The 144,179-nt window shown below is 47.5% G+C and overlaps 1 protein-coding gene across 4 annotated transcripts; it reads left to right on the forward strand.

Annotated features, from left to right (window-relative positions):
• Positions 1 to 55,458: 55,458 nt before the first annotated feature.
• VIPR2 (vasoactive intestinal peptide receptor 2) lies at positions 55,459 to 110,833 on the forward strand. Of its 4 annotated transcripts, none has more exons than XM_077849472.1 (13): positions 55,459 to 55,609; positions 58,138 to 58,237; positions 72,481 to 72,588; positions 78,470 to 78,567; positions 94,711 to 94,808; positions 99,653 to 99,794; positions 103,260 to 103,377; positions 104,106 to 104,166; positions 105,435 to 105,504; positions 106,045 to 106,136; positions 109,103 to 109,232; positions 109,305 to 109,346; positions 110,035 to 110,833. In XM_077849472.1, exons 1-13 carry the CDS (start codon positions 55,547 to 55,549, stop codon positions 110,206 to 110,208), a joined length of 1,296 nt encoding a protein of 431 aa, XP_077705598.1. In that variant the 5' UTR covers positions 55,459 to 55,546; the 3' UTR covers positions 110,209 to 110,833. The 4 variants fall into 4 exon arrangements, with proteins under 4 accessions (XP_077705598.1, XP_077705597.1, XP_077705600.1 ...); XM_077849471.1 differs by having other exon boundaries at positions 55,460 to 55,609; positions 103,227 to 103,377; XM_077849473.1 differs by lacking the exon at positions 55,459 to 55,609 and adding an exon at positions 67,959 to 68,124 and having other exon boundaries at positions 103,227 to 103,377.
• The last annotated feature ends 33,346 nt before the right edge of the window (positions 110,834 to 144,179 follow it).

Genomic DNA, 144,179 nt, shown 5'->3' on the forward strand with positions numbered 1-144,179 from the left:
GGGCATCCAAGGGAGAGATGTGTTGTTATAAAGATAACCACTTGGAGAAGCGCTATTGATAACCTCATTGAAACGGATGTGGGGGAATGCTTTTAAACAATAACTTTTTTGAAATAGATTTGTCCAAACCAATGCAGTTAAATGGAAAAAACATTGCCTGGATGCTGGTCTCTGTTCTGACAACCTGTGTGAAGTGAGAAAAGCTTCTCAACCTCACTGTACTCCAAATCTTCACTAGGAAGGACGTCCCCAGTCATGCGAGGGCACTCTCCAGCTCTGCGGACTCCAAAGTCTTTCCCACCTCCATTCTGCTGGAATTCTACAAACACTCGTTTAAAAGTCTTATATTAAATTTGCTTCTTAACATTCCTCTAACTTGGTACCTCAGAGTGTAAGAAAAGCCACATGTAAACCCTGACATTACTAATTGCACATTCTTTTTCATTGCAAAACAAGCATTTAAGAAGGATAAAATAAACTCCCAAATAAGGCCACTCCCTGCAGGCTCCCCAGCAGGGCCCCTGGGGTGGAGCAGGCCGCCCCCTCAAGGAAGGTGTAGGCACTCTGACCTCTAGGAGGCGAGGCTGTGGCTGCCTCCACGCACAGCACACACGTTAGTTACCCTGGTCACCTCTTGGTGTATTTTCATGTGCTTGTTTGTGGACTGAATGATTGCCAATCCTCTCAGAGGTCAAAGCTATAAATAAAATTATGTAATGCTTGTAAAATGCACACAGTGGTGTGAACTTGAAAATTTTGTAGGTTTGAGGTGGACACTAAGGGATGTCTTCTCCTGTGGAGTGTCTGTGCACGGCCCTCCATGCTGCACTACCTCATCGGCGTCTTTGGTTGGGTCAGCTGCCCCTCAGGTCACTCCGGGTCCCCAGGACTCTTGCACTTGCGCCCTGTCACTGCCGGGATCTCAGCCACACTCCGGACACCTCTTCCCAGACAGGCGGGTGAGAAAGAAGCTGTGGCCCAGGGGTGGCCGTCCTGGCGCAGCTGTCCAGCCTCTGGCCTCAGTTGTCTGAGGCTTCGATGAGGCTCAAGTGGAGGGAAACAGTCAGGGGCCTAAATGCCACATCCCTCCCCTCTGCTCCCACACAGGGTCCCCTCACGTCCTCTGCGATCTGCTGGGAAGGGAGCTCGGCGGGGACACCGTCTCCCTCGCTGCTTCTGCCCCTAGAGCCTCCGCTGCTAGAGACTTGGGATTCCTTCCTGTGGGCGCATCTGTCCCTTCCTCTCTGTCCCTGCGGCTCCCGTTTGGATTTCGCGCCAGCTCACAGGTAACCCCTCCGTCCTGTCCACAAACAGATCTGCCCACTTCCGCATTTTTGCATGCACAAGAGTCTTCTTAAGACACATTTCTTTACAATAGAAGCTGTTTAGGCCAAAATCACAAGCTGATTGAAGCCCAGGGTGAGCAGCGAGCAGTGAGCCAGGGACCTTCGTGGAGTCACGTCCCTCACTCCCTCCGGCCTGCGGTCGGTGCTCCTCAGCAGGTGCATGCTGCCTGTGCTCACTGAACAGCACCGCCAGTTAATAGCACATAAAACTAAGGCATATGAATGGAAAACTAAAAAGGATTTTTTTTAAATAGTAACTACTTTGAATGTTTTTTTAAAGAATTAATAAAAGCAAATTGCTAAAAAAATTAGCTCGTTTAAGTCAGTTTAGCAAAATTCTGTAAAAGATTTTTTAAACTATGTTGTTCTCAGATGGTTTTACCTCAATGTCCTTAAATTCTTTTTCATTTTGATGCACACACAATAGCGGACAGCATAAATGATAGATAGATGTGGATTATTCCAGGAAAGACATGGAAAGTGCCAATCAGCAAACTTTGTCAAGGAATAGGGTTGAATGGAAAGTGAATGTACTTTGGTGTTTATTTTATTTTATTTTTATTTATTTATGATAGTCACAGAGAGAGAGAGAGAGAGAGAGAGAGAGAGGCAGAGACACAGGCAGAGGGAGAAGCAGGCTCCATGCACCGGGAGCCCAATGTGGGATTTGATCCCAGGTCTCCAGGATCGCGCCCTGGGCCAAAGGCAGGCGCCAAACCGCTGCGCCACCCAGGGATCCCTGTACTTTGGTGTTTAAGTGAACATTTCTATGGATTTCTGGGCAGACCAGTGGAACAGAGAGTACTGATAGAACTATCTGTTCTCTGTCCCCTGTCACAACGCAAACTTCACCTCACCTGTGTCCCCCCTGTCCAGCAGAGGACCTCACACCAGGCAGTCACTTCCTATTTGCCAAACAAGACAAAACAAACAAGCTCGTTGCAACAATAAATCCGATTTAGCCAGGCCTCAGGGCAGGAAGAAGAAGTGACCTTCGGCATCCTGCACTAACCCCCGGTTCTGTGGAGGAGAGGATTTCAGGAAGCCCACACACAGGGCAATCCCTACAGAGGGGAGCCCGAGGGGACCCTGGGATCACCCGGGCACTTTCTGGGTCACCACACATCACTGAACACTTTCTGAAATGGATCGGTTCACTTTCTGGCTGCACACATTTGGACTCTGTATGAATCCAAAGGCACAGGGGCATCTGGCTATGATTTGGGGGCATGCCCCAGAACATTAATTCTCACTGCTCATAGAAAGTGTGGGGGTTACGTGGAACCTGCACAGACCCCTGAAGTCTCCCAGCTCGAAGCTCTTCTCTCCAGCACCTCTGACAGTGCTCTGCGGCCAGCTAATTTTCAGGTCATCTGCCTCCTCTGAAAAGTCAAGTAAAGCCCCATTCCTTTGAAATAAAGTTCTGAATTGCTGAACTTTGATAAAGTGAAACTTCTTTGTATCATTTTGTAGCTAAATTACTAAATATTAGGCCTGGCCTCTTTTACTGCCACCCCAGAGATATTTTCCAAGCTCATTAGGTTTGTGAGTCCTCAAACTGCCCACTTTACAAGGGACAGTCATTCTGGAGACATCTCACACCACTCAGAGCTCACGGTGGGGAATCCTGAGTGTTTCCCAAACCATCTATGGAGAAGACTCAATTATATTTCTAATTTCCAAGTTCCATTATAGACCAATACTGCTATTATAAGATACAGTAAAAGTGGATTACCAGAAAAGCAAAATTTAAAAATATATACAAAAGCAAGCCCTGGTTTTTATGAAATTCAAAAGATATAAAATCATGTTTCAATAAATATAAACAGAACAAGCACAGTACAGACAAATTACCAAAAATGTATAAGTAATTCCCTGAGGATGTACATGTTGGCACACGGATGGCTCTTGGCCATTCTGCAGTCACAGCTACATGAAAACTTAGGAAACAGCAGTTGCCCACATGCATGCTTTGAAAGCAATTTTAAATCTTAGAGACGATGAATGAATTTCCTTCTTCCCTTGTGTATCTACTCTGAGCAGGAGAGATGACAATGCAGGGGTGATGTACACTTGAATTGCTTTCATACTTGGTCTTTAGAAACCTAGACGCCAGTCTGACAGAGGTTTCAGGGATATTATGGGATGCTGATAGGATGGGAGAAGAGATATTAAATAATTTTAGCAGGCTTAGGATATTCTTTTTAACTGTACCAGAGTGAAGCAAGTGATACCCTCAATCTTCAATCAATAGACAGTACTAGCTATGCATTCTGTAAAGTCATGTCACTGTTTCCATGGCTGACAAACCTAAGATACCACACGTGTGCCACAGACTTGCTAGCAGGAGTAACAAACAGCACCCATGTAATGTGAGCTCCACACGGCCCAGGCTGACTCTGCCTGCCCAGGACAGCAGGGTGATCACGCCCTGGGCGAGGGAGAGGTACCACCATGCTGTAAGCGTCCTGGAGGCTTACTCCTCTGTCCATGGGTGACAACCACACTTCGAGTAGCCCTTCAATCCTGGGAAGTAAATCGACTTCACTTCTGGAACTTACCTGGAAGGGGCTGGTGGGTCCTTAGACCTAACATTTAATTGGGTTTGGACAGCACTGATGGTGTGTGTGTGTGTGTGTGTGTGTGCCCACATGAACGCACAAGGTGTTTTCGTGTGTGCACCACATGCATATGCATGAGTGTGTGGGATTGAGGAGGGACACAGTAAGTGCTGTGCACTGTCCTACTTTGTGGCTCCATTATGATACATCCCCAACAAGATCTCTGAACAGTAGTATATATATGTATATATATGTATGTATATATATATATATATATATATATATATATATATATATATATATGCCATTTATTTAAGTGTTCAAGTTAAATCGCCCACAGAAGTGCACTGTGCAAAACAGACAAGCTGAGGCTCTCAGTTTACATGCATGGAGGGGAGGAGAGACCCAGCCTCCTCTCTTGGTCAAACCCTCAGCCCACCACGTTGAGAACTTTTCTATTTGGAAGACATGGACAGAAGGGGTGGCCCACACAGGAGGAGAGTTCAGGGCTTCCGTGAAGGTATTGCCCATCTCTGTCTGCCTGCTGGCCTATCCTCCAGGAGGCCCACTGTCCACAGCCATGCTCTGAGCAGCTCCCCTAAGCCAGGGGTTACTGTGGCGAGTGATCCTGAGGTTGACCCAAGTGACAAATTAACTAGCACATAGGCCCAAGTGACTAATACAAAAGATCAAAAGCTCACTGGCACTTCTAGAGGACCTGAGGTTCTGAAGGGGATAAAGGAGCTGTCCCTCTGGCATATCTGAGGCCAGGGGACTCTCAGTTTCCAGATACTAGGGACACTCGCTCTGACCTTCTGGGGCCTGTCTCCTTCTCTGGTAAACAGATGACATGAGCTCACAGAATTTGATGAAGGAAGAAGGGGAAAGGGAAGAAAGGAAGGAGAACAGGGTAACAGAAATGTGCATCAGTGTTTCCACATTGTCATCTGCAGATGACATATCACCCCCTGATAGGCTGTAAGAGTCATCCAAAAACACACACTAAAGAGTGCAGCCCAACTGGAATCTCATTTATTTACCAGCACTCAGATACTGAGCTTTGACAACATGCTGGTATGGGATTCCCTGACAAAACACATTTCCTGGTCCTTATGTGATCCAAGTGAGGCAACAAATAGGCAAACAGGTAATTAAAAGGCATAAGATACACCCATGGGAGGAGGCTCTAATTCCACACTGGAGGCTTAGAGAAACATTCTCTGGGAGGGATCCTATGAGCTGATTCATTAAGGAATTAGGAAACAAAAGAATGAGGGCTGATTGAAACAGATTCTTTTCTTTCTTTTTTAAAGATTTTATGTGTTTATTCATGAGAGACAGAGAGAGAGGCAGAGACACAGGCTGAGGGAGAAGCAGGCTCCATGCAGGGAGCCACGCAAGACTCAATCCTGGGTCTCCAGGATCACGCCCTGGGCAGAAGGGAGAAGCTAAACCGCTGAACCACCCAGGGACCCCATGATTGGAGCAGATTCTTAAGTCAAGAGCAGAACATACAACATGCACATAGCTCTGCATGGTTTACACATGGACTCAAGGGAGCATAATATATAGTGTACACATAGCTCCACATGGTTCACACCTGTACTCCAGAGAGCAGGACATACAACATGCACATAGCTCCACGTGGTTCACACCTGGATTCAAGAAAGCAGAACGTAGAACATGCACATAGCTCCACATGGTTTTCACCTAGATTAAAGAGAGCAGAACATGCAATATGCACATAGCTCCACATGGTTTACACATGGACCAAAGAGAGCAGAACATACTATAGTCAGATAGCTCCATGTGGTTCACACCTGGATTCAAGAAAGCAGAACAAACAACATGCACATAGCTCCACGTGGTTCACACCTGGGCTCAAGGGAGCAGAACATACAGTGTGCACATAGCTCCACATGGTTCACATCTGGACCAAGAGAGCAAAACATACAGTGTAGACAGATCCACATGGTTTACATCTAGACTCAAGAGAGCAGAACATACAATATGCATAGCTCCATGTGGTTCACACCTGGACTCAAGAGAGCAGAACACAACATGCACATAGCTCCACATTGTTCACACCTGGGTCAAGAAAGCAGAACATACAGTGTGCACAGAGCTCCACATGGTTCATAACTGGACTCAAGAGAGCAGAACATACAGTGTGCACATACCTCCACATGGTTTACAACCGGACTCAAGAGAGCGAATATACTACATGTACATAGTTCCACGTGGTTTTCACCTAGATCCAAGGGAGCAGAACATACAGCATGCACATAGCCCCGCGTGGTCACACCTGGACTCAAGAGAGCAGAACCTACAATTTGCACATGACTCCATGTGCCTAACATCTACCCTCAAGGTAAGGCCGAACGAGGAGCCTGACTCCAAGGCATCATGTCTATGTAGACCACACTGTCTTTACAGAGCAAACAGGAGACACCCTTTTACTATCTTAGTCAATACAAGAGGTGATGCAGGGAATTGCTTCTTCCATTATGGTGATTTGTCAAAGTAATATAAGCACATTTGAGAAAATCTTGAAAACAAACTCAAGGGGAATAATTCAAACATTAATCTCACCACTGAACATGGTTAATATAACCCTTTGGGGTTATATTAAAACACTTCGGGTTTTATATTTCTTTTTAAATGCATATTTTGTACAAAACCAATATAATCATAGTATACGTATAATCTTGTACTTTGCTTTTACAGTGACCTATATACCATAAGCATTTGTTCACGTTACCACACACTTCTCACTGGTGCGCCTCACACCTGAGAGCTGGCCATGGCATGGAAATCTGTGTCTCAGCCTCCCTCATTCTTGGATGCAATGCAGGGCCAGACACATGGTGTAGAGGCTGGAAGTCAGGAAGGTCCTACAGTCTTCAACCAACTGGCTGAAAACATATTGCATGCTAAGTAAGTGCCAAGAGAGTTTCCAACAGCAACAGACATTCTGGTATGGAGACCTATAACTGGGTTTAAAAACAATAAAAATGGGGGATCCCTGGGTGGCTTAGCGGTTTAGTGCCTGCCGAAGGCATGCTCCTAACTCCAGGGCGTGATCCTGGAGACCTGGGATCGAGTCTCATGTCGGGCTCTCTGCATAGAGCCTGCTTCTCTCACTGCCTGTGTCTCTGCCTCTCTCTCTCTCTCTCAGTGTCTCTCATGAATAAATAAAATCTTAAAAAAAGACAATAAAAATGTAAAAAGGTGATCACAATGCTAATATTGTGTTAGCATCATGAAGAATAAACCAGAGTGATTAAACTGAGCCTCCCACTGAGGCCAGTGGGTAAAGCTACTCCAAATTTAGTTGCTTTGGGATGCCTGGGTGTCTCTGTGTTTGAGAATCTGCCTTCAGCTCAGTGCATGATTCTGGGGTTCCCGGATCGAGTCCCACGCTGGGCTCCCTGCATGGAGGCTGCTTCTACATCTGCCTGTGTCTCTGCCTCTCTCTCTCTCTCTGTGTCTCTCATGAATAAATAAATAAAATCTTTGAAATAAATAAATAATAAATAAATTCAGTTCTTTTGTCTGTAAACTGGAAATTATATTTTGAGGGCCTATTTCATAGGATTTTTTTCAAAAGAGATAATAAAGTTTTTATAAATTTAAAAGCCAAACAGATTAATATTGAGATGATTATTATTAGTGACATAGTTAATTTCTCCCTAAGATAATTGATAGTATCATGTTTAGACTAAAAATTTCACTTGAAATATTAACTGAAACTTATGTTTAACTCTGGAAGTGGTGAGAAGGACCAGGGTGGGGTGACCTTTCCTACTGATTTATTACCTTATAAAGTTTTCAGGAAATACATTTTGAAAATACCATTTCCTGGTCCCTGGAAATTGCACCCCTGAGCAAGCAGTCAGAATGAGAACACATAAACACCTGGAGGATTTCAAGTATCCCCCTGTCCAGGAGGTTGGGAAGAACACACATCTCTAACTGTGGTGTGTTTAGGGTTAGATACCTCCAAGAGGAGACAAAGTTGCTTTAGAAAAAATGCTTCTCTGGAATTTAAACATTCTTCTCAGCGCTGCTCCTCAGCAAAACAACAGAGCAGCCCATTTATACTCATCTGATTGTCTCTTTTATATTTTTCTGTGTTTTGTTCTTTTCTCACTTTCTGAATCAATCACATGGTCATTTCCTGTTTATATCTTCAAATTGAAACCAGGTTCTGGTATACTCTTATTATTGTTTAAGATTAAAGTATTTAAATAACTTAGCAAACACCTAAAAAAAAAAAAAAACACTTCTCCAAATAAAAACTAAGACATTAGAAAATTACTATCTCAGCCCCCATCCCACACTCGTCCACATCCCACACTTCTCTTGTGGCTGATATCTCATGTCTCTTGTCGTTTCTGTACATATATTTTTATCTTATACATATGTTCCTAAAAATCACGTGGCTTCAGTTTTAGTTATTTTTAATTCTTTGGAAATTTTCATTAGCACCCAAAATTAAATTACAAAAACTCATATGTATGGTTTCAGGTAGCTATAATTCTTAATTTAAGGTGCCATAATATAATTTATTGTTCGAATATATGGCAATTTATCCATTTTCCTTATAGTAGTCATTTGAATTGTTTCCAGATTTTTGCTGTGATATGACACAGTCTTATTTGTGTCTTTTGATGCATATGTACATATGCAAGTGTTTGCCTTGGGTCATAGGAAATATGAATGTTCAGAGTCATAGCATCATGTCAAACTGCTTTCCAGAGCAGCTGTTCCAACTTATACCAGCAATATGTAAGAGAGTCTGCTGATCCACACCTCTTTCCACCCTTGGCATTATCAGACCTCATTACATTTTCTACTTGAATAGGAGAAAGATGGCATCTCACTGTGATCATGATTTTCATTTTCCTATCACTACTATTATTGAGCTCCTCTTCATGTATTTGTTGGTTATGAATTTCATTTTCTGTGAAGTATGTGCTACATTTAAAATTTTTATTTAGTCCTTTTCTTATTGATTCATAAAAGTTCTAGGTACCTAAGTCTTATAGCTACTAATATTTACCATTTACATGTTGCACATATCTGCTCCCATTTTGTTATATGTTTTCAGTTTTTTAAGATAACGTGATTTCCATTATCAATACTTGAGGGCTCATTCAAGAAATCTTATATGTCTGATGCTATGTTTCAGCTCAGGTCATGATCTCAGAGTCTTGAGAATGAGCCCCTGTCACACTCCACACTCAGCTCGGAATCTGCTTGAGACTCTCTCCCTCCTCCTTACCCCCTGTGCTCTCTCTCACTCTCTCTCTCTCTCTCAAATAAATAAATAAATAAAATCTTTAAAAAATAATAATACGTTTTTAAAAAGAAATATTTTCCTATCAAAGTTTGGAAGATCTTCATCCAATTTTCTGCTGTGTCTACCTACTTTCGGTCTTTTTAATAAAGTTGAACACTTCTACCACACACAAACTCCATTGTACCTTCAAGTTGTGAAAATAGCAGTTGATGTATTAGCTTCACCCAGGCTTCTCCCTCTCTCCCTGCCATTAATTACACCTGCTTGTGTGCTTATTCTCTCTCTCTCTCTTTCTCTTTCTCTCTCTCCCTCTCTCTCTGTCAATAAACAAAATCTTTAAAAAAATTCAAAGGACTTAGAACACATTCTATTTCACTTGCAACCTCAGAATTAATATAATATTTATATTGTAGATATTTTAAACTCCCCCAGGATTATTGGTATTGCCATTGTTACTATTTTTAAAAGTCCATGTTCATTCAGAATTCCCATACATATTCACTGGTTTTGTTATTCCTTTTTCCTCCATGAATTTCTGAGCCTCTGTCATCCAGTATCATTGTTCTGGATATTTAAAATATTTAAGCAGGATGCAAAAATTCTCAACAAGATACCAAGTGGGATTTATCCCCAAGAGGCAAGGTGGTTCAACACTCATAAAATCAACGTGATAGATCAAATCAACAAGAGAAAAAACAAGAACCATATGATCCTCTCAATAGATGCAGAGAAAGCATTTGACAAAATACAGCATCCATTCCTGATCAAAACTCTTCAGAGTGTAGGGATAGAGGGAACATTCCTCAGCATCTTAAAAGCCATCTACGAAAAGCCCACAGTGAATATCATTCTCACTGGAGGAAAACTGAGAGCTTTTCCGCTAAGATCAAAAACAAAACAGGGATGTCCACTCACATCACTGTTAGTTAACATAGTACTAGAAGTCCTGGCCTCAGCAAGCAGACAACAAAAAGAAATAAAGGCATTCAAATTGGCAAAGAAGAAGTCAACTCTCCCTATCTGCAGATGACATGATACTGTACTTAGAAAACTCAAAAGACTCCACTCCAAGATTGCTAGAACTCATACAGCCATTCGGCAGTGTTGCAGGATCCAAAATCAATACACAGAAATCAGTGGCATTTCTATACACTAACAATGAGACTGAAGAAAGAGAAATCAAGGAGTCAATCCCATTTACAATTGCACCCAAAAGCATAAGATACCTAGGAAAAAAACTAACAAAAGAGGTAAAGGATCTATACCCTAAAAACTACAGAACACTTCTGAAAGGAATTGAGGAAGACACAAAGAGATGGAAAAATAATTCCATGCTCATGGATTGGAAGATTTAATATTGTGAAAATGTCAATGTTACCCAGGGCAATTTACACGTTCAGTGCAATACCTATCAAAATACCATGGACTTTCTTCAGAGAGCTGGAACAAATCATCTTAAGATTTGTGTGGAATCAGAAAAGATCCTGAATAGCCAGGGGAATATTAAAAAAGAAAACCAGGGGATCCCTGGGTGGCGCAGCGGTTTGGCGCCTGCCTTTGGCCCAGGGCGCGATCCTGGAGACCCGGGATCGAGTCCCACGTCGGGCTCCCGGTGCATGGAGCCTGCTTCTCCCTCTGCCTGTGTCTCTGCCTCTCTCTCTCTCTCTGTGGCTATCATAAGTAAATAAAAAAAAAAAATTAAAAAAAAAAAAAAAAAAAAAGAAAACCAGAGCTGAGGGGCATCACAATGCCAGATTTCAAGTTGTACTACAAAGCTGTGATCAAGACAGTGTGGTATTGGCACAAAAACAGACACATAGATCAATGGAACAGAACAGAGAACCCAGAAATGGGGCCCAACTCTATGGTCAACTAATATTTGACAAAGCAGGAATGACTACCCACTGGAAAAAGGACAGTCTCTTCAATAAATGGTGCTGGGAAAATTGGACAGCCATGTGCATAAGAATGAAACTAGACCATTCTCTTACACCATACACAAAGGTAAACTCAAAATGGTTGATAGATCTAAATGTGAGACAAGATTCCATCAAAATCCTAGAGGAGAACACAGGCAACACCCTTTTTGAACTTGGTCACAGAAACTTCTTGCAAGATACATGTATGAAGGCAAAGGAAACAAAAGCAAAGATGAATTATGGGCCTCCATCAAGATGAAAAGCTTCTGCACAGCAAAAGAAACAGTCAACAAAACTAAAAGACAACTTACAGAGTGGGAGAAGGTATTTACAAATGACATATCAGATAAAGGGCTAGTATCCAAGATCTATAAAGAGCTTATCAAACTCAACAACAAAGAAACAAACAATCCAATCATGAAATGGGCAAAAGACATGAACAGAAATTTCACCAAAGAAGACATACACGTGGCCAACTAGCACATGAGAAAATGCTCCGCATCACTTGCCACCAGGGCAAACCACAAGGAGATACTACCTCACACCAATGAGAATGGGAAAAATTAACAAGACAGGAAACAACAAATGTTGGAGAGGATGTGGAGAAAGGGGAACCCTCTTGCACTGTTGGAGGGAATGTGAACTGGTGCAGCCACTCTGGAAAACTGTGTGCAGGTTCCTCAAAGAGTTAGAACTAGAGCTACCCTACAACCCAGCAATTGCACTGCCGGGGATTTACCCCAAAGATACAGATGCAATGAAATGCCAGGATACCTGCACCCCAATGTTCACAGCAACAGTGTCCACAATAGCCAAACTGTTGGAAGGAGCCTCAGTGTCCATCGGAAGATGAATGGATAAAGAAGCTGTGGTCTATGTATACAATGGAATATTCCTCAGCCATTAGAAACAACAAATACCCACCATTTGCTTCAATGTGGATGGAACTGGAGGGTATTATGCTGAGTGAAGTAAGTCAGTTGGAGAAGGACAAACATGATATGGTTTCATTCATTCGGGGAAAATAAAAAATAGTGGAAGGGTATAAAGTGGAAATGAGAGAAAATGAGTGGGAAATATCAGAGAGGGAGACAGAACATGAGAGACTCCTAACCCTGGGAAGCGAACAAGGGGTGGTGGAAGGGGAGGTTGGAGGAGGGATGGGGTGACTTGGTGACAGGCACGGAGGGGGGCACTTGATGGGATGAGCACTGTGTGTTATGCTATATGTTGGCTAATTGAACTCCAATAAAAAATATACAAAAAATGAAATAAAAAAAAAGATGAATGGATAAAGAAGATGTTGTCTATTTATACAATCGAATATTGCTGAGCCATCAGAAAGGATGAATACCCACTATTTACATCGACCTGGATGGAACTGGAGGGTAATGATACTGAGTGAAGTAAGTCAATCGGAGAAGGACAATCATCACATGGTCTCACTCATACATGGAATATAAGAAATAGTAAAAGGGATTATAAGGCAAAGGAGGGGAATTGAGTGAGGAAAATTAGAGAGGGAGATGAACCATGAGAAACTCTTAAATCTGGGAAACAAACAAAGGGTTGCAGGAGGGGAGGTGGGCAGGGGCATGGGGTAACAGGGTGACAGGCACTGAGGAGGGCACTTGATGGGATGAGCACTGGGTGTTACATTATATGTTGGCAAATCGTATTTGAATTTTTAAAAATGTCAAAAAACACAAAAAAATAAAATAAAATATTTAAGTAGACTTTACTTATTTCCTTTAGAGAACTAGCCTTTCTTGTGACAAAATTTCTCACTTTCGCTTGTCAAAAACATTTTAATTTTTTTATATCATTATTATTGAAGAATATTTTCACTGGATATTAAATTCTAACTTGGCATTTTAATTTTTTTAGCATTTAGCATTCTAGTTTCTTCTAGACTCTTCTTCCTGGAAGGTTAGGTATCTTCTAATTATTTTTAAAAATATTTTATTTATTTATTCATGAGAGACACAGAGAGAGAGGCAGAGACATAGGCGGAGGGAGAAGCAGGCTCTCTGCGGGGCTCCCAATGCGGTACTCGATCCCAGGATCCTGGGAGAGGAAGGCAGACACTCAACCGCTGCGCCACCCAGGCATCTCAGTATCTTTTAATTATTATTCCATTTAATAATTGTCTTTCTCTTTGGCTGCTTGAAAGTTTTTCTCTTTGTCATAATGTTTGGAAGGTTATACATGATGTGTTTAAGGGCGGTTTTGTTTGGGATTCCTAGTGACTCTTGAATGTGAGCTTTTTTTTTTTAAGATTTTATTTATTTATTCATGAGAGACACACAGAGAGAGGCAGAGACACAGGCAGAGGGAAAAGCAGGCTTCCTGCAAGGAGCCCGATGTGAGACTTGATTCCGGGTCCCAGGATCATGCCCTGAGCCAAAGGCAGAGGCTCAACTGCAAGCCACCCAGGTGCCCCTTGAATGTGAGATTTAATGTCTTTCAACATATTCAAAAATTCTCAGCAATAGTTCTTCAGATATTGTTTCTGCTTCATTCTCTTTCCCTTCATCTTCTAAGATTACAATTATAGCCACAATGGGTTTATCATTATTTCTTCTATGCTTCTTACTCTTTCTTCTACATTCCACCTTTTATTTTCTTCATTGTTTATTCTGTAAATTTTCTTCTGAAATATCTTCTAATTCCACTAATGTCTCCTTAGCTCTGTCTCTATTAATCTCAACCATTGAGTTCTGAGGTTTGGTTATGGCATTTTTCAGTTCCTCAATTTCCATTTGGTTCTTATGTCTTATTTCCATTTCTCTGCCAAAATGTCACTCTTGTCTTGTATTATCTTCTTTTTATTAAAAATAGTTATTTTAATGTATTTTCTGATAATTCCTCTGACTTTGTGGACCTGTATCTATTGCCTATTATTCTTTTTTTTTCAATCATATGTGTGCCCTTAAAACAGATTATTTTTCTAAATTTATGGATGTATATTTTATATGAAAAAAATAGAATGTTTAATTTAAGGCCTAGAATGAAATTATATCTCTTCAGAATTTTATTTTTAATAGTCAGCTGGGCTACAGGACATCAGCAATTCCTGATCACCTTAATCCATTTCTGAGGATTGAGAGGATTTGAATCTGGCTTCAGCCTTGCAAGGTCTGGTGTATTTCTGACTCTCTTTTATCGTCGGTAAATACCTGCTTTATCAGCTCCCTAGTTTTCTTGATAGATCCTAGATCCCAGTTTTCATCCTTTTTCCCATGAAAAGCTCTGTTCAGTTTCTCAGTCTCTCATTTGCCTTTGCCCTTTCAGGAATTAGTAAATATCTCCATAAAAAAACATCTCTGAAAAAAAAAAAAAAGCATCTGTGGATTTTCTTTTTTTTTCCCAGTCTTGGCCCATATCCTTAGCGGTTCCTTCAGCTCTTCCTGCAACTGTTTTTATCTTTGTGCAGCTTTTCTAGTAGTCATCACTAGGCTTTTTCTGAATTAAGTAGTTTATCACCAACAAAAGTGGAATTCCCCCAAAGTAACTCTTAAATTTAACTCAGTAAACTTCTGAATATACTGTATAGTAATTAAATTGATATAAGATTCTGAATTAACTGTACAGCAGTGGTGAAAAATGTAATGGGCCTAGCCCTCTGTGACAGAGACAGCCAGTATCTATTTGCCCGTTCATTTGCATGAATAGAACATCTGACTTTTTTTTTTTTTTCCCCTGAGCATCTGGCCACCTAAAATATAGCCATAGTCTTCAAACCCTTGTGATAGCTATTGAGTAATGTCTGGTCAGTGCATGTATATGTGACTTCCAGGCAGTGTCCTTAAAGACAAGATCATGCCTTCCTTCTCTCCTTCTGCATACTGCTGTCTGGAATGGAGACACAATGACCAGAGCTCCTTCAAGCCACCTTGGGCAATGAGATGACCTTGGCAGTGGAAGTCCTATGAGACAAGACAACAAAATGAAAAGAGCCTGGATCCCTGACTCTGTGGGTCATCATATCAATGTTTGGTCTGACTACTTCTGGACTTCTGGAATGTTATAGACAAATACAAGTCTACCTTATTTAAGCCTCTACTGTTTTCTATAGTTATTTATCTACATGCATTAATTAAAAGGATCCCTAATATAAGATAGCACTTGGCAATTGCCAAGTGAGCAGTATAAATCATACATACTATTAAAACTCACAGGAGGCAACTAGAGCCCTGTGAATTACTTGAAGGTTTAGTAAGATTGGAAGAATTTAAGTTGTACCAGAAACCTAGATTGGATTTACAAATGCAAAAAAGAACGAATACATCAATAAACAGATGTAAAACAAAATTAAAGATATATTTATGACCAGGTCGCTGACCAAGCTGGCAGCAAAAATAGCACTCTGGTGAATAGTGGGGAATTGTGACTATGAGACTGTTTGTGATAGGTATGTGATCAGAAAGGTCTTGGAAAACAAGCCAAAATGACTAGATTCTATTTGTTGAAAACTTACAAAGACTGAACTGATAAATATTTAATTATTCTGAGAATTAAAGTTATTCAAGGACCAATGTAAGGCATAAATTATAGCCTAAGTCAAATTATTCTAGTGCACTCTGTATTAACAAGCTTGTCAAGAGTTTGAGAACCAAGATTAAAGATTTCCAGATCTTGGTATGGAAAAACTGCTCAGAGGAATCTCTTATACCTGAAAAATGATGAAGAAAACTTAGTCAGTTAAATCTATTGCCTTAGGGGGAGTCAGAAACCAAACCAGGAATTTTGATGCAGAGGAAAATTATGATGATTTAAACACTTTTTCTATCACAACAGATTTTATCACTACATTGTTAGCTTGGAACAAGTATTTGCTACAAAATTGTGATTTTTTTTAAGAAGGAAATTTCATGAGGAGAAAGCTAGCATTGGAGATGCAGGGAGAGAACACTCTGCTTATAAATTTTACTTTGAATCATAATCTCCAATTTCTAGAAATAACTTTTGGAAAATAGGGCCAGAAGAAAGCCAACCCTCCATATGAAAAAGTTTTCATGGAAAAGTTGTTTACACACATTTAAAAAATCAAAATTCATTAGGAAGAAGTAGAATGTTTGTTATCATAAAAAATACGAAAAAGATTGGTTTGTGTGAGAGGGCCTATTTTGGAAATCTTCACATGAACATAAGACAATTCTATCATTTTGATAATTAGCACATTCTCTTCCTCCTCCATGACTGCATTACAATTAACACACCTAGACCTGTAGGTCTCTGTGTTGTAGTATGTGTCTTTATGAAGGAACATAGCAGAGATAACAGTTATTTTCATAAAATTTTGGACAAGTGTACAAAAATATGAAAATATTTCACTTGGTTTGTATATGAATCTAATTTTGAACTTTCTATGGAAAGCACTCTGTTTTGTTTTTTTAATAAAGATTTTATTTATTTATTCATGAGAGACAGAGGGAGAGAGAGAGAGAGAGGCAGAGACACAGGCAGAGGGAGAAGCAGGCTCCATGCAGGGAGCCTGTGCAGGATTTGATCTCGGGTCTCCAGGATCAAGCCCTGGGCCAAAGGCAGGCGCTAAACTGCTGCGCCACCCAGGGATCCCAAAAGCACTCTGTTTTGAGGCAAACATGAACAGCTTATCTTAAACCCACCATCAATTTCTTCAACAAATCCAACAAAAGTGGTAAGTTGAGACAGCGTCCATGTTCACCAAAATTCTCCCTTCTTCCATTTTAATGGAATTTAGCTGAGAATGTAGCTACCCGAATAGACTGCATCTTCCAGATCCCATGCAGTTGAGTGTGGCCATTCAATAAAGTGCTTGCTGACGGAGGATGCAAGGGGCCATGTGCACCATTCTTGCATCTGATTCTTAATGCCTTCTGCACTCTGCTTCCACACTAATCCAGCAGGCTGCTGGAATAGAGCATCAGTTCCATGCTTCCTTCTGCCCTCATTGGCTGCCATTTGACCTTCTGAAACCTAGAGGACCAGGGAGCTGAGATTGGGGAAAAGAGGAAAACTTCTGCAAAATGGAGAAGACCTTAGGTTCCTCTTTCACATCCTTCACATGGGGAAGAGACCTTCTTATTTATACGAGGGGCTCCAAATTTTTTCCTCCATATGCAGGGGTCTCCAGGCTCACAACAGCATTTCCCCACTCATTAAGTGAAGCACTAGAAAGTAAAATAGAGAGGAAAGGTAAATCCAACACAATAGAAAATGGCTTAATTTTCTGAGCAGTATTGATTTGTTTTTTTCACAAATAAATTAAAAAATCATTGTAAGTACCTTCTATGTTCTCTAAGTTTTATGTTGAATATTAGATGTAAAAAGAGGATTTATGTATGGAGCTGACCTCAAGAGAGCTGAAAATAGTAGAGATGATAGTTAGTTACACGGTGTTACATATCCAAGAAGAGAAGAGCATATATGGTATAGACATAGTTCAAGGAGAGGAATGATTAAATCTGTGCTAGATGGTGAGCTAACTGATTTCTTCTCAGGTTATAATCCTAAATCTACAGGTTTTAAAGATGAATAGGTGTTTGCTTGGCAGGCAAGAGTAGATTGCTGCATTGTAAAATGTGTAACAGGAGCTCAGCTAAGCCTGAAGCTCAAGATAAAGGCAGGAGCCAGATAGCAAGGACCCCTAAATACTGCAGTATTGGAGTTTGGATTTTATCCCAAAGGTGACTAAAAGCTGTGAAGAATTTTAAGTGGAATAGTGGCAGGACTGGAATTTTGTTTCTGAAGCACCTCCCTGTGGCAGTCCAGACAAACTGTAGTGAGATGAAACTAGTTGGTGGTCAGGCTGGGGTCAGGATGAGGCAGTGAAGACAGAGGGAAAGATCTGAGACACATTCCAGAGGCAGGGATAGCAGGACTGTGCCTGTCTGCAGGAGACAGGAAAAAGGGATGGATTTGTGATTGTTCAAGCAGCTCCCAGACTGTGGTGCTACTAACACGGATGAGAGATCAGTTTGTGAATTCAGTTTTGGGTAAGTTAGGGCTGGAATATTCCCATGAGAATAAAAGCAATCACAAGTAATAGATTACACTCAGTATGTGTGTTGTACACATCATCTCCACAGCCATCCTTTCACTGGGTGCTGTTACTGTCATAGTTGTTCAGATCAAATGACTGGGAAGCATAGGTGGTATATCCAAGGAGAGCTCAAGTCTGAACACAAGCTAGTGGGCTTCAGAGTCTCTGGTCCTGATCATGGCACATATCACCTCTCTGCCAAACAGCTGGGTGCTGGTCTGAAGTTCAGGTGAGGAGTGTGGGCTGAGATGTAGATTTGGAAGTCACCAAAATCATAGGACTGCATAAAATGCATTCTCAGGCCAGCCAACCAGGTCCTGAGCTACCACTGGAGACCTGAAGACGTGACACAGTACCTCCTCTCAAGTAACTCAAATCAAAGGATTTTTTTGGGGGGTGGGAATCATACTGTAGTATGATAGCATTATAATGAAATACACATATGACTCAAAGAAGCACAGAGGAAGAGATGTGTTATGGAACTAGTTCAGACTAAGAGAAGAGGAGGGAACCCTGGAACTGACACTGTTGGAGATATCAGTGGGAAAGGAGGCCACAGGGGGATGAAGAGCTGGTCCAGGATGAAGGGTAAGAATCAGAAGTGAATAGCACAAAAAGCTGCTATAGATGGGATGTTTGTGCCCCTCACCCCAAAATTTGTATGTTGAACTCTAATCCCCAGTGTGATGGTATTTGGAGATGGGAACTTTAGGAGGTGTTTGGTCATGAGGACGGAGCCCTCATGAGTGGGATTAATGCTCTTATACAAGGACCCCAGAGAGCTCTCTGGTTGCTTCTGCCATGTGCGTCTGTTGGTTAGAAGATGAGCATGTATGAACCAGGAAGCAAGCTCTCTCCAGACAGAACCTTGGACTTTCTGGCCTTCAGAGCGAGAAATCAGTCTTGTTTAAGCCATGCAGCCCATGGTGTTATGGCTATGCCAGCCTCAATGAGCTCAAATGAAACCAAGAGAGGGGAGCCTTTAGCAGTGCTGGCCCCCATGCCAAAGGTGCCTAAGAAATCAAATTAACCAAGACTGACCATGGGCACTGGGCAGTGTGGAGGTCATGTGGGTTGTGCTGGCGGTTTCATAGCTTGCTAGTTTCCCTGGGCAGGGAAGGGCATGAGTGGTGAGGTGAGAAGACAGTGAACTCTGGTTCTTCTTTAAAAGCCTTACTGAGAGACTAAGGAGAAAGGTTTAGAGTACATCTGAGAATGTTTTACACTCATTTGTTCTGTTACTTTATTCCTCCTAGGATATATAGGATTTAAGCACATTAACAGCCTAAGATAAAGAGCTAACAGAGGAAGCAATATTGAAGTCTCCAGAGAGAAGGGCAAAACAGAAGAGATCCCCATAGGGAGGGAAGGTCATGGGCTAAAATTCAAGATGACGGGATCCCTGGGTGGCGCAGCGGTTTGGCGCCTGCCTTTGGCCCGGGCGCGATCCTGGAGTCCTCGGATCGAGTCTGGCATCGGGCTCCCGGTGCATGGAGCCTGCTTCTCCCTCTGCCTGTGTCTCTGCCTCTCTCTCTCTCTGTGTGTGACTATCATGAATAAATAAATAAAATCTTTTAAAAAATTTAAAAAAATAAAATTCAAGATGACCTGATGAACTCAGAGGACATTCCAACCTCCCTAGTCCTCTGAGAGACTCAACTAATTAGTCAACTGTAAATCCCGTGAGTGTATAGCCCCTGTAAGAATTGTAAAAATGTGAAAAGAATCGGAACAATAGCTCTCTTTTGAGTTTGGTATGTTTCATGGTCTCCATTACTTATAAGATGGAATAGGGTAGTACAGATAATAAATAGTATTAAGGTCTAAATCAGCTATGCCTGGAAAAATTCAAAAGCAAATGAGAACTATAGGAAAATCTTATTGCAAAACCAAATCTAGGGGTGCTCAGGTGGCTCAGTTGGTTAAGCATTTGACTTGATTTCAGCTCAGGTCGTGATCTCAGGTCCTTGAAATCAAGCTCCCTACCCTCTCCAAGCCCTGTGTGGAGCCTGCTTAAGATCTTCTCTCTCTCTCTCTCTCTCTCTCTCTCTTTCTGGGGACTGGGGGGAAGCTAAATCAATATTTGCTCAATGTGTTCCTCTTAGAACCCTTTTCCAGAGGACGGCGACCTGAATGCCTCTACCCAGAGCATATCAACAAAGAAGGAGAAACGTTGGAAGATACAGGTATAAACAATGCTGGAGAGAATGCCAGAGTCTGAATTACAGCCCAGATGCATCTCCTGAATTTGGTTAGCTGAAAAGCCCTTGTATTTCATTCTACTTTCCTAACATAGATCTGTCAGGAGGTCTGTTCTCATTTCACTTCAGACCATGTGATTTAAATATAGACAGAGTTCTGGTTCTCTTCTACATTTCCATCTGAATATAATTCTTTGTAATTCAAGTGAAAATTTACTGGTGACCAGAGTTTGTCTGTTCTAAAGATGGAGTTCATTGCCAAAGAGATTTCTTGGGTGGTCTCACCTTCAACCAAAGTCTTTAGCTCCTGTGAGAGGGTTTTTTTGTGCTTTCCTGCTGTATTTGAGACTTCACGGGCTATTTCTTCTAAACAATTGGAGAACAAGAGGGCCTGGGTTAACAAAACAAAGTATCATATTAGGACCCCTTGCTTCATTGAGTTTATGTTAACCATGTCTATTTTCCATTTTAACCATAGTTTTCCTTTCAGCAAAAACACTTTTTTGTTGGTTTTGCTATACAACATTGTACTGATAGCTGGCAACAGTATATTGTGCACTTAAAAATCTGTTGAGGGTAGATTTCATGTTGACTGTTCTCACCACATTAAAATAAAAAAAAAATGTTAATGTTATTTTTTTCAGCTCAACAGAAATCTCCCCCTTCTCTGTTTTTTTTTTTTTTCAGAGTAAACACAAGAACAGTACATAAATTGGTTTTAGCTTTATTTTTCCTTCATCCTCAAATCTAAATTTGAACTCTATGATATGACAGTGAGATGTTGTAGAATATCTAAATATGGCAATTCCTTTAGCTAAGAAACAGGCCATATTATTATCATTATTGTTAAGTTTCATAAGATTGCTTAGTTTCCTTATCTTTAAGTAAATCCCCATTTGCTTGGGGGATTCAATGATGAGTGCCTTAGGAAGTTTCTAGGATTAGCAAATCTTAAAGAAAAGCAACTGAAATTTTATGCCAAATAGGCAGGAAAGAAGAGTTATTTAAAATATTAAATGTGCCTTTTTTGGCTCAACTATCCTGAAGTATTTTCTATTTTACAAACTCCAAAAAATGCCTAGATGTGAAAGTGACTGAAATTGGTTACCACATGCTGAGCACAGGGACAGTTTTCTCCACATAGTTATGTTCTCACTGTCCTTCAAAACCCTGCTGTTGGGATGAATGGATAAAGAAGATGTGGTCTATGTATACAATGGAATATTCCTCAGCCATTAGAAATGACAAATACCCACCATTTGCTTCAACGTGGATGGAACTGGAGGGTATGATGCTGAGTGAAATAAGTCAATCGGAGAAGGACAAACATTATATGGTATCATTTATTTGGGGAATATAAATAATAGTGAAAGGGAATAGAAGGGAAGGGAGAAGAAATAGGTAGGAAATATCAGAAAGGGAGACAGAACATAAAGCCTCCTAACTCTGGGAAACGAACTAGGGGTGGTGGAAGGGGAGGAGGGCGGGAGGTGGGGGTTCATGGGTGCCGGGCACTGAGGGGGGCACTTGAACGGATGAGCACTGGGTATTATTCTGTATGTTGGCAAATTGAACACCAATAAAAAATAAATTTATTATTAAAAAAATAAAAAATAAAAATAAAAAAATTGCCTGAGGGGGGGAAAAAACCTGCTGTTGGGCAGCCCGGGTGGCTCAGCAGTTTAGCACCACCTTTAGCCCAGGGCATGATCCTGGAGACCTGGGATGAGCCCAGGGTGTGATCCTGGGGCCCCGGGATCGAGTCCCACGTAGGGATCCCTGCCTGGAACCTGCTTCTCCCTCTGCCTGTGTCTCTGCCTCTGTGTATGTGTGTATGTGTGTGTGTGTGTGTCATGAATAAATAAATTAAAAAAAAAAAAAACCTGCTGTCCTCACCCTGAAGGATACCTAAACGGTGCCTCCTAGTCACCTGTATGCCGAGCAGGTAGTCCCTTCCCCAGTGGACCACATGACATGTTTATCTTCTGGGGGGAAGTGTATTTGTCATCCCCCCAGTTCCCAGAATTACTTTATCAAAATAAACTTTTTTGGCTAATGACACAGCCTAACCACAATAAAACTCACATTTATTCAACTTACTCTATGCCAGACAGGTTAAAATCCCTTCACAGGTACTACCTTATATAATCCTAATGAGTGGTAAATTCCAGGTCTCACAGCCCTCCAGTGTGTTGACGATGGGGATAAATGTAGAGATGGAGGCAAGGAGGCAAGAGCAGAGCTGAATTGTTCTTTATTAAAACTGGAGAAATTTAGAGAGAACTGGAGGAGTTCAGACTGGATCCAGGTGAGAAATGGAAAATCTTCCATTACCCATAAGGAATATAGATCCATGGATATGTAGGATTTTGCTCTTTTTGTTCTGAAGCAAGGCTCAAATGAACAATCTTGTTTAGATTGAACATTTCCCAAAGTGGTCTCTGTAATCATAAATTATCCATGAATAGAGTCGGAGAATGAATACATGTAAGAAGCAGGGGTCCTGCCCAGAAGTGGTGTGAATTAAGTCTGCAACAACCCATAAGAACTGCAATCATTAGCAAGAAAGTGCATGTCCCTGGAACCAGAGCAACAGCCAGCTGTCATCAACTGGGAAGATGTCATCATCTGTAGGAAGACAAAACTAAACAAACCAGATCTTAGGAATATAAGCCTGAAGGGAAGTGCTTTCTAGTCTGAAAATCTGAACTCATCAGTCCTTGCCAGATCTTTTCAAGTGTATGTCCATCCTCTCCCTACAGACATCCTCTTTATAGACACACAAGACAAAGTGACAAAGAGGAGACAGAGACAGATGTGGTATTGTTAGTAAAGATGCAAGGTTCCACCAATTCAGAGTTTAAAATCTGATTGGATAGTGAAAAGATTCCTAAGAAGTGAGGCCATCTCACTCAGCTTTTGGGAGTTCAGGCTCATTGCAAGTCTTATCTCATTATGGGGCTCATTACTTCTGAGTCAAGGGTACTGGGTCATGACAACAAGGGGATTGCGAACTCGAGGATTGTCAAGTGTCAGTTCTCCAAAGTACAACAAGAAGCCTGCTGATGAAGCCACAGTGAATGAGTGCAGTGAAGGGAAGCAGCAGCTGGACCTGGTGAGAAGCATGAAACATTGCAGTGCCTCCAAGGTGCCAAGTCAGAGGAAGATCATGGGGGCTCGGGATCTACACTCAGGTGGTTTAAGGCTGAGAACTGATTGAGATCGAGGAATTTTATTTTATGCTGCTTTAGGAGTCATGTCCACAGCAAAGCAACGGTCTTGAAAGGAATCCTGATGTTTGTCAGCTGCTTGCCCAGATGGACACACTGTTCACCAAAGTAAGCTTTCAGGAGTTTTTAAAACACCAATTTGTTGTTTTATAGCCTTATATTGTTAGGCAAGCACCTTGGGACAAACATTTAGGTAAGGCTGGGCCCGGGGTCTCAGCATCCCAAGCCCTCTGCCCCATGTTTCTCCCTCTCTCCTCAAACTCCCAACCCCCAGAAGCCCCACCTCCCTAGCTGCCCCTCACTCCTGAACCTATCAGAGATGCCAGATAGAGCTTTTTATTAGCCAGTTAAATAAATCCTAATAAGGATTAATGACCAATAACTTCATAGTTCTTCTTAGGGTCAATTACATTCAAACAAAATGTCATAATGCATTAATGCATTTACCATTAAATTTTCCTTGTTTACTTGGCAATTTACTCCTCTTCACCTCCTGGAGCCCCTTGTTAAAAATCTCAATCTCAGCTTTAATTAAATACTATGTTTATCATCTATTTGGCAGTTAATAACATTTGGCCACGTGACATCTGCGCGATTACCTTAGACTATAGACCTACAGGACAAAACATTCATTCCCTTATCCACACTTGAAACGTGCTTTTCGGTAACACACCTGTTATATGGACTCACAACACCTTGCGTGCACATCTCATTATCCAATTGCTACGTCCACCACCACCCCAAACTCTGAGCTGCTTGAGGACTCTCACCTAATATTGGATATATTGGTAAATGCTCATAAAGTGAAAGAATATAGGTATGTGGTGTCTTTCAACTAGATTTTTTAGTCCGTTGAGGAACTTGATTCTGTTTCCCACACCTTCAGATCATCCATTACACATAAAAACCACCTAATAATTATATGCACATTGAATAGATAAAAAGTGAACATATGTATGAAAAGATGGGAAAAGTGTAGGTCAAAATATTACAGAGAGGATCCCTGAAAGATGGAATTTAGGAAATTTTAATTTTCTTCGTGTCTAACAAGTTTTCTGCATTGAACGTTTATTATTTCCATGATTAGGAAAAAATGACTTTTAAAGCAACATCTTTGACAACCTCATCAGGTAGAAGTAGCATCAGAGTAAGAAATGATCCCAGGTAGGGTGGAAGAGAAGGAAGGCACTTAAACACAGGTTTCTTGGGCAACAGGAGCAGTGTCTTGTGAAGGGCAGGACAGTGACTGGATGTGTTGGGGCTGAATACTGGACTTCAGAAATGAAGTCCTTCCATCTACTCAGAATTCCTGTGTCACAAGGGGTACTGAGGTTTTACTGAGACAAAATAGTTTCTATAATTACTAACAAGGCCAAGTCAGCAAATACTAGTGGTATTTCACTAAGATTCTATCCCATAAAACCACTCAAACTGCCAGCTGAGCTCTTGTTACTGGGTCTCTGGCAGTAGTTTCAAATGATTCACATTGCCTTTGGATGGGTAGGCCTGGCTTCACATTTATTGGCAATCCAGTGTATTTTATTGTATATTTGGAGTGCAGAAGATATATCAATATGGGGCTTTCATGTTTATGTTGAGTCAAGGTAATAAAAGGAAACATACAGGAGCAATCTGCTTAATAGGTCACCTCCCTGGAACTAGGGCCTGGCCCCAGGGGCCCAGTAAGAACTACAAATTCAAATTTCAAAGATCCTCAGCATCTAGTCAATGTGGGGTAGAGGTAGGTTTGTGTTTTAGAGTGGGGGAGAAGAGGCTGTGGTAGTGAGTTAGAGAGTGCCTTGAAGGGGAAGGTGAGGACCAGGGTCCATGTGGGTCCTGGTCTGGCCTCAGGGCACCTGCCTAAACCACAAGAAGACTTAGAAAATTTGGAAGAAGACACTCAAAGCGGGGGTGTCCCTGAAGTGTGATTCCACCATGTCCCCTGAGTTGCCTTCTTATGCTACACCAAATGAATTGAATCCCTTTCCAATTGACAGGTTAAAATGACACCTTGAAAACAAATCATTAATGTCCCTTGTATCAGGGTTCTTCAGAAAAACAGACCCAATAGGACATGCATATATATGGAAAAAGATTTATTAATCTCTTAAAGAAATTGGGCCATGTAATTATGGAGGCTGGCAAGCCCAACTGATTGGATGAGGTCCACCACATTATGGAGGCCACTCTCTTCTGCTTGAAGTCCACCAATTTAAATGTTAATTTCATTCTAAACACCCTCACAAAAACACCCAAAATAATGTTTGACTAAATGTCTGGGAACCCTGTGGCGCAGGCAAATTGGCACATAAAATAAACTATCAAGCCCCTTAAACAAGGCTTCTCTTCTTCTGAGTAAATAACCTGAGCTGTCTCGAGAGCCCATACTTGCAATGTGTTCAGATTGAACACTGGTCAGCTCATGCTTCTCTAAATACTCCAGTTAACAAAATTGTTTCCCTTATCTTTCCCTCACTTTATTTCTCTTCAGTGTCTATTCCCTTGTGGATTACTTTCTGCTAGTTAATCTGAGGAAGGAAAGTCTGCATATAAATTATGGGACCATATAGAGTTTCCACCGTAAGCCACAGGAATTTTTTCTCTTTTTAAAAAAATTTAAGTTCAATTAGATGACATACAGTACATCATTAGTTTCAGATGTAGAGCTCAGTGATTCATCAATTGCAACACAACACCCTGTGTTCATCCATCACATGCCCTCCTTCATGCCCATCACCCAGCTACCCCATCTCCTCACCCACATCCCCTCCAACAACCCTCAGTTTGTTTCCCAGAGTTCAGAGTCTTTCATGGTTTGTCTCCTTCTCTGATCTCTTCCCCTTCAGTTTTCCCTCCTTCCACTGTAAGCTGCAGCTTATGCTCACTGTGAGAATGCAGGTGCACTACTAATGCCATGATACCCTGTACCCCACGACCCCTTCTACAGAGGGCGCAACAAGAACTATGGCAACTCCATGTGTTTATTCGTGTGAACCTCAGACATTATAGATATTTGATAGAAGAAGGGATATTATCAGATTTATTGGATTAAAAAATAAAAATGAGGGGTGCCTGGCTGGCTCAGTCGGTTAAGTGTCTGCCTTCGGAGCAGCCTGAAGAACTTACTTCTTGTAGGCAGGTCTTCTTGCAACAAATTCTCTCGGTTTTTATTTATCCAACAATGTCTTTATCCTGACTATTTTTAAAACATAGTTTTATTGGACTTTGAAAATGCCATCATGTTTCTTTCTGGCTTCTATTGTTTCTGAGAACGGTCAGCTACTAATCTTACTGGGGTTCCCTTGTTCATGATGAATCATTTTTCTCTAATTGCTTTCAAGATTTTGTTGCCTTTGGTGGATGGAACTGGAGGCTATTATGCTGAGTAAAGTAAGTCAATCAGAGAAGGACAAGCATATGGTTTCACTCATATGGGGAATATAAAAAATAGTGAAAGGGATTATAGGGGAAAGGAAAAAAATGAGTGGAAAAAATCAGAGAGGGTGACAAAACATGAGAGACTCCTAACTCTGGGAAGCGAACAAGGGGTAGTGGAAGGGGAGGTAGGCAGGGGGATGAGGTGATTGGGTGATGGGCACTGAGGGAGGCACTTGATGGGATGAGCACAAGGCAATCGAACTCCAATAAAAAATATTTTTAAAAATTTTGTTGCCTTTGTTGTCAATATTCTTGCTGCAATGTCTCTATGTGTAGATCACTTAGCTTTTATTTCCTTTAATTTTTTGGGTGGGTAGATAAAATATTTTTCATCATGTTTGGGAAGTTGTCAGTTATTATTTCTTTCAATAATTTCTCACTTCCTTTCTCTTTCTCTTCTCTGGTCATCTCATTGCATGTAAGTTAGTGTACCTAATGGAGCCTCAGTTTATCTACAGCTCTCTTTATTTTTTGTCATTTCTCCCCTCTCTTCTGCAGTTATATAATCTCTACTGTCCTTCCTTCAAGCGTGTTGCTTCTTTTTTCTGCCAGCTCAGATCAACTATTGAGACTCTCTAATAAAGTTTTAATTTGAGTTATTGTAATTTCGTCTCCAGAATTTTTATTTCATTCTTTCCAATAATGTCTCTCTTTGTTCATATCCCTTATTTAATGAGACATTGTTGTAATACTTGTCTTGAAATCTTCGGGTATGGTTTCAGTTAGTTCTTTGAGCATCTTATTATATCTACATTGAAGTCAACTAAGTCTACCATTGGGTCCCCTTCAAAGGTGTTTTCTATTACCTGTTTTTTTACCCTTGTTTATGAGTCATGCTTTCCTGTTCCCTAACATTTTTTTGGTTAAAAATGGAATTTTTTATTTTTTTTTTAAGATTTTATTTATTTATTCAGAGAGACATAGAGAGAGAATGAGAGGCAGAGACACAGGCAGAGGGAGAAGCAGGCTCCATGCAGAGAGCCCGACGTGGGACTCGATCCAGGGTCTCCAGGATCGCCCTGGGCTGCAGGCGGTGCTAAACCACTGCGCCACCGGGGCTGCCCAAAAATGGAATTTTTTAAAGGAAAACTTCAAATAATATATTGTAGCAACACTCAATACTGATTCCCCGCTTCCCTGGGGTTGTTGTTTGCTAAGTTGTTTATTATTTAGTCCCTTGGCTGAACCAATTCTCCGAAGTCTGTCTCCCAGCCAATTCTCTCTCCTGTTATCTCTCCCCAAGTTTTCCCCTCATTGTTTTAATCTTCTAGCCTGGTTACCTAAGTTTCACCTATGGATAGACATAAGTCACTTTTTTTGTCAAAGGTTGTTTTTTTTTAATAATAAATTTATATTTTATTGGTATTCAATTTGCCAACATACAGAATAACACCCAGTGCTCATCCCGTCAAGTGCCCCTCTCAGTGCCCGTCACCCATTCACCCCCACCCCCCGCCCTCCTCCCCTTCCACCACCCCTAGTTCGTTTCCCAGAGTTAGGAGTCTTCATGTTCTGTCTCCCTTTCTGATATTTCCTACCCATTTCTTCTCCCTTCCCTTTTATTCCCTTTCACTATTATTTATATTCCCCAAATGAATGAGAACCTATAATGTTTGTCCTTCGCTGATTGACTTATTTCACTCAGCATAATACCCTCCAGTTCCATCCACGTTGAAGCAAATGGTGGGTATTTGTCATTTCTAATGGCTGAGTAATATTCCATTGTATACATAGACCACATCTTCTTTATCCATTCATCTTTCGATGGACACCAAGGCTCCTTCCACAGTTTGGCTATTGTGGACATCGCTGCTAGAAACATCAGGGTGCAGGTGTCCCGGCGCTTCACTGCATCTGTATCTTTGGGGTAAATCCCCAGCAGTGCAATTGCTGGGTTGAAGGGCAGCTCTATTTTGAACTCTTTGAGGAAGCTCCACACAGTTTTCCAGAGTGGCTGCACCAGTTCACATTCCCACCAACAGTGTAAGAGGGTTCCCCTTTCTCCGCATCCTCTCCAACATTTGTGGTTTCCTGCCTTGTTAATTTTCCCCATTCTCACTGGTGTGAGGTGGTATCTCATTGTGGTTTTGATTTGTATTTCCCTGATGGGGAAGTGATGCAGAGCATTTTCTCATGTGCGTGTTGGCCATGTCTATGTCTTCCTCTGTGAGATTTCTCTTCATGTCTTTTGCCCATTTCATGATTGGATTGTTTGTTTCTTTGCTGTTGAGTTTAATAAGTTCTTTATATATCTTGGAAACTAGCCCTTTATCTGATACGTCATTTGCAAGTATCTTCTCGCATTCTGTAGGTTGTCTTTTAGTTTTGTTGACTGTATCCTTTGCTGTGCAAAAGCTTCTTATCTTGATGAAGTCCCAATAGTTCATTTTTGCTTTTGTTTCTTTTGCCTTCATGGATGTATCTCAAGAAGTAACTGTGGCTGAGTTCAAAAAGGGTGTTACCTGTGTTCTTCTCTAGGATTTTGTGATCTCACATTTAGATCTTTCATCCATTTTGAGTTTATCTTTGTGTATGGTGAAAGAGAGTGGTCTGGTTTCATTCTTCGGCATTGGATGCCCAATTTTCCCAGCACCATTTATTGAAGAGACTGTCTTTCTTCCAGTGGATAGTCTTTCCTCCTTTATCGAATATTAGTTGACCATAAAGGTCCACTTCTGGATTCTCTATTCTGTTCCATTGATCTATGTGTCTGTTTTTGTGCCAGTACCACACTGTCTTGATGACCACAGCTTTGTAGTACAACCTGAAATCTGGCATTGTGATGCCCCCAGATATGGTTTTCTCTTTTAAAATTCCCCTGGCTATTAGGGGTTTTTTCTGATTCCACACAAATCTTAAAATAATTTTTTCCAACTCTCTGACAAAAGTACATGGTATTTTGATAGGGATTGCATTAAATGTGTAAATTGCCCTGGGTAACATTGACATTTTCACAATACTAATTCTTCCAATCCATGAACATGGAATATTTTTCCATCTCTTTGTGTCTTCCTCAATTTCTTTCAGAAGTGTTCTATAGTTTTGAGGGTATAGATCCTTTACATCTTTGGTGAGGTTTATTCCTAGGTATCTTATGCTTTTGGGTGCAATTGTAAATGGGATGGACTCCTTAATTTCTCTTTCTTCAGTCTCATTGTTAGTGTATAGAAATGCCACTGACTTCTTGGCATTGATTTTGTATCCTGCCACACGGCCAAACTGCTGTATGAGTTCTAGCAATCTTGGAGTAGAATCTTTTGGGTTTTCTATGTAGAGTATCTTGTCATCGGTGAAGAGGGGGAGTTTGACTTCTTCTTTGCCAATTTGAATGCCTTTAATGTCTTTTTGTTGTCTGATTGCTGAGGCTAGGACTTCCAGTACTATGTTGAATAGCAGTGGTGAGAGTGGACATCCCTGTCTTGTTCCTGATCTGAGGGGAAAGGCTCTCAGTGCTTCCCCATTGAGAATGATATTTGCTGTGGGCTTTTCGTAGATGGCTTTTAAGATGTTGAGGAATGTTCCCTCTATCCCTACACTCTGAAGAGTTTTGATCAGGAATGGATGCTGTATTTTGTCAAATGCTTTCTCTGCATCTATTGAGAGGATCATATGGTTCTTGGTTTTTCTCTTGCTGATATGATGAATCACATTGATTGTTTTACGGGTGTTGAACCAGCCTTGTGTCCCGGGGATAGGGGATAAATCCTACTTGGTCATGGTGAATAATTTTCTTAATGTACTATTGGATCCTATTGACTAGTATCTTGTTGAGAATTTTTGTATCCATGTTCATCAGGGATATTGGTCTGTAATTCTCCTTTTTGGTGGGGTCTTTGTCTGGTTTTGGAATTAAGGTCATGCTGGCCTCATAGAACGAATTTGGAAGTACTCCATCTCTTTCTATCTTTCCAAACAGCTTTAGTAGAATAGGTATGGTTTCTTCTTTAAACGTTTGATAGAATTCCCCTGGGAAGCCATCTGGCCCTGGACTTTTGTGTCTTGGGAGGTTTTTGATGACTGCTTCAATTTCCTCCCTGGTTATTGGCCTGTTAAGGTTTTCTATTTCTTCCTGTTCCAGTTTTGGTAGTTTGTGGCTTTCCAGGAATGCGTCCATTTCTTCTAGATTGCCTAATTTATTGGCGTATAGCTGTTCATAATATGTTTTTAAAATCGTTTGTATTTCCTTGGTGTTGGTAGTGATCTCTCCTTTCTCATTCATGATTTTATTAATTTGAGTCTTCTCTCTCTTCTTTTTAATAAGGCTGGCTAATGGTTTATCTATCTTATTAATTCTTTCAAAGAACCAACTCCTGGTTTTGTTGCTCTGTTCCACAGTTCTCCTGGTCTCGATTTCGTTGAGTTCTGCTCGAATCTTAATTAACTCTCTTCTTCTGCTGGGTGTAGGATCTATTTGCTGTTTTTTCTCTAGCTCCTTTATGTGTAAGGTTAGCTTTTGTATTTGAATTCTTTCCAGTTTGGATGGATGCTTGTATTGCGATGTATTTCCCCCTCAGGACTGCTTTTGCTGTATCCCAAAGATTTTGAACGGTTGTATCTTCATTCTCATTAGTTTCCATGAATCTTTTTAATTCTTCTCAAAGGTTGTTTTTAAAGCCCCTTAGTCTGTTAGATTTTAGGATATTTGCTCTGTGATACTGTTTATCTTTTATTTCAGAACTGGCATGTCCCAGACTTTAGGAATCAATGATTCCATGAGAAATGATAATGAGTCCATTTCCTTGTCAAATGTTCCCAAATGGTTAAGTTCAAGGATGACTTGCTTTACCCATGACTCAAGTTTGGACTTAAGTTTCAGTTATCTTTTGCTGAGTAACTACCCCAGTCTTAATGATATAAAGCACTTTATTTTGCTCAGCCATTCTGTGGCTCAGATTGTGGACAGGCTTTAACACATGACTGATCTCAGCTCTTTCTGTCTGGAAGGAACTCAAGCATTTGAGTTGACTTGAAAGTTTGTGGGCTGAAACCATTTAGAGCTTTCTTAATTCACATATTTGGCACTGGGGCTGGGCTAACCTGGTGGATTTCCATGCGGCTTGAGCTTCTCACAGCATGGCAACTGAGCCCCAAGAGGAAACTTGCTCACAGGGAACAGCAGATGGAAACTGCATGGTATTTTATTACCCATCCCTAGAAGTCACATACGTCACTCCCACTGACTTCAATTGGTCAAAGCAGTTAATGGAGCAGTGCAAATTAAAGGGGAGGAAACATAAGTCTCACTTCTTAATGGGAAAAATGTGAAGAATTAATGGCCATATTTTAAAAATAGTCCCAGCTTGTTTAATTCTAAATTCCCCCGGAAAATTGTATCTGTGTCATTACCTTATATTAACATAGTAAGAAAAAGAAGGCAGATAAATTTTAAATCACTGTGGCCAATGCCAACTGAGGCTTACTCAGAAATTATAGTATTAAGTCAGATGTTTGTAGCTCAGCAATGATTACTTTTGCAGAGGGTTGGCAAGTTGGTCACAATTTTTCTTTTAAGATTTTATTTATTTATTCCTGAGAGACACAGAGAGAGAGGCAGAGACACAGGCAGAGGGAGAAGCAGGCTCCCTTCGGGGAGCCTGATGTAGGACTTGATCCCGGGATCCTGTGGCTACAACCTGAGCTGAAGGCAGATGCTCAGCCCCTGAACTCCCCAGGGATCTCTGGTCACAATTTTCTAAAAAAAAAAGAAAAGAAAAGAAATACAGGGCAGATGAGTTTTGGCAGGACACCCAAAGGAAGAGGCTGGCTTTCCTGCATCGAAGGCTCTCAGACAGTCAAGTGTACACCTGGGGTTCTGGATAGCTCAGAGAGGACAAAGCAAGGAAAAAACAAAAACCAAAACCAAAAGAATGTGTTTGACCAGCTTCAAAATTGTGCCCACAACTGACCCTGGAATAAATGAAGATTTCTCTGCATTCTTGGATGGAAAATCTGCAAATGTTAAGAAACTAGACTTTCTTCTGTCTGGAAAATAAAATAATAAATCCTGGTTGTGCCTGTCAGTCCACCCACAGGAAATTCAGAACCATTTTCTTTGGCTTTATGTGTAGAACCTTCTGGCATGGAGGAGGGTTCCAGAAGGACAGTGCTTTCCGGGACTCCTCATTATTCAGGAAGAGGGAGAATGCCCAGCTCAAACCCGTTGTTTTATTAACAAGGTCCCGAGAGGCAAAGCGACTTGATGACAATCCCCCAGGTGTGAGGCGCCAATTCCAGCAAGGTATGTCTGTCTGTAGAACAAAGGAGGTAGAAGGGCATTACATCCAGCCAGGGACAACTCATGGCTTTTACGCTTGAAAGTTGAGACATTTGCTGTTCTGTAGAAGCTGTGCTGGACATAGGTGGGTTGGTTAGTAAGAGAGGCTTCCCAAGATCAAGGTGAACATTTAAAAAACACATTAGCAGGGTTCGGAGGGTTAACCTCCTCTGTCCCTAAGAAGTTTTATTTATTTGTTTGCTTGCTTACTTGTTTTACTCACTCTTTTGGGTTAAACCCTTGGAGACTGATATAAAAAGCCAGAAGTAGAAGGTCACCTGAGTGGTCTGCCACGTTAAACTGTGACCACTCATTAGCAGCTTAATATTTAATACTTTGAGGGATTGAAGCTTGCCCAGTAGAGGGATCTTGGGGAAGAGGACAAGGAAGGTCTAGCGCTCTGAAAGAGTCGGGGGTTAGTGCAGGAAAAACCAGGCTGGCTGTCCCCCAAGGAAGAGCTGAACAAGTGGCAAGAAAGGAGGTGGAGACAAAGAGCCGGGAGCAGAAGCAACACTGTCACAGTAACAGCTACCCCTACTGAGTGCTTGCACTATGCCTGGACCCATTCCAGATTTTCTATGCATTTCATCTCATTTAATCTTAACACTAGCCTATGTCAGGGACACTATTATTATCTTCATGCTGCTGCTAAGGACCTCTTCTGCCTTCTAGAGGTTAAGAAGTCGCAGTAACATGACACGCAGGGACCAGACCATGCTGGGCTAAACCTGGGTTTATGCTCCTTGTCAAGAACTATGTCCCACTGTCAAAGCAGTGCAAACTCGATGACTTTGCCTATTGCCAACTCTGTAGATGATAGTCCCCCAGAGGAACATCTTTATAAATGACTCTCAGTGACACCCCATGTGATAGCCAATGCCATAAGAAGGTGAGGGTGAGGAGTAGATTTAGCATACTGCAAATCCATCTCCACTACTAGAAAATCATACTTTAGTACCAGACTTAGCATTGATCCTTGGTTTCATTTAGTAGATGTTTCTTCAATGTTTATCCTAGGATGTGACAATGCCAGGAATAGAAAATAGTAGACCTCCTAGGGCCAATGGCCACATCCTTGCACGGGCTGGCCACTCAAGCACCTTGTGGATCTGGGCCAGAAAGAACAGCTACTTCCATGTCTTGGTCTTTCCCCCCCAATCCCTCTCCATGCCAGACATACAGCAAGGAGGGCCCTATTCTGCAGATAGCATGCGTTTGCAGTCTGAACTGAGGTTTGGCTGCAAGCTCAAACAGAAAAAATAATAATTTCTTTTCAAAATGTCTCTCTCTACTGGAAATAAATAAAACATGAGCTTGAGAGAAAGTCTTCACTGAGTCCTAACAGTTTCACCTTTTTGTGTGAAACAGAAGAGGCCTGAAGGAAGCAAGACCTCAAAGGGTAGAAACGAGGCAGGCTATTCCCCAGTGAATGAGACATTTAGAAAAGGATTTCATCTGAACCAAAATCTCTTAATTTTTTACATCAGGAGTTCAGAGGTCCTGTCTGAAATACCTTAGTGATTGTCTCCACTTCATTTTAGTTTTAAACCAGATTTGTGATGAAAAAAAAACTGCTAACAGGAAAAAGAATCTATTTTGATTTTCAAATGTAACCTAGAAACAGTTCTAATGTTCTGAGCGTGTCCTGGCTAGGAAACACCACTGTGTCCCACCGCACGCCCTTAGCACTCACGTCTCTAGGATGTGCCTGCCTCAAGCAATCCCAAGTCTCCTCTGGGAAGTCACTGCCCCAGAAGCACCAATGGCATGTGGGAGCTGGAAGGTGAATCTTGGCATCCACATCCCTTGGATGAAACAATTCTGAGGCACATTCCTCATCCTCTCCCAAAGATGCCCAACAGGACTGAGCCCCAAGTGGGCATGGCAGCAGTCTGTTAATGACCCTTCTCTTCCCCATCTCTCACCCCCATTGCCCTGCTAGCACTTGAGCACCTCCCAACTGAGCCCCTTGCTCAGAGTTAGCTGCATTGTTATTTGTGATATGGAAGGAAAACTGTAATTTGCCACTGATGGAGCCAAGAACAGTGCTGCTAAGAAATGGTGGCATTTTCTTCAAAGAGTATTTTGATTGGCTTTCAGCTTTGTAGCATTTTCACTGTCCCTTGAAGTCATGTGAAATGTCCAAAATATTAAAGAAAAATCCACCAAATGGTTGAAAAGAATCCAAAAAGTTAAATGTTAGAGATATTAGTCTCTCCCCAAATGGACTTCAGCATATGCCATTATCTGCTTCTGTTCATAAAGAACTCTCAGGAAATGGAAATATTGAAAGAAATACTTTTTATTCAAAGGGAAGAGAATGTGAAGCAGCAAAACTGCATTAATAAAGATCATATTGACCTGTTCTTAGTGGTCTTCTTTAATCTCCTAAATCTATCCTTCATTTACTCTGATTCCCTTTCCTGAAATTAAGTGGTTTACTACAGGCTGGTTCATCCAATTGAGTGTCTATGAAATCAACAGTTCTTTTTAAAAATAGTCTTTTTCTTCAAGAAAGAAAGAGAGGAAGGATGGAAGGAAGGAAGGAAGGAAGGAAGGAAGGAAGGAAGGAAGGAAAGAAGGAAAGAAGGAAAGAAGGAAAGAAGGAAAGAAAGGAAAGGAAGAAGGAAAGAAAACAGGCTTCTGGTATTTGTAGCAGGCTGCACTGGGCCTCGTCTCCAGATGAACAAATGACATGTTTTCTAAAGTATAATGATGGTCTCTGGATATTGGGTTTGTCTTCTCTGATGACCAGGCAAGGACTTGAATGTGGGGTCAAGGGAATCTCTTGCACCTAGAACCAGAGCCCAGGCTCAGCCTTCCCTGCCGTTCGCTGCACAGTCTGCTCCACATTTAACCAAAAGTGGCTGATGAGCCGGATGGTCGCAGGGACGGCAGGACCGGCTCCTCCCCAGCTGCCCCCCTCTCCTCCCCAGCTCCCAGCTTCACCGGTCGGCGGAGGGCAGAGGCTCAGCCGGCTCTGGGTTCCACCCCAGCTCCTGCCTTTCTGAATCCCAGTGAGGAGACCTCTGAAAAGAAGGAGGAGTGTGAGGTAAACACAGAGTCCCTGAAGTGAGGTGCCTGGGACTCCGTATCAGGCTCTGCCACCTAATATCTCTGTTTCTTACTCTCCTCTCAGTGTCCTTGTCACTGAAACAGAAATACTTACAGCACTTACTTGCCGGGGCTTAACCGGGCAGTGCCTGACCTCCTGGTTCTCAGGCTGGGCCCAAAGGAGGTGGCTTGCGAGAGGCAGCAGGTGGCTGGGAGGACGGTCCCCTCTTGGAAGGGTGCTGCCCCACTCTGCACTGCCCGGAGCCGGGGTGCTGGGCTCAAAGTCCCCGCCAACAGCATCTTTGCTGCACAGGCAGCAGAAATCGGTAATGCGGCGGAGCAGGCTGGGTCTTCGAAGCCATTCAAGGCAGCCTTCCCCAAGCTGCGACCAGCCTCTCACAGGCGGCGACGGCGGAGGAGGTGACATCCCGGGAGTCACCCGCACGGTCACGGAGACGAGCCGGCGGCGCGGCCCGGGGGTCCAGCACCCTGAGTCCTCCTGGAGGCACCGGCCCACGGAGCCAGGCCGCTGCAGAATTCCTGGGGATCCTGGGTCCCCCAACGGCGTGTGGCCCAACTCCAGCCGGACCCACGCGGGGCCTCGGGACGACCTTTCCCCAAAGGGCATCACAGACTACCTTCCCCCAAATGCCTGCCCCCTACGGACAGCGTGGGAAAACCAGCACAAGGGCAGTTTAGTCATCCTTTCTGTGTTCTGCTTTTTCAGGACCTCTTCCAGTTTCTCCACATTTCTATTTTTAATCCTCTCAAACATATTCAACAAGCTGGAAGGACAGTACATTCCATAAAGAAAATTAAAGCAGAGTATGACCTGTTTAAAGGACAAGACATTTTAAGTAATCAGCTGAAGTGCTCTCAATTATAAGAAGGAACATTTTTCAGGAGAAATATGGGCTGATTTGTGGATTAACAAATCTTCCCTTTCTGCAGTTGCCATGTGACCAAGTCGATGCATTCAGCTGTTATATTGACACATAAAGGCATTTGAGCCAAACCTCAATACTTATTTCGTGTATTATCTGTATTATCTACTCACCTATCTAGCCATTCATTCTGTGTAACGGGCTAGTTACTAGAACAAAGGTTTTCCTACAATTATTGGACATTTGTCCTCCCCTGTGGAGGGTAAGCCCTGTGGGGCCAGCAGTATGTCTCTGGTTCCCAGTGATGTCTACAGGGTGCTACCCAAATGCTTGCTGATTAGTAAAGCATCAGTTGGACAATTAGGTTTTCCATCTTGTGTGATCTCTGAAGATGGGCTGGAAACTGGTGGAATATTGCAGATTAATTCACAGCAAATATGGCCATATTGAAGGCTCTATTTTGCACCACAGGGACAACAGAAATGTGGGTCATGGCCTGAACTTGAGGAGTTGACAACCCAGCTGGGAGGTGAAGCCCTAAATCAATCAGACTTACACACATCAGCATGTGATTAAATATAAAAATGAGTGGCACAGGCTTCAGCCATGGTCTCTGTACTGGACGGTCAGTCAGACCAGGCCCAACCAGTGTTCTATTCATTGCTTCGTTGCAGCTTTGACACAACTGTGCTGGGGAGTGAGACGGAACAGTGATGTGGAAGGGGTGCCATGGAGCCCCCTGGTTTCTGGAAATGCTCTAGCTCTGGTTCCACTGGTGTACGCATTCGTAAAACATACATTGTGCAACTTACAGCTCTGCTTCAGAGAGTAAGGAGGGAAAATGTGCTTCAGAGAACAGGCATGTGCACCATGTAGTTGAATCCAGAAGCTTGTGCATTTCAGGACACAAAGCCTTGCTGGAGCCTGGAAGTATCATCATGCTGGAGAAGGCAAGGACACAAAGGTGGTTCTAGAAAACGCACTACCCGTCGTTTCTTGCCTGAAAAGCTTATAGTTGTTGTCTCATCCATTTGTGTAGGAAACTTTTCATCTGATATTTGCAAGCTCAAAACTTGTCATTAATGGAATATAATTAAATACCTGGAAGATGAGTCTTGCCTTCTGACACTTTTATTCTTTAGCCCTCTTCCAGTGAAAGCATGCAAGTCACTGCTGTCTCCTACAGTTTGGGACTGAAGAGCATTGTGTCAGCAGGAAATGGGAATGTCCCCAAATCTTTTGAAAATCTCAGCACTAAAATGAGGGATAAAATTGTCCATCTTCGGGATCCCTGGGTGGCGCAGTGGTTTGGTGCCTGCCTTTGGCCCAGGGCGCGATCCTGGAGACCCGGGATCGAGTCCCACATTGGGCTCCCGGGGCATGGAGCCTGCTTCTCCCTCTGCCTGTGTCTCTGCCTCTCTCTCTCTCTCTCTCTCTCTCTCTCTGTGACTATCATAAATAAATAAAAATTTAAAAAAAATTGTCCATCTTCACAACGAGGCATGAATGTTTTTTCCTGAAATACTGAGCTAGCCCGTGAAGTGCCAGCCCCTGACAGGCAAAGATGGGCCTCTGGTTATTCATATTCCTTAGCACCTGGCTTGGCCCATTGAATAATAGATGTACTACCAAATGTCTAAATATTTATGAAATTTAATATAGGTAGAAACTGAGGAAAAAACTAAGCCAAACAAAAGATATTTCTACAGGTATATATTGTTCCATTAAAGACTTCAAAAACAACTCTTATTTTTGTTTATAAGATAATTATTTAGAAACTTTAGCAAAAATACACAGAAATAGAAAAAAAATACAAAATACCCAGATTAGAGCTCTGTATTTTACTGTACAAAATTGGTTAACGTGAAACTAGCTCAAGTGAGGGTAAAGTCACAGCAAAATTTTGAAGTCCAAGTTACCAACTTTATCCTAAGGTCCTCTATCTCCTCATCTTCTCTCTCCTCTTTCCTGGGTCACTCCCTATTTTTTCTGCACGACCCTCCCCTCCTACCCACCCAGCATCTGTATCTAAATGCTGACCTTGGGTTAGCAGCCCAAACCCTGCCCATGGAGCTCCAGGCACCAGGTGTGAAGTCTAAAAAGACTAAGGGATGGGATCCCTGGGTGGCGCAGCGGTTTAGCGCCTGCCTTTGGCCCAGGGCGCGATCCTGGAGACCCGGGATCGAATCCCACGTCGGGCTCCCGGTGCATGGAGCCTGCTTCTCCCTCTGCCTGTGTCTCTGCCTCTCTCTCTCTGTGACTATCATAAGTAAATAAATAAATAAATAAATAAAATAAATAAATAAAAAGACTAAGGGACAGTGGGTAAGTAGCGTTCTGGGGTCACTCCTTGCTATGTCCCCTAGCGTTTTATGGTTAAGAAATGGCTTATTTGGTCATATGGCTAATGATATAAGAATCAACTCAGTCCAAATAAGTTGTCAAAATAGCTCAAATACCTGGATCTGTGGTTTGAGGACCATCAATATGCACCCATCTGACACCTATCAGATGTTCTTTGGACCCTGGTAGTTCACACAGGCCCACTCAGGCATGGCTTGTCCAGGCCTCAAATCTCTATTACACAGAGTCCGCCTGGCAGCAGGACGAGAGAGCCCCACCAAACCAAAATGCCCACATTAGGGCCCCTCTAGACTGGGTGAGCCAGCTTTCTCCCCTCTGGAAATCGAGACAACCAGTCCAACCTTCTTTAACCAAGGACACAGCAAAGTGTTGACCCTGGCACACATACAATGAGGTAGGCAGGTCCACAATGCCGTGACAGAGACAGGGGCTCCCAGGCTGCCCAGGCCCTGGACATGGTAGTTCAGAAGGCACTACAGCTAGTCTTTAAGGTTTTTTTTATAGTAACGCACAAATGTGACAACACATCTCTATATATGCATTCTGATGCCAACAGAAGAGTAAAATACAAACATGTTTTAGACAATACTAAAACAGGTATGAGATGCCCCTGACCCCAGGACCTTAGCTTTGCAGCATCTTCTTTTTGGCCCCTCCTGGTCCTGTGGAGTCCAGAGAGTAATTTTCTCTCCTTGCCTTCCTGAACTATTCCTACTCACCTGCCTGGCCTTAGCCCTTAGCAAGATGCTCCATGGGAGGAAATGTCTTACTGACCTGCCAAAGCCTACAGTCTGAGGGTACCTTAACCATTTTTTGTAAAAAATGTTCTCACTTCTCAGCTTTCTAAACATACCACACATATAACATTTTCTCAATTCTTCAGCCATGCCTTCATGAGTATCACAGAAAGTCATCTACACCCCACCAGCATTGTTTTTTAGTTCCTGTGTTTTTTTTTTTAATTTAATATCTTCTCTTCTACTTTGTTATGGTTGTTGTCTATAACCTTGACTCAAAGTTTCTAAAGTGCTTTGAACTTAGTTACCAGAAAGTCAGATAATCAAGCTTTAGGTCCCCTTAAAAGGAGCAAGCAGGCCTGAAAGCCCCCCACCCCACCCCACCGTGCTGCAGAGGCATTCACCAGCTTTCCTGCCGGTGGCATTTGCCATGCAGCTACTCTCCTGGAAAGGTCATTGTTGGCTAAGTGAATGGTCACTGCGATGCTTTTCTCTTTCAGATAAAGAACTGACACTGGTGTGCAGGCCAGCCACCGTAATAGATTGTTTTCACTGCTTCCAGGTGTAAAAGAATTCCTGAGTTTTTGTCTTCTCTAGACGCCTAAATATAAGAAAAGAAATCATTTCAGCTTTGATAGAGTAGGTAAAAAGCCTCATTCTGTTCTTTTCAAGATTGCAACAAATATGAAAATGCAGGTAACTCTAATTTTTAAATATTAATTTAGCTTGCTTTCAGAGTGTTAGAGGTAGTCAGAAGAGTTTATTACCCTGTTCACTAACTCATTTTACAAATGAGAAGACTCGTGTCCCAAGAGGTAAAATTGTAATGCAGTGTCATATGGCAGGGCTTTGGCAAAATTTGCATTCCCAAGGCTCTTTTTCCTTGGCTACCACAGGTTAAAAATAACAGTTGGGAGCTTGGGGATCCCTGGGTGGCTCAGCGGTTTAGCGCCTGCCTTCGGCCCAGGGCGTGATTCTGGAGTCTCGGGATTGAGTCCCGTATCAGGCTCCCTGCATGGAACCTGCTTCTCCCTCTGCCTGTATCTCTGCCTCTCCCTCTCTCTCTGTGTCTCTCATGAATAAATAAATAAAATCTTAAAAAAAAAAAAACCAACAAAACAAAACAAAACAAAACAAAAAACAGTTGGGAGCTTGACTCAGAGAGAGTTTTCCTTAGCTGCTTTTATGTGATGTCTGGGGCAGCATCACATCAGGTAGCATGGTGGTAACACTGGGGCGCACTGTGCTCAGTGCAAACGTCATACACTGGCCCCTAACCTTTCACCCCCTTTCCAAGTCACATGCGGAATTACAGAGAGGACCAACAGAATAGATGAAAAGTATGGGGAAGAGTGCAGGACAGAGATTACGCAGCAATATTGTGATAAAAGGATGAGGACAGAGCTGTTTGATATTTCCATTAATACTCCTGGTTTTATGTTATAAAAGGGCAAACATAGGAAAGCCCTTACTTACTGTCATGTGGTCCATCCCCTGCTCCTGAGGGAACATTATCAATAATTTAAGGCACTGGAGTAATTACTGATCTTTCCCTGTTTTAGCAGCAAACTTTTTTTTTTTATAAATTTATTTTTTATTGGTGTTCAATTTGTCAACATACAGAATAACACTCAGTGCTCATCCTGTCAAGTGCCCACTTAAGTGCCCGCCACCCAGTCACCCCCACCCCCCACCCACCTCCCCTTCCACCACCCCTCGTTCGTTTCCCAGAGTTAAGAGTCTTTCATGTTCTGTCTCCCTTTCTGATATTTCCACTCATTTTTTCTCCTTTCCCCTTTATTCCCTGTCACTATATTTTATATTCCCCAAATGAATGAGACCATATAATGTTTGTCCTTCTCCGACTGACTTACTTCACTCAGCATAATACCCTCCAGTTCCATCCATGTTGAACCAAATGGTGGGTATTTGTCGTTTCTAATGGCTGAGTAATATTCCATTGTATACATAAACCACATCTTCTTTATCCATTCATCTTTCGATGGACACCGAGGCTCCTTCCACAGTTTGGCTATTGTGGACATAGCAACAAACTTTTAAATTAAGTCCATTTACCAATTTCCATCTTAATTCTCATATGTGGTTAAACACAAGAGATTTTGCTTTCCTTCAAACTTGTTCATTTTTTTTTCTCTTCTCCCTAAAAAACAGAAACAAACCATTTTGAAAGACAACACGGTCTTTCAGATCCTGACTTTTGCTAACGACGCAGAGCTCCCTGTGCACTAAGTTCTCTTATGCCGTGGCCAGGGCTGCCTTTGTAAAAAAACATGGCAGAAGCGCCACAAAACCTCTGACAGTGCTCACTTAGCTCACACCCTCACCACCCTAGAACACACTGCTTAGGGTCTCCGTGTGACCAGGGAGTCCCAAGCCGTTTTGTTGACTGTTTTGTCAGGGGAGTTCTCTGTGGCAAAGAGCTATGTTGTTGTGGGATGCTTATACCTGGCCTCACTGGCGCTCGGATCCAGGAACTGACAATCGAAAGGCCTTCCCTGGGCCCCACACACCCGAGCAGGGCCAGGACCACCCAGAGACACTCTAAGGCAGTTTTGCGTGCTGCAAGAGCTCACGGCCTGCTCATGACTGTGGGGGCCAGTGGGAAGCAGAGCCTAATCTCACAGGGTGGAAACCTGGGGTGGGGGTGAGAGAGTGTGTGCTAGGGGGAGGGCAAGCACCCAGAGCAAGTTCTATCTGTAAAGATATTCTGCATGTGAAAGGCTGGCCCTGCTCCCTGGGCTGGTTTGGTCCCTTAGTACAGAAATACCCATAAGTCAGGCCTCTGAAACACTAAATGCCATTTGTGAGGTTTCTGAAAAGCCTGGGAAGAGACAAAGCACTGGGAGATTCTGGCTTAATGTGGAAGAAACTGCTTTGTTTGAGAGTGACCTGGGAGAAGTGTGAGCAGAAAAGGACAAGACAAGGAGGGGCCATGCTTGAGTTCTTGGACTCTGCCCTCTGTGCTCACTGCTGGAAGTTGAAGCAGCCATTAATGTCACATTGGATTTGAGCAGGAGCTGCTTTAGAGCAATAACTGCACCATTTAGGGATAATTTTGTGTCAAGAGACAAGAGGAACGCAGAACAGGATTTCAGAGTGTGGGTTGTGGAAGCCAAATAGAGTTAGAAGGTGTGTTGAAATGTTTGCTCTGTTTTTCCCCTTCTAGTTTGCTGGAAATAATGCACAGCCTGTACTAGTTCCAAGGATTCTAGACCAAATGGAGTGAGCAGGGCAGATGTAAAAGGCATCATTCAGTGGAGGTCATTTTGCTCTCCAAGCTGTTAATCCTCAACCTCTTGGTTTGAATTTATCAGCTCTGTAAGTCAGCCTGCCATGTAAAATATTAAGGTTATAACTACTGAAGCTCTCCTGGTTTTAAAAAGTCTTCTCATTGATTTATCAGCTAATGTGCTGATCATTTAGTCAGCTGATTTATTCTCCCTGAACTTAACCAACTATTGGAGTCTGTCTGATATATACTCTGGAAAATTATTTGAAAAGCAAGCCGGTACATTTATAAAAATATGCTATATTCCATCCTACCTCTGGTTTGTATTTTTTTAAGAAAACAGTTTTCAATAGACTTCTAATTTCTAATTCAGCATGTGAGAAACTTGGGAGGCATCACTCCTATCTTCTCAAGGAGAAAAAGCTGAAGAAAATAAAAATCAAAAACTTATCTTAGATTCATCACAAAATAGAGGTCAGAGAGCAAACCGGTGCTCCCAAAATTAGGCTGATGCAGAGAATCACAGCTCATAGGAGCAGAATCTCAGGAGCAGAAATCTTTGCAGGAACCGTTGCAGGGGTAGGAGACCCAAAGGTGCTACTGATGAACTGATGGACTCACTATGGACAAATTTAGAGTTAAAATCTTCAGGAGGACCCAGGCCGAGGGGGCCTCACAGTTTTATGCCTTTACCTCCAAGAGCGGACCAGATTCTCACAGTGAATATTGAAGAAAAATCCCTTCATGCTTCCAGCAGGGGAAGAAGAAAAGAAACTGTTTTTTAAATACACAAGAGTACTCTGTTCTTAGTAAGACCCACTTCTGGGGGAACTGGGTAACCCTGACTTGCTGCTGCAGTTCTATCAGAGCCTAACCTACCCTGAGGAAAGGGAAACAGTCAACTGCAGCCCACTCTAGCCATTCTGTCCACTAAGGGAACACTGAGAAGTGCTGGTGAAGTCTATGGACTGGAAGCACAAGTTCACCAACAGACTGAGGCCCCACACCAGGATCTAGAAGCTCTGGCTTCTCCCACCTGCACATCAGCAGGGTTCCTTATAACAACAGAGAAAGACACTGAAAGAGCTGCACACCTTAGACTTTATTTAATAAGTCTCTGGGAAATCCAAAGACACCAGGTCAGAAAACAACATGGGTACCAGAGGAAATTGTAGCCTTCAATATCCACAGCTATAGCAAACAACAAATACAGCCTAACTCCTAGCTAGAAAAACATAGAGACTAATACTAAAGGGCTGTTCACCTCAGTTCCTTTTACCTAGCACAACATGTTCAAGTTGCGACAAAAGATTACAAAGCACACTAAAAGACAAAAATCACAGTTTCAAGAGGCAAAGCAAACATTAGAAATAGACTCAGATATGACAGAAATATTGCAATTATTTGACCTAGAAATTAAAACAATTATGATTAATATGTTAAGGAGCTTAAGGGGGAAAGTGATCAACATAAAAGAACACATAGATAATATAAGCAGAGAGTGGAAATTCTTTTTTTTTTTTAAGATTTTATTTATTTATTCATGAGAGACACACAGAGAGAAAGAGCCAGAGACACAGGCAGAGGGAGAAACAGGCTCCACACAGGGAGCCTGACATGGGACTTGATCCTGGGATCCAGGATCACACCCTGGGCCAAAGGCGGCATAAACTGCTGAGCCACCTGGGCTGCCCCCTGAGAGTGGACATTCTAAGAGTCAAAATTAAAGACTAACAACAGAAATGAATGCATTAATGGGTTCATCAGTAGACTGGGCATGAATGAGGGAAGAATCAGTGAACTGAGGAAATGTCCATAGAAACTTCCAGAACTGTAGTGCAATGAGAAAAAAAAAATGAAAAAGATGGAAATAAATATCCAAGAACTGTGGCAAAATTCCAGAAGCTACAACATACATATAGTGGGAAAAAGGAGAAAAGGAAAAAGAGAAATAAACAGAAGAAATATTTAAAACAAAAATGACTAAGAATTTTCCAAAATTAATGGTGGGGACCAAAGATTCAGGAAGTTCAGAGAATACTAAGCAGATAAGTACCAAAAAACTACATTTAGACATATCATGTTCAAATCATAAAAAATTAAGGACAGAGAAAATATTGAAATAAGCCAGGGGAGTAGGAAGGGGTTGGGGATCTTACATATAGAAGAGAAAAAAAGAAGAATTGAACTCAATTTCTCTTCAGAAACCATGCAAGCAAAAGAAAAGGAGTGAAATGTTTTAGAGTGCTAATGGAAAAAACGTACCAAGATAGAATTCTGTATCCATCAAAATTAACCTTCATAACTGAAGGAGAAATAAAGCTTTTCTTAGACAAATACAAGGAAGAGAATTTATTGCATTTAGGTCTGCCTTGCTAGAAATATCAAAAGAATTCTTCAGAAAAAAGGAACTGATGTAGGTTAGAAACTTGGATCTCCATAAAGAAGATTGTTAGAGAAGGAATAACTGAAGGTAAAATAAAATGTTGGGGTTTTCTTAAATTCCTAATTGATCTAACAGATAGCAACTTGCTCAAAATACTAATAGAATAGTGCATTTTGTTATAGCTATGGATATATAAATTGAATGACAAACTATAAAGGACAGAATATCAGGAATATTCTGTTATAAGGTACTTATTCTACCTATAAGTGGTATAGTGTGGGGTTTTTTTTTTACTTTGTGAAGAAAAATGTACTCAACAAGACATTTTCATACATTAACAAATTCCCCAAAAGACATATTAGAATCTCAAAGTGTTAGAACCAGAGGAGGGCTTGAGAGATTGTCTTGGCCAACTTCCTTATTTCACAGATGGGGACTCTAAGGCCAGTCCCCAGCTGGGATGCAAACCCAGAGCTGCTGACTTCACTGCTCTTTGACTGTCTTGTCACGACATCTATACAGGGATGTGTCCTTTTTCATGGTATAGTGTTTTTGGAAAATGGACTTGAATGCAACTAATCAAAATCTAGGGTATAGGAAAAACCTGGCTTAGAGGGAAATTTATAGCACTGAATGCATACATTAGAGAAGACAAAAGATAAAAAGTCAGTCATCTAAGCTTTCACTTTAGGAAATTAGAAGACAAAAAGCAAATTAAGTCCAAAGTAACCGTCAGTAAGTAAAAAACTAGAGCAAAAATAAATGAAATGGAAAACAGGAAATTATTAGAGAAAATCAATTGAACACAAAGCTGGTTCTTTGCAAAGATCAATAAAATTGATAAACTTCTAGGCAAGATTAACTAAGAATAAAAAAGAAAAAACTCAAATTATTAATATCAGAGATAAAAGAGGGGTCATCAGTACTAAGCCCATGGACATTAAAGGGTTAATAAAGGAATATTAAGAATGATTCCATGTCCATGAATTCAATACCTTATGTAAGATGAACTAATTCCTTGAAGGGCACAATTTACCAAAACTCACACAAAGAGAAATAGAAAATCTGAATAAGCCTATCTTTATGAAATGACTTAAATCAATACTTGATAACTTTCCTAAACAGAAAATACTGTGCCCAGATGGGTTCACTGCTGAATTTCACCTAACACTTAAGGGAGAAATTATAGAAATTCTCTATAATCACTCCCAGAAGATAGAAGGAGAGGGACTACTCCTAACTCACTCTATGAGGCCAGCATTATCCTTATACCAAAACCAGACAAGCACATTGTGAGTGGAGAAAACCATAGATCAATATCTCTCATGATCATAGATATAAAAATACTCAACATAGTACCAAACTAAATTCAACAATAATTTATAAAAATAATTACACAGTACAAACTTGTGGGATTTATTCCAGGTATGCAAAACTGGTTCAACATTTGACAATTAATTAACATAATCTATCACATCAAAAAGCTGAGGAAGAGGGGATCCCTGGGTGGTTCAGCGGTTTAGCGCCTGCCTTTGGCCAAGGGCGCGATCCTGGAGTCCCGGGATCAAGTGCCACGTCGGACTCCCCGCATGGAGCCTGCTTCTCCCTCCTCCTGTGTCTCTGCCTCTCTTTCTCTCTCTCTCTCTATGTCTATCATAAATAAATAAATAAATCTTAAAAAAAAAGCTGAGGAAGAAAAATAAAGATTACATAGAGTAGATGTGGAAAAAGTATTTGATAAAACCTAATACCTATTTATGATAAAACAAAACTCTCAACAAAGTAGGAAATGAGGGGACCTTCTTCAATTTAAAAAGAAAATCTGAGGAGGAAAGAAAACCTACAGTTAATATAATACTTAATGGTGAGAAACTAGATACTTCCTGCTAGAATCAGGAAGCATGGATGTTCCCTTTCACTGTTCCTACTCAACGTCATACTGGAAGTTCTAGCTAATGAAATAAGACACAAAAAGAAATAAAAGGTACACAGATTGGGAATGAAGAAATAAAACTGTCTTTGTTCACAAATGACATCATTGTCTATGTTGAAAATCACAAAGAATCAACAATGCAAAAAAACCCTCCTACAACCAATTAGGGACTATAGCAAAGTTGCAGGATATAATATACAAAGGCCAATTGCTTTCTTATATACTAGTAATGAACAATTGGAATATGAACTTACTGTTTATATTAGCACCCAAAGACCCTGAAATATTTAGGTATAAGCCAAACAAAATATGTACAAGATGTATATGAGAAAAACTACAAAATTCTGATGAATGAAATCAAAGGAGAACTAAATAAATAGGGAGATAGTTCATGTTTATGTATAAAAAAGACTCTATCCTGTCAAGAGGTCAGTTCTTCCCCAATTAATCTATAGATTCAGTGCAATCCCAATCAAAATCCCAGCAAGTTATTTTGTGGATATGGACAAACTGATTCTAACATTTATATGGAGGCAACACAGAATAGTCAAGACAGCACTAAAGGAGAACCAAGTCAAACAAATAGTACTACTAGACTTCAAGACTTACTATAAAGCTACAGTTATCAAGACAGTGTTAAAAGAATATGTTCAAAGACAAGACAGTTAAAAGACTAGACAAAAAGATCAGTGGAATAGAATACAGAACCCAGGAATAGACCAAGACCAATACAGTTAAATGATCTTTGACAAAGGAGCAAAAGCAACTCATAAAGGACAGTTTTCACATCAAATAATACTGGAACAACTGAACATCCACATGCAAAAAAAAAAATGAATCTTGACACATATCTTATACTTTTCACAAAAGTTTATTTATTTATTTATTTATTTATTTATTTATTTATTTATTCAGAGAGAGACAGAGAGAGAGAGACAGGCAGAGACACAGGCAGAGGGAGAAGCGGGGCTCCATACAGGGAGCCTGACGTGGGACTTGATCCCGGGACTCCAGGATCACGCCCAGGGCTGCAGGCGGCGCTAAACCGCTGCACCACCGGGGCTGCCCACTTTTCACAAAAGTTAGCTCAAAATGAATCATAGGCCTAAATGTAAATGCAAAACCATAAAACTCCTAGAAGATAGTATAGGAGAAAATCTAGATGACCTTGGGTTTGATGATGACTTTTTAGATACAACACCAAAAGCATAATCCAAGAAATATTGGTAAGTAAGACTTTATCAAAATTAAAGTTTTCCACTCCATGAAAGACACATTAAGAAACTGAGAAGACAAACCACAGACTGAGAGAAATTATTTGCAAATCTGATAAAGGACTAGAATAAAAAATGTACAAAAAAACTTTAAAAACTCAACAGTAAGAAAATAAACACATTTTTAAATTGGCAAAAGATCTGAAATAGACACTTTATCAAAGAAGATATACAGATGACAAATAAGCATATGAAAAGATGCTCTTCACTATATGTCATCAGTAAATACAAAGTAAAACAATAAGATACCATTACACACTTCTTAGAATGGCCAAAATCCGGAACATTGTCAATGCTAAACACTGGCCAGTTTGTGGAGCAAGTGGAACTGCCATTCATTGCTGGTGGGAATGCAAAATAGTGCAGCCACTTTGGAAGTGTTCATTTGATAGACTCCTCTCATGCCTGTGGTTTTGTGAGACTCTGGCAGTCCTGGGTCCAACAATTATACCCCTAGGTATTTACCTAAATGAGTTGAAAACTTAGTCCACACAAAACATCTATTCATGAATATTTATAGCAGCTTCACTCAGATTGCTAAAACTTGGAGACAACCAAGATGTCCTTCGATAGGTGCATGGTTATGGTTAAACTGAGACAGTTTGTGCTAAAAAGGAATAAGCTACCAAGCCTCAAAAGACCATGGAGGAATCTTAAATGCATGTTGGTATGTGACAGTAGCCAACCTAAAAGGACTACATACTGTATAATTCCCACTACGTGACATTCTGCAAAAGGCAAAACTATGGAGACAGCAAACTACAGATGTTAGTAATAACACTGGCTAACCAGTTTCAATGATGTGCCAGTTTTCAATGATGTGATAGTATGAGAAATAAAGAGAAAACTGGGGTGCCTTGCTGGCTCAGTCACGTGACTCTTGATCTTGGGGGTTGTGAGTTAGAGCCAATGTTGGGTGTATTATGACCACCTTGGAGGAAGAAATTATGGAATTGGGAGTTATAATGACTTTGGAAATTATAACCAGAAACCTTCTAACGAGATCCAATGAAGAGTGAAAGCCTTGGTGGCCCAGGAACATGGGGAGACCATATGGTAGAGGAAACTAGGGTCCTAGAGGCAGTGGAGGAAGGGAGGGTTCTGCAGGGAGAAGCCGATATTTTTTTCCCTATCTGCACAGGCTTCACGTATACACAGGAGAGGATGAGAGCCCAGAGGTAACAGAACAAATTCAGGTTACTGAATGTTAAGGAGACTTTTTTTTTTTTTAAGATTTTATTTATTTATTTGAGAGGGAGTGAGCTGGTGAATGGGAGGAAGAGGGAGATAGAATCTGAAAGGCTCCATGCTGAGTACACAGCCCAATGTGGGCCTTGATTCCACGACCAGGACATCATGACCTGAGCCAAAACCAAGTCAGATGCTTAACTGACTGAGCCACCCAGGCGACCCTAGGAAATTCTTATCTCAGTCCTGCATAAATAAGCAGTGACATGGCTGGTGACATTAGAGCAGACTCAGAGAGCCATTTCGTGAATGGACTGGATTCATGAAGTTACCTTACTGCAGTGGAAGAATTATTAAAAAAAAAAAAAATGCCCATGAGATAATTTCTTAGCTCTTTAGTGGTTGTTTCTTTCTAGGGATCTTTGTAAAAGTATAGAAGCATTTCTTCTTTGATAATGTTAAATTCGTAAGTTTCAGGTGATAAATGAAAACTTTTTAAAGACTTTTCTCAAAGTTTTGAAAAGGTATTAGCCAGGATCATGACATTAGACAACATAACATTTTTCCTTTAGAAAGTGAAGGTGCATGCATAGCATTAAGATGCTGTTGTATATTTATGATTTAATAAAAATAATTTTAAAGAAAAAAAAGGAACACTGGGTGCAAGGGTGAAGGAGATATGGGAACTCTGTCCTTCCCACTCAGTTTCACTATGAACATCTAACTGCTTGAGAGAATATGCTCTATTTACAAAATCACGCCTTTCCAGGTGAATCTTACACACCCGCACTGGGCTTTCTTTACTCTGGAGGTTCCCAAGCAACAGGCCCCTGTCCAGATGCTTCTGAAGGCCTCTAGGCGGGCTCAGCTGACAGCTATAGAAGAGAATCTCAAAGGTGACTCAGCCAGTGATGTCAGTGTTTAAACCCAAAGGCCAAAAAGGTACGATCAAGTACCCCACATTTCAAAGTGAGGTGCTAGACCATCGACAGAGGGTTTGCCAAGGGAGTGACCCCTGAAGGGTCTCCTCCAAGATGAGCTGCTCTTCTCCACCAGGGAGCTAGGGCATGCTCCCTGCTGCCCCAGCCAAGGGAAGCACTTCAAGATCCCTTTGGGGAGATTGTCCTGTGTCCTCTAAAGGAAGCAGGAGTGACTCTGATGCCTGGGAAGTCTGTGGGTGAGTCTGCATCCAGCTGGCTGCCTCCATTTGGCAAAACAAAAGGTGCGTTTTTAGTCCCATCAGCCAGCTGTTGACTCCCATGGACCATCTTCAAAATCTATCTTTCAGGAGGACAGTCTGGAGAGGAAAGATAATCCCAGTAGAAGGGAAACCTATGGCTCCTGAGAGGCATCCAACTACAGCGGAAGAGTCTCCAGGACTAGAGGAGCAGGGGATGTCACCAAAGCAACCCATGCTCTGCCAGTAAGTAGGGCTCTTTGACTCTTTGTGGCCCCTCTCTGACCTGGAGGATGCCCAAGCTGCAGTGGTGAAGGGGTGTGGAGGTGGGAAGAGAAGGCTGCCACCCCACCACGCTGTGCACAGCTCCCGATTGCAGGTTCAGGGCCAGGTGCAGGATGGGGCTGGGACCGGAGCAGAGGAAGGTGGTGGTGAGACCTTTTAAATTAAGCAGCTGAGAGTTTTGCTGACCCACGGCACTGCTGTCTGGAAAAGAGATCCTCCCCAGAAAAGACCCAGGACTGCCAGAGTCTCACAAAACCACAGGCATGAGAGGAGTCTATCAAATGAATCCACCTCATTGGGTAGGTTGGTTATGGTTGAAAACAGGAAGGGCTGGGAATGGCAGGGCCAGACAAGCAGCCCAGATGCCACTGACCCACTCTGGGGCCAGAGCCTGCGTCGTATCATCTACTTAGGAAGCCCGAGCCACTGCGGGGCTGAGGGGGTGCATCCCTAAGGCAACACTTCACATCCACATACTTTAAAAAATGTTCGCGAAGGCTCTGTATGGCTCATATTTGATTTTTATCTTTATAATCACCTTGAGAAGTAGGCCACACACATGAGGAATTCTACTCCGCAGCCTGGGAAGAGTATTTAGTTTTGAGCGATTTCCCTCTTCTCTAACCACAAAGCTCTAAGGCTTCCCTTCACTGAATCGGTAGGTTTCCGAGCTTCTCGTCTGCTCAGCTTCCACCGTGGGAGATTTGGTTCTCTCCACTCAGAGCTGAGCCAGGAAAACCCAGGGAAGGTCCCAGCAAAAACAGTGCCAGGAAGCGTGTGCTGTGTGGACAAGGGGGTGCTGGCAGAAAGGGTGTCCAGGCAGGAGGAGGGGAGGGCAACTGGCAAGTGTCCCACAGTTTCCAGCCCTCCCAGTGCCTCAGAATACAGGCAGGTGTGGGTGCTGAGGCAGGTGTGGTTGGAGGAGGCCTGCGGGAGCAGGAGGCAGAGGTGGGACCCTTGTGACCAGAGCCTGGGGCAGGGACCAAGGCTTCTGCAAGGTGTCCGCACAGCACGATAGGGATTGCCACACCTCACCAAGGTCAATGCCAGAGGCCCAGAGACAAGGCTACTGGTCCAACATATCAGGTGCCCACAGAGGAAACCGTCGCCCAGCCCAGAGAACACACAGGCACCTTGGAAGAAGAGGGAGAACATTCCTGGGAGACCGAGCTTTTATCCAAAACAGACAGTACCCCCCATCCCAACATCAGTAGGGATTCAGGACAAGGTAAGAACAGTCAAGATTCAGAACGTTTTCCTGTGCATTCCATCTGCAGGGTATCTAATTCTGACTCTCATAAAACACTGGTTTTATTCTCCATTGGGTCAAGATGATCTTTCGGGCTCTCAAGCCTCCCAAATCTGCCATCCTCCTTGATTCCTCCAATCCTCTCAGCACATTCGTTGCTCCTTGGGGCTTGTAAGATGTTTCCACTGTCCACCTTGATCTCTCGCAACCATTCTTCTTAACCTGTCACATTGAGACGTCTAGTCCTCCAAGTGCCTCCCAGAGGAAACCAGCTCCTTTCTCCCCGAAGCCTGCATCTCACGACTGTTAACGCTTACTTCACATCATGTGAACTCCTACTCGGGAAGACACCTTATGTCTGGCCCTGAACCCAGTGTAGTAATGTTTAGGGTTGGGCCCTCCACAACAAAACACGTATGTGTGCATTCACGGTCTTGATTCTTACAGGCACCCTCTGAGGTGGGTGGCAGGTATCATCGTTCTCATTTACAAACGGAGTACAGCCCAGAGAAGTCCATCGATTTGTCCCAGGTTGAATAGTGAGTAAAAGAAATGCTTGCCAGATTGGGACACAGGGTCACTAAGCTTCTAGACCCCAATGTGCACACCTAGAGCTCCCGGAAATGGCCTCTGATACTGCTCCCCACCAGACAGATGACAGACAGACAGCTGAGAGATGTTAATGGATGCATGGGGGGCAGGTGAGGGGGTGGGAGAGGGCACAGACCCTAAGAGGCCAATAAGGTAAAACTTCAATAGCTGAACCTAAGTAAAGGGGGAAGGGGTGTTCTCTGTACTCTTCTTATGATAACTTTTGTGTAAGTTTGCATTATTTTCACGCAAAGTTAAAATCACAACAAAAATTACCTGTTTAATTTTTCATTTCTTTTTTAATAATAAATTTATTTTTTATTGGTGTTCAATTTGCCAACATACAGAATAACACCCAGTGCTCATCCCGTCAAGTGCCCCCCTCAGTGCCCCTCACCCAATCACCCCCCCCCCCCCCCCCCCCCGCCCACCTCCCCTTCCACCACCCCTAGTTCGTTTCCCAGACTTAGGAGTCTTCATGTTCTGTCTCCCTCTCTGATATTTCCCACACATTTCTTCTCCCTTCCCCTATATTCCCTTTCACTATTATTTATATTCCCCAAATGAATGAGAACATATAATGTTTGTCCTTCTCCGATTGACTTACTTCACTCAGCATAATACCCTCCAGTTCCATCCACATCGAAGCAAATGGTGGGTATTTGTCATTTCTAATGGCTGAGTAATATTCCATTGTATACATAGACCACATCTTCTTTATCCATCATCTTTCGATGGACACCGAGGCTCCTTCCACAGTTTGGCTATCGTGGACATTGCTGCTAGAAACATCGGGGTGCAGGTGTCCCGGTGTTTCACTGCATCTGTATCTTTGGGGTAAATCCCCAGCAGTGCAATTCCTGGGTCGTAGGGCAGGTCTATTTTTAACTCTTTGAGGAACCTCCACACAGTTTTCCAGAGTGGCTGCACCAGTTCACATTCCCACCAACAGTGCAAGAGGGTTCCCCTTTCTCCACATCCTCTCCAACATTTGTGGTTTCCTGCCTTGTTAATTTTCCCCATTCTCACTGGTGTGAGGTGGTATCTCATTTTTCATTTCTAGGTGCTTTTCCATTTAATGGATAGCAAGTAGCTTGAACGCTAAAACAACGCATTGGGCTGTTAAAAGTCGATAGGAAGCTTCTGGAAACGCCCGTTTCCATCTCAGGCCCTCGGGAGACAGCCTGCGGAGAGAAGGGCTTCCAGGTGCGACTAAGGGGGACCTGCCACCACCGGTCTAATTTACTTCTTAATTTGCAGTTGCCGCACCGACCCGAGCGGCTTCGCAGGCAACAGCCCCTCCCCCCAATCGACCCCAGCGGCTTCGGAGGCAGCACCCCCCCCACACCGGGTTTCCTGATATTTTCTTGGGCGTCTCTAGCTCGTTACTTAACTAGGAGAGCAGAAGTGGGCGCAAAGCCACTGCGGGTCGCGCCCAGAGCCCCGTTTCCCTGTCCCCGAGGGGTGTCACTCCCAGCGGCTGTCCCCTGACCTGTCCAGGGCCAGCCCTTCGTCCACCTGTGCTCCTCCCCGAGCCGCTCCTCCCGCAGGCGCAGGGGAAGGGGGGCCGGCGGCGAGCGGGAGGAGGGGGCGCGGGGCTGCGAGGACAGGAGCCGGCAGCGCAGCGGAGAGCAGCAGGGGGGCCTGGGGGCCGCGGGGCCGAGGGGGCGCGGGGCGGGGCCCGGGCGCGGGGGGCGGAGCTGCGGGGCGCGGGATGCGGCCGGGCGGGCGGGCGGGGACCCAGGGCGGCCCACGCGCTCCGGCAGCCCCGTGGCAGCTGCGGGGTGCGCGGCGCTCGGACTGGCGGAGCTGGGGGCGCGGGGCCCGAGCCGCGGTGCGCGCCCGGGGCTCGGCCCATGTCGCCGGAGCCGGGATGAGGGCGCCCGCGCTGCTGCCGCCCGCGCTGCTGACCTGCTGCGGCTGGCTGCTCGCTCCCGTGAGTGCGTCCTGCGCCCCCTGCCCTCCCTGCACCCCGAGCCTCGTCTTCCCTGTCCTCCCATCCCGGAGAGGGCGCGGTTCGCCTGGTGCGCTCCTCTCCGGTGACCGGGAGTCGGGCACGGGGCCGGCCTGGGGACCCTCCCCCTCCGCCGGGGTCCGGAGTCCGGGGTCCGGGGTGCGAGGTGTGGGGTCCGATGTCCAGGGTCCAGGGTCCGAGGTCCGGGATTCGGGATTCGGGGCCTGAGCTCGGGAACGGGGTCGTCTGGGGAGCTCCGGGACCCTCCCTCTCCGGTCAGAGCTGGGACCCGGGCAGGGAAGATGCCGTTGCGGGTCCCATCGGCCGCCCTGGATTTGCTAGAAGCTCGATCAGGTTCCGCCTGAGAAGCTGGTCAAGGAGGAGCTGATCTGGGTCGCTCCTTCCCGGGGCGTGAGGCTGGTCGTGCTGGGGAAACAGGGGACAGGGTTGCGGCCACCTGCGCAGATTCGCGTTCCCGAGGGAAATTTCAGTTCCCTTGTGGTTGAATAGCTCTCCTTCCACCCCTTGTGCTTGTTACCGGTTTGTAAGTGTTTCAGTGTGTTTGGGAGGGAGCCGGTGTGGTGAAAGAAAGTTTCCTTTCTGAAATATTCTGCTCTGATTCTTTCATCATTGTTGAAGAGCACTGGGGCAAATGAGACCGAGCAGGGTTTGTTCAAGCACTGCACTACTAGATCCTCTGCTGCTCTAGGATTCTTCCTTTTCCTTGAAGACCTTTTAAAACAAAACTGTCAGCTAGTTTCTTGCTTTCCTCCTGGGTCGTTTTCTGCGTGTGGCACCAGATCATTGGCCCCCTGGCGTCCTAGCCCCCTGAGGTCCTGTAGCAAGGACCCAGCTCTGGGCAGCTGGTCACTGCTGAGGGTATCCGTTACTTGGGGGGTAAGCACCTGCCCAGCTCCCTTGTCTGGTAGGAAGGTCCACCAGGTGTCCTGGGGTGGGGGGGTGGGGGGGATGGCACTTTAAAAAGACCCTTGTAAAAAAATAATAAAATAAAATAAAATAAAATAAAATGACCCTTGTTAGTAACTGTCCCTCTTTGAAAGCTAGTTTGTTAGAAGTACCAAGAATTTCCTGGCCAATGCAGCTTTGTTTTCTAAGATCTCCCAAAGTACGTCATTGCTTGTCATGTTACAGCAATGTCAGTAGCCATAGTGTCTTTTTAGTGACAAACATTTTTTTAAGTCAACATAATTTTCTCAATTCTGAAATTTAAAGACCATTGACTTGTTCATATATGAAAAGTATGATCTGTTTGAAACCAGCAGTTTCTTAGTTGCTGGTTGTCCTCATGAGCTGGGAGCAGGGAACTTTGTGTCTTTTAAAAATTGACGGTAAATGTGGCAAAAGTATCAGCACTTCTTTTAATTCTGTTAAGAAACTTTATTCCTGGGGCACCTGGGTGGCTCAGTGATTGAGCATCTGCCTTTGGCTTAGGTCGTGATCCCAGGGTCCTGGGATAGAGTTTTGCATCAGGCTCCCTGCGGGAAGCTTGCTTCTCTCTCTGCCTGTGTCTCTGTCCCTTTTTCTGTGTCTCTCATGAATAAATAAATAAAATATTTTAAAAAAAGAAACTTTATTCCTGGTTAGAATTTATTCCTAACTGACCATTTTGATAGTAGGATAATTAGATATAGATGGCCATAATATACCTGGAGTATGACTGTCTTACAATAAAAGTAAAATTTTGTTCAGACACAGGAGGGGGTGTGCAGTTCCAGCCTGTAGTATGAGTACTGGGGGTGTGGAGAAATAAAAAAAGAGAACAAAGATCAGGGACTATTTTCTTCTAAGACTAAATGTGCAGCTTTGTCTTTTGCACACAGTAATAGGCAATATTAATCACTCTGTGCCACAGCTTTAGTTCCTATGACAAATCACAATGGGAAATCACCTCCTTATTTAGAGGCAGCAATCATGATAATCCTCCTCGCTCTTCATCTTCCTACTTACCCCTCTAATCTTTTTGAAAATCTCCTTCGCACCAAATTCTAAAGTTTGAAATGTGACCTGCAGCTCCAGAAATAAAGTTATAGTTCTGTTCAGTGAGGGCAGAGGCTGTGCTGAGAGGAGGCGTGCTGGCGTCTGGGGATAGTGCCTGGTCGTTAAGAAGAGTCTTATGAGTAGACATGTATGTGCTGTAATTAAATCAAGGGCTATGAAGCGGAGGACTCAAACACTGAAAAGTTATTGGATTAAAAAACTCTGTTGCTGCCAAATTAGTACTAACAACATACAATGTATTATGTTAGTAAGTTGTTTTCCTGCTCAGAAAAAATTCTATTAGGTTTATATTTGTATTATAATTCCTTACAAAGTAAACTTTTTTTAAATAACCATGCCAGAAATATGAAGGTGATTGCTTCTTTAATGAGTGTTATTTGGGGAGTAGTTTAGAATGATGAGGTGCTTTGTTTGGTTTTGTAGAATTGTTGTTTGACTTTCCTCTTATGGTGGAATTTTTAGTTCCTTCCATTTTTTTGAACCTTGACCAGGTGAATAGTGTTCACCCAGAATGTCGATTTCATCTGGAAATACAAGAGGAAGAGACAAAATGTGCAGAGCTTCTAAAGACTCAAACAGGAGAATACAAAGGTAAGATAGGGGCTTGGTGAGTACAACAGTTTCAGCTGGATAAGCTGATAGGCAAATAGCTCATGTCTCACTCTAAAAATTGATGTTTAAAATTGTTTTAAAAATCACCTGCATCTTCAAAAAAAGTCTGTTTTCACTTTTTTAATGAACTGGTAAAACTCATATGAATATTGGGGTCCAGGGAATCCTTCCCATAATATACCTTTTAAAAGAGAAGCTCATCCTTAACAGTAACAATATTCATGGTTTGACATAATAGCAACAGTTACTAAAATAATTTCATGGACACTGTTATGCGTTGCTGAAACAACTCTGTTATCCGTGGAAGGGGTATTTATCTGGTTTCTTGCATTTAAAAATTTTAGTTTAGTCGGGATCCCTGGGTGGCTCAGCGGTTTAGCGCCTGCCTTTGGCCCAGGGCGCGATCCTGGAATCCCGGGATTGAGTCCCATGTCGGGCTCCCTGCATGGAGCCTGCTTCTCCCTCTGCCTGTGTCTCTGCCTCTCTCTGTCTCTCTTTCTCTCTCTCTCTCTCTCTGTGTGTGTCTCTCATTAATAAATAAATAAAATCTTTAAAAAAATTTTAGTCACCTCCCAGATTATTTTAATCCAGTTAAGAATGGTGGAAACATCAGAAATCAAACAGGAAAATTAGACTTTTGATTTCTTGAAGACAGACCTATTGTGAATACAGTGAATTTGCTCATTTTATTTTCTCCACATAAAAAAAAAAAAAAAAAAAAAAACACACACACATGCTGGGACCACTTGCACTCCAGCTATGCACATTCAGAAGTCTATTAATTCAGAAAGGTTCTGTGATAACACCCAAATTATAACAGTAACAAAAACCTTTTGTCCTTCAGCTTGCTTTTTCTCTTTTCATTCTGAAGACAAAAATTAAAATCAAAGTAAGCCTGTGTTAAGTAAGTTTAGTGTCCTACAGAGGGACTTGAAACCAGAAGTTATGGATGTGGGTTTAGTTCTAGACCAGCGCTGCCCAGAAGAAATGGTATGTGGACCACATAGATAATTTTTAATATTCTTGTTGCCACATTAAAAAAGGGAAAAAAAAGTGAGATTAATTTTAATGTACTTTATCCAAATATATCCAAATCATTATCATTTCAATTTGTAATCAATATAAAATGTCGCTGAGAAGTTTTGCATTTTTTTGCACACTAAATCCTAGAACCCAGCATTTGATTTACACTCATAACACGAAACAGTTTGGACCTACCACATCTCAGGTGCTCCCAGCAGCCAGTGGCTCCCATGCTGGACAGCTCGGCTTCAGACCATTGCTAGCACAGGCATCGTGGGCCCTCTCTGGTCCCCTCTGGAGCCTGTATTTCCTCAGCTGAAAAATGAGGTCTCTGACCCCAGGATTCCTCCAGTCTTAAATATCTGTGATTTTTGTAATGCATACATGGTCCTGAGGCCACATCTTACAAATGGTCTGGTGGAGTTCTGACCAGAGAGAGAGGCAAGTGAAAAAGCTCAGCTCCACAGCAAAGGTGGGCTGTGCGTCTGTCCTGTGCAAAGCCATGCACTGGCCATTAGCCAGCTATGAGGATAGATGAGACACAGGCCCTGCTAGCCAGGCCCTCAAGACAAAACAACTGTCAGGTCTGTTCCCTTCAGTTAAAATTAAGAGATTTAGGAAAAATAGATGCTGAGAGGAAATAGACTTTAGAATCGTCAGGTGAGTGGCTGGTGAACCTAGGTCGCAGCAGCACCATCCCTGGGGCCTCTGCATAGAGAGAGGTGGGCCCACATGCTATCTGTCCATCCTCAGTGGGTGACCCATGGGGGTTCACGGGAGTGGGAGCTCCAGCCCCTCATGCCATCATTGCACAGTCAAGTCGCTGACATGTTCCGAGGCTGCCCACACATGGTGGCCACTCATTGGCATTAATTGTTCTCCTGGAGCAGCAGTGAGCAGAACTTCTTCATGTGAGCTCATCTCCCAGTGTTCAAAAGGCATTCGTAGGCTCTGTGGAGCCTACAACTTCCAACTCCTGCAGCCTTCTTCAGGACATACTTTCCAGGCCCTCTGCCACGAGCCATGGACACACACAGACGTTTCCAGAAGGGGGGAGGGAGGAAGACTGCCATTGCCACTGCTGGTCATAATGAAAAGCAGACCAAGCTATACTCGGTTTTATTGCCGTTGACAGATTTTTTACACACGGCGCACCTGTCCCTGCCTGCACCTGGGCCACAGGTCCCCTCCCCTTGTTCTCTCACAACTGATATTCTAGGGAAAAGCTCCCAGAATATTTACTGCTTCTTTCTTGTCACTCTTGATTTCCTACGTTCATCAAGAACATTTTGTTAACAAATAGAAAACTGACACTGTTTCAGTGGACGACAAGGGACACTTAACACTTCAAACAAAGCATTTGGCTCATGACTTTCCCTCAGAAGAATGCCCCTGACGGTTGACCCGTGCTTGGCTACATAGTGGATGGAGCTGGGCAGATGGAGTGTCTGTAAGTTTGTGCCCATGACTCACTTGACAAGTGCTGGGATGAGAAATGGGACTAGTTCACGGAAGTTTTCTGCCATCATGAAATAGGATATTATGATCACCACAATCAGGAGGGGTTTTGTGCATGAAAGAGTCTTTATTACTAGTTATCTTACTTAGGTGGAGTGTGGCATTCGTTCGTACAGAACAATGTTCTTTTAGTTTTACTCCATTCCAATTCTGAAGGCACAGGTGTGACCCCGAGTCCTTGGCCTTCATGCATGTAAGGGGTTGGGCCTATGAGAAAGCTGACAGCCTTGTGGCTGGGGGGTTGGTGGTGTTGAGGGCTGTGAGTGGCAGCTGCTCCTTACAACCCTTGTTTGTCACTATGAGAAAATGTAGGAGACAAAATGCCCAGCTTCCTATTTCCAGAATATCAGAAATACAAACTTTACATCAAATATTCCAATTTCTTAAAAGTTTACAACTATCTCTTAAAAGTTTTGCAGGAGAGAGATAAGCCTCTTGTAGGGCCCGAGAGCTGCCAAATGGCTCTCCATGTGATGGCTGCACCACTCCCGGCTGCCCCACTGTCACACAGCTCCTCGTGGTGCAGAGATGGGCCAGGACATTTGAAATCTTCAGGACAGTCCCCTTTACAGATTCCTCCTGCCTCAGTTCAGAGATTCTCAGAGGTGATCGGTTTGTGACCCGTATAGACCCCAGGATGGCAATACCTAAGGACAGAGTCATTGAAAATCCCTAGTTCACCTTGACATCAGCTTGAGCAGAAAGAACGTGGTAGTTTTAGATGAAGGCTGTGAAAGATCCTCCTTGTTGAGAGTGTGGAGAAAGATGTCACTCAAGTTTCTTGCAAAGACGAGTCTCAGACCTGGACATTGTCTTATATTGAAGGCTCTTATTATGAATATTAGTTCTACAGCAAAGATATCTGAGTATCACTTGTTTCAGGCAGAAAAAGCCCAGCTACCCTTCGGGAGAAAAGCGGTAATGTGACTGTTGCTCAGGTCTGGCCACCCTTCAGCTTTTTGTAAAGAGGCACAATTGTGTTCTAAATTCTTTTTTTTTTTTTTCTTTTTACTCTTTGAAATATATGCATGGCTCAAATGCCAGAGATATAAATAGTAGTAAGTTACCAGAATAAAGATTTTGTAGAGGAGGTAAACCAGAAGCAGCAAGTGAAGGCATTCTGACAAGATGAGAGTGTACATTTGCTTCATGAAATTAAAAGAGAGACGGTCTGTAGTGTCTACTTTTAAATTCTGTAGGATTAAGAAGTTGGTGAAACAGAAACAAGGAAAAATTGGCTTTTAATTATAGCGAGATAATTCATATAAACCTGACAAGGAGTTCTTTTTATTATGTGCTGAATCTAAAACAAATGCAAACATGTAAATCCAGATGAAAGACAATTTCAATTCTAAATCCTTTTAAAGAATTCACTATATAAGAAAGAAAAGCTTAGGAGGTATTTAGAACTTTGTCATTTAATATTGATTCGTCAGTAGACTAACTTAATCCTACTAATAGATGTATGAGGCACTCTGAGGCCTCCGATGCCTAAAAATATAGCTAAAATCCGGCACTGTTCCCTAGTGGTGGCCTGTGCCGACCTGCTGCGGGGGGGGAATGAGTCAGCCACACAGGCTTTGCCCAGTTTTCCTGCCTGTGCAGAGTGGAGAGGAACTTTTACATGACTTTGCATTATTTACGCTGAGATCTGGAGGGGACGTGGCCTGTGCCTTGGCAGAGCAGAAGTGGCTTCTGTGTTTTCTTGAGAGCTCCCCACTCTGAGCTATCCCTTCGGAAGGGGGTATGGTGGTGGATGTTAGCTTAAAACCCGGGCCCTGGGCGGTGCCAAACTAGAAAACATTCTATTCTTTGACTTTGATCCACTTGTCAAGCTGTGAGGGGTTTGGATTTCCCATCCTTGCAGGCTGACGAGTGAGCTGGCCAGTCTCAGAGATGCCTGCAAAGGACTTGGGGGCCCTGGGTCAGAGACAGACTTGAATGCTCTTGGCACATAGGCCGCTTGGGTGTCATGCTCTCTCCTAGTTCCCTTTTCCCAAGTCACACAGGAGCGATGCAGAACGGCCACATGGGGCAAGGCCCACAGGCACCTTGTGTCACAAGAATGCTGCTGGCACTCCTGCCCGGCCTTGGCTCCAGAGAAGGATGCTGTGTCATTTCTTGTGGTCAGTCCAGCGGGAAGCCTCTCTCACGGACGTCTTTGAAAAGACAGTCTGGAAAAAGCTGTCACGGCCTCTTTCCGAGACATGGCCAGAGAGCATCGTCTCCAGCACAGGAGAGTGGCTTCTCCTGAGGGTTGGATTCCTGTGGATACGCAACAGCATGACCGTTACCACCGTGGCTCACTGTCCTGTGTGGTGGCGGTCATCCTGCCACACTGTCTTAAAGGGGGAGATGGAATTTGTTCCCACCACAGCCCCAAGTCCTACAGTACTTGGCATTTAAAAACATATTGAATAGGGATCCCTGGGTGGCGCAGCGGTTTAGCGCCTGCCTTTGGCTCAGGGCGTGATCTTGGAGACCCGGGATCGAATCCCACATCGGGCTTCCGGTGCATGGAGCCTGCTTCTCCCTCTGCCTGTGTCTCTGCCTCTCTCTCTCTCTCTCTGTGTGACTATCATTAAAAAAAAAAAAAAAAAAACATATTGAATAAGCTTTTGCTAAACAAATTAATGAAAATTTTCACATTAAAAATTAAGTGACATATGCACATGGGGGAGAAAAAAAGCTTCAAAACCGTATCTAATGACAGATATTTCCCACTGCGGACCCCTGGTTCCCCACCCTGGAGACAGCCTCTCACCAATCCCATGAACAATGCATGCACAGTATGTACCCGTATCCCCTCTCCATGCCTCTTTCTATGGATGGAAGCTTGGTACCCCAGGCCCATATGTTCTGGTCTATACTTTGTCTTCCTTTCTTGTTTTTCACTTCAGCAGTGTATTTGGAGATGATTCTGTGTTGGCTTGAATATTCTGTTAAGACCTGTGTAGTGGTCTTATGTATTTCCTTAACCTGTCCAGGCTCTAGAGCTTTCAGGTAGCTTACAAGCCATGTTCTAGGGACTGCATTTGTTCATGTGAATAAAATATTTCACCAGCATTTGGGGGTGGCCTTCAAGGCACTGATCATGAAATCATCACCAGATAGCATCGTTTTAGCAGCTTTCTTATTTCTGCGGTGGTTGTGTCACATAGAATATAAGTCGTTCACATCCAGGCTTTTTCTTGCCCCTTTTCATCACAAAGGGAACTAGACAGTTCCATGAATCAGTTCCCTCAATCAAGTGGGGAAGACGTCTCCTTGTCTGCAAACTCCTCCTGGATGCCCAGCTGTTAGAGATGCCTGTCTCTGCCACGGTGGCACCTGCGGAGCCCTGCTGTCACGTGCATCATCCACTGTCTGATTGTCCTTCTCCCTGTGGAGCATGAGCTCTTGAAGAGTGAGCGCTGGTTCCTGGCTTTCTATTCCAGGTCCCCAGCAGACACGCAGTAGATGTGTAAACAGAGTACCCACCATCTTCTATTCACGTGGGTCTGAAGGGAGCTGTTCTGGAAGTTCACGGCATAGCCATGGGGTCAGCAGCTCCCCTCTGATGTCAGGGTGATGCCAGAGCCTGTTTCTTCCCCTTTCTTTTTTTTTTTTTTTCTTTTTTTTTTCTTTCTTCCCCTTTCAATTTCCCTCTGATGTAAGCAGATCCTTGTTCTAGTCCAAATATCTCTGTGGGCTGATAAGTTCAACAGCCTGATCTGTTTTTTTTTTTTTTTCCTTAGGACTGGGTCTTTAAAAAAAATTTTTTTTAACTAGATTTCTCCTAATTCTGAACTCCTTAAAATCAGCTAGTAGCCTAATATTGGATATTTAAATAACCAGTAATTATTTATTCAGTTTTCTGAAAGTATTGACTTTAAATTTACTTTTTTCAGGAAATGAATCTCTCTGAAAAAATTCTACTCTGAATTAATTTTAATGTTTAGACTCCAAACAGGAATCACAAACACAACATCAGTTTCAAGCAGATAGGGCATCTGCACACCTAGATGCCTCAGTGGATGCTGATTGTGTTTAGAAGAAGAAAGCTGTAGCCTGAGACTGTTAATCACAGGAGGGAACTCAAAGCAGACTCACAGTGCACGGGTCGGGACCACGTTAGCTTCTCACCCCTCACAGATTCTGGTGGCTTTTCAATCATGTGGGCAGGTCATGGCCTTTCTTGAGAAGGAGTTGAAGATATGAGCTGTTCAGTTGCAAGGCTTTCTAGAGTTTTCTGGATCGAGCACCAGTTCCAGGGATGGCCTCGAAATGCCCCATGGCCAGAGCCTCTGGTTTTGAGTGGTTGCCTTGTGGCATGGATGAGGGAGAGACAGGCTGTCTGGTTGTTGTTTGCTGATGCATCAGCTGGTTCTTTTATGGACTTTTGCAGCATGCTATAATTAAGTGCATGCCAGGAGGGAAGGCGCAAAGAGGAGTTGGTTGGGGTGTGATCATCCCCAGGGAACCCCAGATCGTGTCCCCGTGGCAATGCTGTGGGTTCGCAGAGATAACAGGGCTTTGAGTCGAGAGACTCTGGCGGGGGGCGGGGGGCGGGAACCAGAGAATGTGAACGTACAGTAACATCAGTTTACTTGGAACCAGAAACCGACAGTGACAGTGACTGAGGACTTATCTCTCCTCAGAGATAAAGGCAGAAGCAGGATGGGTGGGAAATCGACCAAGAAAAATGGATGTCCTTTGATTGTAAGCTAGTGGGTGTTGAGTACTGTGCTCATTTACTGAGTCCTGCTCACAACCGTCATCTTGGTCTCCTTTTGGCCTGGTGTGTGCCGTGCTCAGGCCTGGCTGGACTTGTTCCCTCCGGCAGCCACCCTGCCACAAGGCCAAGCCCTGCAGCCTTCCTTCCAGCTCCCCTTGTGCCTTGACATTGCTTCTGTTGTGACACCGAAGGCATGCACCTTGCACAGCAGGTGCGGTGTCCCGTCTCAAGTTCCTCAGCCTCCTGGCACAAAGGCTTCTGCTGGAGGGACCCTTCCCATTCAGCACAGATGGAGCAAAGACTGTGCAGACCTCACGCAGCACCTAGGGCAGAGCATGCTGTGCACCTGAGAGGCTGTGGGGGGTCCTGTCTCAGGACAAAGGAGGGAGATGCACCAACACCCTTGTCGGGGGACCCCTCCCCATTTGATCACCAGTCACTGCGTCAGGACGTGTCAAAGTACAGAAATTCGAGAGAGCATTCTGAGCATCTCCTCCATGTTGGTGGCAGAAAGAGCCCAGGTCCCTGGACTCCTACTCAAATACTCTTTTTACAAAACCATATTTGGTATCCTAGAGGGAAGATGCTTTAGAAGACGATTTCCTTCCTCTTTAGTGACTGCTTCAGGGGAAGGGACGTTCAGGTGGGTAGACCCCACCGTTTACCAGCCAAGATCATACCAGCTTCTCCAAATGTTCATTCTTAATTGTCAGCATGTTCAGCCTAAGGTGGCTCATGAACAAGGATTCCCTCCATTGACTGGACCCCTGAAATCAGCGTTTCCTTTCCTCTGGCCTACAGTAATGGTCTTGAAGTGTCAGGACAGGAGCTTCATTGGTACCTTGTGCCTCCGGCCTTAGTTTCGTTATCACACCCCTGGGGGTGGAGGGGGGGTTGAGTCGGTTCTCTGCTCTTCTGTGTGTGAACATGGACCCGTCACAATCAGCTGTGGTTTATCTGCAAGTGGAGACCATGCAGTTGGGGATCGTAAATCCGTGCCCCAGAGCATTCCCAGACTTCTGCAGCCTGGGTGTCAGGGTTACTGTGAGCACAGTTGGGGCACTCTGGCAGCCCAAGAGTCACTGACAGAGGCACCCTCCTCCCATCCCAGCACAGCATTAATACAGCTTTTCAAATCTGTGACTTCTTTGCAGCTCCCTCCTTCTCTGCAACAGGAGGGTAGAGGCTTATTTGAGAGGACGTGGGATGGGGCTGGGCTGCACAGCTCCCAGTGACAGGGCAGTGTGCTCTTCCTGCTGCCCTCCTGCCCTATCCTGTGAGGCCTTGGGCTCAGTACCCCGTGACTCTAAAAGATCCGTGCAAGACAGTCTCCTTGCTGCAAACCACAATACAGGGTTTCAGAGGAGGGAGGGTTTCCACCGGGGGACCAGGTACTGGCTCTGTTCCAAAGCTCGGAGGTGCAGGGTTTGGACGTGCAGCAAACAGGGAGAGAAGCCTGTGTCAGGCCCTGCGCTCAGCGGGAAGTCTACTTGGGATTCCTTCTTTCCCTCTCTCCCCCTCACCCTCTGTCTCCCGCTCTCCCCGTCTGATCCTCCCCCAGCTCGTGCATTCTCCCCGCCTACCAAAATATGGAAATAAAATCTTCAGAGAAAAAAGAGATAGAGGCTGTTAATGAAAGGTCACAGCAGCAAACGTCTCAGTGAGTGAGAGGCATGAGCATATTGCACACTCATCAGTTAACACACTCATCAGTGTTCCTAAACGGTTGCATTTTGGGGTCTACACAGGCTTCCTGAGGCCAGCATGTGCACAGATGTCTGAGGAGTGGCGTAGATGCTGCACCTCCTTTGAGGGGTTGGCAGCCAGTCTGCTCAGGGTCAACTGAGAAGACCGCTGGATGCTTGGGATTTATTGTGTTCGGCACATGTTTTTAAATATATAGGTTCAAACTGGATCTCTTCTTTGAAAAATCCTTTTGTTGAGTTAACAGCCTTAGTTAATTCTGGATTCTGCGTCTTGGTTTAATTGTGAGTTCAGGTCCCAGAATATGACCCTTACCAACGGAACCTGCCTACACTGCCATCCCTATGGGGGCTAAAACTTTCTTGCTTCCAGTGGCAATGTCCCAGCAAGTGGTATTTCCAGACAAGCTGTGGCTTGCCCCAGCTACTGAGGGGGTGCCTCCTTCAGCAGCCTCATGAGGCAGAATATTGGGGTTCCCTGGCACTGTCCACAAAATACTCTTATAGCACCCTACATGTCTTTAGAGAACCCGGTTCCCTGCTGTCCAGGTGCCTTGGTGGTGACTGAGGAAGCAGCATGGTCCCGGGGCTCGACTCTAGTCTTGGTGTCACTGCAGAAATGAGAACAAAATCCAAACCTGAAAACAACACGTGCACCGTCATCTGTGAGAGTCCTGACTTGCCTGGAAACCAGAGAAAACTGGTTATGAGGGCATCCGTTTCCTTTTCGTTATGGCAGATTCCCCCGCACTGGGTGGGACCCTGCGCTCTGACAAGAGGATCCCGGGTTCAGGTGTGTCCCATGTGCCTGTATCTCCGGCACATTCCAGGAGCCGCGTCTCCTGACCCGTATTCATCAGTGTCCTGTCTGCGCCGCCAACAGTGTTTCGAGGCTGCACACGCAGGTCAGTGTTTCTGAGCCGCTTGGTCTAGATGATTGTTTCCGTTGGGGCCTGTCCTCGCTTTGCCCCTGAAACTGGCCGGGCTCCTGGAGGGCTCCTGGGGGGCTCCTGGTCAGTTCCTGGGGAGCTCCTGGCCGGGCCCCCGCATACCTGGCTCCTCCTGAAGCCCGCGGGAGACTCTGCACCCCACCGGTGCATCCTGGACCCGTCACTGGCCCAGCTGCCCAGGTCATGCGCTTGTCCTGCAAAAAACAGGGAGAGCGGTCGGCGGGCAGTGTGGACCTGGAGCTGCCAGGGGTGGCAGGGGCTGCTCCGGGGGCTCACGTGGCCGGAGTTGTCGGCGGCCCTGCAGACCCTCAAAGAAGAAATCGCAGACAAGATGCGTTCACGCAGAAGAAACACACGGAGCCCCATCAGCAGGTCCAGACTCAAGGGAAAGGCGTTGGCTTTATGTCTCAAGTTCCAGAAATAAACACACACTTTATGTTTTGAATTAATAGACGTCAGAGGCATTTTTTCTGGCTTTCAGTTCACCAGGCTGCTAACCATCGCTTAAGGAAGAAGGCTTCTCCTCCATCTTCTTGGTGGGTTTTGAAAGACAGAGAATATTTCTGTGATAAGTGAAAAATACACTTTTTAACAAAAACTTCTCACATATTTATTCATAAAACAAGTTAGATAATTTACATGGGCGTTTTAGCTGGTAAACACCATGTGGAGAAAGTCTCATCTGCTGGACGAGGGGACCCTCAGCAGCGGCCCTGGGATGGTCACGGCTTCCGTGATCTTCTCTCTCTGCCTTAAGCTTCTGGATGACTCGCGAGCCTGGCGTGTCGGTCAGTGGGGGGGCCTGCGTCGGCTGGAGCTGCAGGAGGGTGCCGTCCCGGAGAACTCCCTGCGGCCACGAGCTGTTCCCATCTGTGCTGTGCTGTTGTCGCCACAGACCACGCGTGGCTGTGGAGCATTTGTCCAGCTCCTGCAACTGAGGAACTGAATTGTTATTGTATTTGATTTTAACTAATTTAGATTGAAATTGAAAAGGTCACAGAAGCTTGGGCTGCCAAATTGGAAAGTGCGGTTCTCCGACTTTGTCCTCAGCTGTATATGAGCGTGTACCACTTGGTTCATCCTCTTGTTCTTACTGTTTTAGCAGAGTTCCGACCTCCGTTAAGTAACCACAGTGTCGGCCAGGATCCGGGTGGGTCCCTGCCTGTGGTTGCTCACTGAGTTTAATCATTTCTAACCATACCTGCTATTTTAAACAAATGGTCTTTGTTACATTAAAGGAGTCTCATTAAGAGTTTTTGAAAATGAGGAATGGCTGCTAAACTTTGTCAGATGACTTTTCAGAGTCTATTGATAAGAACAAACGCTTTCCCTTTCAGACCAACTGACATCCTTATCACCATCTTAATTCCCAAGGTTGCTGCCAAAGTGTAAGAAAAATGAATTCCACATGCAGGCTGATTGCCTCACTGGGCCACTGTGTCTGACACCATCTACACTGCTCACTGGTTCTCAAACTAGCCTTTTCTCCAAATGTATTGCCTTGGCTCACACTTTTCTTTTATTGGGAAGGACTCCTGCCTGTCCTCTCCTGTCCCTCCTCCAATCTGCCCTCCAGCTGAGTCCTGTCATAACTGTTGGATCACAGTTGACCTCATAACAATTGATATTTCCTTCCTTGTGTGACTTTATGCTTTTCCTGCCTGATTTTTCTATTCCTTTCTTTTCTATGTATCTGTCAGTGATTAAGCATCACACTTTGTACCAAAACAACAAAATGCTCTCAAGACAATCATATACCTCCTGCCTTGGTTGGCCAGATTGGTCTGGGGGCTCCCAAGGGTCTGTTCTGGTCATGGGGCATATGCTCAGCCCCCAGACAAACCTGGCAGGGGCAGGAAGGACAGAGGTCTCAGTGTTCAGAATTCAAACATGATGTGATGTTCTTGAGTCCAGTGCTTGGTGTCCTGCGTCCAGAGCCCCCCCGGGGGCAAGCTTTACCTCCTCGTGCTCCTCACTCTTCGCAGGCGCGGTGCCTCCCTCCGCCTCCCTCATTTCTTAGGCCGGGTGTATGCGTTCTCTCCTCCATGTTTATTGACCTCTCCGAGTGCTGCCCTTTCAGACTTCTTGATGTTATTTTCGTGGGATTAGGGAAGTAGAATCGAGAAGCTCATGGACTCCTACTTGGCTGTATCCTCCCCTCAGACTCACTGCAGACGGGGCCACCTCCACACCAGCCTCTGGCCCTCAGTGCTCTCAGCCTGGGCCGTCGTGTGGCTCCCCGCTGGGGCATAGGTGGGAAGGCGCCTCTGCCACTATTGCCCAAGGCCTGTACAGCCGGTGCGTGAGGGCCCAGTACACATATAAACGGGGCGAGGGCTTGCCAGCAACAGAAGGGGTGATCCAGTGGACTCTAGGAACTTAAGTCAAGTCCTGCTGTAATATGAAGATGGACTGCAATGAACCCATGGATTTTATATCTCTCCATTAAGGTTCTCACTATTGAAACAGAAATTTGTCATTTTTGGGGTGACGACTGTTGACCCTCCCCAATGACCGATGGCCTATGTTCGGAACGAGCTGCCTTCCCAGTGGGGCAGTCTCAGTATCGCTTGTGCTTCTTGGGAGATCTGGATACCCCCACTGTCCCTTGTTGGCTCTCTGTTGGGAACTGGGCCCTGTCCCGTCCAGGCCTCTGCCTCCTGTGCCAACAGTGGATGGTGTCATGTGAGCTGTCATTGCAGGGCCACTGCCTGCCCTGCTCTCCAGCCTTGGCACACTCCTGGGGAGCCAGCCACTCACTTGTACTTGAAGACTTGTTCTGAATATCTCTTCAAAAGCAGTATTTTCTTTAAATATGTAAGAACGTGAGGGGGGCCTGGGGCTCCATCAGTGAAGCGTCTGTCTTCTGCTCAGGTCAAGGTCTCAGGGTCCTGGGATCGAGTCCCGTGTCGGGCTCCCTGCTCAGCAGGGAGCCTGCTCCTCCCTCTCCTCCTCTCCCTCTCTCTCTCAAATAAATAAAATCTTTTAAAAATTTAAATATGTAAGAACGTTAATATGGTGTGAATTTATGTGCTCATTTAATCACTGCCATATTAATGAATTTTTATTTTTTTATTTTATTTATTTATTTTTTTAATTTATTTTTTATTGGTGTTCAATTTACTAACATACAGAATAACCCCCAGTGCCCATCACCCATTCACTCCCACCCCCCCGCCCTCCTCCCCTTCCACCACCCCTAGTTCGTTTCCCAGAGTTAGGAGTCTTTACGTTCTGTCTCCCTTTCTGATATTTCCCACACATTTCTATGTTCTGTTATTTCCCACACATATTAATGAATTTTTAGAATAAATATATTTTTATTTTAAGACCTTTAGAAAGTATTTTCATCTGGAAAACTTGACTCCTAGCCACTTCATCAGAGGCATCTGCATTCTTGAAGTAGAATCCTCCTATTCAAACCAAGCGAATGCTCCGTGAATGTTTCTGTGTCAGACTGGCTGGCGCGTCAGAGAGAACTGTGGTTGGTTTGTTGTCTCCATCAAGGCTAGCACATTGGTCCGCCAACATTGAACTTTAAGTGAAAGATAAAACTTTAGAGGTCACAAAATATAGTAGCAATACCTTGCTTGGACTTGTAGTAAAAAGCTGTGAGTTCAAGTATGGATTTGCTCAGGGATTGTGTGCTGTTGAGAGCTCTCTGCTGCCTGTCAGGGTCAACAGACACAGGTTTGTAGGCTTTGCACAGGGCGGGGTCTTGCTGAGACCCCGTGAGAGATCCAGAGGGCAGTTTATAAATTAGGTTATCTGATAACTGCATGAGGGTAACCTAAGTGGTGAACACTTAGATGCTTCCTTGACTGTTAAAATCAAGTAAACTTATCAAATATTTAAATTTGCAAATTATCCTCAAAGTTGGATGCCCTGAAGGCACAAGTGTGCATTCATCCCAGGGAGCCTAAGCCTTCAGGACTCACACAGACCCCCAGTGGTATCCATGTTGTTACCCTGGGGGATGCACATCAGCAGGAGAAAAGTAACTGCCGGTTTCTATTAAAATCCTGCATGCGTGGCACACACTGAAATATTCAATTACTTTCTACCACACATCTGGTTATTTCTCCAAACCTGATTAAAGTGAGTACACAAGCTAAGAATATGCTCAGTAACATTGTTGGTGCAAACTTGTTTCACAGACAAGTGATTCACAAGGTGATTATCTAAATACCGGGCAGTCGGCTTGCAGAGGCTTAGACAGATGTGCCTCTTGGGCCTGGGCGTCCCCATGGGCAGCGGCGCCTGTGCTCCCCTTGTGCGGCCTTGGCTTCTCACATGTGTCTCTCCCTGCAGCCTGCACCGGTGTCTGGGACAACATTACCTGCTGGCGCCCTGCAGACGTAGGCGAGACCGTCACAGTACCCTGTCCTAAAGTGTTCAGCAACTTTTACAGCAAACCAGGTACTGTCACATCTGCACCTGCAGAGGCTGCAGGGCAGCCACTCCCTCAAACCACGAGAAGCAGGCTCACTGGTTGCCTGCTCTAGCGGGTGCATGAGCAGCTGCGGCATCGCGGGCTGCACTGGCTGTCGGAGCGGGAGGGTGAGAAGCTTCTTGCCAGGTCAGCCACCTGAAACCAAACACAGGGGAGAGCAGGCCTCAGGTCAGCACAGACGCCCAATCCCGACCATGACATGTGGCCTGAGCACCGGCGTGCGGGCAGCTGTGGGGTTCAGGCACCTGGAACGTGGACGTGGTTCCGTGCTCCCTGCTGTGTGTGGCTGCCCGTAGGCCCAGAGACCATCTCCCAGAGGCTCAGGGACAGCGGCAAGCCCCTCTGCACCCAGAGGTGGCTTCTCATCCACAGGAAACATCACACTCACTGGGCTGAGTGTCCTCAACTCCCAGCCCCCACTTTCTGAACTGGGCCCCTGTGGCCAGACGACCCAGAGTCTCGGTCTCCAGGGTCAGAGGGCCTGGGGGGTGAGGGTGCCCCCGTCCTGTGCTCGCTGTCTGCACAACTCTGCAACACCTCCTGGCTTGTTCCCGAGAGGGTAGTGGTGGCGTGTTGTGTTGTAAACCATCCAGATTTTCTTTTTTTTTCCTTAAAGATTTTATTTATTTATTCATGAGATACACAGAGAAAGGGAGACAGAGGCAGAGACACAGGCAGAAGGAGAAGCAGGCTCCATGCAGGGAGCCCGACGTGGGACTCGATCCTGGGACTCCAGGATCATGCCCTGGGCCAAGGCAGGTGCTAAACTACTGAGCCACCCAGGGTTCCCCCAGATTTTCATAACATGAAGAAATACATCTGGAAAAATAGAAAAGAGAAGAGACATCTGGAAATCAGAAAGATACTTTGGAGTCTGTAGACGACTTGTTTTCATCTTGAACAAACATTACAGGGTAAAAACCCTGAGAACTAGAATTGTTGAAATACTTTAAGCGGAGTGTTGTGGCACAGACTGGGATGGAGGAAAATGAGATTCTAAAGAAAAAGGTTTTGTTGCAAGATGAGACTGTTTCTCTGTGAGTCAGTGAAGCACTGTGGGCAGGCCCAGGTCACGCCTGCATACGCATCACTAGGTTAGAAAAACTAAACCATCTTAAAGAATCTGAACTCTAAAAAAATATCCTGTCTAATCAATAACGTTTCTGCTGAAGGTTCTGGGCTGCAATCTCCCAGAAATCCCGAATGAACGAGCACAGACCCAGGCTTCCCCTCCTCGGAGGTTTCGCTCCAAAGGCTTCCGGGGGCAGCCGGGGGTCTTCACCTGACAAACACGGCAGCTCTGGTCCCCGGGTGTCTGTTGTGAGCATCCAGCCCTGGCCAGGCAGGAGCCAGCTGGGCCACGTGTGCCCAGGTCGGTGCAGACACTGGCCCTGCTCTGAACCATTGAGCATCCTCTCCTTTGGGGAACTAGAATTCCTGGGCTGTATTGGGTTAGTGCTTGGTGCTCTGTCCAAGCAGGGAGCGTGGCACTGCCTGCTGCTGTGGGGAGCATCACTACCACTGGGAGATTTGCTGGAGTTCCCCGGTCTGTGTATCACAGCTGATGATCTCAAGTGTCTTTGCCTCCCCTTGTTTAACAGGCCGCAAAATGTCCACAAGAGGTGCTTGCACAGACTCTTGACAAATCTAAATCACCGTCTGCGTGGAATGCTTGGGGTGTGTTTGCAATTACTTAGAGAACCACGGACGTCTTGTAGAGCTGGGGGCTGTGTAGGGCTGGGGCAGGGCCCACGGGGCATCAGGGGAGGCCCCACGGAGGAAATCTGACGGAGGTAAAAGGCTGGTTGTGAAACACCATCAAGAACCAATCGGGCTGGAACCTGGGTTGTACTTCCCAAGTTACAGAAAACTTCTACAGAGATGCCAGGTGCTCCTCACAGGGACTTGTAGGGGGCCCAGGTCACAGAAGGACATGGGGTCACTTCACCCCACAGACCCAACATTCAGGAAATAGATCCATGTTTTTATAACAAGTTGTTTTCTGAGTTCTCACACATCCAGGAGGTGGGAGGGTGGGGCGGGGGGGCTCTCCTGGTCGCCATGCGTGTTGTCACGGCAGCTGCACCTTGCTCTCTGTTGTCTCTGAGGGGGAAAGCCCCTCTGAGCTGCACTCAGTCATGGGTGCGAGTAACAATAAAGCCATGGGGACCCTGCACCAAGATCAAGTCTCTAAAAGGGAGAGCAGAAAACCACCACATGGGGAAGAGGCCGGGCCCAGGGAGGAGGAGCTGTGATGGGAAGAGTTGGAGTCTTGGGGTGCCGTGGTGCCTCCCGTGCCCCAGAGGAGTAGAGTTTGGGGGATAGCTGGGCCTGCCCTGTCGCCAGCAACAGGGCCCTGCTTGTCCTGGGAGCACACGAGCATGTCCTGAGACCAGCCGGGCATTGGGGTTGGACATCCCCAGGGCTGTGCCACTCTCCTGACCAACACTGCACCCCGGGACTCACACACCGGACCTGTGCTCACGGGAGTGTGTGTGTGGGGGTTGTCTGGGGAGCAGGGGCCTCCACGCCCAACAGACTCCAGCCTTCCTGCTGCGAATGGCCATGACCTCCTCCTGGCCACGCACACATGGACACTTCCCTGGGAGCACCCTTGGGGAGCAGGGCACAGGCACCGTTCAGAGCCTGGCCGAGGGCCACGCAGACAGAGCTCATGAAGAAAGGGGCCCACCAGGGGTGAGGTGAGCGACCCCACAGAGACGAGGTGGCCCCACAGTCAGGGTGGGAGGAGGTGCACTCGCAGAGGATGGAGCAGGGGGTGTGGCTCCTGGGCCCAAAGCTGTGCACACCCCCACTTTTCTTCCCTCATCCTGCATTCACCCCCAAGCTTCTCTCACACCCCACTCACCTCCCAGTCCCCCCTCACCAACCCAGGTCCCCCTCACCTCCCCATACCCTCCTCACCTCCCCAGCCTCCCATCCCCTCCCAGCCTCCCTCACCTCCCCAGATACCCCCTTACCTCACAACACCTCTATCACCTCCCCAGCCCCCCCACCTTCCTAGCACCCTTCACCTCCCCTGCCCCCCTCACCTCCTAAGATTCCCCTCACCTCCCCACACCTCTATCACCTCCCCAGCACCTCCCCAGCACCCCCTCACCACCCCAGCCCCCTCACTTCCCCAGGTCCCCCTCACATCCCCAGCACCCCTCACCTCCCTAGGTCCCCCCTCACTTCCTAGCACCCCTTCAACTCCCCAGTACCCCCTTCACCTCCCTACACCCCCCTCACCTCCCCAGTTCCCCTTCACCTTCCCAGGACCTTCTCACCTCCCCAGCCCCCCTCACGTCTCCACACCCCCCTCACCTCCCCAGCACCCCCCACCTCCCTAGCTCCCTCTCACCTCCCCACACCCCCCTCATCTCCTCATCTCCCCAGCACCCCTCACCTTCCTAGGTCCCCCCTCACCTCCCCAGCACCCCTTCACCTCCCCACACCCCCCTCACCTCCCCAGCACTCCTTACCTCCCCAGTCCCCTCTCATCTACCAGCACGCCTCACCTCCTAGGTTCCCCCTCACCTCCCCAGGTCCCCCCTCACCTCCCCACCACCCCACCTCCCCACCCCTTCTGCACATGGCTGCCTCCTCTGACTCCAGGTGTCTTCAAGGAGGTGAAGCCAGGCAAGGTGGAGAACCTGTGGAGGGGGATCGACCTCATGGAATAAAGTTTGCTTAAGCATCTCCCTTAGTTTACTGTTTGCTGTAGCGAATGAGAGATGGCCGGTCAGCATCCCTCCTGGTTTGTCCCCGGGAGCTGGGCGTGTACAGGTTGGACAGCAAGCATGCTGCGTGGTGACCCCGCAGCCTGGGATGGAAACGTGGCCCTTGCTTGTGGGCATAGGTCTCCCACCTGTGACGTGGGACCATTAAAAGGTGCCCCCCATGTCGCCGTTGGGTCCATGGGAGCCTCGGTGCAAAGTCTGGCTCGTGGCAGGAGCTCAGTGAGCAACCTGCAGCGACCTCACCCCCTCTGCTATTCGGAGTCCTGATCGTTACCTTGTGGGCGCCTCAATCTCCCTATCTATATAATAGGGCAGGGGGACCTGGTCTCGGGGGCCCTGCCCCCCTTAGGACTCTGTCCTGCCTCCACTATCCACGTCTCGCCCTCCAGCCCCCCGCAAGGCTCCCCGCGGCTCTCCCAGAGCCGGAGCAGGAGGAGATTTGGGGCCTGGACTCAGGAAAATACGGGATGGCGGCGTTGGGCCACGGCGGCAGCCCAGGTGATGCTGCTGGGGGCTTTGTGGAGACCTCTGAACCCCACTTTCTTGCCGGTGGGCGAGTCAGGGTCTGGGCCGTCCCACCTGCCTCCACACAGCAGGCCAAGAATCACTTATGTGTATTATCACCTCAGTGTGAACGCACCCTGCTCCTGACCTTGTCTGGTCCATCGATTGTGTAGGCTGCCCTGGTGTAGAAAATAGAAAGCATTTTTGAGTAAGGAACCCTATTTCCACCATTCAGTCACTATAGAACCTTGGGCGTGTCACTGAACTTCAGTCTCACCTGTAAAACGGGAGCAGTAATGCCCGGGTCGGCCCTGCAGTGTTGGCCCAAAACAAAGACATGAGATCCGTGAGTGAAAATATTTGCTATTCTGGAAGCCCTGAGGGCCGTGGGATCGGGAGAAAGCTTGGTGGGTGCTGAGTGCTGAGTGGTTAAGCCTCTAGGCGCTGACGGCAGGAAGCGCCTCCCCAGGCCTGAGCTTCCTGAAGCCCACCCTGCAAGGCCCAGCCCTGTCCCAGGTCATCAGAGCCCCCTTAGGTCACTCGTCACTACCCAGTGCTGACTGTGGCCACCTCCTGAGGACACCACCTTTGTTTTAAAGACTATCAATTTACTTGTTTGTTTATTTATTTATTTGAGGGAGTGGGTTGGGGGAGGTGCAGAAGGAGAGAATCTGAAGCAGACTCTGCACTGAGCATGGGGACCGACATGGAGCTCAATCCCACAACCCTGAGATCATGACCTGAGCCGAAACCAAGAGTCAGACCCTCAACCAACTGAGTCGCCCAGGAGCCCTGACCCTTTAGGTAGAGGGAACGTTCCATTCCTGAGCTTAACCCACACGTTTACATTAATTACATGCAGAAAGAACTGGTGCTATAAGATCAACACTGTCTTTATTTCATGCAATTTAAATCTTTTTTTCTTGCCTAGAAATTATCTTTATTTTTTTTCATTTTTTAATCCATATATGTGCAAAATTCAACTGAGTTGCAATTTCTATTTAATTGCATTTTTTATTTTTCTATGTAAATGTACTTTATTTTATTTTCTAATTGAAGTTCAATGTGCCAACATATAATATCACAGTCAGTGATCCAATTTAACTCTTATGCCCACGGTCTCTTCCTCTGCCATCACTGCCCTTCCACTGATGTAACATGCTGCCTGCCTGTGCACTCTGGTCGTGCCCAGAGCTGGCACGGAGTAGGATGGAGTGGGGTAGCCAGTACTGCCGTGGCTGGGATTTGGTGATAACTCTCCCGGGACAGAATATGAGTCTGTTAGTTTTCACTGTGCTTCTTCACAGCGGCAGCCATGCCAGCCACTACAGCTGCACCTTTGCTTCATGGCCCAGAAGCTCTCCCACCATCCACCCAGGCCCCACAAGACCCAGCTTCCGTGGGTAGGAGCCCTGCCGGGGTGGGGCAGTGAACGCACACACACTGTGAAGCGTGTGAATGGAGTGAGACAAGGCTCCGCTCTCCACCCACCGAGGGAGGCAGCAGAGAGGGCTGTCCCCCGTGAGCGTGGCCTACACAGTCCCCACGGAGGCCAGCAGTTGGGAGCCCACAAACCTAATGCTGAGACTTTATCTTCCAGGAAACATAAGCAAAAACTGCACAAGGGATGGGTGGTCGGAGATGTTTCCAGATTTCATAGACGCGTGTGGCTATCATGATGCTGAGGACGAGAGCAAGGTAAGGGCCCCGCGTGGTTCCCGCTCGTTCTGGCCCCTTTTCTGTAAGTGTGCACGCAGCAGCGCTCACCTGCTGCCCGACAAGAGTCGTGTACACGTCCTTCCTCCCCTGAGCGCTGCTGCTTCTCAACAGCCAGCGTGGGCAAAGCCCCGTGTGGGGTCTGCGCCTGGCCCGTGGCGTCATCTCACAACCGTCATGGGGTTGGAGGCAGGAGGGCCTGAACATTGGCTCGTCTGAGGGGCTGTGCCTGCCTGAAGAGCCCCAACGAGCACTCACTCTGCCGACCAGTTTCCTTGGCCCGGTTGAGGCTGCGTCACGGTGTGGGCTGCCCAGCAGCCTCACTCTGGATCTGCGAGCCCTGAGCCAGGGCAGGAGCCAGAGTCCTGGCAGAACGAGTGTGCAGACTAAAGCCCTGAGTGTGCTCCTGCCGGCAGTGCCCAAGGCATGCAGGCCCAGCCTGTGGTGTGGGCCGTGCTGTGTCAAGTGGGGTACAGGGGCCATGGACATGTGCTCACCAGGAGCCCTTTCCCTGGGTGTGTGACCCCATGAATGCCACGGCCAGTCGGGCCTGCTCCACCCTGGGCTCCCCCCGCAGCACCATGTGACGGTGGATTTGCTTTGTTCACCACCAGAAAACCAGGTGACCGCTCTCCCTCGGGCTGCCCCCCACCCCCTCCCTGAGGCTGTGTTAGCCCCAGGTGAACAAACGCCCTGTGAGCCTGAAATCGAGCTGTGCCCACGCCTCCCCTGTAAGCACCCACTGGGTGAGGATGTGCTGAGGTGCTCTGAGAGAGCCAGAGGGGCTTCCTGGCACTTGACCTCACGGTCACGCCCGTTTCCAGGGGATCCACTCGTTTTTCATGTGTTTGCTCTCCTCACTAAAATTTGGGGTATAAAGCTGGTTCCTTTGCCTCCACATTACCAAGTTCTAGAAATGGAAGTCCTTCCGTCTCAGCCAGTGTCCCCCCAAGTGATGCTGGTGCGGCCAAAGTGGTGCAGGGCACGCGTGAGCCAGGTCGCTCCTCAGCACAGTCTCATGTGGGCCTTCCTGCCGAGTGTGCCTGAGGTATGACATGGGACCACCCCAGGCGTCCCTCACTGTGTCACACTTGGAGTGTACTGTGTTCTTACAAACCAAAGGCTGTGGCGACACTGACAGAGGGTCCACGGTGGCCAGTCGTCTAACAGTAGTTGTTCTTCATCTCCCTGCATCATGTTTTGCTAATTCAGGCCGTATTTCTAACGTTCTTGTGATCATTATATTTGTTACGGTCGCCTGTGATTGGCAGTTAGGATGCACGGAGAGCTCAGGTGATGATCAGCATTTTTTAACAATAAAGGATCTTTAAGCTACGTTCGTAATTTTCACAGACATGACACTCTGGTACATTAAGAGACTAGAGTGTGGTAGGAACGTAGGTCTTATAAGCCCCAGGAAAGCAAACAAGTCGCTGGACCCACTTTGTTGGGAAATCGCTGTGCTGCACGGTCTGGAACAAACCTGTCTCCATGGCACGCCCGCGTGCAGGATGATGTTGGATGCGTGTGTGTATGTATGTAAATTGTAAAATGAGTCCCTCGATCAAGCTGATTCTGCATCTCCGTACATGCGACCCTTTATGTGTGACATGCAGACCTCACTATCTCACACACCGATGGTCATGCACAGCCCCCGCCCCTTGTCTGGCTGCGTCTTGGTGACAGCCCACCTTACAGATGGAGACACCGAGGCTCGGGTGTGACCAGGTTGGAGGCCCCAGCTCTGTTTCTGTTGTGCAGTCACTGAGATTTTCCATGTCAGATGTAGTCAACGTGTTCTCTGCGAGCAGCCGCAGGCTGCAGGCAGTGCCTGGGGGGGGGGGGGGGCGCTAGCAGCCCCTCTGGCAGAGGGAGCCTCTGTGGGGCCCATGTGCACCTGCTACCCACCTGCATTACATCCTGCACATCCCTCAGGACACATGAGCCGTCTGTGAGCACCGCAGCCAAGTTACAGGACAGCTCCTGGGACATCACTGAAACGTCACGTACTCAGAACCGGTGCCACAGAACATCCTGGCGGTTCCTCCTCCTCCTGACCTCCTCCTGGGCTGTGTGCTGTCGGCGGCGGGAGCCATTTGTCCTGCTGGCGTGCGGTGTGGCCACATGGGCTCTGCACACCGGCCAGGTGAGGCCTACCTGCCAGGGCCGAGCTCAGCCCTGGACATATTTCACGTCGCTTTGGTGTTTACTGACTCAGCGAGAAGCCCCAGTGAGATGTCAGTCCCTCGTGAGTTATCTGTGGGGCAGGAAGGCCCTGGGGTCTGGGGGTTCTGGCAGCCATTTAGCTACCACTGCTGGAAGACACAGGGAGGGCAGTTACGTGACCGAGGCCGCAAGTGCAGGTCCCCCAGGGCGAAGCCCAGTGTCAGTGACCTGCCGAGGTCAAGTCTGAACTCAGAAGGCGTTTTCATAGGAGGATACCCGAGGATCTCAGGTTTGAGACTTGCCCCCTCTTGCTGTTGGCTATGTGATGACGAACCAGGAGGTGCTTCTGTTGGCTTTCCAAGGATAAGTCTCGAGCTGGGGGGGCCGAGTTTACCCCCAGCTTCCTTCAGAACTGTTGCTGCAGCAAGAAATGCTCCGGGGACCAGGAATGGAGATGCCCCTCCTCATGGTGGCCAGGGCTGCAGGAGTGGCTCCCCATCACCCGCCTCCCGGACAGCCCTGCTGGAGGCCATCAGACCGTTCCAGGCACAGAAGACAGGCCCTGGGGACTGGGACAGTCTCGGGCCTCCGTGGTTGGGGGCAAGGGGCTCTGACCCCCCACGTCCACCCGCCCACCCCGTCCGTGGGGCCCCAGACGCCTACGTGGGGTAGAAGCAGCGTGCACCCCACAGCAGTGTCATCCACAGCCAGTTGCAGGTCCCTGTCCTCTTTCATCCATCCCACAAATACACGTGTCCTGGGAACAGCGGTGTCCAAGTGCATCCTCGGTTATTACAGGTCCGCTGTGGCTGTAGAGGAGTCGCCGTGGGAGGGCGGGTGCTGAGAGCTGACCTTGGAGGCGACGCTGGCTTGCTGGACCAGTCGAGGCCGCCCCTGCTTCCATGCGTCCCCTGGGTCACACCAGAGGTGGCATTTCCGGGAAAACTGATGGGGAAGTCTTCCAGGCCCTCCGGGAAGTGTGTGACTCAGTAAACCCCGCCGGCAGGGAGCACAGAGTGTCTCTGCTTCTCTAATGCTTCTCCATCCAGTTTGAAGAGCTATTTTTCTTCTTAATTAAACATTTCAGAGATTTTACAAATATCGTGAATGCATATTCCCTCCTAATGGATTAGAAAATCAAAATATTTAACGTGTGGAAGCGAAGAGAATGATGGCACGAAACCAAAGTGCATAACTTGTCTTCCTGACAGCCGTTTCCGCCGTTCACATACTCCGAATACTTGGTTGTTGAAGGGATCGTGTCGAGGACGAGAACCACGCGGTGTCGGCAGTGCCGAGGGCCCAGCGGGTCGCTGTCCCAGCTGGGTCTGCTCCGTGGCTGGGGGCCGGGGGCTGGCGGGCAGCCCAGCGACCTTGGCCTCCGATGTCGCTCCTCATCTTATCAGCAGCTCCGTGTCCTCCCGGCTCCCTGGTATTAATTGGATTTCCTGCTCTCACACAGCCCGACTCTGCTCTGGGTGCTGCGCGTGCAAACTTTGTTGGCTTCAGGATTAATTAAATTCAAGGAAAAAAAATTAGCCTCCACAGAAGCCACAGGCTTGGCTCCATGTGGTGAGGGAATGGAAGGTAAAGCCACCCCAGGAATGGGGAGACCACGGAGGAGGACGCTGCCCGAAGACCCCAGAGGCCCCTGAGATGTGACAGGAAGGGGAGCAGCATTGTGGGCCGAGGCAGCCGGGTCTGGCGGTGCTCTGGACCTCCCCTTCCTGCTCCCACGAGCCACAGCGGGACCCTGAAGCTGGCCAGGCATGGCTCAGCCTCTGTCACAGGCCCCTGGTTGCTATGCCAGACCTTCCCCGTCCATGCTCTTCTCCCGTCGAAACCACTGTCCCCCAGGCCCGCTCCACCCCGAGGCTCCCTTGACCTCAGCACATTGGCTCCCCTGACCCCAGTCTCTTGGCTGTTTTCCCGCAGCAAAGGCTGTCGCTGTCTTGTGCTGCATCTTGAGTGCCCACTGGGCCAGTCTCCTTGCCTCAGGTCTCTGTCTGCTGCCCAATGTCTACACCACTCCGGCCTCCCAGGCAGGCTGAAAGCTGGTGAAACACGGAAATGCCTAGAAACATTGCAGTCATCACAGGTCTCAGTGGGGCTGGGTGGGAGGTCTCTTTCTCCTGCGTATCAGGAGCCTCCAGACGGTGTACAAGGACCCCAGACAGCACCTGCCCCCTTCTGTGCTTCGTCAGCGTTCGCGGCGGTGCTTTTGGCTGCACACCCTGAACCGCCAGAGGACAGCAGTGCTGCAGACACACTGGCGTCCTGTGCGGTGGACATGCAAGGCGGTGCCCCCCACGTGTCCTCTGTGTTATATATTTGCTAACATGGTTCTTGAATAAAGAGCGCTTCAGCTAAATTTAGCCAACAGAGCCGTCTGGCGTCTCAGCCTCCCCATGCATCAAGTGGACACATTTCTTCCATATTATGCCATCTCCCTAAACATATTTTCACAGTCTCCAATCAGCTTTCAGATGCGCCAGTAACTCTCTCTGCCTCGTGGGGAGTGCGCCCCCCCCCCCGGCCCCCACCCTGACCGCCCAGCTCATGGCCACCCCCTGTCTGGGGCACTCTGGCTCACCTTGGCGCTTCACTCATACCTCACGGGGACCGTGGGAGCATGATGCTGCCCCACCGCTCGGGGCGGGCTCCCCTGGGGACCCTTGGAGCCAGGATTCAAGCCCTGAGCCAGTGTGTACCTCCCGGCAGCAGACGGGTTTGCGAGCTCACCCGAGGTCCTTGCCTCGGGGACGGTTACCAGGTTACTCCAGCCTCTGAAGCAGCTGTGAGGCCTGCATGTGCCTTGTTTCCCATCAGACTGCAGGAGGGAGCGTCCCCCTGTGGTTCTTAGGGTCATGTGGGTGCCTGCCCATCAGCAGTGGGTGACACTGAGGGCCTATGCCATGAGGTGGGCACCAAGACTGGGCGCGGAGATGCAGCTGGGATGCAGAGGGAGAGCCTCGGATGAAGCCTGGTCCAGAATGCTGCCACCAGCGTGCGCGACATACTGCTGCCCGGGGTGCGGGGCTCTTCCCCAGCCCGCCGACCCAGATCCAGGCTCAACGCTACCCGGGAGCATAGATGACATTCAGAGGATTCACCAGACGTGCAAGGCCATCAGCCATCTCCTGCTAGTGTTGACTGAGCCCGTGGCAGTGATCCGTAGTTCCTGCCTGATGAAGGACTGAGTCTTTCCAAGGCCAGAGGAGAATCTGGATGAGAAGCTAAGAAGGAAATATAATGAGAAAACGGTCACTGGGGAAGGAGGCTCACGGAGCCTCACAGGGGTGGGAGGGCTCCACCTTGCACCCAGCATCCGGCACGCATGGGCAAGGCCTGAGTCCCTTATCCAGTGGTGTGGTGGGGATGTGTGTGTCCTCGAGCCAGGGGCCTCCTGCGACAGCCTGGCCTCCCTGGCCCCTCCCTTCCCTTGGGCTTGTCGATGAGCCACCTTGCCTGGGGGCTCAGGCTTTTGGGGCTCAGGTAGTTGGTGCCTGCAAGGCCGAGGTGCCAGCTGCCCTGACCGGGCCCTCCGGTCAGCAGAGGCAGCACGGGTCCTCTGGTAGGTGGGGCCCCTGATGTTCACCGAGGGGCCCCACTAGTTCCTACACTTGATGCACTGACATGGGGACTAACTGCAATAGCAGAAGGAGGGTGGACACCGGGAATGTCCGATTCACGGGGACGAGGGCTCCATTGGGAACAGCAGAGGAGGGTGGAGTGGCAGCCCTGTCAGCCGTGGGTGCTGTGAAGACTGTGGGGCCATGGCTCCAAGGGCCAGGAGAAGCGCTGACCAAGGACAAACTCCTTGCGCCCAGAAGGTCCTTGTGGTCACTGTGTTTGCCCTTTTAAACATATCCTTGTTATACTTACTACTTTTTCCAGAAGTCAACATGTATTATTTTTGTTCAAATAAAATCTAATTTTAGTCCAAAAAAACTCCACTTAGACTTATGCCAAGTTTGTCGAACCTCTTCTCAGTACTGTTTGCCTCTTAATCCTAGACTTTGTGGGGACAGTGAGAACACCCAGCTAAACACGGGGTTCAGTGATGCCCTTCCTGCCTCCAGCCGGACGCTCTGGGCAGCATGTCCCGTGTGTGCATGGCTGCCCAGGTCACAGGTGCTGTGTGGGCACCTGGCCGCCTGTCGCAGGCTGCACACACGTCTTCTTACCCCTTACAATGTGAGGGTGCCCTTCTGAGGCTCAGCACATGTCTGCTCCCCCATCAGGACCCCAATCCCATCCAGGTCCTGGGACAAAGCCCTGCTACACCTGCCCTGCCAGGCTCTTCAGTGGTTTCCCGTTTGGAACATTCTTCAGTCTTTCCCTACATGACACCATGTTTCTGAAGAACATAGGCCTGTGACTCTGTGAAGGGTCGTCTGTGGGTTTGATGTTTCTCACAGTGACATTCAGGTGGGATAAAATGTTCCAAAATATCTACAGCTATTTACCTGGGAAATGTCATATTTGGATTTTAAAAGATAGTCCTTTTCCCTCTGAGGCCTGCACACCAGCAAAGGAGCATCCATGGCATGGCTGAAATAGGGGCACTGCCCTCGAGCTGGAGCCCGTAGGATGCTCTCCCCAAAGCCTTTCCCCTTAGGAATGTTGGCAGAGTTGCTGCAGAGCCTTTACAGTGAGAATAGGCACCTCCTTGTAGTCCAACAGAGGGCTGCTGCTCCATGGGTGCCCGAACTCCCACCGTGGCCCCAAAAGCACTGAGGCAAAGGCCCCTGGGCTGCCACACTGCAGCTTGTCCTCCAAGCGGAGCACGCCTCAGGCCCTGAGCCCTTGTCTGCCACCACAGGGACGGTGACGCGTGAGTCCTGAGTCGGGACAAGCACCTGGTATTGTGTCTCAGGCCCAGGGGCTGCTGCACACCTGGCCAGCCTCACCACCCTGTCCTCCTGCCCTGCTGAGCGCTCCTGCCCCAGCTCCCACTGCCTACCTCTTCCTGCCCCTGCTTTCGCCTTGGCTGTTGGGTCTGAAGCAGGAGCTAGAAGTGTGGGTTGGCCCTTGCTCCTCCACCACCTGGTTGTTACGTGCACCAAGGACCGGAGCTGTGCCTTCTCATCCAGGTGGGACCCACTCTGACACACAAGCTACCTGAGCCTCAGTGGCGCAAAGGGCACTAGGTGCTGGGCCATGAATCATGACTAGGAGGGACCGGGAGAGACCGGGGTTTTCCAGACAGTGACGCGTGTGACGAGGGCATCGGGAGGTTCAGAAGAGAATGCAGCTGGGTGTCTGTCTCACGACGTTGCTGAAGGAGAGGTGACAGGCGGACCTGGCTTCCCCCCAGAAAGCTTCTGGGATGGTGCCGGGCTGAGTCCGGAGGCTCTGGCCCCCCGATGCCTTTGTTAAAGAGCGGCTGGAAATCTACCTCACGCTGCAGCCCAGCACAGACATTTCGCAAAGCCACACTTTCTGTGCTGCTCCTCGTTAACGCTTGGTTGCTGCCCACTAAAGTGATTGCATAACTGACTAATGGGTTATAATGGGGTGAGTACATCGTATGTCGGCCAAACCTGGCCTCTTGAGAGAGAAAGGGGGAGTCATTAATAATCACTCCGGACACCAGATGCAAACCAGGCCTGGCCTGGGCAAATCAGGCTGTGTGGTCACCCTGGTTATGACTCACTGTTTGGAAAACGCCAGCTGGGCCTTCCATGTTCCCCGAGAGGGGCCCTGCCTACCATTGGAGCCGCGGCACAGATGTATGTTCGTGGAAAGTTAGGACAGGATATGCATGTGCCCTTGTGCGACACACCTGCTGCGCGGCTCAGGAAGCAGGCCCCACGATGGGCTGACAGCAAGGGCAGCCCGGTCTCTTTCTGGGACGTCCGTCCCCCAGGCAGAACCACCAGCTGGAAGCTGACTGATCAAAGCGTCTGCTCACCCACCTCAACAGCCACCAGAGGGCAGGGGCCCGGCACTGCCCCCCTCCTGCCTCCAGGGCCTCAGGGCCATGCTGGCTGCTCCAGAGTTGGACGCAGGAAGCACCCACCCCTGGACAGTTTTGTCTTCCTGATTTTGTGATGATGCTGAGGAAGGTCTTCTCCAAGTTAATCAGCCTCCAACATGTGGTCCTGCATCCACAGGGGACCAGGGTTGTCCGGTGCTTGTGCTCAGGGCTGTGGGACGCGGCTGCCTGGTCACGCGGCCTGCAGGGTGCCCCAGCCTGTGAGCACTCAGGTCCCATTTGGTGTTCACAGCCCTTTCCATGTAAGAAAATGTCACGACTTCACAGGCTGGGGCCAAAGGCCTCCACTGGCCAGGCTCTAACCCCAGGCGGGTCCCTCCTCATCTGTGCAGGCTGTGCCAGGCAGGGACCAAGCAGGAAGACAACAATGTTAAAATACCAAGTTAAATGTAAAAGGGAGTGTTTATTTGTGATAGAAAATGAAATCACAAGTTGCTGAAGCCTCGGACCTCAAACGTGCTCTTCATTTACGATCTCTGTAAGTGGAGATGTCTCCTGTTGCCAGCTGCCTGGCATTCACATCCCTTCTGAGGCCCCAAGGCCTGGCCAGCTCGGGTCCCAGCCCCTGGCTCTCACTCTGCATCAGGGCAGGCTGTTCTGTTCTCGGGCTGCGCTTGCAGCTAAGAATAGGAATTCCAGGGCATCTGCTCCCTGGAGAAAACCACCAAGGCAGTTAACCCTTTTGGTGGACCCCCAGTGGCTACATCCACAGCTGCCTGGGTTTTCAGGTATCCCCCTGGTTTGGGGATGGCAGGGTTTTAATAACTTAGAGGCTGTTTTCCCACAGAGACGCCGTGTGATCCACACTCAGGAGCAGAGGTGCCGTCCATACTTGTGTGTCAATGCCCCACGAGCGACCTGAGCCCTCCGTAACCTTAGGAACCTCTGGAAGAGGTGCAAGAACCAGGACCTGGGAGATCAGTACCTTGTCCTGGGAGAAGTCCGTGTGTACCATGCAAGCAGGGTGCAGCTGCATCAGAGGGACCGCGTCCCCAGGCTCAGTCACTTCACTCCTGTCTCCTGCCAGTTTTAACGAGGTCCCCATTCATCGCGGCCTCAGCCCCGATGCTCCATGAGACCCCAGGTCCTTCTGCTATCCAGCTTCCTGCTCGGGCACTAAGTACGGGTCCTTACAACAAAGGGAGTGGCGTTGCCATTGTCTTTCCTGCTTTACAGACAGAGGATAGAGGCCTGACCCAGTGCTGGGGTCCAACCTAGGTCCTCCTGCCCTGGTGGTGCTGTCCTGCTTCTGCTCCCCCTGGGGCTGCTGGGCTAGGTCATCACACTGGCCTCCTTATCCACCTCAGTTTGAAGATCAGACAACATAGTGAGGAGACAGTTGAGAACCGTGGAGCTTCATGATCCCGGTTCCCAGAAGCCCTCAGGGGAGCAGAAGGGGTTGAGGCCCGTGTGTGCTCCTGGAGCTGCAGCCAACATGGTGTGACTGGGTGTGACCTGCTGACAGCAGGACAGAGCCTGTGGGGGCGACTCCCCGGAGGAGGACCCCTGACGAAAACGCTGAGTGGTGGGCAGGGGAGTAAAGTCGGAGATGCAGAGACAGCATGTGGACAGCAGTGAGGCCACGAACAATGCAACCGCCTTGTTACAGGAGGGTCAGGGGTGGGGAGCAGCCAGCAGGTGCCTCATTACAGCAGAGGGACCTAGGAAGGATTTTCACCAGCCACTTTGACCCTGTCTGCATTGTAGACCAGAGAGGTTCTGGAACGATTCGTGTCAGAATCATGGCAGGCTCCTGGTTCTGGGCCAGGCAGGCACAGGTGGGGTCTGAGAGTTTGCACTTGACACTGTTACTGCGGTTCTGGGGTCTAGGGGTCACACTGGGAGAGCCCCAGTGTGGATCCTAATTTCGTGGCTGCTGGGCACCTGGTGTCCTCAGCTGTGTGCAGGCCCGGCAGCCACTGGCGCAGGAGCCACCATGGAATGGACAGAGCACAGAGGGCATGTGCCTCCTGGGTGGGGAAGAAACAAGCTCAGAGGAGGACTGACCCTCCCCTGCACAGTAGGGCTCACTAACTGACTGCTTGATGGTGTGTGGCCGACGGCACACGAAGGTGACCCTGAACTCCTAAGTGGTGACATTCAGTACATGATGGTCACGAGTTGGAGAGGGGCTGTAGGAGGCCGCGTAAGGCCAAGGGCCGCTGATAAAGGGGTGTCTTATGCACTGGGTTTCAAGAGGGCTGAGCACGAGATGCCTAGACATGCACACGTAGAAAGTTCTAGAAGGCCAGGGGACAGAACACCTGGAGCTATTGGGGGTTCTGATTCCCGAGTCAGCAGCGTGTGCGGTGGCTGAGACCCGGCAGAGAGTGTGCAGAGCCTGAGCCAAGATGGAAACCCACAAAAACATGGGGAAGGATGAAAGGGACAGAGAGAGTGATGCTGGGGACCAGGAAGGGGTGAGAGGCCACGGTGGGAGCTCGTGTCCATCCCCAGTGGAGGTGGATACCCCCCAGGGCCAGGTGGGTGGCTGGACCAGGAGCGCGGTGGCCATGGCTGCCGGGAGCAAAGGGGATCATGGTTACTTGAGGTGTTTCCTCTATGATTTTTGTTTGTTTTAGTTGATTGTCCAGCTTTGCTACCAGACTCACTGTGGTTTCATGAATGTCATGCTTTCTCTTTGCTTATTATACTCTGGGATGATTATGTCCAGGAACAAGCTGCCTCAGATAAGATGGAAAGAACTCACCTGTTGGAGCGGCTGGATCCAGTGCCACTTTTATGGATCATATCTCACCAGCTCATTAAAATCTTCCTCCCTGGTTATTGATATTTTTAGGTTTTCCTCAAAGCTGTTGTAATCATTTTTACACTCCCAGAATATTATCCATTTCCTTAAAATGTTGACTTTGTTAGCACAGACTTTAGTGCTTTGATTAAACCATGTGAGTGTGGGTGTGAAATACAATTTAGATATTTGTTTCTCATTATTTTTCTCCTTCTGATACTTGGCAAAGTATCTCTTCTATCGGCCTGCACGAAAGAAAACTGCCCTGAAGCTTGTCGTTAACCTGATCGCCTCCCAAGGTGCTCATGTCCTCAAGCATTTGCAGAGTACTCACTGTTCTGGGCATTTCATACTGATGTCAAAAAAAAACTCGGACTTGTGGCCCCGTTGTCTCCCGGGGAGCCTGCCTCCTGATTCCACCTGGTGCTGCCAGCACTATTCCCTTCTTGCTTTATTTGGCTCGTTCTGTTATTTTTCTGGCTTCTGTAGTTGATGCTTTATCTTCGTATTTATGAACAAAGGCATTTGAAGCTGTGATTATGCCTCTGATGATAATCTTGACACACTTGTTATGAAACGCTCCCATGTTACATTTTTCAGATGCATTACTGCTTTTCTAGCTCTAATTTTATTCTTTAGAAGTGTATGCAAGAAAAATATTGGATAGTCATTACTTTCATTGCTCTTTTTTTTTAATTTTTATTTATTTATGATAGTCACAGAGAGAGAGAGAGACGGGCAGAGACACAGGCAGAGGGAGAAGCAGGCTCCATGCAGGGAGCCCGACGTGGGATTCGATCCCGGGTCTCCAGGATCGCGCCCTGGGCCAAAGGCAGGCGCCAAACCGCTGCGCCACCCAGGGATCCCTCATTGCTCTTTTCAATTTATAATCATACATATCGGGATCCCTGGGTGGCGCAGCAGTTCGGCGCCTGCCTTTGGCCCAGGGCGCGATCCTGGAGATCCGGGATCAAATCCCACGTCGGGCTCCCGGTGCATGGAGCCTGCTTCTCCCTCTGCCTGTGTCTCTGCCTCTCTGTGTGTGTGTGTGTGTGTGACTATCATAAATAAATAAAAATTTAAAAAAAAATCATACATATCATGTCCCACGAGGGACAGGATTTTATATCCGTCTGATTATGCGTGTCTGTTCTACTTACCTGTGCTCTTTTCTCTGCCAATTGCCATCATTCATTCATTCATCCCACAAATATCTGATCCCTGTGATGTGGTGGGCAATACAACTGTGCTTTTGCTATTTTTTATATACGGTGAATTCAGTTTACCAGCTCCCAGGACTGTGTTCATCTGTCTCATCTGGATTTGGAGTGAAAGGGCAAAGCTTTCCCTCTGTCCTCTTGGGAACAATCTTTCTAACATTCATGGTTTCCTCCTTATCGGCTGAACTCCCTTTGTGGCTCCCAAGGGGGAGCCCAGTCCTTGGGTCCAGGTGGGTGTGAGTAGGGGTCTGGAGATCACTCTGAGAGCAGCTGGAGATCATGCACAGTGGAGTGCAGCCCTCGGGGCCAGGGATCCCGGGGACACGCAGAACCGAGCATTTCCTTTGAAGGCCCCAAATGGGGATGGGCCCTCTGGAAGGGGTGTGAGGCTGGAGACCTCAGGGGGGCAGGCAGTCTGGGGCAGGGGCCCCTGGGTAGACCCTCTGCAGTACTCAGAGCCACGAGCTGGCTTTAGCCACTTGGAATGAAAATAGATTTACATTTGCCTCAGGGAAAAACACAGCTCCACAGGGCTCACCTCCTAAACAGAAATTCTTATTTTTCAGTTCTGTCCACATAGGTGATGATGTGTGGGAGATGAGATGTGCACAGAAAATCCCCAGAAGGTGTCCCTCTTCCTTCCTCCTGCACAGACCCCAGATTGTTTTCTTGCAATTTGCCTCCTTCTCTTAAAAGCTGGCTGTGAGAAAGTTTCCCCTCTGCTCCATCCTGTATGGAACTATGTGGCTGTGGTTGGTCCTGGCGTTCCCAGTTGCCGTCGTGCGGACGTCATGCATTCTGTCCTGGTGATGTTTTCCCAGGGCTGCCTCTCACTGAAGGTCCAGCTCTTGCTGGACTCTGCTCTGCTTTGCAACGGCCTTAATGGAGGCAATTTGCAAGGAACCAAATTAAGCTTTCTTAAATGACTGAAAACGTGAGATACATAAAATCTAAACCAGCTTTAAGCAAAGTAATATAAATCGAAATGTGGATATTCTTCTCTCTCTCTCTCTCTCTCTCTCTCTCATTTTTTTTTAAGTGAATGTAGAAAAAATGTCTTAATTCCTACTGATCTCAATTTCCAGCTTGTGCATTTTCTCCTGGGACAGTCTGGGGGTGAAAACATTGAGTTCCCTCCTGTGGGTGCAGGTCCCCAGCTCCCAAGGCACTGTGCTCAGTGTTGTCAGTAAATGTGTGGAGCAGAATAAATTAAACTAACCAGTAATACCAAATGTGTTCAGCAAGAAATAAAAATCTATAAGAAATTGAAGGTAAAAAAATCCCCAGTACTCAAAAATACTAAATATGGTGTAACAGTGTTGCTTTAACACCCACGGCTGGGATTCTAAGAAAGTAAAGAATCTCGATAAAAGAGCTGAGAACCAGGTTCCAGGCAGCAGGGGCAGCCAGATCATGGCTGGATCGTCGTGAAGAGATGGGGTGAGCAGCCTGCCGGCATGGGTGGCAGCAAGGGCTGGACGTGAGGGCTGCACCAGAAGCCTGACTCTGGAGGGGACAGGGGATGTCCTCTCATCCACCCTCGCTTTCCCAGAGGAAAATCTACAAATGTGTCACCTCATGCGTTCCCTCCTGCAAGTGGGGTTTTGCACTTATGTCTCCGCGTGGCGCGGCATCCCTGAGTCCACAGGGAGCATCCTGAGCTGGAAGCAGCAGGGAAGCTGGCAGGAGCGAGCACAGGTGTCCCAGGAAGGAAGCGTCCTTGCCAAGACCTTACAGACTCCTGTAGCTCAACTCCAAGGACAGGCTTGTATCCAAATGCACAAACCACACAAAGGAAAAGCCACTCTGGGTGAAAGTCAGCAGATGACAGGTCACATCCTCAAAACTTCAGATAACGGAGGCAGGTGTAGGATGCAAATAAGTGCATTTGAAATATTAAAAAAAAAAGTAGAAATTAAAAATGTAAACCCGAAACAAGATGCTCTAACCAAAACTTATCTGGGGAAAAATAGACCTAAAAATGAAAGTCAGGGAGATTCATTACACAGGGAAGTCTGACGTGGGTACGGCAGGTTACGGGGTTCTCAGTGGGGAGAGTGGGCATTGAACACGCAGCGCCGATGCCGCAGGGCCTGACAGTGGGAGACCGCACGGCTCTGGTGGGCAGGCGGTCACTCTGACAGCAGTCCTGAGAGGAGAGGACGCAGGGGTCACAGCCCGAGGGAGGCTCCGGTCCCCAGTTTGGAGAGCCTGACTGTCCCACTTAACTAGAGGAACCCAGGGCCAGACCATGTGGTGAGGCCACTAATGCCGGAGACCGGGGACCGTGGGCTGGGCTCACACAGAGCAGGAGGGAAGGCAGAGAAGAGGACCGTCCACTCAGAAACCCAATGGAAACAGACATTCCAGAAAGACCGACAGGATCCACAGTCATAGGCCCTCATTAAACCTGTCCAGGGAACGTGCCGCCGGCAGAAAAAATTAAACCAGAAAAAGAACTGTGACTGGAGAAAGGCTGAAGGTGGACACAAATAAACACACGAGGGAGCACAGCGGGACTGATGGACGCGGTGGTACAATCAGGCAGAGGGACGAGACACTCAGTGAGGCCAGAGCTTGACAACAAATAACGTGGCTGCGCAGTGATACGAGTCATGAGCGTCCACGCGCAGGAACCCTGGAACCACTCGGCTGCCCATCAGGTGCCCTGTGAGGGTGTCTGGGGGCTCCTGGGGTGGCTCGGCTGTCCTCGGCTGGCGACTGCTGGAGGCATTCCATAGATGCTGTGGTTATTACACGTATGGGATCTATTCCATGTATGCACGTATTAGGTGTTGTGAGATACGTGCACGTTACATATAGATTGTTTGCTATCCTTTTGATAGTTTTGAAATACTGCATTTTCCAGTTATTTAACATGAGCTCTGATCACAAGACGAAATGCAGAAACACCGCTCAGGATGCTCCTAGGAGGGTCCTATTTGTAATCCCTCACTCGGAGCAGAGCACAGAAAATGGACAGACTCAAAATCAGAGTTTTCAAGGACATTTTCAGAATGCCAGATGCCAACTCCTCTCCTCTTGAGCTAAAAAGAATGACAGCGCAGGTGCGGCCTCTTTAACGTCTAAAATGGGGATCCTGGTGTGCCTCGCGGGGCTCACAAGGAAAACCTTCTAAAATCAGATTAGTACATGAGCTTGCCTGTTGGAGCTTCTTGCTCACCTTGATGCCGGAACTACTTGAGAGGCTAGCCAATTAACTTCATTTTCTCATTAAATATTAACTCATTTTTTCCCCACATTTTGTAGTTTGCTTCTGAAATATGTCATCACCACAGTAAGCCTGCAATACTGAGGATAATAGGTGAAGGAGCCCTCTCCTCGAAAGGGCATGACCTTGATGGAAAAGAACAACTCTGGGGTGGACGGTGGGTACGGATCCGCCCACAGGGACCCGCTGACCCGCTGCGGCTGCTGCACCCCACAAGGCCACAGGAGCAAGGGCTCATCAGGCCGCTCCTCCTACCACAGCCTGGACCCACATTTGCTCAGTGACCTGGAGTGGGGGGTCAGCCTGGTGCCTCCCCGTGGGCACCACCCACTCTCTAGGGTTTGCACTAAGCTGGTGTGAACAGGCTGAGAGGAATGCGGCGTGTGCAGCATGTCTCCTGGGTGGCTGCTCCTCTCAGGCCCTAGGAGGCTGGGACACACTCGCTTGCACTACCAGTGGTCTTGTTTCCTGGGGCTCCATCATGGGAAGCCCCCCGAGGCACCCCGGTTTCCACAGCAGGATCCTGATCTGACAGCAGACTTGGGGATCCCATGGGTCATCCCTCTCCCTTCTGTAGACAAAGTCATTCACAACGAATTCTAAGGAGAAAGGTGGGCATTTAATGAGACGAGGGTGCAGGACAGAGGTGGGCCGACGCCCGCTGTGTGCCTGGGTGAGGGAGGCACTTGGGCGGGCTGGGAGCTGGGTGTGATAGCGGCGGCCGCCGGAGCTCACGGCTGTTTTGTTTCCTTTCTAGATCACCTTCTACATCCTGGTGAAGGCCATTTACACTCTGGGCTACAGTGCCTCCCTGGTCTCCCTTACAACGGGAAGCGTAATTCTTTGCGTCTTCAGGTAAGTGTCAGGAATGAGTGATTCTGGTGTCTGAGACCAGATACTGCCTTTGAGCCTCATGGGCCAGTCAACCTCCATCTCCGTGTGAGGCCAGCAGACCTCCCTTGGGGCAGCCAGTGTGAAATATGATGATGATATTCATATTTTTATTTAAAGACTCTGAATTTCTTATATAAAGAGATAATACCAGGCAGCCCAGGTGGCTCAGCGGTTTAGTGCCGCCCTCCACCCAGGGCATGATCCTGGAGTCGAGTCCCACGTCGGGCTCCCTGCATGGAGCCTGCTTCTCCCTCTGCCTGTGTCTCTGCCTCTGTCTCCCTTTCTCTGTGTATCTCATGAATAAATAAATAAAATATTTTAAAAGTAAATAAATAGATAGATAAAGAGATAATACCGACTTTGGGTAAGCCTTCAACTTGACCGTTATTTACTAAACCCTTAAGCCCTTATGCAAATCCCTTGTACATACAGAGGCTCTTCCCTTCATTTTTTTTTTTTTTTTATTGGTGTTCAATTTACTAACATACAGAATAATACCCAGTGCCCGTCACCCATTCACTCCCACCCCCCGCCCTCCTCCCCTTCTACCACCCCTAGTTCGTTTCCCAGAGTTAGCAGTCTTTACGTTCTGTCTCCCTTTCTGATATTTCCCACACATTTCTTCTCCCTTCCCTTATATTCCCTTTCACTATTATTTATATTCCCCAAATGAATGAGAACATATAATGTTTGTCCTTCTCCGACTGACTTACTTCACTCAGCATAATACCCTCCAGTTCCATCCACGTTGAAGCAAATGGTGGGTATTTGTCATTTCTAATAGCTGAGTAATATTCCATTGTATACATAAACCACATCTTCTTTATCCATCATCTTTCGTTGGACACCGAGGCTCCTTCCACAGTTTGGCTATCGTGGCCATTGCTGCTAGAAACATTGGGGTGCAGGTGTCCCGGCGTTTCATTGCATTTGTATCTTTGGGGTAAATCCCCAACAGTGCAATTGCTGGGTCGTAGGGCAGGTATATTTTTAACTGTTTGAGGAACCTCCACACAGTTTTCCAGAGTGGCTGCACCAGTTCACATTCCCACCAACAGTGTAAGAGGGTTCCCTTTTCTCCGCATCCTCTCCAACATTGCTAGAACTTATACAGCAATTCGGTAGCGTGGCAGGATACAAAATCAATGCCCAGAAGTCAGTGGCATTTCTATACACTAACAATGAGACTGAAGAAAGAGAAATTAAGGCTCTTCCCTTCAGAAAGCCTACGTTCTGGGCCTCAGCTCGAATGGTGTTGAGAGACACTATAAAGTGTTGAAGACTCCGAAGGCAGGAGTCAGACGGCGGGGGTTCCTGTACCCGAGTCATGGTGGGATCTGGACAGTCACTTCCCTTCGTGGTCCGCACAGTGTGGCTGTAAGGATGTTCCATGGTATGTCACATGCCCTCTGGATTTTGCCAGTTTTCCTCCTGATCTGAGGTTCAAGTTCCCACCCACCTGACCGGAGGGCCATGTTTTTGGTGACTGATGACATGCACCGTGCACAGCTGGTTGGGCAGAGGCAGAGGGAGAGGCTCCAGTTTCAGAAAAAAGCTTCTGTCTGGGAAGAGCCAGTCAGTACAATAAGGACTAAATCTCCAGCACTCAGTAAATTGGATGTTGTTCCTCTTACTTTAACAGGGATTAGGTCTCCATGGATCTTATTTCTCTTGACACAAATATATTTCAAATGGTGGCCAGTAATCAGGTAAAATCAACGATGTAACAAAAGGAAATGTTTTAGAAACTAACATAACCTGTCAGGAGATCCATACTGGGACATAAGCAAGTAAAGACTGAAGGGGCTGAAAACCCACCAAGTGTTTCCAGGCAGCTCTGCTCCATCAGGAGGGAAACCTCAGGAAGAGAGGGGCAGTCCCCATAACGCAGAACTGCTCTTTGAGGGACATGGGGATGTGGGGACAGTCCATCAGGTTCTAGGTCTCAAAAGAACAGAAACTCTAGTGCAACAGTGATACCTATTCTAGTATCTTCTGTATTTTTCTATGTATTTTTAAATCTTCAAACTGTTGAGGATAAAAAAATTTAGGGAGGTAAGCTGGAACATGGTATCTTTTTTTTTTTAAGATTTTATTTATTCATGAGAGACACACACAGAGAGAGGCAGAGACATAGGCAGAGGGAGAAGTAGGCTCTCTTCAGGGAACCTGATGTGAGACTCGATCCCAGGACCCCGGGGTCATGACTTGAGCAAAGGGCAGATGCTCACCTGCTGAGCCACCCAGGGGCCCCAAGACACAGGGTATCTTTAACTAGAAAACATTCAACTTATTATTACAGTTCTCCCATACGAACCATCCATATTCTTGGCATCGGCAGTTTTTTTCCCAGAATTGGATGCACAGAGTATTTAATGAGCAAGACCAATGGCATTTTGGAACCATGGCCAATGTGGGTTTTGGTTTGTAAGAGCAGCTCGAGTGATTTCATGAGTACCAACCGATCTTCCATACATGGACATCGTTCGTCACCTACCGGTGGCACTTGGCTACGAAATGACACGTCTGCTTGGGTGTCATTCTGCTCTGTTCCATGTGTAACGGTCACTGGAAAAAAGTGAAAAAAGTGCACAGGGCTGGTGTGCAGGCCTTGGGTCTGCCCGCATCATGGCCACGGAGGCACCTGCCTTCCCACCTCCATGTGTCAGCTGTGCTGCTGTGTCCAAGACCAAGCCCCATCCGTGATCCGGGGTACTCCACCCAGGAAGCAATCCTTTCCAGTCACGGACACTTAATGCCCATAAGGCCCCGTGGCTAAGAGAGCAGTTGGTGACCACGTTCTTACTTCACACAGACGCAGAGCAGCTTGTCCCTTAGGCCAGGTCCAGACCCCAGCGTGGACGTGAGTAACAACCACATGGCCTAGTTTTGTGTGGGACGCGCAGAGCTCAGGTTCACGTACTCCCCCCCCAACCGCCCCCCAGCCTGTGGGAGCTGGGTTCTAGTCTAGCCTCCATGGAGGAGCACGTTCTGCAGGGTTCCTCTGAACAGCCACCCATCATCCGGCGTAGGAAGGGAGGCTTCATGATGAGCAACGAGTGATGTGGGCACGGCTGGGAAACAGTAAACACTCCTGCTGTGATGGCTTGTTCCCTGAAAGGAGTCGTGCCCAGGTCCGGGGGACGGTGACAGACCCCAACCCCGCTCGGAGCAAGACATGGGCAGGAGACTGAGGACAAAGCCGGGAGGAGAGAAGAGGTGGCTGGAGGCGTGGGTGGGTGCAGCCACCCCCCCACCCCCCCAACCCCCCCACCCGCGAACAGCAGTGGGAATGCCAGCATGGGGCCAGAGCCGCCTCCCGAGGCCTGCGCCTGGGGCATGGGGGGGGCTGTCGCGCAGCTCTCATGGTTCCTCGTTATTACCATTTCCCCCTTTCATGTGGTCACTCCTGCATTCTGTTCTGCTCATAGGTGTCAGCCCAAAATTGTGGCACATCCTTGTATTGTAGGCTTAACCTCCGATGGCCCCTTTACCCCCTCCCGGTCCCCGTCATGCTCCCGATGTTGCTGTTTTGTATTTTAGTCCTACACCTCTTTTAAGGCCACCAGGAGTGATAGCTGTCATTTGCGGCAGAGCGTACCTGGAGGTGCCATGTGCTGACGTTCCCGAGCCTTCCCCATCCCCGGGTCTCCGTCGGGGCCCTCCTGCTGCCTGAAGACCCCCTGCAGGATCTCCCCCAGCCCAGGCCTGCTGGCAGTGAAGTCTTGTGGTTTTCAGTCGCCTGAAATCCTCTTAATTTCTCCTCATTTGAGGATGTTTTGAAAAATATGGAAGTCTTTGTTGGCAGTTTCATGTTTCATCGCACTAAAAATGAAGGGCATTTTTCTCTTTGGGAGTCAGCGGCCCGTGTCACCACCGTTTCATTGAAGGACAGGGGCTTTCCCCCCCACAAGCTTGGAAGCTAGAATCCGTTTGGTTTTCAGCAGTGATGCTATTGGGCACTTAGCGTGGTTTCCTTTCCGTTTGTCCTTCTTGGGGGGTTGGTGCTCCTTCAGTCTCTGATTAGAGTCTATTTGCTTCTAGACATTTTCAGCTCAGTCTCTAAGGACCCGATTGTCCCTCTTGCATCTCTGCTCTCGCATGCTGTGCTCGCCGCTAAGCATCACTCCGTCCCCATGTATTTCCTGCTCTTTTCTATACATTCCATGAGTCGGCTTCTCTTCCCTCATCTATGCTCAGCCTACCCATGTATTTTCTGTTTTGTGATACCCTTTTTTACCGGATCTAATGTCAGAGGTGGCCACTTCGATGGCTAATTTTAGGGTTCTTTTTGAGTTTTCAACTTTCCATTCGATTTTTGTAGTCAATTCCATTCTTCAGTAAAATTCTCTGCCTCTTCACCAATTTTTTGAATATATTAATCTGAATAAGAGTCCGTGTCTTAAAATGTCAATATCTGAATCTCTTTCTATTCCCTGGGTTTTTATTTTTATTGCATTTGATCATTTACTCCTGTTCCTGGCAAACCTGGTACTTTATTATTGAAATCACAAATAATTTAACTGTAGAGGCTTTGGGCAATGTCTGAAATCCCGGTCCCAGACTCCCACCCAAGGACGTAGGAACACGGTGGTGGGGGGTGGTCACCTGCAAACTAGTCACTGTGCAAACCGCAAACCCCTATGTGTGGTGGGGATAGTAGGTTCCCTAAACACAGGAGAAGGGCTGGAGCCAATTACTACAGTGTTCACAAAACCTGAGTCTACTTATCCCTCCCCCCCTCCTCCCGCACCCCACCCTGCATTCCCATCCCCACCCCTCATCCCTTCCTCTCTCCACCACAGGAAGCTGCATTGCACCCGGAACTATATCCACCTGAACCTGTTCCTCTCCTTCATCCTCCGAGCCATCTCAGTGTTGGTCAAGGACGATGTTCTGTACTCCAGCTCGGGCACACTGCACTGCCCTGACCAGCCATCCTCCTGGGTAAGGCTGTCCCTGTGAGCAGGTCTTCTCTCTGAGGGCAGAGTGGCATGTGTGACCTGCAGCCCCACGACCCCCGTCCTTACTGCCCTGGCCCTCAGTCTGTGTGCCCACCTCACACCCTGGCCAGTGCACAGGGTTAAAGGCAAGGAGCCAGGCCGGAGAAGCAAAGCAGAGGGGTCAGAGGCTGGGACTCAGGTGAGATGGGGGTGGGGACACCGGTGCCTCCAGGGACTGGAGGTCGTGGGCCGTGAGCATTGAGTCCCAGGGAGGGCCAGCACAACCTGAGGGCATTGCCCTGAGTGATCAGTGCCTGATCTGGGCTAAAACATCCTGACATTGATGGAGATGCACAATGCCGTTGTTTTCACCCCAGATCTCCCAGCTTATGAGCAATACATGCTTCCAGAGATGGCTGGGTGTGAATCACCTGTGCCATGAGTGAGCCCCTGCAGCCCAGCTCTATGATGGGAGGAAACCCAGCTGATTATTTCTGTAGATGTTTGTCACTCTGGCTGTGTCTTTAGCATTCATGGGCCTCCAATGCTTAGTCCACATAGGACAGCACTTGTCACGCCTGTCCAATAGGCAGGTCACTCAATTGAGTCCTCCTGAGCCTCAGCAAACAGCTGCAGTGTCCTCAGGACCTTGGGCAAGCGTTTGGGCTCCAGATCAGACCGCAACCTTTGAGGTGCTCCTCTTTCCATAAGGAGCTAGGACGCTGGTCAGTAGGTTCAAGGGCCTGCTTCTCAAGACATTTGGAGGAGCCAAGAACTCGACAGAGGCTGTCCCCTTTTGAGAGAAGGCTTCTTGCCACCTCTCACCGACCCCCACTTCCCACCTATCGGGAAGTGAGCTCTGGGCTCAGTGTGTCTCCTCCTGGTGATCCAGGGACCAGGACACAGGCAGTGACCTGCTGGGACCAGCACACATGGCATGCAGGGTCACTGGGGGTTCTCAGAACCTGCCTGCAAGCTTCCCAAGGCACCCCTGAGAGCCTGAGTTCGGGAAATACACAGTGGCCACTGTGAGCTCTGCAGTCGGAGCTGAAGGGTCTAAACAGCCAAGCTCTGACCTGGCTACAGCCAGCTGCGCCAGGGGCTGGGGGGACGAGAGGCAGAGACTGAGGCTGGAGGCTGAGCATCTGCATATCCTGGAGGGTCCTGGGCGCACTGCCCTGTGGTGTCAGTCAGAGCGGCAGATGGTTGGGAAGAGGCAGAGTGAGAGAAAGCCCATCGGCACGTGTGCACATGTAATCACTGGGGTCCACATGTACATGTGTGCAGACATGTGCCCACACAGCCACAGGATGTATGCATGCACAGAGGCCCTCGTGGACATGTGGGAGCATAGCCCGCCTGGCTTCAATCGTCCGTGTCTGGATCCAGGCCCGGGAGGACTGCTGGCCTGGGGCTTGCATGGTGTGGTGGGGGCCCCATGCTCTCCAGGGCTCAGCTGTGGACTCAGGTCACACGTGAGGCCGTGCCCAAGTCTGTGTGGAGAAGGCGCGGGTGCCAGGCCTGCACGTGCACAAGGGCCCGTTAGCCCCGCAGACACCAAGTGTGTTCCAGGGACCAGGGGAACCCCTGATGCTGAGGGCCTGGGCGTCTTACCGGTTCCCACGGAGGATAGCCCAGAGGTGGGGGCAGAGCCCCTCCTGTTCCTTTCAGAGAGCGGGTCCCAGAGCCACAGTCTCGTGCCAGGTCATAAAGCAGACGGGGCAGCAGACCTCCAGCTCCCTGGCTCTGCCAGCCGTCTACACACTGGCATCCTTGTCCTCTGCACTGCTTCTTTCTGACTCCTGGAAAAGCATGTTCTGGTCCAGAAAAATGAGAGGCCAGGCGGCTGCCTGGAGGCCACTGTCAGCAGGGCACCAGCCAAAGCAGGGCTGGTGACCTGACTGCAGCTGCATCAGGGTGGGAAGTTCCAAGACCGTGGGGGTAGCGGCCCTGGGGACAGTTCCGCAGGCTGTGGCCCCGATGGGGAGGTTGGCAGAGGGCCCACCCTGGCCCAGACATCCTGTGCTCACATCCCAGAGGCTGTGAGTGGCTGTGGACATGCACACGGTTGGTGTTTCCATGGCTGTACCAAGAAGATGCAGTCACCGTAACCAGGCGTTCTGTGTGCCATGCATCCTCACTCAGCCAGGGTGCAAGCCCCGAGCCAGCTGTTGTGTCGGGATGAAGGGTGGCAGTCGTCTGGCGCGTGGACATGACACAGCTTACTGACCGTCCTGGCAGCACTGGGCCCCACCAGCATCCTGCACATGGACCCTCTGCCTGCTCTTGTTTCTGTTGGGTGGAGCTCACACATGATGACATTGGATCGAAGGGCGTGTATATGTTAGAACCGCAGTGAACCTTGCTGTGTGGTTTTCAGAGGGGTCAGGGCAGTCGACACCACGCCGGCCTCAGAGGCATGGACCACAGCCCCTCAGAGTGTCCCCATCAGGTGGCACAGAGCCCTCCCTCCCCGACAATGAGCAGCCAACGGGTAACAGCCACACTGCGGGCCGTTCCCATAATTGAGTGGTGCCCAGGCCCTGACGCTCGCTGGAGTGGCTCCTGCTCCACCGCTGGCCCGCGGGCACCTGGCACTTGGCCTCAGTCACAGTGACGGTGCAGCACCCGAAGGATGAGCTTAGTCTTGCCCACCTGGGAAGCAGGAACCTGGCACCTGGTGGGGCGGCGGCAGTGGGGGGGGTGGCAAGCGGGTGGTGGGCTCGGGCTGCCGTGAGTCCCCTTAAGCACGAGCACAGCCCCAGGGCACAGTCAGCTGTGTGTCATCAAACCCACAACAGAGAAGTGTGCACACCTAGTATGTGGCTAGAGATAGGCACGCGTGTCTGTGTTTCCACGCCTGTACGGACATACCCACGAGTAAACGTGAAAACGCGCCCCCGGGTACCAAGGTGCCTCTATCCACTCGCACGTGGGTCTCCTTCAAGGGAGGGCGGCAAAGCTGTGGGGGAGGAGAAGCGAGGATCTTTTCAACACGTGGACACAACTTACGGGTTAGAAGCCTCAATTTCACTTTTGTTCCAGAGGCTGACGTACCTGGTACGTCTGAAGAAGGTCTGAGAAGGTTAGATATGTGTGTGTCATGTGCCAGGTGGGCTCTCCTGTGGGGACTCTCCTGGGACGCCTGGCCACTCACGGGCTGCCAGCTGCTCCTGTCCTACACTGATCTTTGTCTCCTGGGGGACGGGGCAGGACCCACGAGGGACGTGGGGATGAACAGGGCAGAGCGCCCGGTGGTGGGCTTCCTGCCACATCCCGCCGCATCCTGCCGAGGGCGGCTGGTGCGTCTGCCCGGGCACTGCCATCTCAGTGTCCCCGGGGCGGGGAGCTGTCATGCTTCTTCAGCTCCACGCTCAGTGTGCAGGCACGCGTGGCGGTTCTACCCGAGCGGCCGTGTGTGCTCTGTGACCTGCAGGTGGGCTGCAAGCTGAGCCTGGTGTTTTTCCAGTACTGCATCGTGGCGAACTTCCACTGGCTGCTGGTGGAGGGGCTGCACCTGCGCACCCTCCTCGTGGCCATCTTCTCCCCCGGCCGTCGCCTTGTGGCCTACCTCCTGATCGGATGGGGTAAGAACCGGTCCACAGCTGTGCCCGCCGCCCCATCCACCACCCCACCGCCCCTCACCCCGTAAGTGCCAACCCCTCAGCTCACAGACGCCCTGGGCCACCCCTGCAGGATGCCCTCCGGGTCGCGAGAGGAGGTGCTTTCCCAGGACCCGAGCTTCCTGTGAGAGATGCCCCCCTACTGTAAGAGCAGGAGTCTGTGCCCCACACCTCCAGTCCTGGGGCCACCCTGTGTTGAGAAGGCTAAGGGGCAGGAGGGGGGGCAGGAGGGGAGGGCAGGAGGGGCAGGAGAGGACGGCCCAGGGGCAGGAGAGGCAGGAGGGGAGGGCAGGGGGTTAGGGGCGAGGGGCAGAAGGGGAGGGCAGGCGGCCTTCCATGGAGAGGTCCTAGTACCTGCCCCTTGGCAGAACCCTGAAGGGCAGGGTGGGGGTGTAAGCAGAGGGCCCCCATCTGCGGTGCAGGACACCCCACCGTCCTTGCCCTGCCCCCACACTCCAGGAACAACGCATACAGTGTGCGGAGATGTGTGCAGTGCAGGCCTGTGAGGTCCCAGCTTTCCACACAGTTTATCCTCACTGCCGTGTGAGGCTTGAGCATAAAGTCCCGCATGTTTATGAGGCGTGTCCGCCTAACCCTCCATCAGACAGCCCACCCTGCTGCCCGGGGGAGGGGGTGCAGCTGCGTCCTGCGAGCAAGCACGGGGCTGGGGGTGACCCGCTGTCTCCCTGCAGGCATCCCCACCGTGTGCATTGGCGCGTGGACAGCTGCCAGGATTGCCCTGGAAGACACAGGGTGAGTGCCTGTGAGGTGAGGGCGAGCACCCAGCCCTGCAGCTGGAGTCAGCGAGTGAACGGGAGAGAAGCCTGCTCCATGCCCACAAGGAGGATGTGCACTGGCAGCTGCCACCAAGCACACGGTTACAGGGTGGCACGTGGACATCACTCCCACAAGAAGACCCCAGCCTCACGACAGTTGGGGGCGGGAATATTGGGAGAGGATCCACACGCGCAGGACAGAAACAGCACCACGTCCTGCAGCAGAGCTGGGATGGGGCTAAAGAGAGGGGCACAGCATCCCCAGTGGGGAGCTGGTCCCTGGAGGGAGCCAAGCAGGATGCACGTGCCCCGCGGGGAGAGGCGACAGGGGCAATGCGGGAGAGCACAGCCGCTGAAGCAGTTCTCACCTGGCACAGACCGGGTTGTTTTCTGTCTGCCGTGAGCTGGGCCCCCGCCCCTCGGGCACCATTTTCCCACCACGAATGCCCTGCCCCGTTAGGGCTCTCGCCCACCCCTGGCGACACCCTGGATGCGGTGACTTATGTAACTGAGGGCGACACAGGGTGTTTCTGTGCACTGTGACCCTGTGGCACCCCTCTGGCCTCAGCCCGCAAGCCCACTCGCCGTAGTACCTGCCAGGTTGGCCAAGGGCCAGCTGGCCTGACCCAACTCCCTGCCACCCTGCGGCTTCCAAGCACACCGCATCCTGCTGCCACATGAGTAGCCCATGCTGGGGTTGGAGCGGGGAGGTGGAGTGAATGATGCCGACAGTGCGGCCCGGATGCTGGACCCCGGACGCCGTCGCTGGGCCTGCCTCGTGTCGTCCAAAGGCATTTTAAACCTTAAAGATACAGACACAAACTATCCTGGGGTGAAAAAAGAGGCATTTTCAGGAGATAAACTCCCATTTTTCGAAGGTGGCCAGAGTGAGCACGAGCCACTCCTTGCAAGGTGCGGGGCTGCTGGGGCGGCCTTGCTCTTCCCCCACTTCCTGGAGCTCTGCTCAAGCTCACTTGTCCCTCACTAGGTCCTGTCCCTGTCGGGAAGGATGAAGTGAAGCAGGGTCCCTGGCTGGGGAGGGATGGCATCTGGGTGTGTGAGTGCGCATGGGCCTCCGGGTGGCGTCTATTGACACACCCAGGGGTTGCGTGTGCACTGTGAGGAGCCAGCTGCGTTCAGAGGCTCCGCATCCAGATGAGGCCACAGGCAGTGCACATCCTCGCTGCCCCCGGCTGATGGACAGATCTGGGTGACGACGGGACATTCCTTCTCTCTTTCCCATAGCTGCTGGGACACCAACGATCACAGTGTTCCCTGGTGGGTCATACGAGCACCGATTCTGACATCCATCATAGTGAGTAATCCCAGATCGAGGCACAGCCCTCCACAGGGTTGCGCGCTTGGGGACAGAGGGAGCCTGCCTCCCTGCACTCAGTAGGGTTCCCTGTTGTGCCGTCTTTGTCTTCCCAGAGAAGAACCACAGGCAGTGGCCCGCCCCTTTCATCCTTCATTCTCACCTCTGGGAGGAAGGCCTGGGAGCGAGAGGGAGGGGACAGAGGTGCGCTCCCTCCCGCAGACACCTGCAGGGGGCTTGCAGGCCCCAGATACAAAGTTACATTGAGTCATGTTATCACTCGTCCATCTCTCATCTGAAACTTCACTGACACCTGTGTCTGCACCTGAGGTCATGGGACACGTGCCGTGGTCAGGAGACCCCACCAGCTCCCACCCTGGGGCAGACCCAAGTGGGCAGGGCCCCGAGCTCCTGTTGCAGGGGTGCCTGGACCCTGTCCAAGGCGAGGAGACACAACTCAGGGATGCTGAGTTCCAGACCCCCCGCCGCACCTGCCCCTGCAGGGGAGGTCGCACAAAAACACGCCGTCTGTTCGTGCAGGTCAATTTTGTCCTCTTCGTTAGTATCATACGGATCTTACTACAGAAGTTGACATCTCCAGATGTCAGCGGCAACGACCAGTCACAGTACAAGTGAGTATGTGTGCGGATCGGGGAGCTGCCCTCACTAGCCCCCGCGGCCTAGAAGTCCAGAGTAAGGGTGGATGAGGGTCTGCACACCCAGCAGACACCCAAACGCAGGACTGCTTTCACGGGAATGCGGCTGTATCTCCCTGTGGGGAATCCTTCCAGCCAAGCCCCCCTGCATTTCAGCGGCAGATCCTCTAGTGAGCTTAGTGACTGAAGCATTTGGCTCACTTCCCTGCTTTGTAATCTGACCTTTTCTCCTTGGCCACACATTATTTGTATTTTATACATTATTCTTTCTCCCCCATCGGACCACATGGCATCTAACGCCGGGCTTCGTACTTGATAATAATGGGCAGGTTTGGGCTGAACGAGTACATGAGGATAGTTATCATCATACCTGCCCGGTGGGAAAGAGAACATGCCCACCATCATCCAGCTACTTTATGGGCCCTGAAGACCCTGTAAAAGAACTTAAAGATTCTGTGAATCTTGGCTGAGAATTTAGAAAGAGACAGCGAAGCTCACAACTTTGTTATAAAGTAGAACCAGTTTAGCGTGGCTAAGCCAATTGGAGCCGCAGGTTCAGACAGACCAGGTGTGGAATCCGGGCTGCCTGGAGCTGGGTAACTTGGGAGGGTGACCTGACTGTGCCGTGGTGGCCGCACTCAGGGGTGTCCTTCCCCTACCTCCTGGGACAGCCAGGGTGGACTTGGTGCCATCTGTGCACAGGACTGGTGCTGGGTTCACGCAGCAGCAGGAGGCCTGGGGTGCGACCTGACCACTCCACGCCTCACTGTCCTCATCTGTAATAACCAGCTCTAAGGTTAGGAGGAGACGTTTGGCACCGGCAGCTGTCGGTGTGGGGCCCAGACCCTCCTGCCGGTGCCCCTGGGAGCATAAAGCCCATGGCGTCCTTCCTCTGCCCGGTCTGTTCCTGGGGTGCATGGAGGTCAGCCCTGCAGGAAGGAAGGCGTGTGGGTCTACCATGGACAGAGTGGTGTTGCCCCATCTGAGCAGCGCTCCTGCTGGCACCCGGACCCACTCATGCCTGCGGCCCAGGGGCAGCTGCTCAGGGGCTTGTCGAACTCAAGTTTTGATGTTTGGCTGGTGTCGCTTAGCTTCTGTGCAGACCTTTTCCTTGGGAGTGTTCGTTATGTAGATCTTCTACATACATGCTTTTATTATTTTATTTTATTTTATTTTATTTTATTTTATTTTATTTTATTTTATTTTATGATAGTCCCACAGAGAGAGAGAGAGAGAGAGAGGCAGAGACACAGGCAGAGGGAGAAGCAGGCTCCATGCACCAGGAGCCCGATGTGGGATTCGATCCCGGGTCTCCAGGATCGCGCCCTGGGCCAAAGGCAGGCACTAAACCGCTGCGCCACCCAGGGATCCCCTACATGCTTTTATTTTAGAAACAAGATTAAGTAGGGAAGATAGGGTCTGTTCTTTTTCCAGGATGACAAAAATCCAGGCATGCCTGCGACGCTGCCTCTGGTGGCACCTTGGTGTCTTTTCTGTACCTGTAACAGTAACAACCCCAAGCAGGAACCCTTCTCTGGAGGCAAGCAGGGTAGCCACCTCCAGGCGTATGTAGGAAGTCAGGCCAAGACCCCTGTCTCACCCTGAGCCAAAGGGCTCAGCTCCCTGCACAGTCCACCCCCTGCCCATAGCCTAATGCTGAGCCCAGACGTGAAATGCAGCCACCTCATCAGGGTGAGCATTCAGCTCTGTTAGGGGGCAGCTCGTGCTCTGCTGCAGAACGGCCAAGCCTCCAGGCTTTGTGCAGATGGCCTGAGGCAGACTTCCCAGTTTTTGTGAGCGTCACAGGATGTGCTGTTTAGGTGGGGCAGAAATCAGGAGAAATGGACACATTTCTAGAACTTACATCCCAGGCTCTGAGTGCTAGGTTTGGGGCAGGTACCTCAAAAATATGTAAAGAAACTCATGACTATCAACTAACCAGAGAAGGTGGGGAGAGGAGGGCGTGTAGCCCCCTCACTTGGTCCCTCAAGATGAGGCCACTGGGTCACTGGAGGCAACTGGATGCTCATTTGGGGGCTCAGCGTGCACCCACATTACTGAGTGGCCTGAACTGGCCTGGGGCCGACATCCTCATTCTTGACAACCCCCCAGGGGCCCCAGTGCTCCCGACCCAGAGCATGTTGCAGCGGTGGGGTCACCCAGGAGGATATTAGGCCCACCCAGCCACTCCTGCCGTACTGGCCTGATAACGGGACTGTAGACACAGGCTGCCCAGGGGAGTCTTGCAGGCTCTCTGGATGGTGCGTCTAACGCGCAGCAGTGAGAGTCCCCGGCTCAGAGCATTGGTTCCCAAAGTGGGGTTCCCAGACAGCGGCTGCAGCGTCATGGGAAACCCCATGGAGTCTGTGCACAAGGATGGGCGGCACAGGGGTCATCCACGGTGACCTCCAGGGGTCCTGCTCCAGCAGAGGCTGGAGACCCCTAAGGAGCGCTGGCTTAGAGAAGGGAGACTGTCCACTGGTGGGGTGGGGAGGGGCCACGGCTCGGCGAGTGCCGCTGCAGGAGGGCATGGGCTCTGCGGTTCACCTTCAAGCCTCTGAGGCCGCAAGCAGATCTGCGTTGTGACCGGGGTGGGTAGTGACTCCAGGTGACCCAGCTCCACAGAACCCACAGCCCGTGTTCGAGGGCTGCACCTCTGCTGCTCTGCTCCTTTGACCTGAAAGTGAAACGTGCCTCTGTCCCGACAGTTAAAACCCAGGATGCTCCACTCGGGGCAGTAAGACCCCCAAGACTTTCAACCACGGTGGCTGTTGGTTGGCCTCGTCGGGATGTCTTGCAAGGGGGTGGCTGCGTAGGTGGCACATTCTGCGCATAGTTGGGGTGGGTTACTCAAACTTGTGAGAAACAGGTTCAGCCCGGGGTGGCCCTGGGCCAGCGTGCAGCCCCAACCCTATAGGCTTACCACTTTCCCTTTGTGGCAGGAGGCTAACCAAGTCCACGCTGTTGCTTATCCCACTGTTCGGAGTTCACTACATGGTATTTGCTGTGTTTCCTATCGGCATCTCCTCCAAATACCAGATCCTGTTTGAATTGTGCATCGGATCTTTTCAGGTACGTATGGACAGGGCTGTCCTTCTTGCCCCAGTGGGTGCGCGGCCCTGACCCCCGCCCCCTGTCTTGCAGGGCCTGGTGGTGGCCATCCTGTACTGCTTTCTCAACAGCGAAGTAAGTGCTCGGTCAGGGCTTGGGGACCCTTGGCCTATGGGGGATGCCCTCACGTGCCCCCATCCACCCACTGGGGGCTCGGGTCTCCTGCTGGGGCAGCCCCATGCCGTCCCTCCCAGCACCATCCACACGGAGCAGCGTGGGTGGCCCTCCCACAGGCCGGCCCCTGCAAGCTCCCCAGCTGGGTGGCTGAGAGGGACCCACCGCCCTGGCTGGTCACTGTCTTGCCCCTTGACCCCGGACACCAGGCCACACAGACCCGAGGGGAGGGTGGATGAACGGATGGGACCCTTCTCCCCAGGCTCCCCGGGCTCCCTTCCACAGCTCATCAGGTCGCATGTGCAGGGGCCCCTCAGCCTTGTGACGCCTGCTTTTGTGCAGCTGGGCATGTGCGCTCACTGGGTCCAGGCCCTTCCTGAGCCTGCCCCCCTCACCACTTCCAGTGGGCGACCTAGAACCGATTCTCCACCTGACCCAGAGAGACCCCCAGTCCTGCTGCTGAGTTACCTCTCCTCCTGGAGCAAGCTGAGCAGCACCCTCTGTGCCCACAGATTCTCCAGAGGAGAGGAGACGGCCAGAGGCCCATCAGCGCCCACCCAGCATGAGTGCTTCTCTCGGGGGGAGCCCGTGCTCCCAAGCTCCCATGTTCACCTGACCCCCCTTCCTTGTGGCCTTGCCCTCACCCCAGGTGCAGAGTGAGCTGAAAAGGAAGTGGCGAGGCATGTGCCCCAGCCGGCCCTGCGGCCAGGACTCCCGGCTGCACAGCTCTTCCATCTCCAGGAACGGCTCGGAAAGTGCCCTGCAGCACCCCCGGGGCTCCCGCGCCCTGTCCTTCCTGCACACAGAGACCTCAGTCATCTAGCATGCCACCGCCTCACAGACGGACTCCCCGGGGGCATGTTAGCCGTGACGTGCTAGCGCTGGTCTCTGTGTGTGCCTCGATGGAACTGGGGTCACACTGTGGCTGGCTGACTTTGCCCAGGTTGATGGGCCCATTCCCACAGAGAACAGGGGGCTTGAGAGGAGCAACATGGGCCCAGAACCTGGATCCTGCCACCATGGAAGGAAACGGGGTTTCTAGTCCTGCTGCCAGTGCTGAGCTGGGGCTGGGCCTTCTGTCTGTGTGACCCCAGTGCTGGCCCTCGCCCCCAGCCCCTGGGCAGGTGACTGGGGCAGCCCTGTCACCTGCAGGACACAACACTGAACAAGACCCGCCCCTGTGGGTGTCCCCACGTGTCCCCTGGCCCCAGGGCGCCCTCCCCCTGCTTACTCCCAGGACAGACAAGGAGGGTGTCTGGCTGGCCGGCAGGGTATATGTCATAAGGGCCCCTCCCCCAAGAGGGGTGACCCAGGGCCAGGTTCTAGGGCCAGGTCATCGGGGTGACTGAGACACCAGGCAGTTTCTGGGGGGAGCAGAAACCTAGTCTCCTTGTGATGAAAATCATCTTAAAGTCATTTCTGTTTAAATGGAGAATCATCTTAACAAACTGCAAGTGTGTTGGGCACTTCTGTCCCACTTTGGCAACATCCTCGATCCCGGCTCCCCTGAAGCCAGCAGACCTGGGGAGTGGGTCTGGGGGGGCCGAGCAGCCCCAAGGGAGCAGGGAGTGGCGAGGACGGTGAGCCCACCAATGGCCCGGGCCCAGCCCTGCAATGTGTGACAGTCGGGCCTTCTGCCCAGACACCATCCAGCCCCTCCACCCTGTGCATGGTGCTGGTGCTCCCAAGCCCAAGGCCTCCAGAGGCTGGCTGCCGAGGGGGTGGCCGGGACACCAGTACAAGGGGGCGGGCAGGGGCCGCGTGGAAGCCACCAGCTCAGGCCCTGCAGCCTTCCGCAGGAAGGGTGGGACAGATGGAGTCCTGGCCGCAGGGCCGGCTGGGGCACATGCCTCGCCACTTCCTCTTCAGCTCTGTGGGACGGACGCTGGGACACATGGGGCCAGTGGAGCCGCAGGGTGTGTTCCAGGGCCCCCACATCATGATCCGTGGGGCACCTGCAGCACCAGGCCCAGGATCACAGGGACCCAGCCTGTGCAGCGCCCCACCCCCCCATTGAGCAACCAGCCAGCTGAGGTCAGTCTGGCCTGGGACAGGAGCACGTGGCCAGTGAGAGTCCATGTGTGTGCCCTTGGCCAGGTAATGTGCACAGAGGGTCCTCGGGCCACCGTGTCCTCATATCAGGAAAGCTGCTTGCCCATCTGTCGGCCTGCAAATCTCCATGCCCTAAGGCTCCAGCTGTGGATACACTGACTCATGTTGGCTGAAGGCCATCACCTGTCACCTGCAGAGGAGCGAGCACCCTGCACACTTAAGGCCCGTTGGGGGGGGGGGGGGGCACAGGGGACAGCATGTGGTTCCTTCCAGGCCCCAGAAAGCAGCCACCTCCCTGCAGGGCACCCCGGCCGTCCAAGGTGGGTGCCCTGCACACGGCCAACCACGGCCACGGGACCGGAGAACCTGCTTCCTGGTGCATGTGTGCATGTGTGTGCACGTGTGCAGTCCACCCTGCACCTGTGTGCCCTGGGCGGGTAAAACCCATTCCCAGGGCCCTGGGCACTCCCCTGAACACTCCCCGTGGGACAGATGCAGCAGGCTGACCCAGTCAGGTTCTCAGGAGGCCCGGGCCCGTGAGAGGGGTGCAGAGGGAGGGGAGGGAAGGGGCGACAGCCTCCGGGTGCTGGCGGTGGGTCAGAAGGCAAGGGAAGGCCCGGGCAGGGGAGGTGCCTGAAGACACAGCCCCCGCGTCTCTGGGAACAGTGTGCCTCCCCACTCTTGGCAGGAGAGGCAGTTGCTACATGGCTCGCTTTCAGGTTTTCAGATCCCAGGAATCCTCAGGGGCGTTGTGGAAGCTCCGTGCTACAGGCCAGCGGTGCTATAGGCCAGCGTGGCCGTGAGCGATCTGAACACGGCCTCCACCAGCCCTGCCTCCTGGCGGTGATTCCCAGGATTTTCTTCCGTGTTCATACAGGCGCCCCCCCCAACCCCCCTCCTCCATGGGAATTGGGTCGTGTTGTGCAGAAGCCCTGCAGCTGCCTCCCCAGGTAGGCCGAGGCTGCGACCTCCCCACCCATGTCACCCATGAACACACGTGCTTCACATCCACATTACACGTCGTCCACAGCCCGGGGATAGCTGTCAACCCCATCTGTCCCCTACAACCAATGCTCGCCTACTCATCTGCCCGGTGTTCCCACAGAATGCTGGGTGCAGGTACCCACCGTCCTCCCCAGGCCATGGCAGCCCCCTCCTGCCCCGGCTGCACCCCCCACCCTGGCCCCAGCCCCATTGACATGTCCCCTATCTCCCCGGATATACCGGCTTCAGGGCACGAGGGATGTGAGGACCCCTGGTTGGTTCTGCTGGAAACCCGGGCCTCAGCCTGTCCCACCAACTGCCGTCAGGTGCCGGTCCCCCACGCCCCGGAATACAGATCCTGCTGCGATCGATCGTACAAACCGTACAAACCGACTTCTTTACTCCTGGGAAACAGGGACAAGACTCAGCAGGGGCCGTGATTTGCGTCACAGGGCCAGGCACCCTGAGGGCACCTCACAAAGGATTGAGGGCGTCCTTTACAGGAAGTGTCCCTTGGAGGATGGAAACAAAGATGCTTCCTCCCCCATCCTCTCAAGGTTTCACAGGGAAGGGGAGTGGCACAGTGGCTGGCAGGTGACGTCCTTGCTCGTCCACCCAGCCAGGGCCATGCAGACCTGAGGGGCAGGTGTGCTGTGAACCCCGGGCCCTGAGCTGCTGCTTATGCTCGATGCCCAGAACTGAAGAAACAATGAGGACAGATAAACCAGTGGAGTCTAATCACAGAACAGACCAAGTAGGACCAAGGTAACCTCTAGAAGATGTGGAACTGTCCGCGTCCGCTTGGCTGAGCGTTGTAATCAGAGAGAGCAGACTACACACAGCACACCTGGAAACACAGGCTTCTATGGTTTAAATAATTATGATTATGAATCTAGAGCTTGCAAACTGCTATTTTCAAATCATGAAATATTATAATTCCTTTCTGACTTGAAAACACACATTACATTAAACCCCATTACAAGACCATGTGGGCCATGGATCCATCTGTGTGTCTGCTCCGTGTCCCTCAGCCACACGTCTGCCGTCTGTCCGTTTGACCATGTGACTGCCCCTGGCCTTACGGAAGACAATGCCCAGGGGTCAGCAAGAGTAAGAAAGGTTTTGAGGAAAAGCCAGGCCTTAAATGAGGCCCCAGGGGGCATGTGGAAGGGATAAAGGGGGCGCGGCCTGGAGTAGGACAGGTGCTGCTAGTGCAGCTAAGGAGCTGCGGCCACTCGGTGAAGGAGGGTGGCAAGAGGTGATGTCAGTTGGGCAGGCACCCAATGCTCAGATCAGGTGAGATGGACATTCTTTGGAAGACTGGGAGCTTTCCAAGGATTTGGAGAGTGACGCAGCCGAGGCACTGTATTCAGGTGTGTCAGGAGGTAAGTTGATGGGGAAAGGCATTGTGGTCAGGCGTCTGTGAGTGTGGTCTGTGCAGGACGGGGACGAGGCGGGGGTGGTGGTGCATAGCCTTGGTAGGACAGCTGGCAATGAGGTGACGTAGGGAATCGGAGGAGGACGCCCACGGCAGCGACACACACTGTGGCCAAGGGGCTGCTGCGTTCATGCCGTTTATTCTCATACCTTCAGAATAAAGTGAATACGTTGCTTTTTAAAATATTAGCCTGGCTCATGGAACTAAGGGCCCTCGTGCATCCTGGGCTGTGGGAGTTTTCCTTAGAAACGAGGGCGTCCGAGGGCCTTGAGGCAGGGGCAATGCTTCCCCACACCGCTGTGCTGACACAGGTGCCCCTCGAAGAAGACGCATGGTGGAGACATGCAGGAGGCCACATAGGGTCATGCCACCCCCCACCAAACTGATTCTAAATATGCTTCTCACCAATGTACGAAATCAAAAAGAAAGAAATCTATGCATAAAGACCTGCTCGACCAGACCGTGGCCAGAACACAAAGCCCCAGTCTGAGTCCAACCCCAGGAGCAGCTCGCCTCCCCATGCCTGGCCACGCGGCGGACGAGACTGCTTCCCTGGGCCACGCTCACTACCACAGGATGCATGCGGTGGGCTCCCAGCCATCTGGAATGGTGCTTGGAGGACCTGCAGGAGGGCTCCTGGGGGTGGCCGCAGAAAGGAGTCCCTCACTGCAGGAAGCTGCCAAGCGAGGGGGTGGAGCTCAGAAGGCACAGGGGTGACCGCCCCTGACTGCCCCATGAGAGGACCTGAGGGAGAACATAGCCTCCAGATGCCCACGGGGCCTGGGGCACACACGGAAGCATCTCCTGAGAGACTGTAAAAAAATATATGTAAGAGCAAGTTGAAAGAACGCTTGATTTATAAAATGAACCAGAGAAGTGAAGCATTTGACTCTTAGTTCCTCTGAATAAAGTTCCTTCCCCTTTGGATGGGGCAAGGGTCCGGGTCCAGCTGGGCCCAGCTGACGCTTGCCATCCAGCCCCCTGCCCCAGCCCCCCGCCCCAGCCCCCCAGCCCGGCGCTCCACCCAAAGCAGAGGGGCATCCCAGTGTGGAGCTGGCCAGGCCTGCTGGGGAAAGGCACCTGTGCCATCTGTGGAATTAGCTGTCCTTCCTTAGGGCAGCCAGGCAATGGAGCTGCAGAGCGGGTGTGCAGTGACCCCTGACATGCCGACCGCAGAGGTACTAACCTTCACGGATGCCCTTAAGGAGAAGAAAAGGGGCTCTGGGGGGCTCGAGACATTCATTAAAATCTTCCAGAAGGACAAGCTAGATCACGAAAAGGCACCGGGGGCCTTGGCCAGTCTGGCTACGGGTGAGCAGTGCACACTTGATTGAGCCAAGACTACATAAGTCTGGGGCTTATTTTCTTGGAAATACATTTGAAAATATTTAATTCTGTGAGGGGGGGAAAAAACCTAATTTAAAATAAAGTGACTCATTTTTTCAAGCAGGTCACTTTGGCTCCTTCTCTCTGCCTTAGCACAAGATACTCATTGCTATAGCAACCAGCATGGAATGAAAAATAACCCAGAAATTTCAGAGTTCTTCCTCAGAGAAAGTTTCTAGGTTTGTTTTGATGGGATCTTTCCATTAAGATCATTCTGTTCTCAAATGGCAGACGGATCTGGTTTGGCGCCAACGTCAAATAAAGTGCATATTTCACAGCCACATTGTCTGACCAGAAGGTTCCCTCCAGCTATCCAGCTGCCCCGTTGCCGAGAATGGCTACTTCTGTTCTGCAGGAGTCGGGAACACCACCTGCACTGGGCCGCAGGTGCCCAGCCTGCAGCTCCCTCCTGCCCTGGGTTGTAAATCACAAGCCCCAGGCCTCGCATCAGGGCCGCATGTGTGTGCAGGAGGCGCTGCTGTACCCTGGGGCCTCCATTTGGCTCTTCACAGGCCAGGTGCCCACGACATCTCATGAGCCCCTGGGCCCTGAGGTTCCTGGCCAGGAAAACAAAACCAAAGTTCGCTTTTAAAACCAAAAAAGAAACAATGACTATGTGCTAGTGCTTCACATTGTAGGTAAACATGAAACCCAGATGGCTGAAGGAGTTATTATACTAAAAAGCAAAACGAAAAAAATACTAAAAATGGGATCCCTGGGTGGCTCAGCAGTTAAGTGCCTGCCTTCAGCCCAGGGCGAGATCCTAGAGTCCCGGGATTGAGTCCCACATCGGGCTCCCTGCGTGGAGCCTGCTTCTCCCTCTGCCTGTGTCTCTGCCTCTCTCTCTCTCTCTCTCATGAAAAAATAAATAAAATATTTTTTAAAAATACTAAAAGAATCTATAGGTAAATTTCTCAATCGTTGCTTGAGACAGTTCTTACTAACCTTAAAGAAAATAGCTTCTTTTACCACATAGAAGTTCTTACACTGAACCACATTTTAAGGTTCTGCACATAAAAAAAAAAAAAAAAACAATACACTAAATTAAAAGGCAAATAATAATATAGAAAAATACTTACAAGAACTAGGGAAAGGACTGAATATTCTTTAGTTTCAGTCAATAAGCAAGCTGCCAAGACTCTGTGATTATTTAAAAAGCTAAGCCACAAGACATAAATAAAAGTACCTAATAAATATGTGAAAAGGGTTCAACTTCACAAGAAAGTAAAGCGATGCATTTTTATTTCCTAATACTCACAATAATTTGTAAAGATAAATAAGTACTATTCCACATGCAATGTTACTGATAGGACTAAACCAGCCCAAAATTTCAAGAAAGCATTTTGGTAAATACAAGCAATAATTTCAAAAATGTTTGTGAACTTGGACCAAATAGTTTCACTTCTTAAAAATCTACCCTAAGCAAATAAACCCTGTGTTAAGCAAATATTTACGTACAAAGATGCACACATGGCAAGATCTTGAGAACAGCCTGAGGCTGGGAGGAATGGCTGGACCCCAGTGTGCCCTTTACGGGGAGATCATGTGACCAAGGACGTTTACAAACTTCTAGTGATAAAAGATAATGCTTAGGAGGTTAAGTGGGAAAAACAGCACGTAAATTGTGTATAGAATCCTTCATTCCTATAAAACACATTAAAATATTAAAAACAGCTAAGATAGTAAGGTGGCTCTTCTTGGATGTAGCATTCTTTCATGTTCAGAAATTCATGCTTCCTTGCTTCCAGCTAACGTGTAAAGTGCCTTCGATTCACTGGTCAGGGATCTTAGGGGAACACTGGGAACTCAAATCGCCTGCCTCCCTGGCACCCACATCCCAGTCAGGGAAGAGGGCTGGGAGGAATAGGTCAGAGCCGACTGCAGCCGACGTCCTCCACACTTACTCTACAAATCAGGGGCACAGAAACATGTCCAGTATGGGGATGGAAGTTCCCCAGCACCAAGATTGTGATGACAAGGAAAACAGAATGAACACAGTGGAAATAAAACTTCTAAACGTCTGTTTTACCACAATTCCTTACCAGGTAAAGTGCCCAGAAGTGATATTCTTGCCGTTTACAATGGACCAATGTCACTGAGAATCTTAGCAACCCTAGATGCGCACCACCTACCCCGCCTGAGGTGAGGCTGTGACAAGTAGAGACACTGCATATAAAACAGGACAATTTATTAATAAAATGCATGCTTGGGAAGTTATAGCCATCATCGTTCTGTTAAATGGAAATGAAATCTTACCATTTTGTTCAAAATATGTTTCTTATGAAGTTACTCCCAACCAAGAGCTTTATTTCAGGCAATGGCCTTAAAATACAATCCTATGTCCACTTTTGTGGCAATTCATCTTTCATCTTCTCCCCCGGAATGACTGTCTACAAGGAACTGGCCTTGCTTGTAGGGGTGATGGCGTGGCTGCTAGACACTCCCTTCTTCCCGCCGTACACAGGAGGTCTACTCCTCAGCATGAAGGGAGCTGCTGACAGTGAAGGATCGAGGGGCAGAAAGGGCAAGCTCTTGACTAACTTTAGTGATAAATGAATAAAGTATTTACTTTGCCTCCTTATTTACTTTTTTACATTGAATTTCATGTAGTATTCTATGCACATGGCTTTAAATAAAGAGGAAAGCTTCTTTAAGTAATAACAGATATGAATATATTAATTTTTTTAAAAAAACAAAGAACGAAATCAATAAATCATGTATTTTCTTGCGATTAAATCTCCTTTGCACAATTCAGATCATCACGATTGGATTTTGTGATAATTCGGATCAAAAGTATAGGTAGAGTATGTCCAGCAGTAGTAACTCAACTTCAAATTACTCTTCTAAATTATCTGAACCTTTTTTTGCAATTAAAGAAAACCTCTACAAACATTGAAACAAAGTACATATAAAGGTTAAAAACCAAGTGCCCCTCAAATTTCTTTGCAAAACTACATGTCAGATTTATACCCAGTGAAAACCGCCTCATATGTGAACTGGACAAGATAAACATTCAGAAAATATAAACTCAGATGTCAGCCAGGGACTCTAACTTACTTTTTTAATGAAGATTTTTGTGAACTGTTGGACAAAGAAAGAAAATGGAAAATTTCAAGAATGAGAAAATAACGATGTTTAAAAAAACTGTCAGCAACAAATCAGTTGATATAGAGACAATCTAAATAATCACATTGCGCTTGTAAAGTTAAATACAAATGTAAGAAAATCCTCAATAGGGATGCCTGGGTGGCTCAGCAGTTAAGCATCTGCCTTTGGCCCAGGGCATAGTCCTGGATTCCCAGGGTTCGAGTCCCACATCGGGCTCCCCGCAGGGAGCCTGCTTCTCCCTCTGCCTGTGTCTCTGCCTCTCTGTGTCTCTCACGAATAAATAAGATCTTAAAAAAAAGGAGTCCAGAAATCAAAAACAAATTTGTGTCTTTGCCAAAGTGGCAGCTCTGACCCAAAGCTGACGAGCTCTAATCAGAAGTTGAGAGTGGCCTGTGTGGACCTATGTCCATGGACAGTGCCCATAGGGCAGAATGTTCTAGAGTGGCACCGTGTCCAAGCTGCTGGCCTCCAGGAAGTCCTCACCGTGGCACAGAAGGCACCTTGGTGTGGGACCCTGACCTCCGGGTCAGGTGGGCATCCTCCTCCCTGAGTCCCAGGGCCTTCTCATGTCCCACGACACAGGCCTCCACAGATTCAAGGACAGGCAGCAAGTCCCAGCCCTGACCCCACACACCACTGAGCCGCCAACCTGGAGGAGCTCAGACACGTAACGCAGGAGAGCGCGAGCCACCTGGAGGCAGGTGGGCCAGGCGAGGCTGCTCAGGGGAGCCGTGGGAGCTCCCCGGCCCAGGTCTGCCTGTGGGTGGCCCAAAGGATGAAGTGCTGTCGGAATCTCTCCCCGAAATGCTGGCGTGGCTCTAAAGGGGAGGCTTGGTCAACATGAGCGTCCGTCCTCCATCCCTCACAAGGGCTTAGGATGGCTCAGAGACCTGTAAACTCTTGGAAATCCAGAGATTAGCAGCTCCAGCAGCAAGCAGAGGGGCGCAGAGGGAACAGCGTGGGGTCACGTGGCACGCAGGGTGACCCGCCCGTGGGCACCCGGCTTCCTTCTCACGCAGCTCATAAGCTCACCCAGTCGCACCCTTGGCCATTACCATGATACACTCTGAAATCTAGTGTGTGGTGCATCCAGCTTTCTTCTTCCTCCTCAAGGTTGTTTTGGGCTATTCTGGGTCTTTCCTGCATCCATACGAAGTTTAGGATATTTTCCCTATTTGTAATAAAATACTTTATTCTTCCAAAAGCTGTTGTCAACGGGACTGTTTTCTTGATTCCCTGGTCAGGCGGCTCCTTGTTCCTGTGCGGGATGGCAGTCAGCCCTCGGATGTACGCTTTACTGACCCCACGGTAGTTCCGACTGAGGGGTGGAGCCCTCAGGTTTTCCCACCTACAGAGTCACATCGTCTGCAAACAGAGATGTGTTTACTTCCTCTTTCCTGGGGTGGATGCCTTGTGTCCTCCTGCCACCTGCTTGCTCTGTTGGGATCGCAGCTCTGTGGGAACTGGTGCCTGCCTGCCCCGGGTCTCCAGCCCGCACCTCTCAGGGTAATGCTCACGGTGAGCTTGCCCCCATGGCCTGGGGGACTCAGGCCTCTTCTAGGCCTGCTCATTGATTATTCTTACCGGACTGGATGGCACATTTGCTCAAATGCTTTTTCTGAAAAGTAGTTCTGGTCTTTGGGGGCTTCTTTATTATTTCCATATGAACCCGAACCTTTTGAATGGAGGGAGGGAGCAAATGTCCTGAGGCACCTAACGCATCCCACCCACTGTGACACATCCTCGCCGTCAACATCAGAGATCTGGCATTTTCTGGGTTTGCCTGATTTCTGAAGACAGAGCAGTAACCAGCTGGGCCCATCGAGGACTCCAGTCACATGTGAGCAAAACGGCCAACAGTGCGATCTCAGCTTGACCCTGAGACAGGCGTGGGTTACCGTTCTCTCCAACTCCTCGAGCAGATGGTGGCAGGTCCTGAAGCTTCTCTTCTTAAGGCACTGGGAGCCTTTCCCAGGACACCTCGTCTTCCCCGCAATGCTCTGGCCACCCCTGGCCAGCAGCCGACTCCAGCGAGCCACTTTCATCCCGCAGATTCCATGACAGGATCGAAATATAGATGGTTTTCATTTTTTGGAGACTCTGAACAGGCAGTGCACAACATTATCCCACTCACAGCTGACTGACTACAGTTCAGAGGGACAAGACCATTCAGGGCCGATGTTCACTATGTGCTCACACTTGGCGCTAAGGCCCCGTCGCCCTGAGAGAAGCTCTCCCCTTCACTCCTGACACCATACACCTACCCTCCCTATCTGACTGCTCTTCTCATAGAGACACAGGCCTGGGCGCCGAGCCTGCGCTGCCACGCTTGCTCTGTAAGCCACAACAAAGCCCTGTGATGGGCATTGGTGATTCGTGGCCACCCCGGCCCCAGCCCTGCACTCCGCCTACAGGATCCCAGGACTCTCCGTCCCGTTCTAACCCCCACCAGCCTCTGTCACTGACATTTGGATGTGCATCCAGGGCTGTTGCTGTAAGAGTGTGGGGCCACTGTCACTCATAGCAGCACATCCCGTCCTGGGAGCCACAGAGGCTGACTGTGCAAAATCCTAAGAAGTGTGGCAGACATTTTATACACTAACAATGAGACTGAAGAAAGAGAAATTAGAGTCAATCCCATTTACAACTGCACCCAAAAGCATAAGATAACTAGGAATAAACCTAACCAAAGAGAGAAAGGATCTGTACCCTAAAAATTATGAAACACTTCTGAAAGAAATTGAGGAAGACACAAAGAGATGGAAAAATATTCCATGCTCATGGATTGGAAGAGTAAATATTATGAAAATGTCTATGTGACCCATGGCAATTTACACTTTCAGTGCAATCCCTGTCAAAATACCATAGACTTTCTTCACAGAGCTGGAACAAATAATCTTAAGATTGTGTGGAATCAGAAAAGACCCCAAATAGCCAGGGAAATATTGAAAAAGAAAACCGAAGCTGGGGCATCACAATGTCAGATTTCAAGCTGTATTACAAAGCTGTGATCATTAAGACAGTATGGTACTGGCACAAAAACAGACACATAGATCAATGGAACAGAACAGAGAACCCAGAAATGGGCCCTCAGCTGTATGGTCAACTAATATTCCACAAAGCAGGAACAACTATCCACTGGAAAAAAGACAGTCTCTTCAATAAATGGTGCTGGGAAAATTGGACATCCACATGCATAGGAATGAAACTAGACCATTTTCTTACACCATACACAAAGGTAAACTCAAAATGGATGAAAGATCTAAATGTGAGACAAGAATCCATCAAAATCCTAGAGGAGAACACAGGCAACACCCTTTTTGAACTTGGCCACAGCAACTTCTTGCAAGATACATCCATGAAGACAAGAGAAACAAAAGCAAAAATGAACTATTGGGACGTCATCAAGATAAAAAGCTTCTGCACAGCAAAAGAAACAGTCACCAAAACCAAAAGACAACCTACAGAATGGGAGAAGATGTTTGCAAATGACATACCAGATAAAGGGCTAGTATCCAAGATCTATAAAGACTTTATCAAACTCAACACCCCAAGAAACAAAAAATCCAGTCATGAAATCGGCAGAAAACATGAACAGAAATTTCACCAAAGAAGACATACACGTGGCCAACAAGCACATGAGAAAATGCTCTGTGTCACTTGCCACCAGGAAAATAGACATCAAAACCACAATGAGATACTACCTCACACCAGTGAGAATGGAGAAAATTAACGAAACAGGAAACAACAAATGTTGGAGAGGATGTGGAGAAAGGGGAACCCTCTTGCACTGTTGGTGGGAATGTGAACTGGTGCAGCCACTCTGGAAAACTGTGTGGAGGTTCCTCAAAGAGTTAAAAATAGATCTGCCCTACGACCCAGCAATTGCACTGCTGGGAATTTACCCCAAAGATACAGATGCAGTGAAAAGCCAAGACACCTGCACCCCGATGTTTCTAGCAGCAATGTCCACAATAGGCAAACTGTGAAGGAGCCTCGGTGTCCATCGAAAGATGAATGGATAAAGAAGATGTGGTCTATGTATACAATGGAATATTCCTCAGCCATTAGAAACGACAAATACTCACCATTTGCTTCAACATGGATGGAACTGGAGGGTATGATGCTGAGTGAAGTAAGTCAATCGGAGAAGGGCAGTCATCATATGGGTTCACTCATACAGAGAATGTAAGAAATAGTGAAAGGGACTACAAGAGAAAGGAGGGGAACTGAGTGGGAAAAATTAGAGAGGGAGACAAACTATGAGAGACTCCTAACTCTGGGAAACAAAGGGTAGTGGAAGGGGAGGTGGGTAGGGGGATGGGGATGGGCACTGAGGAGGGCTCATGATGGGATGAGCACTGGGTGTTAGACTATATGTTGGCAAATCAAACTTAAATAAAAACAAATGGAAAAAATTATTAATGGCTTATATTCTTACGAACAATGGTTCAATATGCTTTCTGGGATCGACTTTAATGTAAAAACATCTAGGTCATTAAGGAAACCTTGGCTCCCGGGCCAAAATCCGATCCACAGAAATCTTATTATTTTCATCTGTGGCTCACAGTTATGACTCACGCTAGTGTGTGTGTGTGTGTGTGTGTGTGCGTTGCTGGTCGAGGATGAAACTTTGTGCAGGTTACCAGTCATGTGCTCAGATTCCCTTGGATTATTCAGCAGCAGCTCTAACAGTTCAGCGTGCATCACGAGGATCAAAGGACCCACCCCCCAAACCCCCCAACCCCCACATTGAAGAGCTCTTGGAAGCCGAGTGAGTGCTCAGTGAACGTCAGACACTCCCCTGCCATTTCACTTGGCAGGTCTCGCTTCTCCTTTTCGTGGTCCTGTGTTTCCCATCTTTCTCTCTTTACAGTAGAAAGCATATGCCTTATTATTTGTTCTATTTGCCAGAAAGAGCTTCCAATGTTTTCAATTTTAAATACAAATAACATTTTTCTGGTTAAAATGTTTAAATTTCATTGTTTTTAGCTTACGTGAACCACAATTTATTTGCGTCTATGGTCAAGGTCATTCCAAGCAATGTGGTCTCTCCTGTTCTAAACAAAAAGCCTCCAGACAGACCATGCACCGGGCTCCTGTGCCCACCCCAAGCGCCCACTGAGAAGGCCACTTGGTGAGTCTTATTCGTGAGAAATCTCAGACACACACCGTGGAGAACCGCCTTCCTTGAATCTGTCTCCGACCCACGCCTACATGGCCCAGAAATGCAAGCTTGAGGCACTCTTGCACAATATGCTTTAACTCAGTTTTTCCACTTCTCCCTGGTAAACTAGGACAGAAACAATTGCCGCCAGCCTCCCTCCCTGGTGAGAAGGAGGGACAACAAAGATTAATGTGATAACGTTCAAAGAACTACCTTAAAAACTTGGAACAGAAGCAGGCAGTACATGGAAAAATCCATAATCATATCTCAAAATTGGGCTTGTAGATGGTGTCAGAGTCTATATTTTGCAAATGCTGTTTTTCTCCATTATTGGCATTCAGGGATCAAAATAGGACTGTAAATATTTGAGTTAATTTTTGAAAGAGAACGCATACAGAAGAATGTGCAGCTTTCCCCTGATACAGGCTACATGTGTTCCTCCACAGAGGTGCTTATAACGTCAGGAAGGAGACAGCTGGTAGACTTTGTCCCTTCACTTGCCCTCAGAGGGAACCCCAAATCAGCACATACACTTCTCTCAACACTTGCTTTTGATTACTTTATATTTTAGTTTTCAGAAGATAGTTGAGATATTGGAGGACAGATACAGACTTCACCTTCATGAACGTGCTCATTTCAAAGCCCAGATGGCCACCCTTAGCAAAACACAGGTTCCAGAACCAAAGTAGCCCCACCTTTGGCTACATTGCCTTGTTCCATGGCCTCACACGCTCTGAACTCTGACCAGATACCATTCTTTACCACAAGGTGGTAGAGATGGGAGACTTGGATGGGTTTATGTAAACCCGCAACACACAACGGGTATGAAATGACTCAAGGCTCATACCCTACTGGTAGACGAGCAACATCATCTCCAAAGGTGTCAGAAGTTTCTGCCCCTGCGTGAGTGTTAGTTTGTTATCTTGGTTTTCTCAGAGTGCCTTTTTAATTCAAACAATTTTTAAAAACCTTAAAATAACAAGTCAAGTCCTTCATGATACCATCTTCCAGAGATAACCACATACAGTGAACAGTTTGGTTCATGTTCAAATATCCATACACAGAGTCTGGATATACCTTTGAAAGTTTAACATAATTTTTTTTATAAATTTATTTTTTATTGGTGTTCAATTTGTCAACATATAGAATAACACCCAGTGCTCATCCCGTCAGTGCCCATCACCCAGTCACCCACACCCCCCACCTACCTCCCCTTCCACCACCCCTAGTTCGTTTCCCAGAGTTAGGAGTCTTTCATGTTCTGTCTCCCTTTCTGATATTTTCCACTCATTTTTTCTCCTTTCTCCTTTATTCCCTTTCACTATTTTTTTATATTCCCCAAATGAATGAGACCATATAATGTTTGTCCTTCTCCGATTGACTTATTTCACTCAGCATCATACCCTCCAGTTCCATCCACGTCGAAGCAAATGGTGGGTATTTGTCGTTTCTAATGGCTGAGGAATATTCCATTGTATACATAGACCACATCATCTTCATCCATTCATCTTTCGATGGACACGGAGGCTCCTTCCACAGTTTGGCTATTGTGGACATGGCTGCTAGAAACATCGGGGTGCAGTTGTCCCAGCGTTTCATTGCATCTGTATCTTTCGGGTAAATCCCCAACAGTGCAATTGCTGGGTCATAGGGCAGGTCTATTTTTAACTCTTTGAGGAACCTCCACACAGTTTTCCAGAGTGGCTGCACCAGTTCACATTCCCACCAACAGTGCAACAGGGTTCCCCTTTCTCCACATCCTCTCCAACAATTGTGGTTTCCTGTCTTGTTAATTTTCACCATTCTCTTTGGTGTGAGGTGGTATCTCATTGTGGTTGATGTGTATTTTCCTGATGGCAAATGATGTGGAGCATTTTCTCATGTGCTTGTTGGCCATGTCTATGTCTTCCTCTGTGAGATTTCTGTTCATGTCTTTTGCCCATTTCATGATTAGATTCTTTGTTTCTTTGCTGTTGAGTTTAATAAGTTCTTTATAGATCTTGGATACTAGCCCTTTATCTGATAGGTCATTTGCAAATATCTTCTCCCATTCTGTAGGTTGTCTTTTAGTTTTGGTGACTGTTTCTTTTGTTGTGCAGAAGTTTTTATCTGTTGAAGTCCCAATAATTCATTTTTGCTTTTGTTTCCGTTGCTTTCATACATGTATCTTGCAAGGAGTTGGTGTGGCCAAGTTCAAAAAGAGTGTTGCCTGTGTTCTCCTCCAGGATTTTGATGGATTCTTGTCTCACATTTAGATCTTTCATCATTGTGAGTTTACCTTTGTGTATGGCATAAGAGAATGGTCCAGTTTCATTCCTATGCATGTGGATGTCCAATTTTCCCAGCACCATTTATTGAAGAGACTGTCTTTTTTCCAGTGAATAGTCAGTCGTTCCTGCTTTGTCAAATATTAGTTGACCATAGAGCTGAGGGCCCATTTCTGGATTCTCTGTTCTGTTCCATTGATCTATGTGTCTGTTTTTGTGCCAGTACCACACTGTCTTGATGACCACAGCTTTGTAGTACAACCTGAAATCTGGCATTGTGATGCCCCCAGATATGGTTTTCTTTTTTAATATTCCGCTGGCTATTCAGGATCTTTTCTGATTCCACACAAATCTTAAGACGATTTGTTTCAACTCTCTGAAGAAAGTCCATGGTATTTTGATAGGGATTGCATTAAATGTAAATTGCCCTGGGTAGCATTGACATTTTCACAATATTAATTCTTCCAATCCATGAACATGGAATATTTTTCCATCTCTTTGTGTCTTCCTCAATGTCTTTCAGAAGTGTTCTGTAGTTTTTAGGATATAGATCCTTTACCTCTTTGGTTAGGTTCATTCCTAGGTATCTTATGCTTTTGGGTGCAATTGTAAATGGGATTGACTCCTTAATTTCTCTTCTTCAGTCTCATTGTTAGTGTATAGAAATGCCACTGATTTCTGGGCATTGATTTTGTATCCTGCCACACTGCCAAATTGCTGTATGAGTTCTAGCAATCTTGGGGTGGAGCCTTTTGAATTTTCTATGTACAGTATCATGTCATCTGCAAAGAGGGAAAGTTTGACTTCTTTGCCAATTTGAATGCCTTTAATGTCTTTTTGTTGCCTGATTGTTGAGGCTAAGATTTCTAGTACTATGCTGAATAGCAGTGGTGAGAGTGGACATCCCTGTCGTGTTCCTGATCTTAGAGGAAAGGATCCCAGTGCTTCCCCACTGAGAATGATATTTGCTGTGGGCTTTTCGTAGATGGCTTTAAAGATGCTGAGGAATGTTCCCTCCATCCCTACACTCTGAAGAGTTTTGATCAGGAATGGATGCTGTATTTTGTCAAGTGCTTTCTCTGCATCTATTGAGAGGATCATCTGGTTCTTGTTTTTTCTCTTGTTGATATGATCAATCACATTGATTGCTTTATGAGTGTTGAACCAGCCTTGCATCCTGGGGATAAATCCCACTTGTCATGGTGAATAATCTGCTTAATGCACTGTTGGATCCTATTGGCGAGTATCTTGTTGAGAATTTTTGCATCTATGTTCATCAGGGATATTGGTCTATAATTCTCCTTTTTGGTGGGGTCTTTGTCTGCTTTTTGAATTAAGGTGATGCTGGCCTCATAGAATGAGTTTGGAAGTACTCCATCTCTTTCTCTCGGAACCGCTTTAGTAGAATAGATAGTATGTCTTCTTTAAACGTTTGATAGAATTCCCCTGGGAAGCCATCTGGCCCTGGACTTTTGTGTCTTGGAAGGTTTTTGATGACTGCTTCAATTTCCTACCCCTTTATTGTCCTGTTCAGGTTTTCTATTTCTTCCTGTTCCAGTTTTGGTAGTTTGTGGTTTTCCAGAAATGCATCCATTTCTTCTAGAATGCCTAATTTATTGGCATATAGTTGCTCATAATATGTTTTTAGGGCACCCCGGGTAGCTCTGTGGTTTAGCTCTGCCTTCAGCCCCAGGGCGTGATCCTGGGGACCTTGGATCAAATCCCAAGTCAGGCTCCCTGCATGGAACCTGATTCTCCCTTCGCCTGTGTCTCTGCCTCTCTCTCTCTCTCTCTCTCCTCTATGTATTCTCATGAATAAATAAAATCTTTAAAATATATACATATATATATATTTAAATCGTTTGTATTTCCTTGTTATTAGTGGTGATCTCTCCTTTTTCATTCATGATTTTATTAATTTGAGTATTTTCTATTTTGTTTTTAATAAGGCTGGCTAATGGTTTATCTGTCTTATTAATTCTTTCAAAGAACCAGCTCCTGGTTTTGTTGATCTGTTCCACAGTTCTTCTGGTCTCTGTTTCATTGAGTTCTGCTCAAATTTTATTAACTCTCTTCTTCTGCTGGGTGTAGGTTTTATTTGCTGTTCTTTCTCCAGTTCCTTTAGGTGCAATATTAGCTTGTGTTTTTGAGTTTTTTCCAGTTTTTGGATGGATGCTTGTATTGCGATGTATTTCCCCCTCAGGACTGCTTTTGCTGTATCCCAAAGATTTTGAATGGTTATATCTTCATTCTCATTAGTTTCCATGAATCTTTTTAATTCTTCCCTAATTTCCTGGTTGACCCTTTCATCTTTTAGCAGGATGGTCTTTAACCTCCACATGTTTGAATTTCTTCCAAATTTCTTCTTGTGATTTAGTTCTAGTTTCAAAGCATTATGGTCTGAAAATATGCAGGGGACAATCCGAATCTTTTGGTATCACTTGAGACCTGATTTGTGACTCAGCATATGGTCTATTTTGGAGAAAGTTCCATGTGCACTTGAGAAGAATGTGTATTCAATTGCATTTGGATATAAAGTCCTGTATGTATCTGTGAAATGCATCTGGTCCAGTGTATCATTTAAAGCTCTTGTTTCTTTGGAGATGTTGTGGTTAGAATATTGTCATTTACAGAAAGTGCCGTGTTGAAGTCTCCCAGTATTGCTGTACTATTATCTAAGTATGTCTTAACTTTGGTTATTAATTGATTGATATACTTGGCAGCTCCCACGTTCAGGGCATAAATATTAATGATTTTAGGTCCTCTTGTTGGTTAGATCCTTTAAGTATGATATAGTGTCCCTCTTCATCTCTTACTACAGTCTTTGAGATAAACTTTAATTTACCTGATATGAGGATGGCTACCCCTGCTTTATTTTGAGGACCATTTGAGTAGTAAATGGTTCTCCAACCTTTTATTTTCAGGCTGTAGGTGTCCTTACATCTAAAATGAGTCTCTTGTAGACAGCAAATAGATGGATCTTGCTTTTTTTATCCAGTCTGAAACCCTGAGCCTTTTGATGGGATCATTAAAATGGCCCATTCACGTTCAGAGTTACTATTGAAAGATATGAATTTGGTGTCATCATGATACCTATTCAGTCCCCGTTTTTGTGGATTGTTTCCTAGGGCTTCCTCTTTCTTTTACAGGGTCCCCCTTAATATTTCTTGCAGAACTGGTTTGGTGGTCACATATTCTTTCAGTTTCTGCCTATCTTGGAAGCTCTTTATCTCTCCTTCTATTCTGAATGAGAGCCTTCCTGGATAAAGTATTCTTGGCTGCAGGTTCTTCTCATTTAGGACCCTGAATATATCCTGCCGGCCCTTTCTGGCCTGCCAGGTCTCTGTGTAGAGGTCTGCTGTTAACCTAATACCTTGCCCCATAAAGGTTAGGGATGTCTTGTTTCTTGCTGCTTTAAGGATCTTCTCTTTTTCTTTGGAATTTGCAAGTTTCACTATTAAATGTCGGGTTGTTGAACGGTTTTTATTGATTTTAGACGGGGACCTCTCTATCTCCTGGATCTGAATGCCTGTTTCCCTCCCCAAATAAGGGAAGTTTTCATCTATGATTTGTTGAAATACACTTTCCGGTCCTCTTCCCTTTCGGCGCCCTCTGGAGCCCCAATTAAATGTAGATTTTTTTTTCCCTTCTGAGGCTCTCATTTATTTCCCTTAACCTTTTCTCGTGATCTTTTAACTGTTTTTCTTTTTTCCTCAGCTTCCTTCCTTGCCATCAACTTGTCTTCTATGTCACTCACTCATTCTTCTACCTCATTAACCCTCATCGTTAGGAACTCCAGTTTGGATTGCATCTCATTTAATTGATTTTTAATTTCAGCCTGATTAGATCTAAATTCTGCAGTCATGAAGTTCCTTGAATCCTTTATGCTTTTTTCCAGAGCCACCAGTAACTTTCTAATTGTGCTTCTGAATTGGCTTTCTGACATCGAATTGTAATCCCAATTCTGTAACTCTGTGGCAGGGAGTACTGTTTCTGATTCTTTCTTTTGTTGTGAGTTCTTCTAGTCATTTTGCTCAATGCAGAGTGGCTAAAAACAAGTTGTACTGGAAAAAGGATGGAAAGAAAGAGAAATGAAACAAGAGGGGTAAAACAAAGAAAGGAAGAACAAAGAACAAAAAAACAAAAAACAAGGAGGGGTATCCTCTGATTCTATATACTGATACTATATACTGTCTATATACTGTCCCTCGACTTCGCCTGGAGCTTTCCAGCACTGCTCGGTCAAGAACTTGCTCTTCGGGGATCCCTGGGTGGAGCAGTGGTTTGGCGCCTGCGTTTGGCCCAGGGCGCAATCCTGGAGACCCGGGATCGAATCCCACGTCGGGCTCCTGGTGCATGGAATCTGCTTCTCCCTCTGCTTGTGTCTCTGCCTCTCTCTCTCTCTCTCTGTGACTACCATAAATAAATAAATAAATAAATAAATAAATAAATAAATAAATAAATAAATAAATAAAAATTAAAAGAACTTGCTCTTCCCCTGTCCTTCTAGCTGGTCTTCTGGGGGAGGGGCCTGCTGCTGATTCTCAGATGTGTGCACCTGGGAGAGCTGCCCCGCCCCTGCCAGGTGCACGGCTCAGTGGGAGCTGTTTATCCTGTGAGGCTCTGTTTCCTGGCGGCCCTGCTCAATCCCAGGTACAAGGTGACACAGGGAGAAACAAGACTGGCGGTGGCCAGCTCTCTTGCCCTGGAGTCAGCTCCCGCAGTAACTACCACAGTTTCCCAGTCCGCAGGGGCCTGGATGCTCCGGGGGTGGGGGCGCCGATCTGCACAGCTCAGGGCCGCCCGGCAGCAGGAGCGTCCTCGCTGTCCTGTGCCCTCCTGGCCTCCACCTGTCCCAGAGGGAGCGCAGGATCTGGGTGTGTTCCTCGGTGTCCTGGGCTCCGGGGCCTGCACTGCTGGAATTGCGCTCCCAGGGCCGCGCAGCCGCCTCCGCGGAGCCGCCCCCTGAGCTATTCCCAAAGCCCTGCTGGACAGGCGCTCCAGCCCTTTACCGCGCTCAGCCCGCGGGGTGTGGCACACTCTCCCCCGGGGCGCCCCTCCTCTGTTAGTGCCCCTGGGACCCTGAGGGCATCCCTGCCCCTCCTGGGATTCTGCCCGAGGCAAGCGCCTTTCCGTCCGGGAAGATTGGTAAAGCTCCTGCTTCTCCGGGACTGGGCTTTCCTGTCCTGGAGGCTCTGGCAGCCTGGACCTTAGACCGGCCCCTCACCGGGGTGCCTTCCCCACTGGAATCTTTTTTAAATTTTTTCCTGTCTTTCCTACCTTGATAGAAGCGCGAACTCTTCTCACTGTAGCATTCCAGCTGTTCTCTCTTTAAATCTCAGGCCGAATTTGTAGGTTTTCAGGATGATTTAAAAGTTATCTAGGTAAGTTGGTGGGGACAGGTGACTTGGGGACCCTACTCTTCCACCATCTTGCCACCTTTTACCTGATACTTTACTTATTAGGTAATTTTGACTGCCTGTGACTATTGCCATTTGCATTACATGTTATCTTTTGAAAAATCTCAGTAATCAAACTTGCCAAAAAGAAATGTAATAATGAACACAGAATTCAGCTCTGTAAAAATTCACCTCTTAAAATGGGGGAATGTCCACAATCTCCACTACTGGCCAGCATCTTGCTAGAGATATTACTCAATGCAATTAGGTAAGAGAAATAAATTGAAGGCATAAAAATGAGTCAAGAAATAAAATTATCCCTACTGGCTGATGATATGATGGTAAACTTGAGCGCATAGCAAGATACCCTCTATTCTTGATTAGGATGATTCAAAATTACAAAGTTTATAATTTTAACATAATTCCAACAGAAATACTGACTTATAGAGTTGGACATGTTGTTACTAAACAAGTATGTAAAAACAGCCAAGAAATCTCTGATAAAGATAAAGCTATGTGTAAGGACAGGCCCAAGCAGACATTAAAACATGCTTTAAAGATACTTTAGAGCTTCTGCAATGAAGCTCTTTACTACTGGCATGTAAATAGACAGATCAGTGAAATGGAAACAGAGAGAGCCCAGAAATAACGTAAGCACACATGGAAACTCAGCAAATGGCAAACGTGGCCACCAGGGCAAAGATTCACTTTTTCATAAGTGGTGCTGGAACAGCTGGTTAACCAATGTGGAAAATAAAACTAGATCCATACCTCACACCACACGCAAGAATAAACTCCCAATCAGATTAGAGATGAAATGTAAAAAATGAAATCATACAAAGCCCAGAAGAAATGTGGGTAAATCCCATTTCAACCATACAAGAAGAATTTCTAATTATGACTCAAAAATCAAAGGCAATGTAAAAAAGAGTCGATAAATTTGACTACAGTAAAATAATTTTTTAATTAAATGTTAAAAACGGGATCCCTGGGTGGCTCAGAGGTTTAGTACCTGCCTTCAGCCTGGAGTGTGATCCTGGAGTCCCGGGATCGAGTCTCACATCAGGCTCCCTGCATGGAGCCTCCTTCTCTATCTGCCTGTGTCTCTGCCTCTCTATGTGTGTTTCATGAATAAATAAATAAAGTCTTTAAAAAATTAAATGTTAAAAATGTCATTTAAAAAAAGCAACTGACACCCCAGGAGAAAATATTCACTGCACATATCACAGATAAAGGGCAGATACACATAACAGATCAAGAACTCTTAAAAATATGGGATCAAAGGGCCCAAAACCCAATAGAAACATGGGAAATTGCAACAAATAATTCAGGAAAAGAGATATAAAGATGGCCCTCAAGCATATTTTTTTGAAGTGTACAACACATTCCTTGGGTGAGGACGTGGGACGAAATGTACTCTCAAATGTTGGTGGCAAGAATGCATCTGGTACAACCCTTCATGAGGGAGATCAAATCCTCACAAAACTGCATACACACTTACATTTGATCGACCCAGCAATCCCACTTGTAGTGAATCCCACTGAACTCTAAAATATGCCTCCAGCAATACAAAAATGCATAGACACAAGATTATGCATTGAAGTGCTATTTGTAGTTGCAAAATACTGGAAACCACCAATAGGCCCACATGAAGCCACATGTTCCAATCAATGGAGTGCCTGATATGATGTAGTGAGAAGGGAATATCACCTCTGCGATGTTCTTCTTAAACACACCAACTTAGTCTGATCATGGGGAGATATCAGACACACCCAAATCAAAGGAGGTTCTATAGGATGTGGGAGTAGTACTTCAAAGAGCATCCAGGCCCTGAAAGAAAAGGAAGGCCACGGAGAGTCACAGGCTGAAGACAGCTGGGTGGGACAGCGGGACCTCACCACATGACCCAGTGATCTTCAATCAACATCGTAACCCAGCCAATAGCATTGCACAGGGGGATGCTCTCCTTTGACAACTGTACAATGTCCATGCCAGATGTTCACATCAGACAAAGCTGAACAAAGGATACAGATGACTCTGTATTCTTTTTGCAACTTTTCTGTAAATCTAATATTATTTCAAAAATTTTCTAAAACTCGTAACTCTGTAGACCCACCCGGAAAAAAAAAAAAAAAGAGAGAGAAAGAACCAGAGGGAGCCTGGTTTCCTTGGCTTGCTTGTGTTTGTTCAGTTTACCCTTATCAGCTGTGTTAGCCTCCAGAAGCACCACCCTCAAGGTCTCTCGAGTCTCTAATACATGGAGAAGTGTTTGTTTGGCAGGCAGGGGTGGTTGGGGGGAGGTGGGGCAGAGTTTTCTGTATTTGCTTTAAATTTTTGGTGGGGGGATTCAAATCCCTCAAAAACAGAAAGGCAATTTTTTATTTTTTATTTTTTTTAAGATTTTATTTATTTATTCATAGAGACACACAGAGAGAGGCAGAGACACAGGCAGAGGGAGAAGCAGGCTCCACGCAGGGAGCCCGACATGGGACTCGATCCCAGGTCCTCAGGATCACACCCCGGACTGCAGGCAGCGCTAAACAGCTGTACTACCGGGGCTGCTCAGGCAATTTTTTTAAATCATAGAATTGACGCATATAAAAAGGAGGTGTAAGTAGAAATAACAAGAATTTTTCCTTCCCACCAAGGATGCCACCCTACAAAGGTCACCTCTGTCGACCGTGGGAGGGTATTAATGTTTGGATACATGAAATCATATGGTACTACTGCAATTCAACCTGCTGTTTTTCACTTAGCATTTTTGGACCTTGTACAGTTCCTAATGGCTGGTTCCCTACTGACTGACACCTAAATTGTCACACAAAATTCCACAACCATGTGTGTATGCACTGCTGTGAGGGCAGCAAAGAAACAAAGAATCTAATCATGAAATGGGCAAAAGACATGAACAGAAATCTCACAGAGGAAGACATAGACATGGCCAACAAGCACATGACAAGCACATGAGAAAATGCTCCACATCATTTGCCATCAGGAAAATACACATCAACCACAATGAGATACCACTTCACACCAATGAGAATGGTGAAAATTAACAAGACAGGAAACAACAAATGTTGGAGAGGATGTGGAGAAAGGGGAACCCTCTTGCACTGAACTGGTGCAGCCACTCTGGAAAACTGTGTAGAGGTTCTTCAAAGAGTTAAAAATAGACCTGCCCTACGACCCAGCAATTGCACTGTTGGGGATTTACCCAAAAGATACAGATGCAATGAAATGCCAGGACACCTGCACCCTGATGTTTCTAGCAGCCATGTCCACAATAGCCAAACCGTGAAAGGAGCCTCGGTGTCCATCGGAAGATGAATGGATAAAGAAGATGTGGTCTATGTATACAATGGAATATTCCTCAGCCATCAGAAACGACAAATACCCACCATTTGCTTCAACGTGGATGGAACTGGAGGGTATTATGCTGAGTGAAATAAGTCAATCGGAGAAGGACAAACATTATATGGTCTCATTCATTTGGGGAATATAAAAAATAGTGACAGGGAATAAAGGAGAAAGGAGAAAAAATGAGTGGAAATATCAGAAAGGGAGACAGAACATGAAAGACTCCTAACTCTGGGAAACGAACTAGTGGTGGTGGAAAGGGAGGAGGGCGGGGGGTGAGGGTGACTGGGTGACGGGCACTGAGGGGAGCACTTGATGGGATGAGCACTGGGTGTATTTCTGTATGTTGGCAAATTTAACACCAATAAAAAATAAATTTATTTTAAAAAGGGGTTCTTTCTAAAAATTGAAATCATTGTTCATGTTTTGTAATGTGCACTGATGCTTTTTTTATTTAAATACATTTGCTGTCTGACTAAATGTCCCATAAAACCGTTAATAACAACAGAGGGTCCTATTTTATGGATATACCACAGTCTAACCCAACTGTTCTCAAACCAAGTCTAGCTCAAGGTCCATTTTTCTGTGCAGGCTAAGAATAGTTTTACACATTTAATGGTTGTGAAATCCAAACAAGGAGGTGAAGCTGAGGCCCTATGTGGCTGGAGTGCTTCCTGTCTGGCACTTCACAAAGAGCCAGCTGAGCCTTGCTTAACCTGCTGGTCAGCACTTACCATGTTCACAGACTTCATTCCCGTGTGTGCTGCCCAATGACCATCTGATTCCAGCTCCACCAATATCATGACCAGGAGTCCTGAAGATCCTCTCTGCAAACATCTAAGATGCCATAAACGTGTAACCAGTATCCCTCAGAGCTCTCAAGAAAGAAAACCACATGGACACACCTGAGAGAAAGAGGGGCTCAGGCATGGAGAGGGGGCGGTTGACAGGAGCTGCGTTCAGCTGGGCAAGAAGGGCCACTCCGCAGATAGCGGATGGCGGCTGTACCCACGAGCAGGGTGACAAGGGAGCTCTCTGGCCTTGGGAATTTGCAGGCCAGGTAGACGCCCTACGAGGCTGTGACACCTGAATGTCTACCACCGGTATGGAAAAATGTACCGAGTCCTCACTGCACTTAGTAACCTGGTTATCCGCGTTCTGCTGGCACAAGCGCACACCCAGCTCCACCAGCTGATGTCATTCTAATACAAGCAAAGAAACCGTTTTTGTTAACTCGTGCTGCCTCCTAAGTGTGACCTCCGCTGGACTTTGGGGATCTTGGGAAACAACCCTGGGAACCACCTGCCTCCAAACTGCCTTCAAATACAAAATGCTAGACAGTGATTTTGGCTTCCAGATGGCCCCGCCCAACACTAGCTTCCTGTGTGATTTTTCATTGCTGGAACTTCCTGTTGCACTGATTTTGCCTAGGACTTCTAAAATTATGTTCTTTACAAGAAAATACCCTTCAGGCAAGATCAGAAAAAGCAATGAAAATTCATTTTAAGATTTTATTATTTTTTTTATTTATTCATAGAGAGAGAGAGAGGCAGAGTCACAGGCAGAGGGAGAAGCAGGCTCCATGCAGGGAGCCCGACATGGGACTCGATCCCGGGTCTCCAGGATCACACGCCAGGCTGCAGGTAGCACTAAACTGCTGCGCCACCGGGGCTGCCCTGAAAATTCATTTTAAAATATATTCACCAAGCAATTTACTCTTCCAACTACATTCATAAACCTTTGGAACAGTGAACAAGCAGAAAAGCTGCCTGAGCGTGGGAGCGCCTGGCTGGATATTTGGCTTTTCTTGAAGAGAGAGCTTTCTCGCCTCCCATGATCTCTGCCAGTAGCTGGCTGGGAGTGGGGAGGGGGCGTCCAGCCCTCCTTCGTGCGCAGTTCCCATGAGCAGGAAGCATGCTCGTCACACTGGTACATCCAGAGGCTCTTCTCTGCAGACAGCTTGCAATCATGGATCTAAGGATGGGGGTCTTTCTCCCCTCACACCCTACCTCAAAGCAAGCATATCTTTTCCCTATCTCGCAGGTGAAACCCAGGGGGTCGACCTGCAAAAGCACAGCTCTGTAAGACAAGGAAAAGGGAGGACCCTGATCCCAGAACCTGTAGGGTAGGCTCTTTACAAACTGCTCACGAGAAACTGTCCCCACTGCATCAGAAAGCATGGTGTTGCCTTTGGGTTCTGTTAGTGTTTTTGGAGCATCAGAATAGTACCCTACACATGGAAGTCTCTCCTAAGACAAAAGGAGTTCTTAAGGCCCAATCTCCCCTAGCCCTCACCTGATGGAAGAATTCCAATGATTTCTTTGGATATTCTTGACCTGGCAAGAGCACATCCCCACCCATCCTCAACAGGGGTCAGAGGGAGGCCCATGCCACCTTCTCAATGGGATGGGAATGGCCATTGTGTCCACTCACGGCATGAAGGTAGCCAATGCATTGCCTATAGGGTACTGGGGTCAGGCCTGCAGGTAATGAAGCTCAGCAGGAGCTTTGACAAGACTTTGGAGACAAGGCCCTGCTGCATTCTCTCAGCCCTGTGCCCGGTGGCTCTTCTGGCCACATCTGATCCATCTCTTAAAATGGGCTCTCTTAGGGAGCTCTGTATGAAAGATCTCAATGAAGCGAGCTGCCATGTACGTAGACATGGCTACCGACAATTTGCTGGGCTAGTGATTTGAATGAACCTGAACAGCCCCTCTGAGAGCACATCTAGTCAAACAGAAGCACTGGAAATCCCAGCTTTCAGCTCCTGGCTGCAGGAGCGAATCAAGTCTCTTCCATGATCGTATGTCTACACCGGCAACAAGCGTTAAACAAATACAAGATGGTAAATTCATGCCGCTTTGGAGAATGAAGAGAATCTAAAATAATGTACCCTGACCACCAGGGCAGACAGGGCAGGAGGTAAGTCCCTGCCCTATCCACACTTCTGACTGAAACCCTTGAGTTCATCCTCAGAAAGAGAGTTCTGTCGCCTGAGCTCCCATGGAAGTCTCCAGGGAAAATTCGCCGGAGGTGTGGCGTACATGAAAGTGTAGCCATTTGATTGTTTGGCAATTGTGACTTATATATGCAAAGTCTATGCTCATCAGTGAGAATACCCAATATGTTATCACTACATACCATAAAATTATCAAAAATAGCTGGTTTAGGGGTTTCCGGCTGTCCCAACAGGTAGAGCAGGAGACTCTTGATCTCCTGAGAGTTTGAGCCCCACGTTGGGTATAGAGATTACTGGCAGAGGGAGCATCCCTGGTGGCTCAGCGGTTGAGCATCTGCCTTTGGCTCAGGGTGTGATCCTGGAGTCCCAGGATCTAGTCCCACATTGGGCTCCCTGCATGGAGCCTGCTTCTCCCTCTGCCTGTGTCTGCTTCTGTGTGTGTGTGTGTGTGTGTGTGTGTGTGTGTGTGTGTGTGTCTCAGGAATAAATAAACAAGATCTTTTTAAAAGACAGAGAGAGAGAAAGATTACTGGGGGAGGAGGGTGCTTTAATAATCTGTTCTGATTCTCTGAAGCAATGCTTATAATCTATATGTTAATTTTTATCCTTAAATATCAGTGGAAATCTTGGAATCTGGTGCTATAGAGAAAGAGAGTCTGAGGGTAAGAATTCAGAAGGTCAGCAGATCAAGTCATAGAGCCTCCAGGCACTTTAATGGGAAATGATGTGGGATGTCCTAGTTCAGCCTCTCCCTAGACAGATGAGGGAATGAGCCCCAAGGACATGGGGCCTTTTCCACAGGCTCCTCTGAGGTGGGCCCAGAACTCCATGTATGAAGTCATATCAGTATGCAAACCCCAGCATCTTTGCTCTGAGGACAGGGTATTATATGGAGAAATTAATTCTGATAATATTCCATAAATAAGGTTAGAAAGGTTGTTTGGTAGGCACCTGGGTGGATCAGTGGTCGAGAGTCTGCCCTCAGCTTAGGGCGTGACCCCGGGGTCCTGGGACCATGTCCCCCATCGGGCTCCCCACGGGGAGCCTGCTTCTCCCTCTGCCTATGTCTCTGCCTCTCTCTGTGTGTCTCTCATGAATAAGTAAATAAAATCAGAAAGAAAAGAAAAAAAAAGAAAGAAAGAAAGAAAGAAAGAAAGAAAGAAAGAAAGAAAGAAAAGAAAGAAAAGAAAGAAAAAGAAAGAAGGAAAGAGAGAAAGAAAGAGAGAAAGAAAGAGAGAAAGAAAGAGAAAGAAAAAGAAAGAAAGAAAGAAAGAAAGAAAGAAAGAAAGAAAAGAAAAGAAAAGAAAAGAAAAGAAAAGAAAAGAAAAGAAAAGAAAAGAAAAGAAAAGAAAAGAAAAGAAAGAAAAGTTATTTGGGACAGCCACAGGGAAATGCCAAGAGGAAATGAGGAGGGAAAGGTTATCCGACAAGCCTGAAATGTAGAATTTAGTAACCAATAGACAGTTTGAAACCACTCTCTCTCACAGGAAGGCATTATCAGTCACTGCCAGGCAGGCCAACTCCCAGGACAGACACTAAAAATGCATATTATCCTCATGCCAAAAACCTGTCTGCTCCAAAATAGAAAAATAACATTTTCTGAGGTGCAGCAGGTGTGTTTGGAAAGAACAGCAACAAATCTCACTTGACTATGATGAGCATGGCCCCTTTCAGAAGCAGGGGAGAAGGATCTGAAGCAAGGACAGTGGTGTTTGCTGAGTGCCTGACATTTGCCAGGGGTGTGCAGACATGATGTTCTCTGCTTCTCAAAGCAAACCTGTGCATGAATAACCCCCTTTTGCCGATTAGGGACAACTGCAGCTCTGAGCAGCAGAGCCAGGGCTCTGAACCCAGCTCTTCCCCATCCAGGGTCAGAACTACAGGGGCCAGAGGAAGTACGGGGGTATAGGAGGCTCTAAAGTTTGGATCTTGTTTCTGTGTGTGATGGCTAACGGAAAACTTATAACAGCTTGTTTTTAACCTTTTGCCTTTGCACCAAATTACCTGGAAACACCTTGAAAGGAAAGAAACCATTTTAGCAGCTCCCTGAATATTCACCCTGAACTCAGCACCATGATGATGTAAAATATCAGAGAGGCACAGGATGCCAGGCTTCCCGAGGTGGTGCTACTTCATCTTCGGTGACCAGCACATACTTCCAGCAACACAACAGGAAAACAAGATACAGAAAAACTGTACCTAACCGTGGGATCCCGGCTGTCTCGGGCACACACCAACAGGGAAATGGACAGTTCATCCTCGTCTTTGAGAACACACCTGGTGCCAGCTGCCCTCCAATTGTGGAGGGCTGTGGCCTCAGCACCTGCACGCTCAGGAGCCAGCCCATCCAGAACCCGTCCTAAGACCAAACCACGGACAGTTGCCTTGACCATCACTTCATACTTAAGCCTCCAGATAGGAGAGTTTCCTTCCTGCAACCCTACTCCCCAAGATAGTATCTATCACAGCGTGGGTCACATAGGAACACACGAGTATCTATAAAATGGAAAGATGAATAATAACATGAAGGAAAAATCAGAAAATGCTACTTCCAAAAATCAGAAATCAAAACTAACAAGAATCCAAGCAAGAAGTCAGAGATCAGTCAGAGATTGCAGAGATGCAATCTTCCCAGGGGTTGTGTCCACCCCAGGGGAACACAGGGTGGCTAGGTAAAGGGAGGAATGTCTCTTGAGTGCCATCCTACCACATGAAATCACTGGACCTTGGGACTGCATCAGAGCACAGATTTCAGGGGTCACGAGCAGCATGGGGAGCACGGGACAGCCTAGGGTTTGCCATTCCCCAGTTTTGTGGTGTCATATGAGGAAGCCAGGGCATATGATACTGTCTCTTTGTCAGAAATATCTCCACAAAGAATTAATATTGTGAAAATGTCAATGTTACCCAAGGCAATTTACACATTTAATGCAATCCCTATCAAAATACCATGGACTTTTGTCAGAGAGTTGGAAAAAATTATTTTAAGATTTGTGTGGATTCAGAAAAGACCCTAATAGCCAGGGGAATATTAAAAAAGAAAACCATAGCTGGGGGCATCACAATGCCAGATTTCAGGTTTGTACTACAAAGCTGGGGTCATCAAGACAGTGTGGTACTGGCACAAAAACAGACACATAGATCAATGGAACAAAATAGGGAATCCAGAAGTGGACACTCAACTTTATGGTCAACTAATATTCTACAAAGCTGTAAAAGAGACAGTCTCTTCAATAAATGGTGCTGGGAAAATTGGACATCCACATGCAGAAGAATGAAACTAGACCACTCTCTTTCACCATACACAAAGATAAACTCAAAATGGATGAAAGATCTAAATGTGAGACAAGATTTCATCAAAATCCTAGAGGAGAACACAGGCAACACCCTTTTTGAACTTGGCCACAGTAACTTCTTGCAAGATTCATCCATGAAGGCAAGAGAAACAAAAGCAAAAATGAACTATTGGGACTTCATCAAGATAAGAAGCTTTTGCACAGCAAAAGATACAGTCAACAAAACTCAAAGACAACCTACAGAATGGGAGAAGATATGTGCAAATGATGTATCAGATAAAGGGCTAGTTTCCAAGATCTATAAAGAACTTATTAAACTCAACAGCAAAGAAACAAACAATCCAATCATGAAATGGGCAAAAGACATGAAGAGAAATCTCACAGAGGAAGACATAGACATGGCCAACAAGCACATGAGAAAATGCTCCGCATCACTGGCCATCAGGGAAATATACATCAAAACCACAATGAGATACCACCTCACACCAGTGAGAATGGGGAAAATTAACAAGGCAGGAAACCACAAATGTTGGAGAGGATGTGGAGAAAGGGGAACCCTGTTGCACTGTTGGTGGGAATGTGAACTGGTGCAGCCACTCTGGAAAACTGTGTGGAGGTTCCTCAAAGAGTTAAAAATAGACCTGCCCTACGACCCAGCAATTGCACTGCTGGGGATTTACCCCAAAGATACAGATGCAATGAAACACCAGGACACCTGCACCCCGATGTTTCTAGCAGCAATGTCCACAATAGCCAAACCATGGAAGGAGCCTCAGTGTCCATCGAAAGATGAATGGATAGGGCTTAAATTTTTCATAAGAACTCAGGAAAAACGTGGGGAAACAAATATCTTCTGCTGAACGGTGTTCCACATGAAGAGGCTCAGGCAGGCCCCCTCAGGGAGACTTGCAGCGATGGCACGGGACAGAGCCCTTGGCAGGGCGCCCAGGGCAGAGGGAGCCAGCACATGTTAGAGATGCTGCTGAAGTTGGTAGATGCTGTAAACACATGGAGAAAAAGCACTTGGGCGACCGTAGGAAAACCTGGAGCAAGGATGACATAACCGCCCTCTGCCCTGATAGCCCTCTGCAGGATGTTGTCCTGAACACAGTGAGACCCTGACAAGACTGGCGTATGAATGCTGGCAGAGAACCTCATGGTACACATTTGCCCTCCGGCTTTCACCCTCCTTGCAAAATTGCCAAATGAGATCCATAAGAGAATTCCATACACAAACCAGATTGCCACGAATGAACTGACAGTATCATCTGGGCTAATCCAGGGGCAGGCAGACCCAGGTGGGCCTGGGGACCGGCTGCCCAGGACCCTGGCTGCCCAGGACCCCAGCCCCAAGTCTGCAATAGCCGGGATGGCAGATGCCAGCAGAGCCCGGTCCCCTCTGAGAGCCAAGCACCAGCTTTGTGGTCTTGGGCCCTCTTCATAGGCAGCACACTCACTTTGGGCTCTTGTCTTTACAGGGTTTTCTTGGCTTACAAGTCTCCATCTTCCCCCTTCTGACAGACGAGCCCTTTCTTCAGTTACACTCACCTTTAATCAAGTTGCACACAGGTTTCTGCCTGGGACATTTGGTCTATGAGGTCACTTTACATGTCTTTGCTTTGATCCACGCTAAGTTAATTCTCAGAGGGCCACCAAGTTCCTGCTTGAGGGAAGTCTATCAATACGAATGATAAACATACACATACAAAACCAACACTGGCGATGCATATACAGTGGAACAGGAACATTCATGAGGCTGTAGGAGTCTGGGGGGACTGCAGGTGTACATGGGAAGGTTCCAGAGGGGACACCTTGACACGGAGTGTTAAAACACAAGAAGTGGCTGCCCCGTGAAGGAAGTGGAATGGGTGTCCGAGGAGCACTTCCAGGCTGACCAAACAGTAGAAAACTTCCAGGGATCCACAGTAGTTCAACTTCTAAACTTCAACACCTTTAAGGGGAAGACTTGTCTTATTCACCCCTGTTCACTGTAGAAGAGTTCACTTATAGCAGAGGCTCAAAAAATATTGTTGAAAGTTGAATGAATGGGTCCTAGGATGCATGTGGCAGATGGTGAAAAATGAAGCTATGAATATACATAACATTCATCCATAAAGCCACTTGTTTAACATGCCAAGCAGTCTGGATATTATGCTGGAAACCATTGGAGATTTCGAGCAATGAAAGTAACATGATCTAATGTTGCTATGGGAATCTGTGGGACCAATGAGAAGGGCCCCAATGATGCAGGTGGAGATGAGGAGATGGATTCAAATGAGTGTGAGAGGACTTGTGTGGATGATAAGCAGAAGTTGTCCAAGATTATTCCCTAACCATGAATGTGGACAGCTGGACGGGTAGTGGTATTACTCACTGAACTAGGAATTAAAGGCAAGAATTCATTGCCAAACAAGATTATATTTCTATTATAGATTAAGATTAATTTCTATTATATCATAATAAAAAATTTAGGCATGGAACTTAAGAGAAGAAAGAAGGGGAAAAGGGGATGGATGGATAGATGATGGATGAATGTAGGACAGATGTTTGATGGATGAAGGATGGGTGGCTTATAGATGATGGATGGATGATAAGAGGATGATGCGTGGATGATGGATGGGTGGGTGATGGATGGGTGGATGATGTGTGGATGATGGGTGGGTGATGAGTGAATGAGGGGTGGATGATGAATGGATGGGTGGGGGATGAGTGGATGATGCATGGATGGTGAATGATGGGTGGATGATGGATAGATGACAGGTGGATGATGGGGGTATGACAGATGGATGATGAGTGGAGGGGTGGAGGATGGGTGGATGACAGGTGATGATGGGTGGATGATGAGTGGATGAAGAATGGATGGGTGGATGATGGATGGATAATGGGTAAATGATGGGTGGATATGGGTGGATGATGGGGGGATGATAGGTGGATGGCGAATGGATGGGGGATGATGGGTGGATGATGGTGGATGGGTGGAGGATGGGTGGATAATGAGTGGATGGGTTGATGATGGGTGGATGATAAGTGGATAACGGGTGGATGATAGGTGGATGATGGGTGGATGATGGGTGAATGTTAGGTAGATGATGGGTGTGTGATGGGTGGATGATGGGTGGATGGTGGGTGAGTGCTGAGTGAATGGGGGGATAATAGGTGGATGATGGGTGGATGATGAGTGGATAAAGAGTGGATGGGTGAATGATAGGTGGATGATGGGTGGATCCTGGGAGGATCGAGGGTGGATGAGGAGTAGAGGGAGGGATGATGAGTGGATGATGGGTGGATGATCAGTGGATGATCGGTGGATGATGTGTGATGAGGGGTGGATGATGAATGGATGAGTAGGTGATGGGTGGATGTTGAGTGAATGAGTGGATG

This window comes from Canis aureus, chromosome 15 (genome assembly GCF_053574225.1).
Source record: "Canis aureus isolate CA01 chromosome 15, VMU_Caureus_v.1.0, whole genome shotgun sequence".
Taxonomy (NCBI): Eukaryota; Metazoa; Chordata; class Mammalia; order Carnivora; family Canidae; genus Canis; species Canis aureus.

Coding starts and splice junctions, on each gene's coding strand:
- VIPR2 (XM_077849471.1), top strand. CDS start 55,547: ATGAGGGCGCCCGCGCTGCTGCCGCCCGCGCTGCTGACCTGCTGCGGC. Junction 58,238..72,480: donor TCAAACAGGAGAATACAAAG/GTAAGATAGGGG, acceptor CTCTCCCTGCAG/CCTGCACCGGTGTCTGGGAC. Junction 104,167..105,434: donor ATTGCCCTGGAAGACACAGG/GTGAGTGCCTGT, acceptor TCTTTCCCATAG/CTGCTGGGACACCAACGATC.